This window comes from Cuculus canorus, chromosome 1 (assembly GCF_017976375.1).
Source record: "Cuculus canorus isolate bCucCan1 chromosome 1, bCucCan1.pri, whole genome shotgun sequence".
Lineage (NCBI taxonomy): Eukaryota > Metazoa > Chordata > Aves > Cuculiformes > Cuculidae > Cuculus > Cuculus canorus.
The window spans coordinates 171,700,445-171,839,460 of NC_071401.1; the positions used below are offsets into that span (position 1 = coordinate 171,700,445).

Below are 139,016 nucleotides of genomic sequence, written 5' to 3' on the forward strand. Positions count from 1 at the left end.
CACAGGCAGGGACATCCCACTAGATGAGGCTGCCCAAGGCCCCATCCAACCTGGCCTTGAACACCTCCAGGGATGGGGCAGCCACAGCTTCCCTGGGCAACCTGTGCCAGTGCCTCACCACTCTCATGGTGAAGAAATTCTTCCTTATGTCCAGTCTAAATCTGCCCCTCCAGTTTATACCCATTCCCCCTCGTCCTATCACTACAAGCCTTTGTGAACAGTCCCTCTCCAGCTTTTCTGGAGCCCCTTCAGGGACTGGAAGGCGCTATGAAGTCTCCTCGGAGCCTTCTCCAGGCTGAACAACCCCAACTCTCTCAGCCTGTCCTCGTATGGGAGGTGCTCCAGCCCTCCGATCATCCTGATGTGCCTCCTTTGGACCCGTTCCAACAGCTCCATATTCTTCTTATGCTGAGGATTCTAGAACTGGACACAGTACTCCAGGTGGGGTCTCACAGGAGAGGACAGAGTGGCAGGACCCCCTCCCTCGCCCCGCCGCTTTCTCCTGTTGTTGGGCTTCTGGCCGCAAGTGGGAGCCGGAGCCGCCCCCCCCCCTCCTTCCCCCCCCCCGCCATTCCTCCCCCCTCTCCCTAAGGAACAGCAAGGAAATTGTACGTTGAAAGGGGAGGAAAACAGGGCGAGAAGCCGCCGGGCTGTCCTCCGGGGGCCGGGCTCCTCCCGGCTCCATGCTCATATTTGGCGTTGGGCGCCCAGGAATTTCCCGTGATGCTCGCGGGGCGCCGGGCCGGTCGCTGCGGGGCCGCAGGTAGCGGGGGCTGCGCGGGGCGCGGGGCGGGGGGCGCGGGGAGACCCTCCTGCCACGGGCGGAACGGGGTTCGGCCGCCTTTCCCCCAGGGAGCCCCGTGGGTTTGATCCGCGTTGTGCTACCGACAAAGAGAGAAATAAAGAGTAACGCGTAATTTGTTTCTTCCCGTTCCCTTTCCAAGCGGCTGCAGCTGCGCTTGGTGCACCTTAACGCCCCGGGAATAGAAATGCGACTCGGTTAAGCGCCCTGTAATATCTGACACATTTAGTGTCGGTGCTGGCTTTTCTGCTTGAGCTGAAATTCCAGCCGCCGTTCCCTCTGCGTAAAGACAGAGGGATCGTAAACGGGGATATCCTAGAGTTAAAAACGCCGACCCTAGCTGTGGGTACTGGGAGAAAAGCTTATTCAAAATACTGAAAAGGACAAAGTCTTTGGAGCAAAGGCAATAATATCTTTATTTTACAATTCAGACGCTGAATGGGATGCCCTTCTAAAAAAGGCATCCCATCTTACAAAAGCAGCGGGTATATAGACTAGTTTTAGACCAAGAACCGTGTAAATCCTCAAAGAATGTTCATTCTTTTTTACTTTATGCAACCATGTCTGGAGACTCCCTCCAATTTATCTCCCGACCTAAACCAGCTATATCTTACAAGACAGATTGATATGATGAGATAATTAAATATAAAAACCAGCTGCATCAAAACTTATCAAGTAATTCTCACAGTATCCACAGATAAGGCTGGATGCCTACTGTTACCTAGCGCTAAACGTCAGCTCTGATCAGAGTTCTGACCTTAAACGCGGCTGTTGGGGAAGTCCAGAGTCATACATTATATACATCCTACTTTTAGTTCTCGCTCTTTTAATCTTCTTAATATTAAAGTGATTCTGGAACTGGGTGCTCTTGACAGATGTCAGAAGGAGATATCTGCAATAGGCAGGTAATTTGCCTTCCTGATCCAGCTTGTTTATGGCAAGCGGTCAGTAAATGGAAGAGCCAGCTCTGCTCGCACCGTGGCACGGTGCCATTTATCCGAGCCCGGCGTTTAATGCTTAGAATTTGTCCTGATTATGTTCTTGCCCTTGCTGAATTGACACAAGTGCTTGTCGTCTTATTTGCTGATGATTCCCAACTTTTTATTGCACTGCTGCATGCCTTTGCAGTTTGTCATGATTCCTTTTCTGCCAAATTTGGTTGGTAACAGTGCCCTTTAAGTCTGATTCTGGAAGGAGTTTCCATGTGGCTTGTCATCTTAATCAGACGTTTGCTCATAGTTTCTAAAAGAATCGCCTGTCTTGCTGTAGACACGGCTTATTTTAGAACAGTATTTCTTCATTGTCTTTGAAAATTTATGTAGGAAATGAAATATGGTGAATAGCTTAACCAGAGTTACTAAATAATCCTAGAATTCTGAGGTGAAACAAGATTTTTTTAAATAAAAAAGAAATATGAAGTTCCGCATTGATTTCCCAAAACCTTTGAAGTTGGTGGAGTTAAGCCATACGTAGTTCAGTCTAGAATGCGGTTGTTTGGTCCTTTCCCTGCCTGATGTTTATTGTATCTCTTTAATACAAATTTGGAAAGATCTTTTAATAGGAAAAAAGAGTTCTATTTCCCCCCCAAAAGCACGATCTTTAAAAATAGTGCCTTTGTATATGGGGTAATGTTTCTATATTCAGTAGCAAAGCCATATAAAGCAGTTGATCCTAGACAAAAATAAAATCTTTTGACTGAATGACCTTGCTTATTTTTTCAAGTGGTGGTGGTTACGCGCTCTCACAGGGCTTTGGTTAATACAGATTTTTATATTTGTACATACCATAGGAATTCCTTACAGCTGTTTGATAAGGGAAGCTTGTGCGTGAGAAGGTTATTTGGTCCTTTGCCCGGATGTTTATTAAGGTATGGAAGGATCTTGTCTGCCTACTCGTGTTTTGCCAGCTTTGTAAGATGATAGTTGTTTCTGTGTCATTGGAGGTCCAGCTTATTTATTGCATTAGAAACGCTGGACAATGTAGTTTCTCTTTTAGGCAGGTTGTTAAAGGTTCCTTTGTTATTTGTTTTAAAAGATAAGGGAATAGGAGGGAGAAGGGAGAGAGAAGAGATCGCTCTGTTAAGGATTTAATCTTCTCAGCCAGAAGGTTAAGAAGTCTGCTTGTCTGCATCTGACTGGCATTGCTGTAAGCCAAACGATGCAGTAAAGCTGTCAATTTTTGAGATACCTCTGATGAGCTGCATAATTAAAGTGAGTGTGCCCTCATTACAGGGCAATATTTCAGCTACACGTGACGCTGTATTAGTCATAGGTAGGGAATATGACCCTCTTTTCTCCTTTCTGTTCTTTTCTGTTTTCATTAAAAGCTGTGGTTTCGGCAGCACCCAGACTGTGAACTTAAGCTGTGGAGGCTTTAGCTGATGGGAAAGTGGGATAAACTGTCAGCCTAAATATAGCTTGGTCTAGCCCTTACTTGTTTAAGGGTTCCTTTAGCCAAACAACCCCAGAAAAATGGGCCTTCAAATTCCTGGTGTGTTTATGACTGCGTGTTTGGGAGTTACTGTAGAATGAAGTATGGATTTTAGCTTTCCCTGAGTAACTGTGGAGTTGATGTGCTTGTTTTGGAGCAGACGCCAAGGCTAGATGGAAATAGGGTGTTTCTTGCTTTGGAATAACTGTGTCCATAAATGGAGTTATTTAAAGGCTGCTTTCTCTGCACAACACAGAGGTTGTTAAAGTAACAATAACAACAACAACAACAACAACTTCTGCCAGCTTTGGGACATTCTTTTTGCAGAGTAAGTAGTGGCTAAAGGTTAACTTACCCTTCCCTCACTCTTGTAGGATTGTTATTATTATCTTCTCAGATACTTCATTTGTCTCAGAAGGATCTCAGTTTCTCAGTAAACTATTAATATGTACTAGCTTAAAAAAAAAGGCACAGAACTAAAGATTTAAGTCCTCCTCCGTGGAAATTTGTGAATGTGTAACCCACTAGCAGTGTTTAAAAGTAATTTCCAACCAACCACTTAAGAAAAAAAAACTGAAACATGTATTGCATCATAACTCCTACCAGAAGGTGAAGAATGTAATTCTGGGTTTTAAGGGGGATTTTTATGTCCTTAATCTCTGAAGACTGTGATCCTTATGTTTTGCCTGAAAATAGGGGACAAGAATTCTTTGGGAACATAATTTATTATGAGATAATTGGAAATAATAATTTATCTACTTAGCTCCAGCCTTCTGGTTCTCATTTAGCAACCTCAATTTCAGTAGCATTATCTGAAAACCACACAGTCCAGCAACTGGTACTGGGAATAAAGAGGCTTTTCCCAGTAAGGCCTTTAAGACCTGAGGAATTGAAACAATACTAGCCCAAACCAGGCAAGAACAATACTTGAACTTACAAGTTGGTAATGAAGTTTTGCTGTCTTCATGGACTTAAATTATAGTTTTGTATTGTTTAGTAATATGATTAACAGCATAAGTACTTCATTATTTAGCGTGAGCAGCACAAATGATCTTTCCAGTAAGCTTTGCATTTAGACATGATTCAGCTTTTGGGTGTTGCACAAAATCGAAGGATGGGACCTCTGCAGAGCTCTCCAGCTTGCTTTTTCCTCTCAGTAGCATTTGAACATCAAGATTAATGGTTTGTTTGAAATATGGGGAGCAACTTAGCAAAACGTACATAGTGTGCTAACACATTGTTTTGTTGGAAAGTGTTACCACGTCCAAGAAATCCGAAGAGTAATGTCGTGTGTGGCATTTGGAAGTATTTCCCCAGAGGTCTCTTTAATGCTATGTTCTTCCAAACAGGGACAATGCCTTTGCGTTTCACCTGATGGAAAACAAATCCTTGCTGCCAGGGAATAACAGTAGCGCTGATGGAAAGTAGCTGCCAAATGCCACCGCTTTCCCTCCAACCACACAATGAAAATGGGGGGGGGGGGAATAAAAAATATATAAACACAAAAAGCCCTAGCAGCTTCCTGGGGAAGTGATCTGTGCCAGTCGTCACCAGAAGAAAACAGCCCCAAAAGTGTTTTGTCTGGCTGAGGGATTGCCGTGTTCTTGTTCCTCTCTGTTCCCCAGTGTGTGGTTCTTGGGGAAATCAGGTGAGGCTGTGTCTCTGGCTGCGTGCACGGAGAGTGTAGGTGACTTGAACCACTTTGAGGACTTGTGTGGTGGGTTTGCTGGGATGAGAGCCACGTGGATGGGGAAAGGGCCAACTCACTGCAGCTGGCTCTTCGTGAGGACAACTCTACATGGGAATGCCTGAGCACTGTGAGGTTTTTGTTCTTTTTTGGGGGGGAGGGGGATAATGGTGTTTTTTAAATTGAGGGACTTAAGGGCACAGCATCCCACCATCCCCGCATCCTCCTCAGCCCCAAGCAAACGGGAATGCAGGGAATCAGCAGTTCCCACTACTGTGTTGAGTTGTCCTCATGGAGAGTTGACCATGTAGAGGTGTCCCACAGAAAGTTGGCTGCGGAGAATTGTCCTAGATGGCATGGTTGTCACTTTTCAGTTCACGTGGCAGATGTTTGACAGTGCAGTGAGTCTGGCCTTGGATTTCCTGCAGCCGGTTCAAGAACAGGTATTGGCTTGATGTTAAGTTACTATACTGGCTCAGTCGGCTAAGAAAAAGCCTGTACAAGCAGGCTTTGCCACCTGGGTGAGATTGTCACTATCCTGCTGCTGGGAGGAAGGTTGATGTTAAACGTAAAACCAAGGCAGATCCCTCCTTAGGTGTCCTGATGGCAAATGACAAGCAGTCACGGCTTACACCCAGTTCAAGTGGAATTTGTACTAGGAAGTGATCAGCAATGTACTCATTCAGTCTTAATAATGCTGAAATCAAGGCTTGCAGATAGTATTGGTTTGGCTTCTGCTCCTTCACACCAACAGCACTGTCGGTATCTGTAGCGTGAGTCTGTGTGAGAGAAGGCCGCAACAGGTGCACAGGTTGATGGCTTGGGGACAGGCAGAAAAGTTGCGGTGGATCAGCCAACTGTATGAACTTAATGCAAATGCAGAAACTCCACAAATGAAGCCCCATCCCTGGAAGTGTTCAAGGCCAGGTTGGATGGGGCCTTGGGCAGCCTGATCTAGTGGGACATGTCCCTGCCCATGGCAGGGGGCTTGGAACTAGATGATCTTTAAGGTCCCTTCCAACCGTAACTATTCTATGATCCTGTGATTTGGGGTTTCAGTAATTTTATGATCTCTGTTTTCTAACAGCTGCAGGGAAATGAGCACTGTTTGTCAGTAGTTACTGTCTTGCTGCGAGAACTGTACTTTTAGACTGTATACTCAGTTTTTCTTATATTTTTCAGGATTAAAATCAGTGTTTTATTAAGTCTTTTGTATAGACAGTGGAAAGATACTCTGTGGTGACAGCACACCTTTTAATATCTCTTTTCATAAGAGAAACCAAATTGTCTGTGTACATATTTGTTCTGCATGCTCTTGCTTTTACTTCAAGTACACCTAAGGGATGAGATCTGCACTGACTTGGTAGCAGATTAATGGCCCACTTGGAAAGGGACCCACAGGACACTGATGGTTTCTAGTCTTCTACTTATCTTGGCATCCCTCGTCCAAAAACTCAAGGCGGCTTTCCGATTTGCCTTGGAACTTGAGTGAGGTGCTGAACTGTACCAAACTGCTGAAGCAGTTGTTGATCCATGCTGGGAAGGATTACACCAGATACCTTGCAAGATTCTGCCTGTGAAGTCCTTTAAAATCTGAAATACAATAGCTGTCTGGGGGGCAATAAGCCTTTGTTGTTGCTCTGTTGCAAATTACAGAGTAAGACAGTTTTATCTAAAATACAACTGTCAGGTCATAACTATGACAGTCATATGTGTGTACATCTCCAGGAGCTAGAGGAGTAGAACAAAGCTCCTATGGTCCAAGAGGAAGTGGTTAGAGAGTTGCTTGGCTAATCAGGCAGTCAAGAGTTTATGGGGCCAGATGGGATCCACCCGAGAGTATTGAGGGAGCTGGCGGATGTGCTCACCAAACCCCTTTCCATCATCTTCCAGCAGTCCTGGCTGACTGGGGATGTTCCACTGGACTGGAGCCTGGCAAACGTTACATCCATTTACAAGAAAGGTCAGAGGGAGGACCCAGGAAACTACAGGCCTCTCAGTCTGACCTCAGTGCCAGGGAAAGTCATGGAACAGGTGATCTGGGGTAATATCATACAGCATATGCAAGACAAATGGGTGATCAGGCCCAGTCAACACGGGTTCATGAAAGGCAGGTCTTGTCAAACTAACCTGATCGCCTTCTATGACAAAGTGACCTGCCTACTGGATGGGGGAAAGGCTGTGGATGTAGTCTTCTTGGACTTCAGTAAAGCCTTTGACACAGTTTCTCACAGCATTCTGCTTAGGAAACTGTCAGCCTCTGGCCTGGACAGGCACACACTCTCCTGGGTGGAAAACTGGTTGGATGGCTGGGCCCAGAGAGTGGTGATAAATGGAGTTAACTCCAGCTGGAGGCCAGTTAGAAGTGGGGTTCCCCAGGGCTCGGTACTGGGTCCAGCCCTGTTCAATGTGTTTATCAATGACCTGGATGAAGGCATTGAGTGCACCTTCAGCAAGTTTGTGGATGACACTAAGCTGGGTGGAAGCGTGGATCTGATGGAGGGTAGGGAGGCTCTGCAAAGGGATCTAAACAGGCTGGACTGCTGGGCCGAGGCCAATGGCATGAGGTTTAACAAGGCCAAATGCCGGGTCCTGCACTTGGGGCACAACAACCCTATGCAGCGCTACAGACTGGGGGAAGAGTGGCTGGAAAGCTGCCCGGAGGAGAAGGACCTGGGGGTGTTGATTGACAGCCAACTGGACATGAGCCAGTAGTGTGTCCAGGTGGCCAAGAAGGCCAATGGCATCTTGGTTTGTATCAGAAACGGCATGGCCAGCAGGTCCAGGGAGGTTATTCTCCCTCTGTACTCGGCACTGGTGAGACCGCACCTTGAGTACTGTGTTCAGTTCTGGGCCTCTCACCACAAGAAGGATGTTGAGGCTCTGGAGCGTGTCCAGAGAAGAGCAACAAAGCTGGTGAAGGGGCTGGAGAACAAGTCTTACGAGGAGCGGCTGAGGGAAATGGGATTGTCTAGCCTGGAGAAGAGGAGGCTGAGGGGAGACCTTATTGCTCTCTTACAACTACCTGGAAGGAGATGGTAGAGAGGAAGGTGCTGGCCTCTTCTCGGAAGTGACAGGGGACAGGACAAGGGGGAATGGCCTCAAGCTCTGCCAGGGGAGGTTCAGACGATATCAGAAAATTTTTTTTCATAGAAAGGGTCACTGGGCACTGGCAGAGGCTGCCCAGGGAGGTGGTTGAGTCACCATCGCTGGAGGTATTTAAAATACAGGTAGATGAGGTGCTCAGTGACATAGTTTAGTGGTTGATAGGAATGGTTGGATTCAATGATCCAAGAAGTCTTTTCCAAGCTGGTGATTCTATGATTCTGTGATTCTATGATTCTGTGATTCTATACAGACAGTGTAATAGTGGAGTGGTGTAATGTTATCTAGGACAACATGCAGGTTTTCAGAGTATTATCCCATCCCCACAGTCATTCTTGTAGACTAAACAAACCAAGTTCTTAAACTTTTTTTGTGGGCATTTGGTTTTCTGAACCACTCCTTTTTTTGTTTCTCCTCTGGACTCTCTCCAGTTGCCTCTGTCCTACGCCCCAAACCAGCAGGGTGTTGCAGCTGATACCGCACTGCTACTGAGGAGTGCAGATTTCCTCCCCGGCCCCTGCTACTGTGTATTATGCTTCTCTTTTTCATAAACTCCATGTTGGCATATGCCTTTTTTTTTTCTTTCCAATTGTATCACACTGTTGGCTCAATTTATTGTCACTGTATCCTTGGCATCCTTTTCTGCAGTGCTGCTCGTGGTCTGGTATTCTTCCTTTTTGGTTTTATGCATTTGAAGATTGCTTTTAAAGTTCAAATATTGTTCTTTGTACTTGGCTATACTGAATTTCATCTTACTGATTTTTGACCATTTCTCCAATTTATTAAGACCATCTTGAGCTCTGCTCAGCTTTTTGAAGTGCTTTGCACTCCATGCACGTTAGTGTCTTTGCAGTTTTAGTAAGACAATTATTTGCTGGGTTTCGATCCAAGTGAGTAGGAGAAACGCTGAAAGTGTTATTTTTCAAGCAGCTCTGCACCCATGTTATAGTGCCTTGATCCAGAAGGAAGATGCTTTTCCAGTTTGCTCTGTCAAAAAGTTCTGTTTGAGATCCATTGGATTTACTGCTTTCCTTCTGCCTGTAGAACAGAAAGAAGGAAAGTACTTTGGTTGACAGGGTTAGATTTTGGCAAGTCCATCTTAGAATCATAGAATAGTTTGGGTTGGAAGGGACCTTAAAGATCATACAGTTCCAACCCCCTGCCATGGGCAGGGACATGTCCCACCAGATCAGGCTGCCCAAGGCCCCATCCAACCTGGCCTTGAACAACTCCAGGGATGGGGCATCCACAACTTTCCTGGGCAACCTGTGCCAGTGCCTCACCACCCTCATTGTGAAGAAATTCCTCTTCCTGGTGGCTTATTGCTTTCTTATCTTCCAGTTGCCTACTTGGGGATTGTTTAGGAGTTTGTTTCCAAAGCTTTGTCGGTGTTGGAGGTAGGCTTATAGCCATGTCGTTCACCAATCACTCTTTTCTTTGGACATTGTTGGCATACTCCTGAGGTTTTGGAGAGGCAAAAGCCCTTCAAACATCCTCAAAGGTGCTTGCTCTTTTCTGAGCAATTGCTCCAGCTTGTGTCCCAAAGAACGAGGATGAATCTCCTAACCTGTCAGAGGAGGAAGAGTGACCTGAGGCAGAGGTTGCAGGCACACAGGATAGCTCTATCACCCGGCAATGTGGTGATTCAACATTAGTGCCTAATTTCTGATAGTCAATCTCATATTTATCCAGCTAGAGCACCTGAAGTGAGTTCCTAAGAGTGAGAAGGAAGGCTTGGTTGATAAAGTTCTCTCTCTCTCTCTCAAAAAAAAAAAGCAGCTTCAGCAGCTTGATTGACAAAATAATTTGTGGCAGATCAAAGTGACCGTTGTGATCCGCTGACCATTTGTGAGGAGGAATGTCTATGCAGCAGAGATAGAACTGTCTGAAATTAGTCACTGCAGCTACTTCAGATGATTCCCTCTGTTGTTTCTTAAAAGAAACAGCCTCAAATACACTGCCGGGGAGGGTCACCTGGGCAATCAGTTTATTGCCAAACCCCTGATCAGTTCTGTGTGTTGCTTTCTTTTTACTTGGTTACAAATAGTGAAATTTACAGATGGGTTTAACTGATCATGGTTTATGGTTTACTTATTTTCTTATTTGTCTTGTCCAGCAACTACATAGACTTTCTAAACATCCAGGTAAGGTCTATCTGTGAATATGTATTTAAGTAGACATGCATATAAATGTAAGAGAATGAAGATCTTTCTATATGTATCTACCAACGCTATAGGAAGTACCATCCTGAGCAAACATATCGGAATTCTAAGCAGCAGTTATTGTTTCAGAAAACCAGAAGGTGGACTTAGAGCTGGTATGTTCTTTGTCGTTTTATTTCGATGAGGGGTGCTGAAGGCTTGCACACTCAGCGCTGAGATGCACAGAAGTGACCACCTGGGGAGAGGAATGGTCCTGCGTTGAGGCCTGAGAATGCTGTAGGGGCATGGCTGAGTCGCTGGGGAATTTCTACTTGTGTCAGTGAGAATGGTGAGAAATGTCAGGACCAAGGCAGTTAAGAGGAACTCCTGATGTTTTAAGGGCAGGATTTCCTTTTTTGGAGCATGAGCTGAAGTAGGACAGAAACAAACTGCATTTGGGGCAAGGCTTAATGAAGTTCCTGAAAGCAGGCTGGAGCAGGAGGCTGCCGCCTGCGGGTGCTGTGCTGCTGCCTCTGCTGAAGGAAGTGGAACAGATGTCACTTTTAAGAACAGATTATGCAAAGAAAACATCCAAATTTATCTTAGAATATTGATCCAGATGGGAAGCTGAAGAGAACAAACTTTGCAGCTGTCATTTCCCCCCATGACCCTCTGGACGGCAGGAGCTGAACTGAGTGGTGTGCCCATCCCGTGAGCTGGCTCCTTCTTCACCCGCCCAGCTGCGTGGGCACAGGCAGGCCTGGCATGGGTGTGCGTTTGGAGGGGGGGGCCATGCAGGATGGAGGGCTGCTGCTGGCCCTGGTGTTGATACATTATGTGAAATATTTCAAAGGGGAATATTTTGATTTAAGTTAAAGTACAGTTAAGTTTCATCTAAGCAGTTGTGGTGCTTGAAAATTAGACAGAATGTCTGTCTGGTAGCATGTTTTCTTTCTTTGATAGCATGTTTTCCTCAAAATGGTGTTTTTCAGACACTGTCCTTTCTTTGAAAATGATAACCTATTGTGTGAGGAATGATTTGTGCTAAACAGAAGTCTCTTCTTCTGCAATCACCTTTGTTTGGAATCCTTACTAATCTGAAAGGCAAGGACAAGCAGAGAGCTGGAGCCAGCTCCAAATTAGCAAGAGTTTTGACTGTTGCAAAGTTTCATAACATTAAAATTAGACCTTGGAAAGTACTAGAATATGCATAAGATTTCTGGGAAAATTTATACATAGGCATGTAAGTGGGAAATATATTCTGTAACTAGCCTTTGTCTCATTGCACATGATTGATGGAGATCACTCCCTCGCGTTGCCCAGGCCTGATAAAGGATGCTGGCTTTCCAAAACTCCAAAACGAGTCTTAGATAGTTTTATACACTGACATTTTTTGTATCAGTGTCAGTGGGCAGGCGGCATCACCTCTGACCACTTGTGGCTCTCAGACTGGGGTGTGGGAATTGACCCTGGAGATAACTCCTGTATCAGTCCCATTGTATGCTCACTCTCACAGAGCGGGAGAAAGTATTTATGTTTTTTTCCTAAAGTGAAGTACTTGCTGTGCAGACAGGTTTTACGTGATTTCTGTTGGCTACAAGTCCAGCTGGTGGGTACAGGATAAGTGCTTTTGTCTTTTGCGTGCATATTGGGTGAGCAGTGTGAAGTGAAAAAGCTGTAACAGTTAGTATTTTCAGTCAATTAGAAGAAGAGGAAGAGACAGCTTCACATCCTGGACATTTGAGAGAGAATCAAAGAAGAGTGAAATAATCAAATCAGATTTAAAAATATATATTTAACTAGAATTTATTATACTTCTTGTGTTCATAAACAGAAGAATAGCCTTATGATGCCTTGAGGTGCAGATGCTTGGGCTGCACATACAGTGTAAATACATTCAGATAATTTAAAAAAAATAAAATGCTATGTTGTGCATTTTTAAACTGTCCTGGAATGAATATAAGAATTCAGCCCACATGGATTCCAAGTAACATTTTTCACTGGAAAAAAACTTTGTCTTTTGACATTTTGTCTTGTATGAAGGAAAAAGGAGCCCTGAACAAATATTTTTATCCCTGTATTTACCTAAGTACAGGTAGATGTACATATAATCCTAGTTATTAAATAGTGGCAGAATATTTCCTGTAAGGTTATGTATTTTTGGTTAATCAACATATTTAATGATAGCCTAACCAAATGAAGATTTGTTTTAAGAAAATAGCATTACAGAAATTGAAACTAAAGTATTTGTTAAATTAATCCACCTTGGGCAGTGGTTTAAAATCAAATAATTTTTATACTTGAATCAAACTTGTTGCTGTTAGGACAGAAGCAGTCTTCTTTGCTCTCTCACTTTTCAGTCACTGATGTTCCATATTCAGTCACCCAATTGTACTATAAGTTCAAAGAAGATTTAAAGTATCAAGATAAATACTCTTTCCTTATTTGCTGTAGTGTCTTCTCACTGCTATTCATAGAAATAAAAGTACATCTCTGATTGGGAAGACTTAGGAGTGTCTGTTTTACTTGATGGAATTTTATTTTGGTATGGATTATATGTTTATTTGTTTTTTTTCCCAAATGCTAAAGGTTCTTTGGTTTTAGGATCGTTAATGTTACTATTACAGTGTTTGAGCCATTTTTTTATGGTTTTTTTTGGGCAGCATCAGAATTTCTTCATGCTATAACTTTTTAAAACTATTTTTAGATAAAAGACTGAGGTTTTCTTGTATATTCAAAAGGCTTCTCTGTGTACCATCACGACACAATCTGTGATCAAAGGTACATTTTTAATGAGTGCTTTTATTCTGTTGACATAGGCATAGACTTCTCTGCGCTGTGGGTGTTGTTTGAAGGATGTTGCTTGAAGGGTAATTCATAGGACTGCAATATCTATTTTTATGCAAGGGAGGTGGCTCCTCTCTGTGGTGGTAAACGGTATTGGTTTCTAAAGAGAGCCACGTAGAAAATTTCCATGTAAGGGAGACCGCTGGGGAGAGACTGGCAGCTGCGATGTCCTTAACTTGAAATACTTTTCTAGTAGCTGTGATTTGAAAAAAAGGAGAAAAAACCAATCTGAATTGGTCTGAAATGCAGTTGTGCAAGCTAACAGAGAGATCAGAACTAAATTTTATAAACCCCATGCTTTACTTATAAACTTTTTTGCAAAATCATAGAATCATAGAATCATAGAATAGTTAGGGCTGGAAGGGACCTTAAAGATCATCTAGTTCCAACTCCCAAAATATTAGACAATACTCAGGTGTGGTTCATGGTCTGATTAAAATTATATTTTCTCACGTAGTAAATTATAAAAATATAGGGAGATAATTCAGCTTTCAAATGGTTTGTGCTGAAGAATTGAATGATGCATGAAATGACAGAAGTTGATGTCTGGGTAGGATGGGGATCTATGTGTGCCTTTTGCACTAGAAGTTTATTTGTCTAGTAGGGTGTGTAGTATTTATTGACACATTATGTACATATACATGTAGATAGATATTAGCACCAACCACTTTTTAGATTGAAAGAATTTTAAGTACCTTGAAAGTCTGGTGGCCATACCGATTATTTGTTCGTAATCTCCTGCATACACAGTAAATAACCCCATGGCACCTGATCCTGCACTGAGGATGCTTTAGTTTGCTGCTGTGACAGGGACCGTTGTTTGGGGTTTGTAATTCCCCAATACACATTTTACTCTGGGAGATCATTAAATCAGAGGCCAAAACCACATCTGAAATCACAACTGCTTTTAGCTCTGATGTGTTCAGGGACCTTGTCTACTTCAGTGGACTAGTAAATGTCATTTCTGCATTCCCTTACAGTGCCTCAGAAAACAAGGTCATCAAATAAACTCATTTGTGATGTTTCAGAACTCAGCTTCTCTGTGCAGCAGAAGCGGCATCTTCCTTCACATCTCCTGTGCCGCAGCCCATCTGTGCTGTGCGGGACAGGCACACATGCTCAGCAAATTGCTGAAAGGCTCGTTTTTACTTGTCTCATTTTAGGAAGGAGTGAGAGGATGCTCTTTTCAAATGAATGGGGCTTTTTTTGATGTTTTAAGTTTGTTAAGTCATACCAGTTTTCAGCTGGAGGCTTTCTCTTTACTTCATTTTTATGAGATATCCTACCTTGGAGAAACGGCTCGTATCACATATCTGTTGTGTATTGTTACCCAGGCAAATAACCTTTGTAAGCCAGGGAAGAAATGCTGAGTTACGGAGTACTGTGTAACACAATTTAAGAGGACTTCTTTAATTCCAAATGATGTATTTGTTTATTCTTCAAAATTAGCCTTTGTATTCTTTGAGAAGTAAAAACTCGTGCAAAGTTGTTTCAGAAAGCAGAATAGAAATTCTTACTGAAGGGCTTCTGTTCACTGCTAAAAAAAGAAAGTTGTATTTCACCTTCTGGTAAATGTTGCACGGGATTTGCCCTGAATTAAAAATGGAGAGAATAGAAAGCTTATTAGCTCTGTTATGTTGGTAAGCTTGACAAGGCAAATGTTGGTGGAGAGGGAGAACATACCTACTCAAATCAACCTGATAGTAAAACCGGATATCATGTCTTCACTGTTATGGTACCTCTTGAATAGCTGTATCTGCTGCAGTAACAAAGAATTTTTTAAACGTTGTTTTTTTTCTTTTTTTTTTTTTTTTCAGTACTGAAAACTAATTCTTTATTGGTGAGCAATGCAAAAAGCTTTTGGGCTTGCCAGTAGGAATTGTTAAATTAAAAGGTTATTTCCAGAAGACTTGTGTCTCAACATCTGAGCACCAGAAGCAATTAAATCTTTACCACTGCACTGTAGAAGACTGCCTGGAATGGAAAAGATTAGATATTTTTCAAGATGTTAAAAGGATTGTGATTCTCAGAAAAGACCCATTTAAGAATAGTTTATGACAGTTGTAGTTACAAACTCACTGCCGTAAAAGGAGTGTGCTCTATGTTGGCAGGCTACCAAGCCAGGGAAAATGAAAGTGCAGCTCAGCTCTATTTTGGTGCTTTAGATCTGGGAGGAGCAAGAATGGATGGGGGAAATTCCCAATTGTTCTATATTTACAGTCCTTTGGGAAGCATCACCAGTCGTAACTGTTGAGAAGCAATCTGCGAATGACAGATGTGTGCACTGGTGAAGCTCAGAGATGTGCTGGTTTCTGCCCTTAGCAGGGCTTGGGGACTTCTTACGTGTCTAGTCTCTTCCTCTTTCCACTTTTCCCATCTCATCCATTGCCCACAAGGCTTGCAGTGTCTTGTCTCTACACAAATGAAAACTGCCATTTCACACCCCTCCCTAAAGACCAAGCCAGAATCCCCTGAGCAAGGACCCTCTTAAGTCTTGTGTTACTTAAAGGAGAATGAATTCATTAATTCTAATTAATTCCCTCCTCTCCTTGTACTCAGTGTAGCACGGATGTCTTCTTCATCCCCACTGTATGAGGCCGAGTCCTCTGGTTGTTTAGAGGGAACCAGTACCACTGCTCTGCTGTATGCAAATCTTAAGTGGTAAAATAAGGAGAATTCAGCTTCACGGTTCTCTCCTCTGTGGAGGCAGCTGTAGAACAGGGAGGCGATAATGCGCTTTTCCTCTTCTGGCTTTTGGAAGGGTACAACCTTCAAACCCCGCTTTGTTTTACTTATCCTCTCATGCCTCAGGTCTTTTTAATTTGGCCCCTGGACACACCTCTGGGCTTTAGTTACAGAGCACACTAGCTTCTTTGTTGCCAAACTGGTTTTTCACTAGCTGGAGGGGGGAGCAATGCAGTGGCCAATTCAGCAAACAAAAAGGTGTATCCCTGCAAGGGATTATGAATTTAAACCTTTGGCAGATGATGCAAGAGAGAATGTTAGTTCAATTCGGTAATTAAATGAAAATTAAATATAGCTCTTTGTTCTCTGCTCCGATGTAGTGTTTTTCTTTCACAAGTATACATAATTTTTCTATCCTGGATAACCATCTTAATAGAAATACAAACTCACAGACACATGGAGCTCTACCACCTCACTTAGCATATTTTTTCTTAACAATTGAAATCAGTGAAATTATCCTGAATTGTTTGCAAAGGTTTCAGAATCTGGTTTATTTTCTAAGATTGTAATGGTTAATTTATTGGAAAGATAATAATTTCAGCCTGCCCAGGAATCCAAAATCTGTTGTGGGAATCTCATTTCTTTTAGGTGCAGGAGCAAAGTCTGGGTGATAAAAGTTCAGACTAAAGGCTGCACTCCTAAAACCATTTCTGATTAACCACAGTGGGAAACTTATACACAGTCTAAGGATGGAATATGGAGGATGGGTAGTCCCTAAGGCTTTACTTATCACAGAGAGGCACCTGGGTGAGCAGGTGAGAATACACAGAATCATAGAATCACCGGGTTGGAAAGGACCCACTGGATCATCGAGTCCAACCATTCCTAACACTCCCTTAAACCATGTCCCTAAGCACTTCATCCACCTGTTCCTTAAACACCTCCAGGGAAGGCGACTCGACCACGTCCCTGGGCAGCCTGTTCCAGTGCCCGATGATCCTTTCCGTGAAAAAATTTTTCTGATATCCAGCCAGAACCTCCCCTGGCGGAGCTTCAGGCCATTCCCCCTTGTCCTGTCCTCTGTCACTTGGGAGAAGAGGCCAGCTCTCTCCTCTCCACAACCTCCTTTCAGGTAGTTGTAGAGAGTAATAAGGTCTCCCTTCAGCCTCCTCTTCTCCAAGCTAAACAACCCCAGCTCTCTCAGCTGCTCCTTGTAAGACTTGTTCTCCAGCCCCCTCACCCACTTCGTTACTCTTCTCTGGACACACTCCAGAGCCTCAACATCCTTCTTGTGGTGAGGGGCCCAGAACTGAACACAGTACTCAAGGTGCAGTGTCACCAGTGCCGAGTACAGAGGGAGAATAACCTCCCTGGACCTGCTGGCCACGCCGCTATAGGGAGAGCTTTGCTGCTGTGCTATCTGTTCCTTCCTCATCTTCTTTTCCTGCTTCCTTCTTTGTCTGATCTCAACCTTCATAGTCTTCTTCTTCCTCCCCTACTCCAGCTGTTAAAATGAGCATAGAAGGTACTGCTACTGAAGGTTCCCAGCTAGAATGTGAAAACATTCCATTGGTAACATGAGTAGACTGGCCCATACTACCTCATTTCACAGGAGAAAGATGGCTGGCCAGTGGGCACCATGAGGAAGCTGTGGGACTGAGGAGGGCCTCCTGCACCCCTTGAGCTTGTACAGCTGCAGTGTGTGCCTTCCTGAGTGTGCCTGGGCGGATGTGTGCCCACCTCCAGCTCTGCTTGCTCTGCACATGCAGGGACAACCACTATCGTTCGCATTATGAAATGTGGAATATACTCCTCAGCTAAACACTTTTCTGTTTCCTCTGCAAATGATCATTCCCGTATGTAAGGACCATTGAGACATCTGTAGCTGGATCTGGCAGTATCCTAAAGCATAAGTTAGCCAAACTGATATTTTAAAACTCCTATGGGTTATACTGTGTGTTCTGTATTGTAGAAAGGGGATGAGAAAGTCCCTCTCCCAGAAGGCATTTAAAAGACATGTAGCTGTGGCACTTAGGGACGTGGTTTAGTGGTAGACTTGGCAGTGTTAGGTTTATGGTTGGACTTGATGACCTTAAAGGTCTTTGCTCACCTAAACAGTTCTGTGATTCTGCTATGGAAAGGGCTTAAGAACAAAATCCAGTATAAAGCAATAAGTAAAATTCAAGAAAGCAAAAAGGTTTTGAACTTCACTGTTCAGGCTCCTTTCTAACAGTAGTACTAACTTAGGGTTTAAAGCTGGACGTTCTGATTTTCCACTCAGATATTATGAGGTAAGGCAGTAACTACCTCTTTTATCAGGGCACGATGTAAACCTCCTAAAGGTAGACTGGATTGCCATTCAGTCTGCACATTCCACGGCAAACTGGTATAGAGAACATGCTTTAATTGAGAGTGTTAAAAGTGAAGTGGGAATTCAGCTCTAATACTCCTGATTTCTGTGGCTGTAGCTGAGAAGCAAGTATTGTATGACAGGGGAAAATGTATATGCAGACAAGCATGCAAGTTAAATGCTTCAGCACTTTTGCAGGCCTGTAAGGCTAACATAATTATTTTCTTTTAGAATGTTTTATGACTCTTCAGGAAGCCTTTGAGAAGCTTATATTTGTCATTATGTTTATGATGTTTTGCTGCATGTTGTTAGCTGTTAATGATTAAAGTATTTTACTCAGACAGTGAGCTTTTGCAAGGTATTTTCATAGCAAATCACGAACTTGTGAAGACACCTGGTTTGCATTATCAATGGATATGCAAGCACATGAAAATCCAGAGCCTAAAATCTCTCTTTAAATGGGAGTTTCCAAAGGTTTTGTCAATTACCTTTACAATATTCTGCCAGATGCTTCAAATACAGTGCAATGCATTGAAACATGCAGTTGTCTAAAAATATAAAGCACAAATGCTTAATATTCACAAGGATGTGTGCGGATTTTGAGGGCTGAAGGCTGTGTCCTCGTTGTTCTAGCAGGCTGTTGGGAGGCCAGGACAGAAGGGATGGTTAGCCCAGGTGGTGAGGTGTGTGTGTGTGAGAAGAATACTTGGTGCACTGCAAAGGTTGCGAGTTTCAGTATCAGAGATCTTCTGGGATCAGAAGTGGGAACTGGAATCCAACTGGAATCCCTCCCTTCTCCTTTCTCTGATAAATAACTGACAGTCCTCATCCCCTTGCTAGAAAGTTTTCCTGTGCTCCAGACTTCTGCCACAGCTGGCAGCTCAGTCGTGGTTATTGGATCAGACCCCATTAAATTTCTCCTTATAAGCTGTTAAACATTGCCTTCCTCCACTCTCCACCTTAGCACTCACCATGACAAAACTAAGACATTTACTGCAAACAGTAAAGTCCCTAAAAAACATCAAGTGCAGTGCAGGGAACAGGAAAGACCAAAAGCTTGGGCATTAGCAGAGAATGTGTTAAGGGAAAATGACTAAGGAGTAAATAACTGTTTAGACACAGAAATCCATGATACACTGAAACGCTTGCTCCTGTGGTTCTCTCTAGGTTGCACTTCTTGTTCCTGCCATGCCCAGTGGTTGCTGTGTTCTGTCTGCTGAGTCTGACTGGCAGCAGCTTTAGGTGAGCAAAAGCCAAATAAAGAACAATCAATTGCTAAGGCTGGAATAAATGTATATATTAAATATCCCACTAAGCTTTACCAGTAAAACATTTGGTTATAGTTTGATTTATCTCAAAATAAGTAAATAAATAAAACTTTGCAAAACAACTCTTTGAACTTATTGCTGTACTGGAGAAGCTTAATAAAACAAATACTGATTAAAATTAAACTGTTAATGAAACACTTGAGTATAGCAGACTCATAGGCCTTTACTGTCTTCTAACTTCCGGTTGTTTGGATTTCTCCAGTGTGGCAATATTTTTGCTCTTTGCTTTTTTCCAGTGACATAGAAAGTCCTGACAAAGAGCCTGGCTTTCTGACTAGTGTGTACCTATCTCTAATTGTTTCCTGCCCTCCAAATGGGGCCAGAGACTTGGGCATGGGGGAGGGAAATTGGAAAAAAAAAGTAGAAGCCTCATACTAAAGTCTCGTTGTTGGGGCAAGAGAAAAAAAATACTAGTCCCTTATAAAAGTGTGTTATTTTTTAATTTACTTGTAAGGAGATAGAACTTCACATTTTTATTGTAAGAGCTGGGATTCTCATGTAATGTGAGGAATTCTGGACCTGAGTTGTCAGGAAAAACATTAAACATGGGAAAACTTAAACCAGTAGTGCTATCAGCTCCTGAGACTCTTGATGTTTCCCTTAAGGCTGTTAAGAGCAAGATGTGATAATATCAGAATTTAATCTCTCCAGTTGTCCCTTCCCCAAAGAAATTTCTCTAGTTGCAGACAGAGGTTGAGAAAACATAACCTGAGAATGTACAAAGTTCTTAATTTCCGAAAGACAAGTTTGACAGATGCCCTGTATTACTTTTTAACAAATCATGTTTTTTCAGGAGTCTAACTTGTGATTTCTGAACGTTTGCAACTGATAATACAGAAGCTCTTGAACGCTGGCAGTACTTCAACATATGTCAATAATGGGATATCAGTATCCTAAAAGGAAGGCTTTCCTGGAGTTACAATATGTATCATCCTAGCAAAAGGCTCCTGAAGCCCACCTAATGACATAGTTACCATTGATTTTTATGATCTATATTTATAAGATTTACAAGCTATCTCTGAGTGCGGTGTGCGTATTACGCGAGCCGGGTGGACGAAAGCTCTGCACTTGTGCTAGGTTAAAGGGTGGAGTGCAGTGAAGGGGCTCCAAGAGGTCTGGCTACACCAGGGGACATCAGTGGAGAGCCAGCACTGGGTCTTGGGTGTCTGGGGTGTCCTGGGTGTTGCAGGCAGTGCAGCAAGTAGCATGTGTTCAAAAAACCCAACAACCACCCCCCAAAAATACATAAATCACAACAACAAAAAGCAGCATCCAAAGCCAGCATTCCCTTCTGTGGACTGTGAGTTTTGCCGTGCTGTCATCGAGGCATGCACGGGGTGAAAGGCTGGTGTGACGGGAGCATAACCCTGCAGTAGTTGCTGTAGTGAGTTGGGTACCATTGTTCTCTGTCAGCCTGAGCTCTGTACCTGTAGAGTCAGGGTGTGGAGCACCTCCAAATCAGATGTTTTCATTATTATGACATGGACTTTGCTCTTCACTCGTTCTTTGCAAGCAGTTCTTACCATGATCTGTAAGCCCCCCATGGTAGGGGTCTAGTTTCATAGAATCATAGAATGCTTTGGGTTGGAAGGGACCCTAAAGATCATCCATGCCCATCAGCCATGGGCAGGGACACCTTCCAGTAGACCAGGCTGCTCAAAGCCTCATCCAGCCTGGTCTTGAATGCTTTCAGGGATGGGGGAGTCCATGACTTCTCAGGGCAACCTGTTCCACTGCCTCATCACTCTTACAGTAAAAGATTTCTTTCTAATGTCTAATCTAAATCTCCCCTCTTTCAGTTTAAAACTGTTCTTCCTTGTCTTATCCCTGTACTCCTGATACAAAGCCCCTCCCCAGCTGTCCTGTAGGCTCCCTGTAAGTACTGGAAGGACATTTGCCTACATGTAATCCCAGCGCCAGGAGGTCCCTTCCTACTTGAAACTACTGTAATGTAGAGAGTAAATAAAAATAGTGATCAAAGCATCAGCAATAACAGAATAAAATGTTAACTGCAATCAAGTGCCTTCATGAACACTCAGATGTAGTTCATTGGGCTTTCAGGACTTGTATAGCCTCTGAGTTTCACCTTGAATACTGTGTTCAGTTTTGGGCCCCTCATTACAAGAAAGACATTGAGGTCCCGGAGTGTGTCTGGAGAAGAGCAATGAAGCTGGTGAAGGGTCTAGAGAACAAGTCTTACGAGAGGTGTCTTGAGAGAACTGGGGTTGTTTAGCCTGGAGAAAAGGAGGCTGAGGGGAGACCTTATCGCTCTCTACAACAGCCTGAAAGGAGGTTGTAGCGAGGTGGGTGTTGGTCTCTTTGCCCAAATAACAGGCGATAGGATGAGAGGGAATGGCCTCGCGCTGTGCCAGGGGAGGTTCAGATTGGACATGAGGAAGAATTTCTTCACTGCAAGGGTTCTCGGGCACTGGCACAGCTGCCCCGGGAGGTGTCAAGTCCCCATCCGTGGGGGGGTTTAAAAGCCGGGTGGATGAAGCGCTTGGGGCTGTGGTTTAGTTGTGGGCAGGTGCTGTTGGGCTTTATGATTTCAAAGGTCTTTTCCAACCGAGCGATTCTACGAGTCTTTACGAATACTTGAGACAAAACACCCACATTGTGGTGAACGCTGAACTACCAGGAGTTCTCCAGAGCCCAGCTCTCTCTTATAATCCTGGAGGACTGCAGACAGCGTCTGGGCATGCCGGCCCCCGCCGCCGCGGCTCCGAAACACCCGCTCCGAGCAGCCAGGCCGGTCGGGGCTTCGGTGGAGCCGGGACGAGGCCCGGCTCTAATGGCGGCCGCCAAGGGCCGAGACCGCCAGGGGGCGCCGCCCCGCGCGGGGGCGCTGCGGCTGGCAGGGGTCGCGCGCTGCCCGGCGGCGGGGCTGCGAGCGGTGGGCGGGGCTAATCGGAACAGGCGGGGCTGCGAGCGATGGGCGGGACTACAAAGATGGGCGCGGCTGACACGAATGGGCGGGGTTGGTGGCGGTGGGCGGGGCTACAGGCCGTGGGGGCTGAATGGCGGGGATGGCGGAGCCAGAGCTCGGGCGTGTTAGTGCAGCTGGTTTCGGTCAGGTGGAACGGCCTGGCCATAGTGGCAGCTGGGTGCCTGGTCCTGCGGGGGAGATGCCCGGGACAAACCCCTGCTCTGGGTGACTGCTGGTCCCTGCATCCCGCAGCCCCTGACACTCAAAGCAGGCACCTGGGAGTGGACCGGGAGTCCTCGTGAGTGACCTGGGTCCTCATCCTGTGTCCAGCAGAGTCCACGGGAGCTTCACTATTGATTTCGGTGGGGGCTGCCTCTGCTGTGCTCCTCGATGCCTCCAGTCCCTGAAGGGGCTACAAGAAAGCTGGAGAGGGACCGTTCACAAAGGCTTGTGGTGATAGGACAAGGAACGATGGGTGTAAACTGGAGAGAGTTGGATTTAGACTAGACATAAGAAGGGCTCTCTTCAGTATGAGAGCGGTGAGGCACTGGCACAGGTTGCCCAGGGAAGCTGTGGCTGCCTCATCCCTGGATAAAATTAGGCACTAATGTTGAATCACCACATTGCCGGGTGATAGAGCTATCCTGTGTGCCTGCAACCTCTGCCTCAGGTCACTCTTCCTCCTCTGACAGGTTAGGAGATTCATCCTCGTTCTTTGGGACACAAGCTGGAGCAATTGCTCAGAAAAGAGCAAGCACCTTTGAGGATGTTTGAAGGGCTTTTGCCTCTCCAAAACCTCAGAAGTATGCCAACAATGTCCAAAGAAAAGAGTGATTGGTGAACGGCATGGCTATAAGCCTACCTCCAACACCGACAAAGCTTTGGAAACAAACTCCTAAACAATCCCCAAGTAGGCAACTGGAAGATAAGAAAGCAATAAGCCACCAGGAAGAGGAATTTCTTCACGATGAGGGTGGTGAGGCACTGGCACAGGTTGACCAGGGAAGCTGTGGCTGCCTCATCCCTGGAGGTGTTCGAAGCCAGGTTGGATGGGGCCTTGGGCAGCCTGGTTTAGTGGGATGTCCCTGCCCATGGCAGGGGTGTTGGAACTGGATGATCTTTAAGGTCCCTTCCAACCCAAACCATTCTATGATTCTGTGATTCTACAATCTCCTGAAGGGAGCTGCAGCCATGGGTGGCTGCGCTATAAAGTGTGTCCTCTTACCCACTGTGGCTAAATGAAACCATTACTATTCACAGAATGCTTTGGGCTGGAAGGGACTTTTAAGCTCATCCAGTTCCAAACCCTTTGCCATGGGCAGGGACACGTCCCATTAGTTTAGGCTGCTGGAGGCCCCATTCAGCCTGGCTTTGAACACCTCAAGGGATGGGGTAGCCACAACTTCCCTGGGCAACCTGTGCCAGTGCCTCACCACTCTCATCACGAAGAATCTACATTCATGCATTAAATTCTTCTACAATAAAATCTTGTGACTGCCATCTTCCTGTTTGCTATATTTAAACAGGCCGGAAGAGCGTTTAAGTGCGGCTCATGGACAGTTTACAATGTGAATTGTTTCCTGCCTTTAAAAGAAGAAGTTGTGGTTTTAAGATAACTGGCAAGTTTATTAGAATGAAATGTCAGGTTCCTCAAACAAGTCATCAAAAGAGCAATTTCTAGCAATGACTGGTTTCCAGCATTCACCGTTTGGAAATGTTGCAGAGTGTGATTTTGTTTTGAATAAAATAAATAGAAAAGTCTGCACGTTTGATGTGCCGTGCGTTATTGGGTGTTCAAAGCAGGATTCCTGCTGTCTGATTGAGGTTCTGAGATTTATCCTTTAGTACCTCTGGACTTGTGACCATGTAGGTTGCTGCCCCACATTGCTCCAAGATAGGTGTCTAAAGGAACTGTTGTGAATGCTCCTGTAAAAATGCCCCATCCCTGTCCCTTGGCAGCAAAGCAAGTTGCTTCACTAAGTACTGTGGAATAGATACCAAATATTAAACGGTGATGATGTCAGAAATGGGCTAAACATACTAAAAAAAAGTGCCTTTGGAATTGTACTCCCATGTGGTGGTCTCATAAAAATTGTAAGCATTGTTTTTTTCTGTGAATGTATCTTAACATTTTTGATGTTTTAATTTGTTCTCATATTTTTTATTTTCTTTCTTTTTTTTTTTTTTCTTCCCTACTCAGCTCTTGCCCCTGTTCTTTGCCTCTGGTTTTGTTGGTGAGGATATCACAGTGATGTCTGCATTCAACCTGCTGCATTTGGTGACAAAGAGCCAGCCAGTGGCCCTGCGAGCCTGTGGGCTTCCCTCAGGTTGAATGGGTGCTGCTTGTTGTGTCATGCATAATTAAAGCCCTATTAGGAATGGGTGTCTCTGCTGCAGGAAACGATGTGCTATGGGTTGCTCTGGTTTCTTTCAGTTTTCCTTTGAACCTGAGGTTTGTTTGCCTTTTGTTTTTGTTAAGTAAAAGCCACTGGATTGAGTGAGAGTTTTCATCTACAAGATTTTAGGTATTGCTTGGAAATGCTGTCTTGATTTCCTTGTCCAGCATATTCTTTATTAAATTTTACATTATTTTCCTCATTCTTAGCAAAAACTGTGTAATTAAACTGAAAAATAATTTATCAAATAGGATTTAGAATTTTTTAAAAGGTATACAGAAGAATTTAGTATATCAATTGCTAATGAATCGTAGGACTTAAAAATATTTTCTGAAACCTCTAGCAGTATGTCATAGGTGTTTTTGTGCCTCTTTTTACATTTTTATTATAAATCAAATATATTGCACTGAAAATTCTGTACAAAAAAGTGTGCAGAATTTAAAATATATTTTTTTCATTCCTTTGACAGCATGTTCTTTAGTTACGTGACACTTCTCTAAATAAATAAATGGAAACATGCAATTCAATGCCCAGATGCAGCTGCACTTTTCATGTGAGAGCTAGGTTCGGCTATTATTAGCTCTGTGAAAGGTGCTGTGAGACCCTATCTCCATGAACTGGTTATATCACAAAACCCTGGAACATAAGTATTTTGTGTTTCACTTAAAAGGCAATGGTAACTGTAATGCCTGCATAATTATGTCAGTGTACGTGGTTATGTGGGAGAAAATAAAAGCTGTGCTGAGCTCATTTTGAACACTACTAGGAATTTTCTTGACACCCAAATAAGAAAAGATGCAGTCCTGGCTGATCAGTATTTGAAGCATCAGAAGAGAACTCACTTGGGTGTTTGTAGTGCACTCACTACTGGTTCATAAGGGTGCAAAATGTTAGAACCACTTTTTCCCCAGAGCTGGTCTTAACAAGCATGTGGAGGTGATGTTGTAAAGACTTTTTTCAGTGATAAGACATCAGTTTTCAAGAGGATGGCTTTTTGTAAAGCTGATTACACTTTATTTGAACTAAACCCAACTTTTGTCCAATTTTTGCAGCATTTGTGTTCTCTTTCCACTCACATGTGGACAAAAGTCTCGTTAACCTAGATAGGAGCTGTAAACACATATTGAGGAAGAAAGAGAATAACCCACATTCTGTCCGCCTGACCTTAGTTTCCTGTTATATTTGCTGCTGAGCCAGATTTAAAATCCTAAAAATAAAGAGTAAGCACATTTTCTTAGCCTTCATTATGCATCTTTTGATGCATGCTCCTGTTGCTGGTGCCTACCTTAAAATGGGGGCACTCAGTCTTCTGGTCATTTTGTTCCAGCTCTGAAAAGCGGATCTCAAAATTGATCAGCTTGAAACACAGCCAGCGGGAGGTTCTGCTATTGTGTACCTTTTTGCAATACATCACATTAGCTGTTCGATCAAATAATTTTTCTGACATAATCCAGCAATCACATTTTGGAGTAAAAAGCTCCTAACACTACTGTTTGCTCTTGTCCCTTTGCTCCGTAACTGTGCAAACATTAGCAGAATGGGTTCCACTGATTGGTGACTTTACAGAGAGATATATAGATATTTATATAGAATAAACCCCACTTCATCTGCTAACAGTGGAATAATAGGCAATCACATATCTCACATATTTTAAGAATAATGTATATTCCCCAGATGCTTATAAATTAACTTTGCTTTGGCTTTGGTTTGGTTTTTGTATGTGGTGTATTGAGGGGAGTGCAAGTAAATGGTATAGCATGTATCAAATTAAACATAGGAACCAGATCTAGAGCCAACATCTGTTTAAATGCTACAATGCCCTGTGATTTTAACTTCTGAATATACAGAAAACACCCCAAGTTCTCATGACTTTTTTATAACATAATACTTTGAGTTAGTACTTTTTCCACTACCCAGTGCTGTTTGAGTTGCAGCCCAGCAACCGTTCCATCATGCTATGTGCCCACTGAGTATGGAATAGTGTGGAGTTCAGTCTTCTTCTGGTTGAATTGCAAATTCCATATGGAAGGAGATTTTCTAACCTTCTGGAACCCCTGCCTACTCAGCATAAAGGAGTGAAGTGCTAGCAGAGCTACAAATGCCTGGCAGAGCAGTAAATGGGGCTTTCAAACCCAGTTTTAAACTCCATGCAATTAAATATTTGCAGGACCAGGACTTGAATGAAAGTATCATTTAAATTTCCATGCTTGGAATGGTACCTCTGGCCTTATAATGCAACGTATACTTTAAGTATTATGTATATATTTTTATATATATAAAAGTTATAATTGTGGACCAGAAATAAGTTATTTCCCCCCCAAAAGTTAAAAGAATGAAACAACATTAGGAAGTATCTTAGAACAGGGATGACTTCCTGTCTTGTCTTTGAAACACTATTTTTTAAGCACGGATTCAGTTGTGCTAGTGAAGTGTTTTTACTTACTCTTTTTGTATATTACCACCTGGAGTGTGGATCTATTCTTCTAAATTGTATTTTAAACCCGTTTTTTTTGTCTGAAGTTAGGACTAACATTTCAATGTGTGCAAACCTAGTACACAGTTTGCCCACAACATTTTCTGTAGCTGGCACGGTGAAGTCAGAGTATGAGCAGTCCAGTAGATGGCACTAAGCATATGCTGTTTTGCACACCTAGCACTACATGAAAAGCTTCCCATCAAGGAGTCATTCATACATAAAGTACACTCTGAGACCTTAAGAATGGTTAAAAGTACTCTAAAAAAAGTGTAAGCATTGGGAAAAATCACATCAGTCTGTGCTTGTACGCACATTACATTCACATTGGTTCAAGGTTTCATCATTGCCAGTAATGATTACAGCTCTGTTGTGTCTGTCGTGTGATGTAAAAGTGTTGCTCCTTGAGCCCGCTTTATTAGAGATGAATGCTGTAAATTTCTTTGGAAATGTAGGTCTCACTCAGCACCTGTGAGGATTTAGTTCACAGAAATTAAATCTTAAAAAAAAAGCAACCCAAAACCACAACAAAACCGCCCAAAACTTTTAATGTAAAAACTACTTCAGTTGCCTTAGTGCATACCAGCAAGTAACTGATACAAGTAATGATTATGCAGATTCCATGTACATATGTTTTCTGTAGCAGACCACCAAGCTATAAAGGAAAAAGATAGCTTATTTTGCTTTGCTGTGTATTTTAATTATTTATGGGTTCTCGTTTCTTAAAAAAACCCTTTCATTTCTTTAACACTTTGAATGTTGTGCTGCTAACATCACATTTTTTGCATGAGATAATTTGCCTTTTCCTGTCCTGTAGATCAAAGAAAATTATGGTGCTTGTAAAATCAAGTAAAAGTAATGATGAAGAAATTACGGGGGTAGACTTAGTATATTTTTTTGTATGAAATAATAAAGTCCTAGATGCTATTAAATTGTTGTGAAGTGTTTAATTACTAAAACAACTTCTAGTAGGAAACCATACTTTTCTAGAATTAGATTAAACTACAATACATCTGTATGAAGATGGTGCTGGGCATATGGTGTAAGTCTTTATTAAGTAAATGTCTATAGTATAGTTTCTGATAACTTGTTTTATTAAACCTTTGTTGATTCCAAGTTTCAGTGTAATGTCTTTCCATAAAATGGAAATGAAAAGTTAATGAACAAAAAATTACTGAGTCTCAAAATTGGATTTTTAGTAGTAATCTGTTAACAAAAAGGATTACTTCTAGGTGCAGATCTTGCATAGAGTTATATACATGAGTTATTCATATGCATTTGTCCTTCTGAACTCTCAAACTGCTCATTAGTGAAATTATGTGTGTGCGTAGTATTTGCCAGATCTGGCTTTAACAACGAAAAGTCTAGAAAAGACCTTAGTCTCATATGTTCAAGTTACAGTAGTTGCTATCAAACTTTATGTAACTTAAGTATGCCTAAATGTTTCATATTGTATGTTTGTACCTTGTTTCCATAATGTGTCTTGTAACTTTCCCATAGCTTTCCATAATGTGTGTCACCAAAGATGTACTATTACAGATGTCTCTTCACGTGGTCTGAAAGAAAATAAAAGTAAGACTGATATGTTGTTTAGCAAAAACCACCAGTATGGCTATGGTTAAATGCTTGTCAATGTTTTCATTATAGATCTTTATTTTCTGGGGTTTATAGCTTGAACATAAAAATTTCCTTGGGGTTTAAATATGTCGGATATCTCAGCTGGTTGTACATGTTCCTCAGAACTGCTTGGGGGGGACAAAAATTATAACTCGTTTCTGTGAAGTTAAATGAAGAAAAAACCAGCAAATATCGATTTGGAACAAGAATAGATTATAAAACTTGAGATACAGTTTTACAAATTACCTAGCTTGCTGCCTCCTAGCAGTTAGGAAGAATGTGATAAATGCTTGAAATGAGACTTGAAAACAAGCACTGTGTGAGCGCAATAGTAAATAGCATGTGAAGTATTCAACTGCCGTTATTACGTAAATGTCTGCCTATATGTCTGTCATAGTAGAATGCTGTATTGTCATAGTAGAGCATAACATTGTCATTTTTTTGGAATGGCTTGAAAATGGGTTTTCAAAATTACCTTTGATTATAACTGTCTTAATCGGAGTGTGTTTAGTGTTATTCTGTATTTACAAGTGTTTCTTTTGTTAAAATAGTATTCAGCCTAGAATGTCTTATTTAATGCAGTTTAAAATGGTTTGGTTTTTTTGTAGATATTTTATGAGGAGTAAATACTGTTATTGTGCCTGATGCTTGCAAAACTTGGGATCGTAAAGAAGACCAGAAACCCTTTGTTAATATTCCCTTTTTTTTTTTTTTTTTGTACCCTGGTGTTTGTACCCTGCTTTGTCCCCCTTTTTAGCTCCTCATTCTGTTGAAGTTTTGCACTTTCCCCTATCTACTTGATAGAAGGTGCTCATCCCTCCTTCATCTGAGTGGAAGTTCCTCGGTGACTCTGTGGCACTGAGTAGCACAGGGAGGGTGAGATGTTTCTTGTGCTCCCAGCAGCATGCACAGAGCCAGTTCCTTAATGTGTTGCCTGACAGATCTCCTAAGGTCATTTGGTTTCCCTTCCTACTCCCATAAAAGACCCACCACAAGCCATTTCTGCTTTTTTTGAAGGAATGTTTTAATTCTGGGAGCTCATAAATTTCCTGCGTTCCATTCCTGTGCCCTCTGCAGCTCAGGCTTACTGTGTTTTCTGCTGAGGCTGAGTATAGAAAAGATGAATTTTCAGTGCTGAAGTTCAGTGTTTCTGTATTTTAAAGGCGCCCATGAAAAGCTGCTCTCTTAGTTATTAGACTCAGTGTGTAAGAGGAGGTTTGTGAAGTCCTTAAGAACTGCCTTCACTTTTTTCCCTTCAATTCAAAGCAACCCTTAGCTTTGTCCTTTTTCTGAGGTTCATGAAGGTTGCATAGAAGAATATGATGTAAAGGAGAGATGGCAGCACACCAAAAGGAAGGAGATCTTGGAAGGATATTGCTAAGCTGCTAAAGGGCAAGTAAGAAAAGGTGCAAGATGGAAATGTGAACCCTAAAGTCTATAAGGGTGTGTTTGGAAGTGTTGGAGATGATCTAAGAGGTCACTTAGGTGATACGCAAGCTTGAAATTTGATGGTATATGGAATGAATTTAGAGAGCATGGGTTGGAAGTGAGGCACCAGAGACATGGATTTTATAATTTAGGTGTTAGGTTAACCACGGGTTGCTGCAGCACAGATCATGATTTGGGAATAGAGAGAACTTGTGTCCAGAGATGCCTAAGAAGTAGAAAATAGAAAATGCTTGTTCTTAGTTCTAGGCTAAACCTGCCTCATCTCATGATTTCTTTCAAAAGAAGCTGTGTTGGTGTGCCCTGCTCCAGCTGGAGGAGGGGTTCTCATGGGATGGGAGCTGCTAGTAGCCCAGGTCTGCTACTGGCAGTTTTGTGCACCGCAGGTAAGAATTCCCTGCTCAACTCCCTGGCCCAGGACAAGGAGTCCCAAGGAGAGCAAAGCAGGAAAAGGCTTGGCCGAGTCCTATTAAAGCCCTTTTATAGGGCTTGACCCTGTCTTCCTGACCCGTAAAGCATGGCTGAATTTTACAGAAATGTTGAGAAGTCCAGAAGACCCTCTAGGGAAAGACATTGGCAGTTACTAACCTTTTGGCTACTTCTCTACCTTCTGTGGTGGTTGTAGCAGGGCAACCTGTCCTCATGTTTGGTTTGTCCCTCAGTGCTTGGAGATGCGGGACTGAAGGCCACAGAGCAGGCTGTGCCTGCTTGCATCATTGCTAAAGCAGGGGTTAGATCTGGGCTGTTGTGGGGAACTGAAGGAGAAGAAAGACCTCCCCTCACCCTGCTCTTTTCCTCCACCCCCATGTGACGTATAGATTGCGGCACCTTGATTCTTGAAACGCATTGCTCATTTCACAGGCCACACATCACTATTGTGGAGGAAGCAGCAGGAGGATTTAGCAACAGCCTGAATGCCACAATAAGCTACACACCGCTGCGGTAACCGCTGGCATATACTGACTTTTTAATTGTTTCCGCTGCAGGGTTAAACCTTTATTAAAGCCGTGTGAATAAACTTATTTTGATGGCTTACTGAAATATTTTAAATGCAAAAGGTAGCATAAAGCACTTTTATTAAATTCGGCTTAATTCTGCTGTTAATAAAATGCCTTTCCATATGTTGTGCACCGTTTAATCGTTCTGACTGAAACCTACTGACCAGATAAAGAGTGCTCAGTGTGTCTGCCTTCCTTGTTTTTAATTTAAACAAATGTAGTGCCTGTGATAGGTGCTAGGATTGTATCAACAAAACAAAAGTCTCTTTATCTGTTAGGGGAGAGAGGAAGAGAAATCCATCATTATAAATGTTCCCGTCTCCACTGCTGTACCAATAGATCTTGATCTTGTCTTGCCTGATTTGCATCCAAGAGTAAGGCAAATAGGTCAGCTGCCCCATGCACTCTGTCTTTGGCCATCTTAGCAGAAAGGCTAACAGAAGTGGCAGTTCATATCATAATGAGCTTTTGCTCCACTTAATTGAAGGTGCTGTTATTCACCAGCCTCTGCTGAGCAGTCTCATGCTCCCATAGCTGCAGTGCCAGTGAAGATGACAACTTGAAAAGCCCCGACCAGCGCAGGGTGAGAGTTGGAGTCCTCAGTGGTTATAATTTGGAAGGGCTGTTAGACCAAGATTGTAGCTGGTGGTGACATTTATTTCATTAATGTGAGATAAGGAAGTAAAGTAGACATCCCTGGAGGGGACAAATAGAGCTGCTTTTCTTTTCCCCTTCCCCACTACACAAAACACTTCAATCTTTTGTTAAGTGTTTTTTGCATTGGTGGGGAGAGGAGGCAGCTTTAGATTTCTTTTCAAGGGAATCTCTCTCTTGCCTTGCATGGCTACTCTGGCCACATAACCTGCCACGAAGACGCTTACAGACTTGAGAAAACAAGGCAGCTTCCATTCCCAGAGATGCTGCCCGTACTGGGACCACTGTGGTTCCAGTACCACTTCCTTTGGAAGGAAAACGAGTGCACAGAGGAGATGCATTAGTTGGGAGTATGGTGATTTTTTTTTTTTTTTGGGCGCTTCTGAAATTTGTTGTCTTACATGGGAGAGCTCTGAAGGTGCCTCAAAACCTGTACATTTACATAAAACATGAGCCATGCAACTGACCAGGTTTAAAAAATAAATGTGGCAGCTCAGTTATTTGATTGTATGGGAAGTTTGTGCATTGGCAAAGAAGGGGCTTGCCCTTCCCTTGTGGCCATGTGATCCTCCTGGGTGTTAAGTAAATAATTTTTTTAAAGACAGTTAATTTTTGGGTGGTGTTCTTTTTAAAGTACAACCTGGCGTTTGACCCAAAATTGTAATTGTTGTCCTAGTACCTGTTTTTTGGATTTTCGCTGCACAATATAGTGGAAATGGTCTTCGCCCCATTACTCCTAATGCTTGCATGAAACTGCAAATTGTATTTCAGCAGCAGGTGGGAGTTAGCTACCTACAGCAAGGAAAGGAGACATCCCTCAGAGAAGAAACACAGTTGTGTTTTTCAACCTGTAAAACATTTACAGGGTTTCTTAAATTATGAAGTTTGTATTTTACTTAAATTTGACCTCAGCATTTCAGAGTTCCTTTGCAGCATCTATCCCAGTCAGCAGCATACTTAGGTAATTTAAAATCACTTGTGATAGTATAATAAAAAACATCTGTCATGTAAAATGCAGATTCTGTAAAAGCCAATAGAATTGTTTGCATCTATTTGCATTTTCAACAGTTGTGGGTTTTTTTAACTAGGTGAGCAGTTCTTGTCTTGTTTGCAGTGAGAGGACACTGCTGTGTCATCTCCCCAAGGCTGCAGGCTAGAGGCTGCAGAGAACAGACAAAACAGAAGTGAAAGAGAGAGTTCTGTATTTGCTTTTTCCTAAGCACAGAGAAAGGCATAACTGTAAACAGGAGGCATAAAATATGTAAATGAAATTTGAAGTATTAAAAATGAGACATTCCACTTTTAATAATAGTGTTAGTGATAGCATACGTAAGGGTATTTACTTAAATAAAGGTGTGCAAATATTTTTTAGTCTTGCAGGGTTCTTCTTAACATCAGTTTGGGATAATTTACTGTCAGTGACTAAGGTATGACCAGCTTGTGAGGGGACGGGCTTTGAGAAGGAGAGTCTACAGAGCCAGATCCTTTAATCTGATTTACATTTGTAGACCCTTATGCAATTGTTGGAGCTATGCGTATTCTCAAGGGTCTGCCCACACAGGTCACATTGCAGGTCTGGGGCTGGGGTAGTATATAAATAATAAAATGTGCTGGAAGGCCCCTAAAAATCCTGTTTGGGTATATTAAAAGAAGTAGTACTGAAAACTAGAAGCCCAATTTATTATATGGCTGTACTCTGCTGGAACATTTGATCTTGCTGTATTTAATTCAGGAAGTCTTAATGGTATGTACTCAGTGAATGACTGTAATGTCCATTAATGCTAGTGGAACATAAGCATACGTATAATCAGGAAAATATATGCTGTGTCTTCCACACAGTTGAAATGTTGAGTTAATTTCAGTGATATGAAGCAACAAAACATAAGAGAAAATCATTAGAATGGTTCAAAAGACTATTTTAAGAAGGAAAGCCGTCAGGCAAAATGCCACCATATTTCAGGGCATGTCAGACACTAATTGCCACCCTCCGGCACGCTGGAGCAAGTGAAGGGCTGAGTGGCGAGGATTAATGGTCTGCTAACTTGTGCCCATCTGTCTGGACATATCTTGTTGCTAGTTTTCTTGTGATTGCTTATATAGAAGGAAATGGCACACGCCTGCGTTATGAACCACGGATTTGAAAAGGTCAATTGAAAATGGGATTTATATGTGAGGTGAGATGCTTAATGTCTTCATTGTCAGGTAAACACCCAGAAAATACTGTTTGTTTACTTAGTTTTTACAGAGGAGGACTCCAGAGCTGGACTCTGAGATGCCCATAGACTGTGGGTGAATAGTGAATGGCAGTGTGCATCACGTTGCTTTTCAGAGAAGCCATTCCTAAGCACAGGAACGCCACGAAGGCTCCGACGGGGCTTCTCTTGGAGTCTGTTTCACCCTCCTCAGCTTTTTTTTGTTTAATGGCCTTTTCTTCATGAAGCTTTCTGTCCTGCTTCCAGATCTTAATAACTTTTAGGACTGTTATAACTGTTGGCAGAAGGCTGAAGGCAGATGGCCTCAAATGATGCCAGTTTGTGGAACAGTTGTGTGCACACTGCCCTTCTAATGAGCACTGACCCCAACGAAGGCACTGAGGTGCGCTGATTAGAGAGATTTAATTTGGCTTCCAATCCTGCAGTGGAATGTAAAGGGAATTTAGTCTGCCATTGTAGGCTGGCATTCACCGCTCCTAACAGTGGGATCTGACTGGAGTCAGGAACGTAGCTGTCCTGGGCCCTTCTAAAAGTCATTGCTGAGAGCATCACCTACAGAGAACAAGTGAGATCCAGTGCAAAGTCCCAATACAGATCTAATGAATCCAGACTCTGTTATTCTCATGGTGTATTTAATTTAGTCTCGTCTTTAATGTAATCACACTGATGTCATGCTATTTGTAAAACTGATGACGTTTTTTTCCTCTTCTGTCTTGAACTGTATAATTTGCAAATGAGCTGTGAGCCTGCCTTTATGCCTGAGTTGCTGAAGGAGTTTGGTGCCTGTTTGGGAACCCCTTCCGCGGCCCATACCTGGTTTGTTCTTTGTGGAACCACACTGAGGAAGGTGGTCAGCCTCCACTTTAATGCTTTGACTTAATAACAAGTTTGGTCACAGCTGCATTCCTAGTGGCAATTTCTCCCATATTGAGCATATATTTGTGTAGCTTTGTGTTTTGGCCTCCCAAGATACAGACAGTTGGTTTGAACATAGCAGACGTCTCATGTGTGCCATAAAGGAACAGTTGAAAAAATGGAAGCAGACACTCTTGTACCGCAAGTTGAGCACTTCTGTCCCTCCTGCTTGTAAATTTTTTCCCTAACGAAAGGACTGTATTTGTAGAATCTCATCCAGTAATTTCTAGGATTCATTGCATTTTATTGAAGCTTGTAGTCTAGCTCTGTATCAGATAACATATCTTGACATCCTCTGCAGTCAGGGGGGAGTCTTTCTTTACCTCACTGGCTCTTTGGCAATATGGAAATAGCACAATCAATTTGCTGAGCGATATTTTTGTTGCTAGCAGTTAAATAATAAGTGCAATTAATTGAATAGTTCTGTTCTTGACTGCTGAGGGCTGGGCCAAGAGATTTCCTTTATGATTTGTAGTGCAACTACAGCTTTTTGCTGATGTATACTCCATTAAATTACAAACCTAGAGAGTCCTTTGTTGGGGTAGGTTGCAGTTTATCCCAGTGCGATTTGGCAGAATTCCCCTGTAGACATAAATACTTGTCTGTATTGTAAAACACGCAGTTAATTATTAACAATGGGGGGAAAAATTTTTTATAACACGCTTCCTACTTCTGATCTATGTCGTAGATCAAGTGGCATAGAGAAATTTTCTTGTGCATATAGTGAGCCCATTGACTGAAGAAGGCTAAATTTCTAAAATAGATGAAAAATTATTCAAGGAGAGTAAAGAGGGAATACTGACCATTCTTCAAAGCGTTGAGTATTTTCTCTGACTTTCTCCATAGTGGTTAGGCTTAATTTGCTCCTTTTGCAACTTCTAAAGAGCAAATAGCTTTAAAAAATAATAAATTGGAAGATATTTTTAATAGCGGTGTTGGTTTGTAAGGGTCTTTGCTGCTCTTTGTGCTACTTTTTAATACTGGAATTTTAGATGAAAGACTGTCTCTCAAACAGTTTCTTTCTGAGCTGCGTAATGCAACGTAACAATAGCTATTTATATAATACATATGCTTCCTTTCCCTGTTAGCTATACTTTGAAAGACTTACTAGTCCTAGAGCTCTGCACATTCAGAAAATAAAACCTCCAGAGTTTGACATCTTTAAATAAGCAACCAAATGTTATAAAGAACAAACCTCACTTACAGTTAGGAAACAATATTTACATTTAAGGTTGAAAAGCCAGGATGTAGGAAAATTTTGCTAATTTGGAAGGTGACCTTTAAGTGCACCAAAACCAAATAATTTGTAAGCTATGGCACAGGGCACATTCCTGCAAAATTTGTGTGAATACTGCTTTAGTGGTTCTTGAAAGACAAACAAAGAGACCTGGAATGAAATCTTTATCCCTCTCCCAAATAAGATTGAAGCTAACAAAGGCATACAGCAGCGCCCTTTCAAAGCTTGCCATTAAAACGAAGGCTCTGCAGCACAGCTAATGAGATGGCTCAGAGTGGAAAACAATCTGTTTTTAAGAATGTTTAGATCAAAAGTAATTTCTAATCTATGAAATAAAGTCGCTTTTCAATACCTTTCTTTCACTAGTAAAGCTTTTTATGTTTGCACTATTTACTTCAATCAGATGTTTTCAATTTTACTTTTTTCTTCCTGAAAATACTTCCTAGGGTTAGTCAGTAGTGACCAACAGCATTATTCTTTTTCTCTCTCTCCTATTCACCCACCCCCACACATTAAAAAAAAATGTAAAAAGAAGAGGGGGAGGAAGAAAGAAACATCTTTTCTTAAATGATTTGCAAGCATCTGTGCTTTAAGCTACTTTTTATGAACACTCCTTAGTAATGACTCAAGGTAAAAAAGCAGAAAAGCATCCAATGTTAGGAAATTGCAATCCAATACCATGTAATTTAAACCTGCCATTGCCTCTCCTGTACTAAATGACATACAGACGGGTAGCTCTGTTCCCTCTACTTTGGGAACACAATTGGTCTTTTTATGAGTCTATATATATTACTAGCAAAAAATATTTTTGTTGAGACTGTTTATTTCTGATTGTACCATATTTTAATTACTGTCATAATCAGAGTGCTTTTTCCATGCCATATTTTGTCAGCTAATTTTTGCAACCAGTTATCTAAGTTATTTGAATATTTGGTAATTTCTGTTACCAATGTTGGAGTTTACATTCTCAAAAGCAACGTTATTGTTATTTTTTCTTTCTTGATGTGATGTGAATTTCTGCATTATACAATTTTTTTTTACAGTAATGCTTATTTACTCCTTGGATTTTGTGTGTGAAGTAAGCAAAATATAAGATGAGATTTTCAAAGGAGGGTAATTTTAACAGCAACTCTGTTTTTTACAACAAGTTTACTGTTGAACCTTGTACAGCTTTGTGCATAAAGAAATTATTTGCTCCCCAGGGCTCCTATTCTAGAGCTTCAACAGTGGAAAAAATGCAATGGTTAATGTTATAAATTGAAAGGATGAGGGTGCAATTAGAAGTTAAATCCACCTTATTGGAATTCTGAAGATTTAGAATTAGTTTTCAGCTGCTTTAAAGAGTAATGAAATTGTTGGATGTTGTGGCTGAACATCATATGCCCATTACCATAAGTCTCCAATATAGATGTCTTGTAAAGAATATTTCAGCTGTAGTTGGGTATTTTTTTGCAGTATTTTTTTTATTTAATGTTTGGAAAACTGTTACTTCTTGTGAATGATTGTATGCGCAACGATTCCGTGTATAACACACTGAAGGCTTTGGCTGTAGCACATTGTCACTGCTCCAGTGGAATCACCTGGCTCTCAAGCAAAATTCGTTTTTAAACTTGGATTTGAAGAAATAATCAGCTGCAGTTCAGCTGAGCCATTCTTCGTGCATTAGGGACCGGTCTGGTCATTGACAAGTGAACGCAGAAGCTATGCTGTGGCCGTCTGCCAAAGGAATTATTCAGGATTTAAGCTAAAAAGACTCCTTCTCCCATATCCTCTCCATTTGCAGGGTCATGTAGGGATAAAAAGGACTGTAAGGTGGTCTTTTCCCAGGAGGAGCTGAGGAAGCGGCTGACACCTTTGCAGTACCATGTCACTCAGGAGAAGGGGACCGAAAGGTAAGGCAGGACGAAGAAAACACAGTCCTTTAAACACAGACATCTTTCTTTTCTCCCCCTCCTCTTACTGGTGGTTCTTAACCTTCCCCACCAAGGGGTTAGCCCCACCTCCAAGGATTTCTGCACTTGTTTACTAACCCGTACAAATTAACACCACTGCAAAGACAAGCATCTGCAATGCGGGGGCCAGGGGTTTTGTGTGACTTTTCCTTTTAATGAACACTGCATGTCTTATAAAGTCACTGGGCTCGTATTTAGAGCCTGCTTTCAGTTTACTACAAAATGTGTGGAAGTAATAGCGGTTTAGGTACACTTTTTTTGGAAGACGTCGCAGTAAGCAGAACCACGAGGGAAGTGGCCCCGTGCCAGGAGGCTGGAGTTTTGAAGGTGGCCATTGTAAGTATAGACGTTTTGGCTGCAGAAAGAAGGTAGCATAATTTAGTTCTTTTCCACCCCGCTCCAATTTCTTTTTGAAGCACATGTGGAGAAGGTATTTATTGGCTCATTTGTGGTTGGAATGTCAAAAATTTTCAATAACTGCCCTCACATGGCTTTAGTTGCTGGAAGCCAGCCCCGAGTCCTGGAGGAAACAAAAAAATACTCACTTCCAAGACTGCTTTTAGTGAATAAAGTCTCTCTCTCAGCTGATTCCAGCATGAAGGTAACTTGCCAAGGCGTAGCCATTTTTTGTTGTCTAATTTATACCACTGAGCTTGGCATAAGGCCCTGGCTTTACCTCCGCTCCACACGGACTAATGATGTAACTGCTTGTTTTCATTCATGACCCAAAAGGGCTCTCCACCACACGTGGGGGCCCGGTTAATCGGCAGCACTCTTCCTGATAGCGAGTACCGATGGCTGGATTTGCTGTGGGGGGATGGACCCCTTCTCTACCCTGGCACTCTTTGTCTTCCCGCAGCCCCGGAGGAGAAGGGAGACCTTAGGTTCTGCCAGGAGCCCTGCCTTCCCCCTGGCCCTCCTCACTCTTGTGTACAGGACCAACAACGTGATTTAATGCACACAAACAATCCGAGATTAGGTCATTCTTAAAAATCCTGTTTATAAAAAAAAAATTGGACCTCATAAAAAGGGTGAAAGGATAATAAAAACAAGCTGCCGAGCACATAGGCTTTTTGTTGGGCTCGCGCAGCTGATTTGTATTAGATGAATGACCTCCTAGCCTTTCAGATTGTTAACTTAGAAAAATATTCCCTTAAAGCTGTAATATTGCTTTTCAACTGAAAATATAAGGCGCACACAGCTTGAAATTGTGGACCAATTATTTCATTTTCAGCTACAATGCCTCTGCTGCCCGACAGCCCACCGCGGGCTGACCCAGCACCGCTGCTTCCCAGCTCCCAGGCAGCCGGCACCCACACAACTCACACCTCTGACTTTACAGCTCAGCCCACCACCAACACGGTTCCTGGAGACAGTACTGTTGTCACGTTGAGCTACGTGCCAAACAATTTGTGTTTACAAAAACTTGTACTTTGCTTGCCAAATAGGGGAAAATTCCAGGTTTTCCCTTTTTTTGTTGTTGTTGTGTCCTTTGAACTGTGGGAGAATGTGCTTCCTCTTGCATGATACATAGCACCTGAGGCGCACTAATGAGGACATTCCCTGTTTCCTGTGCCCGCTTTATTTGCTGCCTTTAATAAAAAACAACTGCCAACTTTTAAATCATGTGTTTTTTGGGTAACATTTTTTCTAAAGCCTTAGCTACTGTAATAATTTTTAAAAAACTCACTTATTCCTTTATTTATTTTTAAAATGTAGTGTTGTTGTTTTCCCAGTGCCTTTGAGGGGGAGTACACACATCATAAAGCTCAAGGAATATACAAATGTGTTGTTTGTGGGACTCCTTTATTCAAGTGAGTATGCTAAATAGAGTTTTGAGATATCTGTCTATTAGTTTATGTACTGTGTTCCGGTGTAATCTTATGTATATTCTAGTACTTATATAATTGTATAAGATAATTTAAATCATTCAAATTGATGAGGGGCACACAAGAAGCAATGTAAATAATAATACTGCTGTAGTAATAATACTGTAGTAATAATACTGCTGTAGTCTTAAAGATAACAAATTTTCGTAAATAAATAAGATAATAGTGAGATAATGTTCTGGTAAAATAAGAAATTGAATGTTAGAAGTAGTAATTATCTCTTTTTTTTCCTCTTGTTTTTATTATACAGCCATGCCAAGTAATCATAATACAGTCATTCACTGCACTGATAGATATGAGTTTTGGCAGTTAGCATTCCTCACAGGTAGCTTTAAGATCTGGATCGTGGGTGGCAATGCTGCATCCATGGTACGGCATTGTATCCGATAATAGAGAAAAAGCAGATGCTTTTTTAGAATTCAAGTCGTTAAGTAAACAAAACCCAGGAAAATTGCATTACTTATTGAATTTTCTTACACGCCAATTAGCACACATGGGGAGATGAGTTAGGAACTGAGCACGGATTAAGAAAGAAATAATAACTTTAGTGTCTTGCATGAAAAATGCTCTTTAGAAGTACTGTGGGAGTTATGGTCCTAAATTTGGCACTAGAAGCAGTGCTGATTGAATTCTCTCAATCACTGTATTGTTCTGCATGGATTCAGTTGTTATGTGGGGTTTTTTTTTCTTATTTCTGGCTGTTCGCATTCCTTCTGATGAAGAATTTCTGGTCTTTGCTTATTTTTTCCCTCAGTTCACACTGACTCAGTCACTGTCACTTGAAGAGGTACCTTTACAGCATGAAGCAGGATGCTCAGGGTAGCACTAATAATAGAGAAAATTGGGTCAGTAATAGGTTACAAAGGAAATTAAAAATTATGTAGCTGCAGAATCACCAGATGTGCAGTGATAGTTGTTCTCGAGAGACTATCTGTAAAGATGAAAGAAACACTTCATCTCTGTTGTGTTTGATTCCTCCTTCCTTATGGAGGATTACCTGCAGAAACTTCAGTAATAATGTGAATCTTTTAAGTTGGAAAACTGGTCGTTATGAACTCAGCCAAGGCAATATTCTCATGTCGTGTATTACTGTCGCGCTTGGCTTGGGACTACAAAGTGGGGATCTGAAGTCTCCATTACCTACTTTTCTACACTGCCATTTAGACATTCCCCTGCTTACTATAGCTAAATCTTTATGGGGAAAATTCTGTCTCTGTTGCAGTCAATTAAAATTTGGCTAATTAATATAATAGAGTCAAGATTTGACCTTATACCTTCAAGACTGGTTTCCTTTCTATTGACTGTTGGAGAAAGAGTATGATTTTTTGTGGAGTGAGATTTGAACAGTACTAGTTCACATATATGAATGTGAGATAGTTTCCAGTTGCTTTCGCAATCCATTTAATAGGGGAAAAAAATGCAATATGAGCCTTACCTGTGATTATGTCAAGAGCACAGTATGCTTTGGTGTAGTCTTAACTTTTTTGAGGTAATGAGTTGGATTTCTCTATGTGAAATAAGCAATATGGAAATATCTCTGTTTTCAGATACTCTTTGAGACTCCCCATGGATTTTATGGGAGGAGAGAGAGGGAAAGAGGAAAGTTGGGTTTTATTTCTAATTCCAGGCCAGTGGGCCACGGAAAAAAACATCTTGCTGGTTGTGTCCCAAGGCTGGACTGGCCTTAGCCCAGCCTCCCCAAAGGCTTTGTGTTGTTTTGTGAGCACTTGCCATTTCTTGTCTACGTCAAATTTAGCCAGCTCTGAAGTGGCTGGCGAAGGTGGGAACAAACAGTAGGTTTACTTACTCCAAAAGATCAGTATATAATGTCTCCCTCAACTATGGAAGATATTCCTGTATCTTGGTGACTGCTTCAGCCCAGACAGCTAATAAAGTAAGAAGGAAAAAGAAAAGAGAAAGCAAAATATATGCTGTTTACCAAATTTTCCTCACAGACTGTAAATCACCAAAGTATTTTCCTAGGAGAAAGGTGGTATTACAATACAAAGAACGTCCAATGCCTTGCTTAAAATGCAGGTTATTTTTATGGGGGTTTATGCAGGTTTGTTTTGGTTTTGGTTTTTTTTTTCTTTTTCAATTTCCAGATAGTCATCTGAAACTTGCATTTCCATTTGTTTCTCATTGGGTGTCCATTAATTTTTTTCTTTGTGTCATTGTAATCTTTAAATATATATATTTGGACTATGGACCTGTCAGTTTAACCAGGAAAAAGACTGGAGCTTCAGCAGTAATATTAACAAACTTCAACTTTTAACATTTCTGATTTATGTTGTTTCATTACCATGTGACACACAAGGTCAGGGAACACATGAATTTTACACTCCAGATGAAAGACTGGGTTTTGGTACGTCTTTAAAACAGAACTCGGTCTCTATCACAGGAAAGATAAAAGAAACAATTAGGAATTTAACATCTCTTCATCTACCTACTTGTACCAGTGTTATGAGAAACCTCCCAAGCTTTATGGAGAACATGCTTTAACTTTTTCCACAATCAAAGGTGCCTCACATATAACATTCATAATCATGCTGCTGAATCTAAATATTCCATCTCTGAACTTTCACACTGGACAGTCTCCTACCTCCCGGTACAGCTGCCTAAAGAAAGCAATAAATGAGACAATAAACTAATCTCAAGGACCTCCTTTTTCTGCAAGCCAGCCCTTATGTGGTTTTGCGTTACACTTACTCCAACTAGCTGCAGGCTTATGCTAAAAGAGGCAACTCTGCTCCCCTTGCTCTTCTTTAGGGTGTTGTTTCATAGCTTCCCCTTCACTGAGCCTCACCTGATGTAGCTGGAGCACATATCAATGCAGCACATTGATCTGGTGGAAAACTAATCAGCCAAAGACAAACCCCTCATGCTTATCACCTGTATCTGCTCATGTTATTTTCTTGTGAGCCACATTTATTGTGGCTGGACAGCCTCTTTGGCAAGATTGTGTGTTTCTGTAGCAGTTCATAGAGTGCTGTCTGCGCCACTCAAATCCTTGGTGTTTTCCAAAGGCCACGTATATTTGCAAGATTGCACCAACTTTAATTTTTCAAGGCATTTTCTTGTACGCTGCAAAAATACCATTCTGTCCACAGCCATGGCAAGAGTACGTTAGAATGGAGTGAAATCCATGACTCAAGCTATTGCCATAGGAAAGGAGCTATTCCATACTTAATAAACCACAGTCATGTCCTTTACTATATGCAGAGATGTGTGAGAAAGGTGTGATATAGATGGGAACTGGGAAATCTGGGTGAATTATTTCCTTTTTTAAAAACAAGTATTATTGTTGTGTTGGTTTCCAATTTTCAGAGCCAAGAAATGAATTTCCAATCACCCACTGCTGCCTTTATTGTTTTCTGGAAGGAATTCTTGGTAAAGGTGTTGTCTCTTCTGAACACATGCTAGGAGAAACAGCAACATCCTTATTCATGTCATGCTTTCATTTGATTTTCAGTGAGCTGTGTGAGGTCTTCTCAATGTCCCTCAGACATCCAGAAGCCAACAGCGAGAAAAGCAAAGTGTATCTGGGCAATACTGCAGTGCCGTTAGCGTTGTAGCACTCTTGTCTTTACAACACAAGTGGGGATTTCAGTCACCAGGCCACATCTGTACTTCCCTTGCTCCAGTGCTGAGTGCTTATTTAATGGTATTTAAGCTCTCTTAACACTCTTATATCCTTTAAGCAGGACAAATGACAATTCAGTGCTGGCTACCTGTCTAGGGGAGCCCATACAAAGCAGCTGCTATGGTGTCTCAATAAGATCTAATAGAGCCGCTTGAGGAACTTCATCTGCCCTGACTGACTCTTATTTTTCTTACAAAACTTGCAGTATTGTGTGTGAAAACCAACAGTTCTGTTTAATAAGATTTGTTTGGAGTAAGTTAGCTTTTGCCAATGTAGGAATTGGTCAGCAGGCAGTATTACCAAACAGTTCTCAGCCAAACTCACATTTTTAGTAGTTCTTGTGAAGCTCCCAAGGAACTTGAGGATCTTAAAACTTGCAAGAACTTCTGCGTTTTCTTGTCCCCTAGAAAAGGCTGGTGGAGGTAAAAATCAGTAAAGTTGTTATCACTTAGCATTGATTTACTTTTGCTTAATCAGTTTTTTGTTGAAACCAGCTTCTGTCTTTAATCTGCTGTGTCACTGCTGAATGATAAATTGTTATGCACTCCTGATCTCCTCACCAAAAATTAAGATAGGGGAGTGCTTATCTTCCTCAGACCCATCTAGAAGCTGGAGGATTAATCCACATCTGTGGATGACCCATCAATATGAATGCTGTACTTACTGCAATTCCTGCAGTAAAGTTGCTTGGTGAATGCAGCCCACAGCATCTTCAATATGTGAACATACCTGAATGCTGAATCCACATCCAATCCTGCCTGAATGCTGAAAATGTGCTAAGCTCTGTACAGCTTAGCACAGCTGTAGCCTGGGACTCTTGCTGGAGCTTGGCCTGGTGGTTACTAATTTCTGTGGCAGTTTGGAACAGGACTTTGGCCTCTTGGTCCTCAAGAACCCGTAGAATGAAAAATGATACAATTCTGCCCTTGGCTGGAGCTCCTTTCACTGGATGCTTTGCAAGCGTGGTGTAGAGGAGCTGCAGTCACTATAGCAAATGATTCTGCACTCCTAATCAGCTCATGCGTAGTTTTTAATATTTTCTAACTGGCAGCTTCTTGGCTGGTGCTGTGTTCATTTCACTACCCTCATATAACCAATGAAGTCCGGAAAGATTTTTATGTTAATGATTAGGAAAGCAAGAGCAAGTTTGGAAAACAAAAACCATTTCATCTCATTTTTTTTTCCTTGATCCACAAGCCAGCTGCTCTTGTTTTTTTCCCATAGATCATCTCTATTATACTGAGCTGGTTGCTGCCCACAAGTGTTGTGAGGCACTATCTGAATTACTGCCAGCCAAGGTCACTGGCTGCACAAGAAGCAAGTCTGACGAGACTGCCAACTACAAGCGAATACAACATCAAACCTGAGATTTACTTCTCGCTGTGTTCTCTGGGTAATACCATGTCCAGCAGCGGACAAAACACATAGAGATAAATATAGACAACTTCCACTGATTTCACTAAGAATTTTGTTGATATTTTTATTGTAAAATTTCAGTGGATTCTTTGTAAACTTTTAAGTCTGATACGTAATTTTCTCTGTTTGAAATTCACACTGGTTTATATTGACTGTTCAACAGTCACCTTGCTTGGAAGAACTAACTTTCAGCTAATCTTAACCTACCTTATCCTTTAGTATCTGTATGTATGTATGTACCTGAAGTAAAAATCAAATAGGGAGAATTACTAGGGACTATAACTACAGAAGCTGTAGATTTCTATAGTTATCTGTTTATAACTCTGGCTTTAGAATAAACTCTGGAGAAAACTCACCCAGAGACTACTCATTGATTAACATGATGTAAAATACTCTTTCTGAATTTGACTTACCATCAATATGAAGAACAGAAGTTATCACGGCATCCCTCAACAGAGAATCAGTCTTTTTCTGTAGTCTAGGAAAGAAAGATTAAAAATACATCTTTAACCAGGGTTCCTAAGGAAGTTAGACTTACAGCATTGTGCTGTCTGTGTGTTTATCCTTTCCTAATAATGAAACTGTATCATTTAATCTACTTGCCATTTACAGTCAGATTTGGCAAGGGAATAGCTGTTAAACCTCAAAGATATTAGGTTCTTAGAACTTTCATGAAGTTGAGAGAGAGATCGCATTCAAGCTCTCTCTAAGGGCAGACCTGAACAAGAGTTCAACTATATTATTAGATTATATCAGATAATATTATTGTAAATAATATATATATTATTGTATTATAACAGAGAATCCACATGAGGGTGGAAAACAGAGAGGCATTATGAATGTCCAGCTCTGGGAAGTACCTGTGAGTAGTTTTGCCACCTTAAACACCACAGGATCTGTCCCCTGACCACAACACAGCAGCAAGCCCAGCTTTGCTCCGTCTGCTGTCTGAGGAACTGCTTGGTTCTTAATGCTCAGGGGCTTCAAATTCCCCGATGGTGCAGGTCTCACAAATTCCTAGATAGTTATATCCAGTGTTAATTTTTACATTGGAGTAGTGCTTTCTGGAACCCTGTCGTGTTATTTGGAGCTTGCACTTAGGAACAAGATCAGTGACAGCTTCAAAGTAATGGTTTGCATCTTCAGAAGGGCTATATCCTTCCTTGTAAATAAAATGGAAAAAGCTGCTTCTCTGTCCATAAAGGCAAGTGACAAGACATGGATTGTGTTTGTTAGCCTAAATTCCTCTCCTCTGAAGCGAAGTGGCCTGGTTCATCCCTCTTGTGGGGAATGGTCCCTGGCCTGAGCCTCCCCTGCAGCTTGCCTGGGTCCTGTCTAGGAGCGTGCTAGTTCTCATGAACGTGATATGGGACAATGCAGTGTCCAGGGACATGTCCCAAGCTGAGCATTTCTCTTATGGTCTTAGCTTGCTAGCAATGTTGAAGCCGAGAATGCTTATACTCCACCTTACTATTTTCTGTACTATTGAGGGCAAACAGGAAAGAGAGAGGAATTATTTTATTCTGCTTAGTTGCCTGGATGAGGACATCTTTTGCACTGGATTGCATCAGGAGCCTACTAGATCCTTGTCTCCTGAGCAAACTGCCCGTGCCAATTTGGAATGAAGTTTCTTGAAAATGAAGATGAGCCAAAGATGCACCTATCATCTTTACCACTGGAACAGATCTTTATTCAATCAAAGTCATTTTCAGAGTGGAATAGTATTTTGAATGTCTGCCCCTACCAATGTTGTTTAGCATGCTTGAAGAAAAATCTTAGAAGGGAACAACCTGGTATAAACTGCTAATGCGAAGGTGTAAGAAAGCCAGGAGGAGTCAGTGACTCCATCGGTGTTAAAATGAAAGGATCAGAACTGCAGAGGTTTTGTCATGTGCTGTAGAGCTTTCAAAGGCTGTTACCAATGCTTAGGTTCAACAAAACCTAAGTCAACCTGGTAAAGACTTCATCAAGAAAGGTGAAAGAAAAAGGCAGTTGTAACTCAACAGTACAGGTTCTGCAGTAAGTCATCCTTCCCCTCTCCTTGCCAGAAGCCCACTTCACTGGCAAATAGCAGATCTTGTTAGCTTCAGCTGTAGTATGTCTGGTCATGCCGCAATATGTGGCACTGAACAACTGCATTTCAGTCATACTTTGGAAAGCAGTATTTGAAAATTCACACTAAAGGAACACATGGTGATTATCATTATCCGTATCTCTTTCTTAGTACTTGGCAGTCTGAACATCCAGTTTACTGTGCTTTTTAAAAGGAAGGGTCAAAATCTTGTGCCTCTTTGTAGTACAGATAGAGTGACCTTCATATATTTTGTTGTTTGTGTTTGACTCAATTACTTCTGTGATCTTTAAAAGCATTGCAGCACCTTGTCCTCAGCTAAACCTTCCCAGTAGTCCACTATTTCCTTGCATGTTGTGTGTTGGTGGATGAGCTACTTGGCATTTGTATTGCCATGTGTTGTGTGTATTTGAGTCATATCACAGTTGGAAATGGAAAGCACTTTATAAATATTCCCTTGCTCTGTTTATGAATGCAGATTCCTTTCTAGAGATATTTATGAATGATTCCCTGACTTTCAGCTTACTCCTGTAGGGAAAAAGTAGAGAAGGTATGCACAAAGCCATTCTCTGTTTTTTGGTTTTTTTCCTTCTCCTCTTGGTGTGATAAATGACAGAAATTTGTAAAATCAGTGCCTGGCTCTGTAAGGTGCATCTTGTTTAGCAGGACTCTGAGGTTACAATGATAACAAACAACATCCAAAGGAGGTTTTCATTCTAGTTAATGTAGTTTTAAAAGTATAGGAGAGTCAGAGTGAATATTTTTGTGTATAGCAGAACATCCTTTTGGTTTTTTGATACCTTTGTCTAGCATGCTGTTGAGAAAAAGATATAAATACTGGAAGATCTAGGGGAAAAGTGTTTGTTCCATCCAAATTGCTGGGAGCTTTGTCATCCTTCAAGTAATCAAGATGACTTTCTGTTCTTGCAGTGTGTTCTTCTCACACATCTGCTAGTTGTTACTTATTTGCAATACCAAAGACACTTGATTATTTTCCTCCCTATTTTTCTGTGCCCTTCTAAGATCTCTAACCATTTTTGTAATACTGTGTCCTAAATTTTGCGTTGTTTTCCTGGGGTGACATGGTGACCATAATGTACGTGACCCTTCTCCTCTTGACGGCTCCTAGCATTACTTCCCATGTTGTGTTTTCTTTCATAGGTATTCTGCTGTTGCCAGACAAAGTTCTATTCATTTATCGCTCTGTGTCAGTTTGCTGATTTGTTATCCAGTAATTTATGACTTTTGGAGCTTTGGTACTCATTACAGTGCCCAGTGACCCTTGTGACCCTCCTCCCCATGTATTCTCTGCTGTCTTGGCCCCTGGGCCAATCTGTTGATGGGCTGCAAGTCGCAGTGCTTATGGCGAGTCCATGCCAAGTCATGCAGGATGAGAACCAGGGTCTTTGTTTGACCAATACCAGTCATCTAGAATTTAGACAGTGCAGATGAACAGATGTCAAGGGTAAGATTTGTATGTTGTCTTTGACTGTGTAGGTAGTGATGCGCTGCTGATACAGTGATGAGCAAGACAGAACAGTCTAGACAGATATACTGCAGCTTAAGAAGAATAAATAAAATAACTGAGTAATTGGCTTTACCTGGAACTCAGTGGAATTCCCCCCAGTTACTGTCATGCACCTTTCGCAAGGTGGGAACTGTATCCTGCTGGGCCTAAATACCAATGAACTAGACTGCCAAACAGGAGCATAGGCTGGTGCCCTGGGCAGTAATTGGAGGTGGTATTCACGAAGGCATGCCAACAATATACCTTATTCAGTGCTTTTGGTGGTACTTTATAAGTTCCTGTTAGGAAGATAAGTAATGGGGTTTTTTTTCCCTTCCACCTTTTCATGACCTGAGAGTTATACTTAAGAAGTAAATGATTGTGAGCACTGGAGGAAGACAGAGAGTGGAAAAGGAGAAGGGAGTTGTTTCCTTTCTGATGGCTTTAACTGTAACTAATAGTGTGAACAAGTTCATTTTTAAGTCTTGATGGATTCAATATTTGTTTGCTGTAGCATGGACCTTTGGTATGGGATTACAATGCCAATTGTAGAAAATACAGAGAGCACATGTAAAATATGTCTGCACATACTTGCATGTACAAGTTTATAAAAGAAAAGTAGAAAATACATCTGCAGTTACTTCTTGAGCTTTGGTTGTTTATTTTTTAAAAAAGAAGGACCGTAGCTTCCCAAAATGCATCTCCTTTCTGATACAACGTAAAAGGATCCAACATTGTACTTCCTCCTTAGAATTTCTGGGGAAATGCATTTTGCTGCCAATGTAATATCCTTTAACAGGTCTCCTGCTGGTCAGACCTTGTGTCCTGCTGTGACAGCCATGACCGTGTGTACCACTGATTGTTAGTGGGCAATATAAATCTGATTGGAACATGCCTGTTAATTGGTTTGAGAGCTCGATACAGACAATGCTGTCTTATAGCAGATTGTGTAGATACGCCTAGTCATAGGGTTAATTCTGCTTGACAGCACATCAGCAGCATCTTGAGAGTAATTACCCAACTTAAGTTTTCCCACAGTTGAACTGAGATCTTCAAAGGCTTCTACATTTACAAGTATTATTAACCTATATCTGAAACATGGTGTTCCCACAAGGGCTAATTTTTTCTTCCTTTTATTAAATATACAGGTTATAGGGTTCATTTGCTAAGTGCTAAGCCCTTACAAGAAAACACTACTTGTTAGAGAGAGAAAAATCTGCAGTGCACGACCGAAGCTAATGGTGCATAATGCACACATCATTGTCTTTTTGCAAAGACTTTAAAACAAGTTAAAATTTAGGTCTGGCCCCCTTCCTCTCTCCCACCCCCCGCTTTCCACTTTTAAGAAAATCAAACCACTTATTCCTATGTGCAGAGTGAGTAAATTGAAGACACACACAAACAAAACCCTCCTAGGATGTTGTACAATTAAGCACAGATCATTGGATACAATACATATGACATTAATGAAACGGTATCTGCTTCAAAAATAGATTAGAAACATTCATGCATAAATTAAATCCTCTTAATGACTTTTCAAAAATGAAAATGAATGAAAACAATATTTATTTCATAGGAACAACTGTGTTCCAGGATTCACAGCACATAATTTAATCCTGTTTTAAATTTATGTTCTATTTTCTGCATTCATTTTGTGATTTGTCCTTTAAAATATCTTCTTTGTAACTCTACATTGTAAAATACCCAAAATGTCAGATAGTAGTTAATATTTGGGTGCCCTTAAATGCATTAAGTATTAACGTACAGACGTAGATAATCTTGTTAAAGATGATATATGCTGGGGGATCAGTCTGACAAATGGCTTTTATAGCATAAAGCAGTTCTTGTAAATTACAATCTTTTTATTTTCTTTTTCAGGTCAGAAACAAAGTTTGACTCCAATTCAGGTATGTTTAGATTTACAGTGTTTGCTGAATGTACGCTATTCAGGTTAATCTCAAAAGAGTAGTTTATCAGTTCAAGTTCAGTTTGGTTTTAAACAAACTGGGGTAGGTCAGTCTAAAAAAGGATCTTCATTTCTCACCCTCTGAAAACATCATTATTACTGTGAAACATTTGCTTTCATTCCTTTCATTAGTTCCTATCTCTACGTTTTCCCAAAAGATGATCAGGAAGATGTATCTTGCAACAGGCTTTAATTGATCCAGAAAACTGTAGTACAAATAAATGATAATACACACTAAAGCAAATGGAGTATTGAAGTGAAGTTTGAGAATGATCACTGCTTTAAAGGGGAATGTTTTTCTTCTTGGTGGACAAAGACATTTCATGGGAATTTGAAGTCAGTGCAGCCTATCTGTCAGGAAACAGATGATTTGTCATCAAATTTTCGTGACAGATGCATGTACACAATGCATGCCAGACTAGTCTGTAGAGCTCAATTTAGGAGGTTTACCAAAAGGCAGTCTCTCTCAAGTTGTCTCTTTAAAGAATTTTAATGTGTTGTAGGGATTGGGAGGGAAGTGAAGGTCAGTCTAACAGGTTAATGTGTATCTAACAAGACAAAAAATACAGGACAGCAAACGGGAACAGTTGAGGAAAAAACAGAGATCCTAATACCAGAATGTTATTTATTCATTTAACTGTTCCTGAGTGTTCCTTAATGTTAAACAATAGTAAATTAAGAATGGGCTGTTGCCCTGGAGCTAGCCAAAATGTCCATTGCCTGAAAAGGTCAATCAAAATACACTTTTTTGTTAAGATGAAAACAATTGCTTTAAACAGAAAACCTAATATTATTATGACAATTTTGTGTTTAGGCCAGTGTTATCTTCTACATAGTTTGCTTAATGCAGTGATTGTAACTGCTGCTAATGATTCAACTTTTACAATATATATTAATCAGGGTATTTCTGAAATGTCATGTTTCTTTTTATCCCAGTCACAGCATGATTTGGGTTTGAAATGTGAAGTATTACATTTTACTTTTTCTTTCCACATTAGATTTTATCTCTGGAACTGTATAGGAGTGAAATCTACAGCAGGAAGCGTTTCTATAGCCAATTCCTACATCTTGTATACTTTAGCCATCTTGCTTCTATTATGATTTTAGTCTGTGAGTTTGATGTTGCTTGCTTTAAATATTGCTTGAATGAACTTTATGCTAAGATTGCTTCTTGGATCTTGACAAAACAGTTTTACATGAGGGGATAGCTTCACACATTGTCTGCCATCACCCCCTTTCTTTTAATAAAGCTCCACACCAAAACCGCTGTGGAGCTGAACATCAAATGTCTCACTTCTCCATGGCGGAGAAAATGCTGGTTGTCTCTTGTTTCTCACACAGGGGTGTTGTAAACTCCAATTGCCCAAAATCCGGAGGACAAGAGTTGCTCTCCCTGCTCTGCTCTTCTGAAGGCACTACTTAGGCATTATTCTTACAGAGCTCTGACCTGATGAACACCTGATGCACTTTTGACTCACTAAAAGCACAGAGCACACAGAGGTTGTAAAAGGGTTTGGAAGGAAAGACTGTTTATAGGACACCAAACAAAAAATACAAAATGTAAATAAGCAGTAAAAGATCCAAGTTTTTCCTCTGCCTCCACTTTTTTTTTGCTGCACCTAAATATTCCCTGCATATGCAACAGAATTCTCTGCAACAGGTGATTAACATTATTTTGCTGAGTGTCAACATCAGCAGGGACCATGAATGTCAACAGGAATTTTTAGCCTTGTGCTGTGCTGCTTCCCACTTCCAAGTGCTTTGTGTAGCTTTGTGTACCATCAGGGATACAGTAAGGGAAGGTCCAGGGCTGAGGAATTTCTTAGGTTTATTCCTCCTTCATCTGCAGTCTCACTTTCACCTTCTGCTTGTGATCCCTTTCCCCTAAATTGTGGACAAGTCTTTGGTTGGAATAGTTTCAGGCTTTCCTGTCATAAGTCCTGTGGTCACCACCCCCTCTCAAAGGTGCTCCAGGCTCTTCACCTAGTGATCCATTGTGGATGGGCAGGGTGTGTGGCTTGGCTCCTGGCCAAGCTGGGCTCTTGGAGGTCTCATTTTATGCATTGCCCCATATGTTACATGTGGGACTGAGAATTACTGAGGTTTGATGCCTTGGTCATATCAGTGCTGCCTCTTTCAGTGTCTCATCCAAAGACAGGTGTTAAAAGATAAAAGAAAAGAACAGGTTGGGCGCACAATAAAAATATTTAGAAAAAAAGAAATCACAGAAAATCTGTAGTTTTGTGGCCAGAAACACCAAAGCTGGAAAAAAAAAATCTTTTCGAAACGTACAGCAGCCATCCCTTTACTGGGATGGTGTTCGGTTCCTTTGCCCAGAAACTCTTCTTCATAGTCACATGGTGAAAGCACTTAGGAGAAGTGGAGGTGTTGAGATCAAGTCAACATATATCACCCAAATAAAACATTGCTGTTTCATTTTGCTATCCAAAACCAGACAGTAAGCCCAAACCTCCTGGTTGCCTCTGAAGGAATAGGAGTGTCTAGGCAGGGAGTGGAAGGATGCGGTGGTAATGGCAGAAGCATCCTTGTAAAAAAAATATTTCCCTGGTGGGGGGGGGTGCGATGCCCTCTGTCACACCATGTTCTGCATAATGTGGGCCTTTGGAGTGTGTAAATGTAGCATTGGCTTTAAAAGGGCTGCTGTTATTTGAAACCAGTGACTCTGTATTTATGCAACCTTGAGTTCCTTGGAGACACCTTAAAGTATTTGCGTATCCCTCATTTCATTTTGAATTCCCCAGACTGTTATTCCTGAGTAAACCAATGATCTTGCACGCTGGAACAAACATGCTTTGTTCTCATTTATCTCATGTTACTCAAAACAGTTTGAGTGTTGATTGTGGGAATGAAGTGATTTTATTGTAGGCTGAATATTTACTTCCGGGGAGCTGTTCTACAACCTGTCGCGTGCTCTAAATTAACCCCAACGTTAATCCCAGTTAACTTGCAAGTCTAGATATGCCCTTTTTAAGCATTTGTCAATGCTTGTTGTACTTGTCTTTCCTAGAAATATTATGAAGCATTGAAGAATTAAAAGAGGTCTTTCTGAAGTAACTACAAAGTCTGGAATACAGCTTTAAAAGTGCGCAGTAGGCTCACTGTAGATGTAACCCTGGAAATGCTGCTCGACACTGAAATATTAGGCAAACATTGTCAAAAGAAGATTAATTTGAACTTAAGCATTAACTTAAAAGAGGGCTGTAAAATTCCTATAGTGATGGTTGGGATTTATCATATGAATAGCTATAACATCTGTAGGGGACACACATTCTTCATATCACGACTAACAGTTCCATCTGAGAAACTACTTTTTCTCTGCCGATTCTTTATAAGTCTATAGCTGGCAGAATTTCTGTCTCAGAGACCATGGGGTTAGCTTCATGCTGTTAGAAGATCTTATGAAATTAAACAATTTTGCTTTCCAGTCATAGTATGATTAATTTCACTGGTACTGAAAATAGATCTTTTTCTAAAAAAGTACTTGAAAGAAAAAAAGGTTGTAGGAAAAATATTTTTTTTTTTTCCTCAAAATCTGTTAGGGAACAGAGTAAACCACAAAAACCACAGCTAAAACATTTTTGTTCTAATTATTCGTATTTTGGTAGTGCCTAAATTTCTTGTTGTGCTGCGTGCTTGATTAGCAAATTATAGAATTTAAGAATGTAAGAATTATATTGGAATGATCAGTTAATGAAAGATTTTTATTTTTTTTACTTCAGAGGAAAACAAGTCTTTGTGATGCTGTTCCGTAACAGGAAGAATTTGTAGGTCTCAAAAGCTGTCGCTGAACACTGTTAATCCCACTTTAGTAATAGTAAAATAAGCATAGAAAATGCAAACAACAGTGTCAGCATGATGACTGGTCACTGGGGGATGGTAATGGTGAGTTTCCTACTGCCTGCTGGGAGGGCTGGAGTCTTCTTGGGGCATCTTCTGTAATATTTGCTGTGTCCTGCATGTCACTGTAGAGGTAAGCCATGTGATACTCAAGTGATAGTGTTGGCAGTGAAATCACGGAGGGGAAGAAATTTGAGTTTTGTTCTGTGTTAAAAAGAAAGAACAAATCCCCGGACAATATACTTGGCCTCCAGCAGAGTTTCTTTTATACATATGTCACTCAGATGGTGGAATGGAGGAAGTCGGAGAATGCAGGGTGCAATATAGTGACAGTTGTGGAAGCACCATGCTGTAGAAACGCATCTGTGTGCTGGCAGAAGAGAAAGAGGTGCCCAAGGGCACACCCTGCCTTCAGCTGTGTTCTTCATCATGCTTCCCACATGCCCGCTTCCCGCTTCTCACAAAGAGTTGCATCTCCAAAACCCGTTCTTCTGTTTTTCTGCTTCTGTACAGATCAAGTGAAGTGTAGAGATTACCTATGTGATTTTATATCACTGTTTGTGTTGATACTTTGGAAACATTCCAATTAGTATCAGGAATTAAGCTATAATAGCTGCCCATGCAGCTAGAGGCTGTCCTAAGGGGCAGCTACACATGAGCTTTTGTTGGATCCTTGCTGCCCCAGCAGTCAAATACAAAGCAAGTCAAGGAGCCCCCAACGGTTCCTGGAATTTCCTTTGCCTGCCTTGTCTAGACTCACAGTGTCAGCCAGTGACTCAGCAGCTCATTTCTCCTCTCTGCACATTGCTTTTTCGACCAGAATGAGTGTATCCCCATGTCTTCATCACTGTACAACACTACCACCCCTATATCCCCATCAAAGTTCCCTTCCTGTCCTTTCTCACCCCTTGTTTTTACTTCTATCATTCCCTTAACATAGCCCATACGATGTACTAACTTGCTAGGCTACATGATTCAGCACAAGTGCTAGAGAACAGTCACAGAAAATTATAAGGTATGGGGTGGTCAGATGTTTTCCTCTCATAAATTCCTCTTGGCTACTCTTCCAGATGCTCAGCAATAGACTTTCTGAACTCTATCAGCCCTAATTTCCCCTAGCTGATCATCAGTCTCATTGTATGAAAGTCATCAGTACAACTATTAGGAGCACAGGGAACTTTTTTTTTGCCTGAGTAAGAGAGAAATTAACAGCAAAAGGCATCTTGAAAGAGGGCATCTTTTACTGACCCTTTGCTACTAGGAAAACCCAAAAGAAACTTAACTCGTCTGAAAATTTAGGTCTCTGATGCAGCGGGGTAATTACTAATATCATCTATTGATTGATTTGATCATTTAGCTAAATACGGGTTAACAAATCAATTCCTAAATTTTATTAATGTCAGCTTCTTCACCCAGGTTGTGATAGAGCAGTTCTTGATTTCTTCTTAGCAAGGCTGAGTAGTTTCCGGAACAGGGAAGAGAAGAGATGTTTGGTGCTCCTAACAAAATCATACTGACAAGTTCATCAGTCACCCTACAGCCATAATATTTGATTAAAAAGCATGAAACGATTACTTGCAGAGTCTATAACAGGAGGAAGTGGCAAAATTAACTGAAATACTGAAGAACAGGGATGCTCTAGAGCTTTTTTGGATGAGGCAAATGACCCCTCCAGAGTCTCTTTCAACTATGAGGAGGTATTTCCTTCTCTCACACATGGAGTCTTGAAAGCGTGAGCTGGCACAGAGAGATGGGGGGAGACAGCAACTACTTAAACAGAACAGAAGCTCAGATTATCTTAGTTGTCAATTACTTGTCAGTGCTATTCTGTTCTTTGTATTAAGAACTCTACAGGGAGATCGTTGGAGATGCAATGGTTGGAGAGGGGGGTCTGTTATATTTGTTCAGCAATGAGATGAATGCTTAGAGTCAGATGCAAGCTGAACCATCTGCTGAATGTTTTCAGGGCCATACTGCAGTGTGACTTGGGGTGTGGATGGCTGGGCCATCTCACTGGTACATCGCATTGAACTATGAACAACACTGATCTGCAGTAAATGATCATCACCTTGCTTGTATATCTCTTGTAAAGGATAGCAAAAGATGGTCAAATTATTTCCATATAGGGCAATGTTTTAATTTGTGAAGGGATGATTAAAAATGTTGTAAGCATGCAGGCAAGCTTGCTCATCTAGGATTTTTAAATAAGGCAGTCAGCTGTCAGAGGACTCCAGGTGTACAACTTTGCAAATTCTAATACTGGTTTTGCAGTTGCAGATGCGTTTTCCTTCCACTTTTCTCTGCTCATCTTATTTGTACCTGAGCTAGGCTATTTCTTGCTGTCATTGCCATGATTCTTCTCAGTTGTGGAAGTTTTTAAATAGGAAGATTGCTCACTTGTGTGAATTAGATCCGTGTATCTACTAGTGGAGGCCAACAACCTTGATCGGACTCACAACATCCTTAAATCTTTCTGTGTGAATAATTTCCTAGAATCGTAGAATAGTTTGGGTTGGAAGGGACCTTAAAGATCATCTAGTTCAAACCCCTCTGCCATGGGCGGGGACACCTCCCACTAGATCAGGCTGCCCAAGGCTCCATCCAACCTGGCCTTGAACACCTCCAGTGTAAATTTGTGTAATTTCGATTTTGAGAGTCTTTCTGGATAATAAATTCCTGTTTGTGATCTCACTAATAGGGTAGCTACTTAAAGATGCTCTGCCTTTATGAGCTAGCACACAAGCTCGCTGTGCTGCTTGTGCACGAAGCACTGCCCATTGGCATGTGATAAGAACTGTGTGTTAGAGGGCCTTGCTCATGGAGCCAGGAATATAGTATCGACAAAGACAAATACAACTTTCTTTTTTTGTCTTACATATACTTTAGTAATCATTGCTGCTTCTTTCTTGCCTTGCTCTGAGGATCTTGCTGAGAAGGATTTTGCAATGCGTTTAAATTGGTCCTTTAATGGAAATATTTAGATTTATGTTCTCCATTTTATTATCGTTAATGTAAGCAAATTAATCGCATTTTTGTGGGAGCAATTTTTTACCTTTCCTTCTAAGTACTAAAGAAAATATCTTCTCTTTTTTAATTTCATTGGAAATAGCTAAAAAAAAGGCTGTATTTAAGGAACAATTTGGCAAAAGTAGTCTGAGAAGACATGAATAATATATAAATCATGATTTTATTACATGGAATTGAAAACTGTGGTACTTAGTTAAATTATAAACATTAAAGTAGATTGGCTGAGCATTTTTTATTTGTCATCATTGTAGCTGCTTCAGATCAGTCCAGTCCATTGGGGAGTCTATTGTTAGTCAGAAATGGCACTTGGAAGTTAGCAACGTTCAGCAGCATAACATCCTTACTGTTCTGGAGGGCTGGATTTCTTAAACACAAAAATGTTGTGATTCTTGCTTAGACCTATTAATCATTGTACAGGTTTTTTTCTAAGCAAGGCTACCTAATTACTTTTCAAGAGCTACTTGCATTGCAGTATTCTTCAGCGGACAAAGCTGAAGATTTTTGGTGATACTCTTGAAATATCCAACACTTACAAACTTCGTAAGGAGTTTTTCTGTTCCTTTTAAATGAAAATCGTTCAGTCAAATCAACCCTGTTACTGACTAACTGTGATAACTGACTTTGCCATAGTCCCATTTAATTAGCCAAAAATGGAGTACATGCAAAAGAAGCCACAGGAATGGACAAGCAGGGAGGTTTCTGGTCACAGCTGTGGCTCATATAGCTCAAATGCAACTTACCCACACCAAGTACAGCTCAAGTCAATTGTATTGTTTCATTTCATCCATGAAATGAGGGGAAGAAAATGCCTGACTGCTTTGTAACTTGGAAGCTGAACTGCATTTCTAAGTGGAGCGTTATGGCAGTGTGGATCGTGTACATACTTTTGCAGACGTTCTGAGGAATGGCAACATGGGATATTGTTTAGCTCACTATGTGGTGCCAGGAAACAAAAATTCTGTTGGATACAAGAATACTTCTCATCTCTACTATTTTCTGGTGCAGAAGCTGTTGTCATCCATCTGAGTATATATAGGTAGCTGGGATGTGCACTTTGTACATAATTTGGGATGGCTGCTTCAGATTTTTAATGTCGTATGGGCATCTACTAACTTAGCACCCTGTTCTAGTATGTCTGACAGCTCTTTGAACTTGGGCAAAGTACTTTTTCCTTCTGTCTTTTTCCTTCTGCCCACTGTCTATCTAGCTTGTTTCAGGGAAAGAGCTGTGTCTTACTATTGAGCATGTTGAAGACGTAGTACAGTGGAAACACTTTCTCGGTTGAGATCACCTCTTAGGTCCATCATAAATTAAGTCATGGGTAGCCTTCACAAAATGCATCCTTTTAGATTAAGCAAAAGAAGTTCTGTTAGAGTCTATGAAAAGCATGGAAAAAGGCAGCATGGTAAATGTCTTCAACTGAATTAGAATTGTTCACTCTGCCTCCACAGTCACCTGTACCACAAAATTTGCGTCAAGGGGATCTTAGTTCTGTGCAGAAGAAATGTAATTCATGAAAATGGTCTTCCCAGGTCCAGAATCTCGCACTGCATGATTTCTGCAGCAAACTGTGGCTATAGATGAAGGCCTGAATTTGTTTGTTAAAGTCAAATACGTAATAATAGTAGAGTTTAAATGACATTTAAATATGACCAGAGGGCTTAGGCTTATAGGGCAGAAGATACTCATAGAAAATAAAACTTCCCATAGCTCTTGAAGACTAATAGTGATGTGGGTCTAAGAAAGCAAGTTTAAATCTGTTCATCATAAGATCATTCACCCATGCATTCATTTCTGAAAAAAGCCCACTTATATGTGCAAATGTGAATGACACTTAACATAGTGGGGCCTGGAGGATGTTCAATGCTCTGGTCCATGCCAGTTCATGAAATCAGTCTGAATCTTGCAAGATTATGAGCTGTCTGATCCCTTCTGTAGTCCTTGGGACCTGAAGATGCTTCACACTTGTAGTGGATCCATTCTATTTTGTTTTTCATTATGGTAGAAATAATACCAATTTTGAAGGGAAAAAGAGGTGAAACCAGTGAAAGACAGTGTCCTGTGAATACTGAAGAGATCCTAGTAAGATGCATGTTAATATATACTGTATTTGGTACAATCTGATGCACTCTCAAGAGAAATTGTTTTTTCCCTTATTTTTTATCTCTTTATTTAAAGCTGTATCTCCCTCCCAATATGCCTGAATTTACTCTGAATCAGTAAATTTCTTGCTTATTCTAGAAGTTCATGTTTCACCTTCTGTTTGGCTGGAGGCCAAGCAGCTGAGGAGATTGGGTTTGGGGGCCCTTTCTTGATTTAGGTAATGACAAAGGCTGTGCTGGAAAATCAAATGCTGACTTAGTAGTTCCTAGACCTTTCTTTGGGTGGACTTGTGCATCAATTGTCCTGTGAAAAGGGTATCCCTTGTTCCTCATAGCACTTTTTATTCTGCCTCTTTGAAAACAAACATGTTCAAAGGAGGAGAGAGCAGAAGGAAGGTGGCAAGATCAGAGGCTTCTGTGAGATACTAAAATCCAGTACCTGCCTGGCTTCCTGTGGAGGAGGGAAGTTCTTCTGTTCATGTGATGCCCTACTGAATCAGAGGAAGCGGATAAACAATGTGGTTCTTCAGCTGAGAAGTGTTCCCACTTTTTCATCCACCGAGTCTGGCAGCTGCTTCATGTTGGCTTTCCGCTTTCACAGTAAAATCAAATCAAATCAAACCTAATCCAACCAACTTACTGTTTCTGGCTGGGGTAGGAAAATTGCTTAGGATGCTTTCTTTCAGTTGCCTTGGCTCTCACTTCCCACTCTGGGAGGAGTGCACAGCTTCGATAAGAACAGCAACAACTTAAGACACCAATAGCATCATTTTAGTTGGGATAATCTGCAGGTGCTTGGCACTGCTGTGACCTGAATTGAGCCTAGAGAAAATCTAGAGTTGTGTAAAACCAGTGGGACAAGCACCACTGCCAGCCCCATCAGCCTGCCTCTGGGATGGACAAGAAGGCAAGACCATGGCATCATTCAGTGGGTGCCCTGCCTCAGCCCTCATAAACTACACGTTAGATGGTGTGTTTGACTTGAATAGCTTATATTTGGGACATGCCACAGCCAAATGCCAGGCAAAGAGGAGTACTGAGGAGGTTTTTTGCCTGTGCACCGTGTTGAAGTTAACAGGATAGGATGGTTCTGGTCAACATGTCCACTTTTTTTCTCATTATTTCCTCACTATCATAAAGTGCGTTTTCCTGTTCTGATTTTAGGTAATGTCTCATTAATCGCAGTGTCTTTTAGCTGCATGCATGTTGCCCAAAATTGCACATTTTCTGTGTTGATTAGCACGGTTTATGGAGTTACAAATTTGAATAAGATGTGCAAAGTGTTTCTGTTTCTTCCCTCTGGATTTATCAAAGAGAAAAATAATCCTTAACCATCTTTTCTGTATGAGATGATGAGAATGATCTCAGACAGTATTAGTTGAAACTGGAGAAAATGTGTTATTTTAAAAAAGTCTGTTTCATGTCATTAGGCTGTACAAACTAGCCAAGTGATAATTACTAATGACAGAAGATTCAATAAAGATTACAGTATTTCATATTTTTCTTTCATTGATGTAGTGCTGTAAATTTATGACCAGTAAGAAACCATACGAAAGATCTGTCAGCTTTTACTATTTCACATTTTAGTTTCTTATCAAAACTGGTTTCAGGTTTTGTAGTAATAAAAGGAAAGGGGAAAATGCAAGCTGCTTTTAATCAAACTGGAATGTTCAGTGATCACCATCAAAATCTTTGCAGTGTTGATATGAATGTGAAGCAAAGAACATTAATTTCTCTTTTGTTGACTTAATTTAGTGGCAACCACAGCCTTTAAGATGTAATGGTAGACAAGTTTGTGTCGTTCCACTGCAACTGCCACTGTACATGTGAACACCCATCTGCTTAGGATTAACTCCCAAGTTGAAACATCAGTGGGGTCTAATGCTGCCAGTTTAAGTCAGACACAATTTGCACTGAGTTTTATGTGAGTAAGGACAGCACAATCAGGTCTTAAGCCAGATGACAGTGAATTAAGTTACAAGGGCTGAAATTATTTCTGCAAGGGAAGAACTGCATCCCAGTGTGATCTGATTAGGAGTCTTAGCAATCTTGTTTTCCATTGGCGTCTGAACTACCATTCTCTTTTGTGTGTTATACTACTGTCATGCCCCCTATTGTTCTTTACAGAATAAGCGGTCCCAGCCCTTTCATCAGCCGTGGTCCAGGTGTCCGAACATTCTTGGATGCCTTACTGCAAACACCATGCCTATCAAGAGCACAAAATCTGTACTCTCAGTGTTTGGTTGTTCTGAATAAACCCTGGGGCATCTAATTTAGCAGTAGTCTTTGCTCTTCTTTACTAACTGTGGCAACAGAGGTGCTTTGATTATTTGCATAGTATCCTTTTCAGGTGTTCCTTGTGTTTATCTTTCACACAGTCCCTGTGTGTCTGATGAGAAATGGCAGGATTTCATTTGGAGAGACATTTCATACAAGCTATTACGATATCAGAAGAGATCATCTTATCTAACTGTAGCCATCTACATGAACATAGCCCTCTAAGCTGCATCCAGACTCAGGTGGAAGAGATACATGTGCTCAGAAGGGTTCATCTCTTCTGCTGGAGAAGTCTCTCTGGGGTGCACTGAATCACCCTTCTGAGAGCCAATCAACTTCAGAGCTAGGCATGTAACTTTGATGGTTAAAGTTAGGAGAGATTATCTCCATCTGGAACGGATGTGCAGAGAGCTGTGGATGAGTGGGTGTGATCCTCAAGTCACTTTCCACAGCTGCCACTGTGAAAGCATAGTGGAAAAAAATCATAAATTTAAGAGGAGAGGTGCAGGATTACTCTGGAGTTCTTCTGTTGGGTGTCAGTAACCCATCTGTACATAGAGCCTGCGTGCAATGCATTTATAGGAAGGACTAGTTTACCTGCAATTATTTTAGTTCTGTTTCTTCTTGTATGCATTTTCATCTCCCTTTTCTTCTCTTACATTTCTTAAAAAAAAAAACCCAAATCTACTTACGTGTCTCCAGTTATTACCCCAGAGAACTGCAGCAATTGTCATCTCTTTCTCTTGAATTAGGAGTCTAAGAATTGTCAGATGTGAAAAGTTGACAAAAAGTGCTTTGTAAATAGATCATTCACCAGTGTTCATCCATTGAGAGACGGGAAGAGAAATATGTAACTGAAAGAGATATATCCTGAAGGTAACAAGACTGAGTAAAAAAGTTGTAAACGTATTAAATTTAGCTTCAGTCAGGATGCAAATATTAAGCCACTCTTTGGCATGTTTCCAAAAGCTTAGTAGGCAGAGATTTTGCTGATTTTATGTCGTTAATCTAGAGCTTTTAGGGAGTCAAAGTCTTTTTAGTTTGTGTTAACCACTCTAACCAATATAAGGACACCTGACACAATAAATGCAGATGCGAAAACTGAAAGGTATATTTTTAAAACATTAAAATTTAGAAACAGACACGTTCTGTTTCTGCCTCTTAGTTTTCAAGGAGGTGGTCATGAATTTAAAAAGTGTTTACTCGTAAGATCTATGTTGTTTTAAAGTGCTCATGTACTTATGTCCACACTATTATCTTCTCTTGAGTCAGTGATTCCCTCTCCCCCCCACCCTCCCCCCCCCCCCCCCACGGCCACACACTCTATATTTAAGAGATTTAAATGGAGTCCCAGGAATTTGGATTTGCTTAGGGGTGGGATTTGGCATGTCAGTTGTCAGCACCAATAGAATATCTGGAAATGGATTAAGACATATTTACGTTGAAGAGTGGTGGAAAAAATGTGCTTGCAAATAAATAAATCTGCTTCACAAAATTCTGTGTTGAGGGCATTAGGGCTCTGGACACAAGTTTAAAAAGAAAGAGGGGAAGACATAGCATTTCACTGAAATGTCACTCCTTCCTGCTTTCAAGGATAGTAAGAAATCCCTGATTGAAAGAGTCCTGTCAGAGCTGGACTTTAGGTCATGAGTTAGTATTACTGTGGCAAACTCAAGTTATGTTGGCCATTGCTTATCTAGCTAACTGGCTTCTCTGGAGAAGAGAATTACAGGAACTCTCTTTTTAAAATTGTTCTATTTCCTTTACTACCTGCATGTCTAAAACTCTTCTTTTGCCCCATAATGATGGCATATCTCGTGTGTAACCTGGGTTTGTGTCACTGTGGCAGTTTGTTTAAATAGGGCTGCATTTTAGTGTTGAAGAGAAGCATGGTATTGAAACCTATGCCAGCAGCTGCTTTTGCTCCTTCGGTTCCAGGCATCACAGTATAGACTATGTATGTAGTAAGTCTTACTCCTAAAACACAGACAAATATACATAGCAGAACTGAAATCTTAATTCCCTTGCTCTAGTCTCTGTAAAAGTAATTCCCTTAATGATACATAAATATAAGTTTACACGTTCCTGTTTTCTTTCTCACACAAGGAAGGTTTATGCCCAAAGGACCTACTCCTGGCCAGGATGTCTAACATACCAGTGAGACTCCTGCAGTAGGACATGACCCCTCCTGGGCTCCTTTTGTTTTGGAGGAGGCAGTGAGTACCTGACCAGCTTCTCACCTCCTGTGAAGACTATGCAGAAGTCCAAGTTTGAAACTCATGTCATCCCTCACTTAGAGTGCCTGCTATTATGGCAGGCAACTTGACTCTGTCTGGGTGGTAGTGAGAACACAGACCTTCATCTTAATGGCCTTGGCCTGATCTTATTTCATCAGATCGAGAAAGGAGTGGACCATGCAGAGACTCTGTCCATCCCTCCCCCCTCAACTGTTGTTCCCCCAGCAAAGGGCATTATTAGGAAACTTCAGAAGCTGAAACTCATGAGATTTCCACTGGCACTTTGTCTATGAGAGTGTTTTTACTTATCCGCGAATGACTGAGCTTTAATGCATTTCTCATAATTTGTATGAGAAGAAGTGGTTTATTTCTTTCATTCCTTGGCCAATAGTTCTTGTATATTTTTTGAAATTGTATTGGCCAGTGCCAGGCTTAAAACTTGCGCAGATGGAGGTGGACAATAGCATTAAAATGCCTAAGTAATCAAATGTATTACAGCCTGCAGTTCTGCCTCAGCATTTGGGCAGGAGTGTGTTACTTCATATTTGAAAAACTAAAGGTGATCTGTTAAAGCAGCTGAAAGAATAATTTGTTCTTCAAATTCATAGAGATTAATAAATGAAGGGCATTCAGTGTCGTGTTCAGTGCAATGTAAAAAATAACTTTATCTAAGTTATGCAGACACCTACCTTTAATTCAGGCTGTATTTACAAAACCTTCCTACCCATATCTCATAGAATCATAGAATCCCTAGGTTGGAAAAGGCCTTTGAGATCAAGTCCAGCTGTACCTGTCTGCTACTAAATTAGTGCATCAGTGCGTTAGTGCAACAAGAAGGATGTTGAGGCTCTGGAGCGTGTCCAGAGAAGAGCAACAAAGCTGGTGAGGGGGCTGGAGAACAAGTCTTATGAGGAGCGGCTGAGAGAGCTGGGGGTGTTTAGCCTGGAGAAGAGGAGGCTGAGGGGAGACCTTATTACTCTCTACAACTACCTGAAAGGAGGTTGTGGAGAGGAGGGAGCTGGCCTCTTCTCCCGAGTGACAGGGGACAGGACTAGAGGGAATGGCCTGAAGCTCTGTCAGGGGAGGTTCAGGTTGGATATCAGAAAAAAATTCTTCACGGTAAGAGTCATTAGGCGCTGACAGCGGCTGCCCAGGGAGGTGGTCGAGTCGCCTTCCCTGGAGGTGTTTAAGGAAAGGGTGGATGAAGTGCTGAGGGACATGGTTTAGGGAGTGTTAGGAATGGTTGGACTCGATGATCCAATGGGTCCTTTCCAACCTTGTGATTCTGTGATTCTGTGATTCTGTAATGTTTTATTTGTGCAAATCTATTTAAAAACTAATGGATGGGGAAATAGAGAAGTACAGCAGGTGACAGCAGGTATTTTAAAAACATTCAAAGCAAGAGTGAAGAATGCTACACTCTCAGGAAATGAACTGGTACTTCCTGAAGACCATGCAAAAAAATTAAATGATCTAAGAAAGATCAGTGAAAAAAAAAATAAGAAAAATCATCTCACAGGATGGGGCACAGGAAAGTAGATTGTTAAACACAGGGACAGCAGGAAGATACGCTAGTACAAAGCTGCAAATAAAAGTATTGTTTGCCTTGCTCACCCAGTTTACATATTTGGATGGATGTATAGCCTTTGCTCTACATTCTTTTTGTAGAAAGAGGTAAAATGTTCAAATAGAGGAGGCTAAAGTTAGTCCCAAAGTCTGGGGTAGCTACAGCTAGAACCATGAGGACAACAAGGGTTTTTATTTGGGGACCAAACCTGTATAGAGTAACAAGGTCGGGAAGTTGTGTGTCGGGGAAAGTTTGCTTTAAGTTGGCAAGCAGAAATGAAAGATTTTGATTTTTTCAATGTATTGAACTGGATCAGGGTGTATATTCTTTAACAGAAATTGATGTTGGGAAGGAAACATTCAAAACAAAGGTTTGAACTATATGCTTTAGAAATGAAGACTGGTAAACAGTTAGGCTATCTGAATTTTGCCTAAATCCTCCAATTTTTCCAGTCAAAAGTTTTTAGAAAGTGTGAGAAATTTTCAGGAAGTTTTCTAGACCCCTAGAAACTGCAGTTTAAGGTAATTTTATTATTCAGAAAGAAACTAAAACCAAGTTCCCAAACCTGCTGACAACTCATGACTCAGGCCCATTTAATTGGATGCTTAATTACTGGCACCCACAGGTTGGTTTCCTAGATTGCACAACAAGCGGGCTGTGACAGCCTTTCTTTTTGGTGCTGCCCTGGGACAATGCAGCTGAACCCCTCTGTGACCCCTGGGAATGCCAACAATAGAGATGATTAGTCACTGCACACACAGCTCTCCAAAGAGTGATCACTTTGTTTCAGGTCTTTCTGGAATACGATTCCGAGCTTTGCAAATATTTTAGACTTAACATTTCTTAGGATGTGGGTTAGAAAATGTGTTACTTGGAGGAACAATGTGAAACAAATATTATACCCAGTGACATTAGTGCTGGAAACTGAAGTATAGAGGCTGAACATAAAAAAGTTTTGCTACTGAGGCTGCTTTGAATACAACAGAATAGGAATTCTTCCTCCTCCCCATATCCACCTCCCCCCTCAGAAATACACCAAATCAATGGGACGGTGCCCCGTGTTTCATGTCAAAATGTACAACTGCTTTAATCTGGTTGAAGGTGACGCTCTGAAGCTGATGTCAGATACAGTCTGTACTGAAAATCTGCAGGTCATTAAGCTGCCTGGAAGGGAGGGAAGTGTGTTTTAAAGGTCCATTTTGGAATGTGGGTCGGAGGTCCTCAGGTCACCTAGTTCTCTAAAGCCAGAAGCTGCAAGCTTGTTTGGGTTTTCTATGAGATGCTTTATTTATTGACTGTGGCTTGTAGCATGGGAACCAAGTAATTTTCCAGAAACTGATTGTGCTGTTGGCTTCATTCTTCTCCTGTGGTGTTTTGGACCGTATTTTACCTTGAGTTATTAGTGTATCTGGAGTGATAGAAATACAGCATGAGCATTTAAAACCATGGATAGTGTTTCAGCTTCCTGGGGAGCTGGGAAGAAGTAGTCAGGGAGTGTATGAAGATTTTTTGGACTGGCTGCAAACCATTCAGGCCACTAGGTGCCCTTCAAATTTCAGCAGAAGCTTGAGCCTGGAACAGTCCCTTTTAGACAACTGAACACAGACCTTTTCTACTAAAGCGAAGAGTGCTCCACAGCCAGAATGTGTGTTATTTTGGTTGCAATCTGATGAACACGTGAAGGGTAGAGAGGGAAAACCCAGCAACCTCTGGTATTCCAGTTCTTCCCTGTCCCGGCAACTTTCATTGTTGCAATGCTGTCTAATCTGCCTTGCCCGCTCAGAACTTAAGCAAACAGACAAAACAAACTTGTAGGGAGTTATGCAGCATTTAAAGAAAGGTCTGAGTTTGTTGAATAGAGTTAGATTAGTACTGGGGTAGCTTGGTGTCAAAGGTTAGATTTTATTATAACCAAGATAGGTTTGGGAACTGACATACCGTAGCTTTTATTGAGTAATCTGTTTTTTTTAAGTGCTCACAGCATGCTTAGAGAATGAAAAGTACAGTATGCTTCAGTCCCTTTCCTGGAAAGTGCATCCTCTGCTACCTGCTCTCTGAGGAAAGATTTAGCCTAGGTAATAACCCAGGTAATTTATTTTAAGTTCTAAATTCACATACTTTGCCTTTTGTAATGCTGAGACAAAGGAGATCTTTGGAACAGAGGGATTACAGGCTTATTTGAATTATAAAGGCACTGACCTCAAGCAGCCTTTTAGTCAAATCCGTTGTTCATGCGGTCAGCTTAGAATCATGTTTCAGTGATATTGAGTTCAGAGGTTTAGCGTACTCTAACAGTAGAGTTTCTATCAATCAGGGATGTCACGGTAAGTCATCCTTACACTCCTTGCCCTGTATTCTCACCTTCTGCCTTGTGTTGGCTCCAGTGGCTGTTCACCTCTCAGTTAACTGAATCAGCTCAGAAAAAAAAGCTGAGTAATTTTCTGCTAGTTTAGTGAATGGAACTTTCTCTCCATAAATGGATAAGCACTGGTGCTAGTGAATGGTGAGGAAGCACAAGGTAACTGAGAGCAGAGGCAAGAGGAGGGCAGGAGGCTAATGGATCAGTTCAGCCATCTTAGGACACTTTCTGCTAAATCTGCCTTGCTAAGGCTTCTCCACTTTGCATGCAAAATATTAGAAGTTGATTAGAATAGAAGCCTCCATGCATCTCGCATGAGACCTCCTGATCAGCAGGTTACTGATTGCTCTGGGTTAAATGCGTCTTTGGTGAGACAGAGACATCCCTGCAAGAATGTTTGGTTCCAGCAAGTAGCCATTTCGTGTTTCTTTTGTTTAAAAACTGCTTTTATGCAAGATTTCCTACTGTGTCCTTGTCAAGATTTCGTATTTTGCCTTCTCTTGTGGAAGTCTCTATGAGGCTTCCCTTTTAGAATGAACTACAAACTCATCTTTCAAACCTAAACAAAGTCTCTGTACAGCCGCTTCCAAGATCTAGTCTAATCAAGGCTACAGTTCCTTGACTTCACACTCCCAAGCTTCTTCTCAGGCACCGAGTTCGCTGCCATTCTGAGGGAAAAAAAAAAAAAAATAGAAAGAAATATTTCCTGTAGCGTAAGAAAAAACTAATGAAGAAAGAAAGTGGAAAGGCTGAAAATGAGGAGTTAGACGCATAGTGTGTAAAAAGCATTAAATCAAATTAAAATCTCTACCTGCATTTACTTTTCAGCTTAGCTGTCGTTGCTTACTGTCAGTTGGTGTGGACTATGTTTCTGCTGGCTAACTTCTGTTGGTTAACAACTCCTCTTCCAGTCAAGCCTAACGTACCTGTATCTCCCCACTTGCTTCATCTCAGAGCTTTCTTGACAGAAGTTTTGGCAGTAAGGAACCCAATAAGCAATTGTGTGTATGAGGTGTGAATTGACTTTGCTTCAGTATGTCCAGAATACTTTGCAAACTCATTCGACACTATTTATGCAAAGTTTCAGCAGAGTTTATTTCTGAAGTAAATATTAAAGTGAAATGAGGTACAGAGCTGTCTTTGAATCCTGAGCACTATTATACACCTCATTTGGTCTATTTTTCCTCCTAATACAGCAGCAGCAACTGGACAAGTAAAAAGCTGATGGGATGAACAAAAGCGGTATTCCTTTCCTGAGCGTGTCAAATCTGTTCTGCCAACATGGCAGAAGTCACGCCTCCCAAGGAAAACCTGTACTACAGCAGTTTGCACAAGCTCATACATCTCTTAGTGTTTCAGACCCTCCTTTCCCTTAATATTAGAAGGACCACTTGTCCACTTATCTGTGTGCAGCTAATTTGCTCTTTTACTTAGAAGATTTCCTCAAGGAAATATGCAAAGTAGTGTAATTGTGGTTGAATTTTTTTCCCGCTTTTGAAAATTTTTTATGTTTTATATGTATTAAATATATATGTATTTGTATATATTTATATTAAATTTTATAAATTTTGAAAAGTTTTTATAAATGTTGAAAACAACTTGATCCTGTTACTTAGCAAGGACTTTTTAAATCCCTCTTAAGCAACAAGCTTTGTGCTTGTTTTGCACACCCCCCCAGGTCCCAGGACAAACCTGTGCTGCAACACTTGTCATGCGTGAACTGTCCCAAGCGTGCATCTGAGATGTCCTGTGAGAATGAATTTCATAGGGGAGGAAACTTATCCTTACTCTACACAAGCCACTGACCCTTCGTCCAGAACATTTAACAATAACTGATAGTATCAAGATTCCTTTTTTTTGGGTGTATCCTATAGTGAATCATTCAAGTGACACCTCCCATCACTACCTGCACATCTCTGGCACCAGCTCAGCGTGAGTAAACCAGCACAAGACACGCTCCACAAAATGTGAGCTCTTCCACACAAGAAAGTGCACAGCTCTCACAGATGTATCAATACTGCTGTAGACTTCCTCATGCTGATGCTCTTCTTTGACCTAACAGTGATAATGCTATAGCTTTTGAAAATCCCTTCTTTTTTTTTTTCCTGTAGAAGCAGCTTTGCAGTGCTACCCCTTCATACCCAGGTTTTCTTGACTGCAAGATTAAGATTTAGCTGCTCATACGGGATTCTAAAAGGCTTAGGGGTAACAGAGTGAATTAAACATTTCTCTTCCAGCTGCTGCTGTTCACAACACTTCTGACAGTTAAAATACAGCACACATTCTCTTGTCTTTTTAATATAAACAATTAGTATTTAAGTGGAGTCCAGAATCAACCACAAATAGAAGGATTCAGACAGGCAGTTCAGATAGGAAATTAAGCAGTGTCCTAAATGTATATAAAAAGTAGTTTGCAGCCTGTTCAGCCTATACAAGCACTCAAATATGAAGCTGGACCAGGACTAGCTATCAGTTAGGACTGAACCCTCTATCTATTAGTGTGGGTAATATATCTAATAGGAAGCATTTAGCCTCACTTCTGCTTGCCAGGGAGGAAGCTAAATTTTAGGTTTTAACTTTGTATCAATGACTCCTTGTATTCCTTTGTTAGTGGTTTGATTGCACTGAGCCCTTTAGGGTCCTACAATAATGCAAGTAATGAAGTATAAACAAACAACTTCCTAACTTTGCAAAAGCAAGCCAGGCAATTAATTTTTTGTAAGGGGGGACTTCATCTAAAATGAAATAGCCCCCTCAGACCCACATAGTAACTTCAGCAGCTGCCAACTCAGTTTGCACCTCTGAAAAAAAAAAAAGGAACAGGGCACAGGGAGTAAAAATGAAAACAGCTTCAGGTTGTTCAATTTCCTGTTTGTTTAAATTTGTCCTTCCTGACGTGCAGATTCATCATGCTCCTTTCCTGATGACTACTTCATTAGATTAGTTTAGTTAGGTATTCAGAGGGATTTTTGTCTTCTGACTCATAAAATTCTTAATTTCCCCTAAGAATTTCCTTTGTCTGACAGGAATCTTATGTCTTTGTAGTTTTAGGTGGACTCCTTGAAGAAGCTGCTTTCTAAATGACTCTGCTTTTGAGGTCTCCAAATAGTGTCTCAGGAGCCAGCTCAGAGCATGATTCCTGCTTTTCAGGAAAACTGATCCGTGCCAGCACTTCATCTCTTTAAATTTTAATCAGAAATTCTTCTTAATCTCTTTAAACTCTTCCTTCCCCAACAGTACTTCCCCTTGCTGCCCGTGCCCTTTCCACATGTTTCAGAATATTTTTGTCCAGTTCTGAAAATGCACCCTGGTGGCTCTGAGTGCAGCCTGCAAGCTTATCCCATCAGGTTTTCATCACTCCCTGACTATAAAGCAGCAAAGCTAAGGTTACGAGTATATTGGACCATTTAGCAGTCCATGAGAAATGCCTTTGTCTATCCCTTCCACGTCTTTTTTTAGTCCTTTTGGAGGAAGGTGAGCGCCAGGTTAGGCTGGAGCCCTGGTGTGTGCTACTTTGAAGGGTTCGGTGAATTGAAGGTGATGCTTTTTGACATGTGAGCTCCAGAAATGTATGGAGCGATTGTAGTGCCAGCTTGCCTGCTTACACAAGGGCTTCGCCTGCTGTCCTTTCTGTCTTGGTGTGAAACGATGGTGCTCAGCTGCCCTTTGCCATTGGAGCTCGGTGGTACCTCTGGATGTCTTTGAACTGGAGGGAACAACAGAATGGCACCCTGCTTGTTTTCTAGAAGTTGGGCTGAAAAAAGCAGAAAAGAACTGGTTACCCACCCCAGTTTTAGTGTCTTCTCTCCGGGGTCGCGGTGTTGGAATTCTGTCTGGAACTCCCAGATAGGTGCCCTGAAACACAGCTTCCCAAGACCGAGCCCGTGCGTGTCTGTGTGCGGCTGCCTTCCCCGGTCCCTTCGCTGATGAGATTGGCAGATGGAGACAAGAACAAGGCTTTGCACTGCCACCAGTCCCTGCTCCCCTATCCCGAGGCAGCAACAGGTGCTGTGAGACCCCCTTTCTCCCTTCCCTGCTCCCCTCTTGCTCTAGTGGCTTTCCTGACCCTCATCACACATAGCCCTTCCAGAAGCAGCGGAGAGGGGGAACAGTGGGGACATTACATGTCCCATTCTCTTGGAATCGTGGAATCATTAAGGTTGTAAAAGACCTCTAAGGATCATTGAGTCCAACTGTCAGCCCAACATGCCTACGAAACCATGTCCCGAAATGTTGCGTCCACACGCTTTTTGCAAACCTTCAGGGATGGAGACTTTGCCAGTTCCATGGGCAGCCTGTTCTAATGCCTGACCACTGTTTCAGTAAAGACATTTTTCCTTATATCTGATCTAAACCTCCCTTGATGCAACTTGAGGCCATTTCTCTCATGTTATCAGTTGTGATAGAATCCTAGAATCATAAAATGGTTTGAGTTGGAAGGGACTTTAAAGATCATCTAATTCCACCCACCCTGACATGGGCAGGGGTGCCTCCCACTATATCAGGCTGCTCAAAGCCCCATCCAACCTGGCCTTGAACAGTTCCAGGGATGGGGCATTCACGGCTTCCCTGGGCAACCTGTGCCAGTGTCTCATCACCCTCATTGTGAAGAAATTCCTCCTTATGTCTAGTCTAAATCTGCCTCTCTCCAATTTATAACCCTAGTCCTATCACTATATGCCTTTAAAAAAAACCCTCCCCAGCTTTCTTGTAGGCCCCCTTCAGGGACTGGAAGGTTGCTATAAGGTCTCCTGGGAGCCTTCTCTTCTCCAGGCTGAACAACCCCAACAGTCAGCCTTGTTGCTTGGAAAAAGAGACCAGCACCCACGTCGCTACAATCTCCTTTCAGGCAGTTGGAAACAGTGATAAGGGCTCCCCTCAGCCTCCTTTTCTCCAAACTGAACAACCCCAGTTCCCTCAGAAACTTCTCATAGGACTTTTGCTCCAGACCCTTCACCAGCTCCATTGCCCTCTGCTGGACACACTCCAGTACCTCAACAACCTCCATGTACTACAGGACCCCAAGCTGGTCACAGTTTTCTAGATGCAGCCTCACCAGTGCTAAGTACAGGGGGACGATCGCTTCCCTAGTGCTGCTGGCCAACCATATCTGATTCAAGCTAGGATGCTCTTGGCCTTCTTGCCACTTCTCTTCTCCTTATCAGTTTTCATTTGGGAGATGCCCAGTTTTGGTGTTCAAAGGGTTCGAGCAGCTGGCATTCCCGAAGGCCCAAGGAAACACAAACACAGAGCAGCCCACAGTGTTACAGAAGAGAGTATCCAAAAAGTGTCCATTGCTGAGGATGTGAACTGCAGCTACAGCTGGTCTAGTACTGTGGGAGGCACTGTGTGACGAGGACAGAACCCCACAAGTATAGAGTGTTCTGCTTGAGATACTGAATGCATCTGTTAGAGGACTGCATGCCCACTCCTGGCATCCAGCGTTCTCCAACACATTGGCCCATTTCCTTCGTGCTGTCTCTGTCTGTCTTCTCACATTCCTACTCTTTCTTATTTCATCAGGTTTCTTTTCCAAGCCAAATACTCTGCTTTACATATTTCTTTACCTATGATAGCGTCAGAGAAAACAAGACCCTAAAGTGAGTTAGGTGTTTATAAACGAATATTATTTGTCTGCAAAAACATCTAGTGAGTATAATTGTCTTCCGCTGTGACCATTTGTACTGTGCCTAGTTACAAATGCTCTTAGCTTAGGTGGAAAATGACTTGTGTGCCTTGAGCAGTTTGTGTACAGTACGTTTGTTTTATTTAAATTATTTATGCGAGTAAAAAATATAATAGAGGGCTAAACCAGAAGAAAAAGAAGAAATCCAAGACACGATCATGTAAGGAGTAGTGCAGGCATCTGAGCAAATAAGAGCCCTGTGCTGAGCCAATCTGCACAGCAGCCATATGAGAGCTTGCTCATGGTTTGGGTGATTCCAGAGGCAAGCTGGGCTTCCCCCAGCAGAGCATTAAAGGAGAACAGTTCCTCATGAGATTGTTTTTAAGCAGTTTGCTGTTTCTTTCCTCAGACTGTGTCACCAGCTCCATAGCATGTCTGTGAAAAGTTTTCCTTTGAAATCTTTCTTGAAAGAAAATATGGGGTTCAGCAGAAAGGGCACGCTTTGCTTTAGAAACTGTAACAGAAAGCAAAACAGAAGGTGAACATTATAATCTCAAATACGAACTTTTCCATTTCAATAGTTTCAGTTTTCAGAAGTTCTCAAAGTACAGCTCAAGTTTTCCACAGAAAACTTAAAGTAAAGAAGTGTGTGGGAGTGTGTGTGCACATGTATATTGTTTTTGTCAGGCTTTTCTGTGAAGAAAGGTCTTTATTTTCTAGTCAGTGTTATTACCTACCTCCTTTTGTTTGCATAAGAGGTTGTTAAAAAGATTTAAACCTCCCCCCTAACCCAACATTAACTCCAAACAATCTAACTCCACAAATCATTCCTTTTTTCTGCTTTTAGAATTTTCTGCGGTGCCTGTAGCTGTTGCATCCTTTTGCGCATGACAGTGCAGCATTCAACCGTGTCTTGTAGAGACAAAGTCTTAGGCACAGGGCAATGTAAAGCTACCCCAAGTACCAGGTCCAAGGTGGCAAAAGTACCTCAGAAGTCTTTACATGAAGTCACAATGAGTAGCTTCTGCACTTCCCAGGTGAAGGAGAGCTTCATGGCAAGGTTCCTTGCAGGGAAGGTTCCTTGACAAGCCTGTAGCTTATGATGAGATTTTCCTGCAGTGGGATGAAAATTCTCACCTGGAAATGTATCTGTTTTAAGGACTAGCTTAGTGCATAAACTGTAATATTAGACAAAGAAGAGAGGTTTGCTCTCCACTGCTTTGTGGTGGCATCAGAAGGAGCCGTACCTCAGCTTCCTGCAGTCTTGTCCTGTGACCAAATGGCCCTTAGAGTGGTTTGTGGCTCTGTCTTCACCCCGCTGCTCAGTGCTCTATTCTGTCAACCTTGGGCAGACGTTGCCATCTGCTAACTGACCCAGTTTGGCCCAAATCTTGACAAAAGCTTTACTTGATGAACAAGAAAATTATGCCCTCTCTTAGTTATTTGTGACCAATTTCCCTCACCAAGACATCTCATTCAATATCTAAAGTAAACAGAAGAAAGGAGGCCTTTGTCTTTTATTTTGTTTTAATCAGTGTAATAACTCTTTCCCTTGTTTCAGAACTTTACAACTGCAATGGGAGCCTGTTTGTCCAGCTGTAATGAGGAAGGTGCTTGTCTGCTGGAGTACTCAGTGCTGGAGGCATGTTGCTCAGTAGAAGGAATATAGCTGCAAAAGGAAGGCAATATATGCTCGGGGCTTTTTTGAGTAAAACTAATTCTGTCAGAATTCCACCTTCGTAGTTTCAATTTTAGTGTGTAACTGCGTTTGGACTGCTCTTTAGAAACATTGCTTCCCAGACATGCATAACAATACTACAGGCAGATATTGCAACAAACAAATTGTGGAAGTTCATTACTTGAAACACCCCTTGACAAATTTTTCAGATATGTACTTCATCTGTGACTGCTGTTCACTTCAGTGCCAGATGCTGATTATTACAAGGTTGTGTTTGCTCTTTTTTTTTCTTTACTTTCTCATTGAACACACTGCATTGGGATTCCAGTTTTGTCAAATCACTTCCACTGTAAGGCCTGCCAACTCTACTGCTATCCTGATTTACTCATCCTATATGAAAGCTTCAATTATTTTAGTGAACTGCACAGATAACTCATAGGTATACGGATTGCTGGATATTTTGCAATATATACATTTGTTTTACCAATACTGTTTTTGGAAGGAAAACAAAAACATTTATTCAAAGCTGAATGCTTTGGACTGAGGTTACTAGGTCAACAGTAAATTCTAAAAACTATTTGAGATATTTCTTCATGGCATTTTAAAATTATAGCTCAAGGTTACACTGCTTCACATGATTCTGTTTGGTTCCTTTGATGCTGAAGATCTACAGCTGACTTATGTGTAAGATATATTTTTTAAAAACATTAACCGTGATTTAAAGTAACAAGAGACACTGTTCAGATGAGGGCAGAAACCCATCCTTTGGGAGGAAGTGAGTTAGGTTCAGTAGTTTTGTTGAACCTGAACCAAGAAAGAAACCATTAGTAACTCAATCTTTCTAAGAAGACTTGAGGAAGATCCCAGCTCCTGCATACCTGTTGATTTTAGCAGCAGCCCAGACATTGAAAATATTGAGAGTGTTTCAGAGGAAGGCTCTAAAACAGCTGGCTTGTATTTAGCTGTATTTTAAAGCACAGTGAAAGGACTAAGGAAGCAGCTAGGGCAGTAGTGGTATTGTGATATAGTTATTAATTGCTGAAGAGTGCACACCCCATACTTTCATTGCTCAAGAGATGTCAAGGGTAGTCTTGTTCTGAAAAATTCAGATGTCAAAAGAAATTGTAGATGTGAAGTTTCAGATCTCCCTTAACAATCGTATTAAACAAATATAACCTGCTCCCACTAACAAAGGAATAAATCTGTACTGCATATGTGGTTTCATAGTAAGTTGTTTTGATGCTCCGTGTGCTGGAGTGGAAGAAAACAAATACTACCTTTATTTATGGCTTTCAGATTTGTATTTCCCAAGTGAGAGAAAAAAAGAAAAAAACAGATGACGATTGTCTTGTAAAGCTATTAGAAATTCTGTTGTTTCATAAAATTCCCTTCCTACGCTGTTCTGTCAGAGTGGTATTGGCCTGCCTCAGTAGCCAGACCTTGCTGTTAAAGACAGGTGCCATGTTAGAGATAAGCCCTCTTTACTTTTCCTTCCAAAATTAAGCTTCATTTTGTCTTTGTCTCCTCCACGCCAACCTAGCTGCCACTCTAGTGCTCAGCATGTTCTGCTGAAAAACAGTACCATGTTGTCCTTCTTATCTGGTTGGTGCTGGAAAGCACCAACTGTTTTCTTTCCAGTGGAATACATACCTAATGTAAAGTTATTTACTGGTCAATAAGAATGTTTCTGTGCCCGATTCTGTTTCTAGCAATGTTTGGATAATTCTGATGAATCTCCACTGAAAGTAATATTACCTAATGGTAGAATATTTGTAAGTAAGAATATTTATTGTTCATTTATCATCATGAAGATATTATAAAAATTTTCCCCAGGATGTTAGCCAAAAAAAAGCTCTATATCTGCACAGGCATTCTACATAATAGCAATATCACTTTGTAGTTCTACGTTAAACTTCTGTGTGAGAAGTTACAGCTGTGGATTCCTGCGTCTTTCAGATTCTGTTTCAATAAACCTGTGAGAAAGAAAAAAGTGGAGGCCCTTCAGCTTTACAGCAGTTTCAAAGCAGAAGCTTTATTACCTTTTTTTTAATCCTATACGCTTTATGTTTTTACACAGACATTTCTCAGTGAAGATAAATGATGAGACTCTACCTTAAAAAGCCTTTGGGTTTTCATTAATCCGCATTAGGTTAAAAGAGAATCAGAATTCTAAAAATACAGCACATCAGAGAAACAAGGTATTTTTCAGGTCAAGGTCCTCTTTTCCATCTGGTGCCATTTGGTAGTTCTAACATCTTCCATCTCCCCCTATTTCTCCATCTGTAAATAACTCACTGAAGTAAATGCTTGGAATAATTACAGCAAAGAATGATAAAACGCAGGTTGAACTTAATCTCTTTGGGATCTAAAATGAAAAACATAACTACAGACATCACAGTTATTGAAAAACTGTGGAGGTCTCCAGTTGGCAGGTGTATGAAATGGGAATAATGTCAGAGCATTCGATGCTTTGGGATTGCAGTTATGCTGTTCAAAAAAAATGTCAAAAGGCAAATTAGTTCAGAAGAGGGGGGAAAAAATAGCCTAGCAGGGCTGATTTTCAAAAGCAGCCTGCCGTTTTGCTTCTGCAAATAATTATAGACTCATATTTTAACGGTTAGATGCCTAAGTGCTTGCATCCATTTGTTAGGAAGTTGAAGATCTAACTACAACAAAATGTGTGCAAACTTGCAAAACTGGAAGGAGGTTTGAGATGCTTCTAAAACTGATCAATCAATCAACAGCTAGACTGCTTTCCAAAAGTTTATGGGAACAAAATGTTTTGGGTTTTGTTTTTTTTTCATGAGGTCAGCGTTGCCCCAGGAAAGAGTCCTGGAGTAGCCCACAAGACAAGGTACTTCATAACCCCCTGAGTTAATGTGAAAGAAACAATCTGCTCCTGTTGGGCTTTCGTGTCTCTACCACAATGCACAAAGAGGGCTGGACTGCAGGCACACTGTTTGCTGTTGCTGCCTTACTCAGGCATTACATCTACTCTGGCATCTCAGTTTAAGAAAGAGACAAACTGTTGAATTTGTCAGCTGTCTGGGACTGCTGCGTACTCGCTGTCTGTGTTGTCGTGATACCCACCTTGTGCCAGCTGCGTGTATATGTGCTTGCCTGAGGTGGCTTGTTAGTAGTAAGGACTCAGTCAGGTACCCCAAACAGGAGGTCTGAAAGTGAGAGAGATGCCTCTTTTGAATGATTTGAAACGCATCATGCAGGGCTGCAAGAGCAGCATCAAGCATAGGTTACCAAATCCAGCATTTCTCTTCCTCCCACTGTTGCTGCCCAGGACAGGACCAGGTCATCTCCGCTCTGAAAAAAGCATTCTTTGACAAAGAAAGAGGCATGCATCAGTGTCTCCTCTTTGCCAGAATAGAGACCATTGTGAAAAAAGAAAGATTTGGGTTTGGTGAGGGGGTGTGGGGTTAATTTTGGAAATGCTGTTCTGCTTTCACAAAATATTTGGGGGATGTCGCAGAATGAGGGAAAATGGGACATGACTCAGTATGTGTGACACCCAGCAGCATAAGATCGTTTCTATTACTCATGCAAGATGGAGCGGAAAAGATCTGTCTGTAATGTTCAGTTTACACATGGCTTTCACTTAAGTACTTGACAGAGGAAAGTGTCATTGCTTTATTTAGTGTATTTTAGATCCAAGAAAGGATTCTTGCTATATATCTTAAAAACTATTCATCTCTGTGGCTGGCTTATTAATGTACCAGAAACTAGCCCTTAGGATATAGCAGCCTGACTCCCATCAGAGTAAGCACAGACAACAGACTCTTATTTTAAAGCCCTTTCATATTGCCTGTGTGATGCAAAGTGACTGTGAAAATAAGAATGAGCCCATTTTAAATGTCTAGAACATGATAAAAATTGGTGACTGTTACTGTGTCATACTCTCCCTCAAACTTAACTTTACGTTTAAGGATAAATGTATTCACAAGTCATAGCTGCTGTTCACACACACATGCACACGCACAAGTGCAAATGTCGTTTGTTCACTTAGCTGGGAGGTCCTCCCCACCCCCATCTTGTCTCCTGCAATTAGCCTCTGCCCCTTTCCTCCAGCAGACGTTTATTCCTTGCTGTTATGTTTTACCATCCTTCAAAAGTCAGCGGCCCCACTCCTGCTGCCCATCAGCTGTAGTGAGCTACATCTGACAGGAAGCCCTCACCCACGGTGGGTTGAATCTTGGCAGTAGGGTTCGCAAAGGGTCTACTCCAGTGCTCTGTCTCTGCAGTGTAAGGGTTACAAGCTTCACTCTCTGAGCTCAGCAGAAGCAGAAGAGATCCAAGATGGTCTTCTTTCCCCGCATTCCTGCAGAAGCAGGTTCTTCCCAAGCAGCCACATAGCCTTCAAAGGCAGGGTGAAGCTTTAACGTGCAGCTAACAGTGGTCTGAGATGTAGAGTGCCATTTTGCAGCCTCACAGCAGGGAGGAGGCAGGAGCAGCGAAGCAGCAGCCAGTGAGACAGCAGGAGAAGGAGCCTGGGGTTTGCCAAGTAGATGCCCTTGCTGGGTCATTCAGCACATATAAAGCAGAAGGATCATGTAGAGACTCCACAGGGGTCTTGTTGGCTTTCTTTATCTGTGGGAGTTGCCTGATGTGCAGGCAAGCAGACTGCTTCTACGGTATGTTCCTGGCAGCTTTTGAAGTAGAGAAAATGGCCAGAGAAGGCTTAGCAAACTATCAAATGGGTTTTCCACTTTAGCTTAGGAGAGAGGAAATGAGACAGCAAAGAGGGATTGATTTTCCTGGTGAGTTTGGCTCATCAACTCAATGAGCAGTTCGCTTGTCTTCCTCTCAAGGTCAGCAGAGTGACAGCATGTCTCACAGTACTTGTTGGGACCTTTTCTGCTGCAGCATTTGCTCGGTTTATGTTTGGCCACTATGGAGTTACTGGTTTGTCACTGCAGTGCTATTGCCTGGCCTGCCATGCTACTCGAGAAGAGATGGTGTGACTGAGAGTTAGAAGTCCACGCTGTGGAAACACAGTCTGTTTATTAGTCCCTATATTGGGGACCATATGTGTCAGTGGTGGAGCCTTCAGAACATGTGTCACATGTAGCATAAACTGACAGCCAAAACTGCAGTCACTCCAGTTGGGTACAGAGACTACTTTAGGAGCTTGCCTGTTTATATATAGTTTCAGACTACTTCATTTTTCAGAAGTGCGTGGAGTGCATCCAAAGCAAATAATTTTTCTGTGGTGAATGGGAAGACCAAAAGGAAAAGTCTGGAGAAAGGAGGACGGATGGTCTTTCTTTAATGTCAAAGCTGACATAAACATGTCTCCTCCAAACCCTTCTCACAAGATAATTTTCTCAGCAAGACACAGATTGCTTCAATCTCTCTGTAGCAGCCTTTGAAGCTTCCCACTTACTGCTGTTATGGAGGAGGCAGGGTTGTCTTTGAGAATTTCTGCAGTTCTGAAGTGTTCCTCCTCCGAAGCCGGTCACACAGTCAGTTACTCCAAACAGCTCCCTCTTTGGAACTTCTCTCCATCACACAAGGGCAAACGAATACGCCTGTTTTGCAAAATTACTAAACTTAAAAAACTAAAAAGAGTTCGTTAAAAATATTCTGACCAGCTCTATGTAAGGCCTCGGTTTCTGTTAGGCAGAGGGCCAGCTAAGATGATGACAAATGGTGTTGGAAAGGAACCACCAATTAAGAGACATCAATTTTTCTGTCAACAGGATAACCCCTTTTGCAAAACTTGTCATATGTTTATTCCTGTTCTGTTTGTGAAGGCATTTGTATGGCAGGGATATTTTGCATGAGAGGAAGAATTTATAAATTGTTTTTTTTAGCAGTTGTCATTGCTGCACTGTTTTGAGTTCCTGTTGTGTGGGATATTTGCCCTTTTCAGAGTTCTTACTCCTTGATCTGTCTGCTGTCTGTAACTCTTCCATTTGCAATACTTCTTGGGGAAAAAATTAGTCTACTTTCTTCTGCACTGAGTTCTGGAGTGGAAACACTTGTGATGGTAATAGGCACCTGGGAGCATAGGACTTGGGGCTTGCAATGCCTTCGGGTTGCACGCTTAGGAGTGCTACTATATGTGTCTTCCCAAATGGAAGCAAAATCCATTTCAGAGCGTTTCTTTCTTAAAATTTATGCATGTTATGTTTACATCTTAATAGGTGTTCGTCTATATTTAATGGTTTAATGTAAAACTGAAGACATACAAATTTTTTTTTCCAGTTTACACAATTTCCTTACCCACATTCAGAAAATCCGATAGCTTCCACATCTCCTTTTACTGTACAGGAAATTTTACTCATTTTACTTACGGAAAGATGTACACATCCTTTTTTTCATCTGCATGTAGTGATTCACAGGTGCTCCAGTGTTTCTTAATAGCTTATTGCAAGTCACTTTATGAAATCATCAATAGTGAATGCTTAACAGAGATTAGAAGAAAGAAGGAAGTTCTCTATACATGGGCATGTGTGGGTAATGAGTATCTATTGGGACATTAAATGGACCTGCGTTGTTTTTTCACCTGTGTTGTGGAGACGGGAAGGCTTGGCATGGAATAGTTAAGAGTGGAAAGTCATGATTTTGACGATAAGTGGCCATTACTGATAGATGACATATACACCTCATCGTCGTCATGGTGTCAGGTCCTTCTGCTCTGTGTTCAGCTAGCAGCTGTGTTGAACAGATGTGTTAATGAGTGCAGTTGTTTTATCCTGGAGGCAGACCATATACAGACCATCTACCAGTGTCTAATATAGGCATAGTTATGACTCTCCCTGTCCATGGCTGATCTGAAGCACTCATTACTGTTTTGAAATTAGACAAAACGGTGGTCATCTCACTGCCTCTAATGTGCGACAGCTCAGGGCCTGAGCACATCCTTCTGGATGTGACCAGGCTTGGTGAAGGTAAAGGTTAAGGCAGGTTTGGGGGCTCTAAATTGTAACTTACCAACTCTTTTTTTTAAAGCATATTTACACTGCAAAAGCAAATACACTTGTGTTCCAAAAAGTCTCACTGTTTGTCTTCAGGGTAAAATTTCTGTCTTTTTAAACTGATGGTGAGGCTGGATCTGGCTTACCCAGGCAACTTCCTTTGAGCCTGAGTTGAAGTGCTACCATTGCTTGTGGTGCAGTGCAGGAATCTCTGTTGAGATGGAAGACGGGCAGCTAGTGGCGGCTTAGTCCTTGCCTGTAAACAACTTTGTATTTGCGGGGGTAATTTTCCAAAGTACCTAAGCAATTTAGGATCCAAAATCTCCATTTCAGTTATTTCCCTGCTCTGGATTGAGATAAACATTTTTCAGAGTGTGATTCTGTCTTGCTTTTTACGATGCCATCTGCAACCAAGATGCCCTCTTTTCTTACTTATCTTATTCCTCTTTTCCAGGTTGGCCTTCCTTCTATGATGTGATCAGTCCTGATGCAATTGCTTTCAATGATGATTTCTCCTATGGGATGCATCGGATTGAAATATCATGCAGTCAGGTTAGTTTATAGCATACACAGACCATTCTGATGGCAAAGGCTGCAAAAATCATTACAGTGTGCAGTACTTTCCCTAAGATTTGCAAACCTTTCAGTTCCATTAAATAGTAATCATTGTGAGAAAGCACAATGGGTTGTAGGTAAAACAGCTGGGTGGAATGAGCTGAAGGCACTAAAGGCTCACTGGAATGCACATTGTTTTCTTGTGTGAGATTTAACAGAGCAGATGTAAATGGTTGGACCCAGTGCTGAGTCTACGAAAATTGTCTTCCTGAAGAAGATCTCTTCAAAGGCGCTTCTGAGCCTGAGCCTGGCTGACTTGACTCCTCATGTGAGCAGTTGGGAGGGAAGTTGAAAGCAGTGGAGTGACTGTGTGCCAATTCCATCACTGTGCATTACTGTGCGGTGGTGCTAACTCATTCCCAACACTCATTCCTAGCATGATCCTAATGGCTGCCTCAAACAATCCCATCTGCCATAATAATGAAGTCAGTAGTCATTCAAAACATGCCCAAATTTTCCATTATCTGTCTTGTACTGCTTTCTCTCATCCTTTGTGTTACCCTCCTCTCTGTAAAGGAATGGCATAATCATTACCTAGCAAAGGGAGAAGCTCTGCATTGGTGTTTGGTAGACATGCACAGCAGTTTACAATCCTGTAGCTCAACATGCTCAAAATCCTCCTGAGAGAAGCAGCAGCTTCATTTGGGCGGTGAGAATTTGCTGGTTTTGTTCCAGACAGTATTGGTGGAGGTATAACTGATTTCATCCCTGACAATATACATGTTTACCTGTCAGTTAGATCTCATATATAAATGCTCAGAGTGAGTTAAGAAGCATCCTGAAAGGAGGCAAGAATGGCTTTCTGGAAGATTAACTTCAGCCTGGGTAGAGGGCCAAATTAGTGTGTCTGCTAGAATGTCATGTGTACTACATAATTCTGTAGTTTTTACATTGAAGATATGCTTTAAAAGATGTATTTAACACTTCTTGGAAACATTCATTCCTCTAAATTACCTAGTGAGGTAGTCATGGGACATTAGACTGGGAATCTCATGCTTTACCAGTGATTACTGGCATAATCAAAAGTGCAACTTACTCTCTTCAGCTCTGCTTAGGCCTGAACAGTGCTAGAATCAGAGTGCTGCCAACCTGCTGAGGCTGTGTCTGCTGACACCATTCAAGAGATGGCCAGAGATCCTGGTTTCACCTGAGAGAAGCCCAAGGCAGTCTGTGGCCAGGCCAGGGAATCTGAGAATGTCATTTACCTGTTGCCAAACGAAACAGCGTTAGTAGACCTGAGACCAGCAGTATTAGCAGCAGTCACATGCAGACACCATAAAATTAAAGCAAAACCAAAAACTGAATTTAAAGCATTAAGAAAAAAATACAACCAAGGTTGGTGTATAACCCAATGGCAACTTTTTATCAGCTGCTCCAACTTCCTGGGGCGATAACCCCACAGATGATCAAGTCATGCAGAAAAATAGCTTGAGAAGTGGTGAGCACCTTTGCAGCCACCGTTCAGCTCAGTTAATACTGCTGCATCGTGTATCCATAACAAAACCATTTCCTTCCCTACTTGGAGCCCTAGGAATGTGAATCACACATGCAGCTGGAAAAAAATGCGGTTTTACTGCAGCCTGGAAAGCAGTGGTATGGATATGGCAGGCCTTGGTAGGACTGGAGGGAAATAGCATCTCCCACACCCAAAAGCTTACTAATCTTTTGCAGATGAAAAAGTAGTTGATTTTTCTTTGAAAGTCCTTCCACCTGTCTGAGAGAATAAAAAATCTCTTTTAATGTTCTCCATCACAGAAAGCAAACACTGGGGGAAAATTGCTGTAATATTAATCAAAGACATCTATGGAATTATCCTAGAAATAAGTTTTACAGTGTTTTGTAAACACATCACCATGGATGTATTTAAAAGGTCAATAATTAGTGACAGGTAGAAGTTAATTACAAACACATTTGAGGAATACTGTAAAACTGGTTGCATCTCTCTTATTTTTTCTCTTTCCTGCTCGAGAGTCCCTTCCCCTGAGGTCTCCCTAGCTATTATTTGTACCTGTACAAATCCATAAAATTCTATAGTCACACAGCGCTATTTGCACACTGATAGCTTGGACTCAGCTACAGCAGCTGACTGCAAGCTGCTTTCCATGCCTCCCAGCACATATTAGAACCAGGAGGCTTGGGAGATCCAAGCATACTGACAGTTAGCAATGATCCCTCCTTTCCTGCTCCAAAACACATACTTCAGATGCTTTAACCGTTTCACCATCCCAGTGCTTTCTGCCCAATGCATTTATGTGCAAGGGCGCAACAGATGATTGTTTCTCTTTGGGAGGCTTTGCAGGCATGTATATATACCCTAGAAAAATGGTCGGCACCTATTATGTGTGGGGAAGACGTAAAATCAATTCGTCCTTTGTGCTCTCAGCTGAGGGCAAGGTTTCTTATGCCGTGATACAAAGGATTGAATTACATTTCTTTTCAGGGCAGATGAGTTATAGAGTCCTCCTCAGAGAGAATCACCACATAAATTTTTGGTGAGGGGTAATCTCAAAAGGTAACAAATTTTGCAGTAATACAATCCTGGTGTGATTCTGCCATCACAAGAAGGTATAATGAGACTACCTTGGACTCTTGCACAGCTTCTCAGGTTTTGTGAGGAAAACCTTTTTGATAGATTGTCTTCGTAGTCTGTATGTTTGTGAGTGTATTACTCCTGCAGACTGCTTCTCTCTACGGTTTCTCTTGTTCTGTTTCTGTCCAGTGGAGAGCGCGTGATTTATCTTTGGGTAAACGTTAATCTGGAAAAGATCTGTTTAACACTTCTAGCCAGGAGGTTTTGAAACATTCGCAGTTGAGATGAGATGTTTTAATTAAGATGCAGTACATTTAGAAAAATATTCTCTCTGGGACACTAAGTTTATTTATTTCTTTATTTTTCCTGAGGTATGGAAAAGCTTTATAATCAGGTGAAATTCTTCATTGTGAGAGACTTCACTCTGAGAAACATCTCCGGTTTTCTGCCCAAACTGCTTAAAAAAGGCCTTCAGTCTAAAGCAAAATGAAGTAAAGTAAGCTGTGGAGAATGGAGGAGAGGGTGGCAAGACAGCAATGCTTTAGGAAAAAAACATCTTGGCTTTTATCAGAAACAGTGTGGCCAGCAGGACCAGGGAAGTGATTCTGCCCCTGTACTCAGCACTGCCAAGGCCATACCTCAAATACTGTGTTCAGTTTGGGGCCCCTCACTATAAGAAAGACATGGAGGTCCTGGAGTGCGTCCAGAGAAGAGCAGCAAAGCTGGTGAAGGGGCTGGAGAACAAGTGTCATGAGGAGCGGCTGAGGGAACGGGGGTTGTTTAGTCTGGAGGAGAGGAGGCTGAGGGGAGACCTTGTTACTCTCTAGAGCTACCTAAGAGGAGGTTGCAAAGAGGTGGTTGTTGGTCTCTTCTCCCATGTGACAGGTGGTAGGACAAGGGGGAATGGCATCAAGCTGCGTCAGGGGAGGTTCAGATTGGACAGTAGGAAAAATTATTTCACACAAAGTGTTCTCAGGCACTGGCAGAGGCTGCGCGGGGAGATGGTTGAGTCACCGTACCTGGAGGTGTTTAAAAGGCGGTTAGATGAAGTGCTTAGGAATATGATTTAATAGTGGACAGGTACAGTTCTCGATGTTCTCAAAGGTCTTTTCCAGCCTAATGATTCTATGATTCTAGTTCCCTGGAAGCAGGGAGCCTGCCCTGGAATGCAGCTGTGAGGGTGGGACTGACAGGTGGGAGCACTGTGGCTTCACATTCCTGCTTGCCCTGCTTCTGGAGTCTGTGAGGATTATAGTTTAGCTGTCATTATATAGAAAGAGTTTCTGTCCCTCCTAGCTGGCGTGAGAGCCTCTCCCAGGCTTTCAGTCTGTTGAGAGAGTTTAACCCCAAGCCAAGACTTTACCTGCTTCTGCAGACACCTTTCTTACTGGTTCGGTGAGTTAAAGGCAGTAACAGCAGGAGAACATTAGCAACTCTTTAACTGCAGGGCAGAGAGATGCCTTAACTAACTCATTCACAGTTTGGAATAATCAGCATTGCCTCTATGTATTTGGGATTTTATGAATTAATTAAACGTTAAGAATAATTTGCAGTCCTTATTTTTTGCTGTCTGACTGTGAGCCCACAAGCAGCTCTGTGATCTCAGTTTCATCATTCCAGCTCTCACTGAGATCAGCCACTGACTTGAAAGGCCAAGGCTGTTTGGTAAAGCAGCATGACTTTCCTGCTCAAGAAAAGTATTTCTCCAGCGCAAGGTTTTATTTTTTCATTTCTCATGTTAGGCTATAAAAATGAACTTGTGGAATCTAAGTAACTAATTACAATAACTTATTATTATCCAGATAAGTTGTCAACCATAATGCGCAGTGATAGTAATCCTGATTTTTGAATAAGGATCAACTGGTTCAGCTTCTTCAGACTATTTTACTCTTCTGTAATGCAAGGGACTGTTAGTTTACTTACAGATTGGAGCAGTAGTGTTCACCCTGAATACCACTGCGAGTATCTGAGGCTGCTTTATACAGAATGAAAGTGTCAACAAACCATCTGTAGTTTCATCTTCCTTAGAAAAGCAAATTCAACATCGTCCCTATTTATAAAAAATTACTCCCAGCTAGAGATCATTGATTCAGAAGTATTTTACATATCTTCACTACAGGTCTTTTTCAGTCACCTGTCTCTGTCTCATACCTATATACTGCAGACAGTAGCGTGAGATGAGTAGTGGTTGAGGAGCAGAGGTGCACCCAGAAGGACCTTGATGATCAGAAAATGGCAAGGGAAAAAAACTGAGGAGGGCATACTCCAAAGAATATCTTCAGTGCTTTAGGTTCCATGCCAAGATCACCAAGGTTTTTAGTGTTTCCTTACCAAGAGACATAGCAGAGGAGAGCCAAGAGCTCAGGCTTCTTGCACAGCTGTCCTTAACAGCGGTTAGTGAAAAGTTGGCTGTGAAGCCCTCAACACCATGTTATTAACTGAGCTCTTGCCATGAGATCATTAAGCAAACAGGCAGCTTCTCAAAAATAGTGGCCCAACCAAACATAGACAGTGGCACGATGGGAAACACCCAGGAAGTTTAGGCTTGAAGTCTCAGGTACTCATGGTGTCTCAGAAGATCATCTTCCTGGATCACTCCTGCAAATAAATGTAGGTTGTAAATCCCACTTGGAAGGGCGATGTAGGCACTGATGTGCTCCCTTGGAAACGGCTGCTAGTCGTTGCTTAGCACTGTGGTGATGCCATCAAGCTGTGCAGAAACAGAGTGATACTCTATTGTGTTTTGTTTCAGTGTGGTGCTCACCTGGGGCATATTTTTGATGATGGACCTCGTCCAACTGGCAAACGGTACTGCACAAACTCTGCTTCATTATCTTTCAAGCCAGCAGACAAGAACAGTGCCGGAGAAGGCAGCAGTAATGCCAGTCCTGCCCAAACAGGCAAAGCGGAGCTGTAGGACAAAACAGAGCCTGCAAAAAACTGCGTGGATCCCACACAGCTTACAAGGAATGTTTTCTAAGTTGCCTGCTCTCTTATATCCTAAGAATGTTTAAATGTATGAAAGCATTTTGCACCATCTTTCTTCTTCTTCACCTTTTCAGAACTGAGGCCTTGTTTGCGGGTGCATTTACTATGTAATTGAATTGAAAAATGTGTTGACTGACTCCACAGGTTTTCTTTTCCTTTTTGTCTTTGCGATTGCTTTGAGGAATCCTTAAATCGAGAGGCTTTGGCACCAGTAGTTTTTAGTTTCTTCTTAGTGCTGTGTTACTCCAGGTTTGAACGCTATTCCTTTTTGTGTGGGAGATGGGACTTGTGTTTATCTCCAGTCTATAGGAAACATCTGGGCATAAGAAAATCCTCAATTCCCAGCACCTCTCTGCTCTGTTCTGACTTGCGAGGCATGCAGCCTTTGGTCATATGTATTCAGCCATCTCCCAGCATCAGCCGCACCCTGCAAAAACTTGTACTTGTGGCAGTTCCTTCCCAACTGAGAGAGATGGATGAGCCCACCCTTTGGCTAATTTACTGCCAAAATTTCAAGGGTGCGGTTGAAAGGATGTAAACAATGTCTCAGCATCTATTTTCTCCATTTGTTTGATATTTAAGTCAAGGTCTTAACTAGTAAGGCTCACTTTTGCGGACTACTAATGAGGCTTTGTCTTTTTGTGATTGTGACACCCGATTCAGTAACTGTAGCTCAAATCTGAATTAAAGTTGAAATCTGCAGGGGGTAATTATATGCACAAGTGCAGAGATAAACTTGAAGAGTGAAGTAGATGAGGGATGACACTAGGCTCTTTATCTTGTCAGTTGCTACAAGGATTCAGAAACATGATGGTTTCTGCTAAAAGAGAGTTTACGAATGAATGTGGCAGAAAGAGGGAGAGCCTCCAGAAGTGTCCAGTTTTAAAGATTTGCTGGTTTGGATGCATACTACCTACAAGGCCACAGCCTTTAATTCCTGCAATTAGGCATAGGACATGAGCGAAGAGAGTAATTTACGAAATTAATGTGAAAAAAGCCTGTCAGACCTCTAGAAATTTTCATGTAGCAAAATCTGCTATCCCATAGGATGTGTTCTTATGACTGCTTTTAGATTTTGTTGAATAAGTGTTTGTCTAAAGATGTGCATAATACTGTTCTTTAAGCTATACTATACAACAGTATTTGCTAACACCACTTTGCCTTTAAGCGTTGAGAGACTTAATGAATATAGTATTTACTTTTATTAGCAAACTTTGTGACTAATGTGTTTGGATCCGATTTTATTTTTAGTAGGAGCAAAGCAACCACTGATTTTTATGGAAGCAGGATCGAGGTTTTTATGTCAGTGATAACAAACATACTCTCTGAAGTACAAACATCCTTCGGTTAAATATAGCTACTGTAAAAGCATCTGGAATGATCAGAATTGCCTTTTTTCTTTTCCAGCAACATAAGAAAGACACGAAGAAAGCATACAATACCTTAACATGGAACAGATGCAAATAAGGATGATAAATATTTAGACCTAAAACACTTGGGGGTTACTGTAGCAAGCACCTACCTACTCAAGAATATTTGCCCAGATGTCATGCAAGGACTTGCTCATTGGCTACATGAAAGGTTGTGCAGGCTGACCTTTAGTGTTTCAAGGCAGTCCAAGTTTCTCCTGGTTCCATTGTATTTTATCAGTTTCTTCTAGAAGGACTGCTTTTATCCCTTGCTTTTATTTTAAGAGAAGTAGGCTTTTCTCTACCACATCTTCTGACATAAACATTAAAAAGGCAGCATCTATAAAAATGTGGTACATAGATGTGGTTTAATTCCAGATTGCTATTGGATTTAAGTGTTATCAAATTTCAGTATATTCCTGCTTTATGTTAGAGAAATATATTACTTAGATTTCAATACGCAGTAACGTATGCTGTCCTACAGGAGATTTATTTTTGCAGGATATGGAGTGCAATGAAATGAGTCAATATGGTGAGGTGTATGTGATCTCTGGGAGTTAGAACATTTAACATAGGAAATGCATTGTTCTCTCTTATGTGCAAACTATACCACAGCACAGTGCAAGGTAAGACAGATTTCCTTTTATTGCTCTTAGAAGATGCTAGTAAGGGCTAGTATTGAACCCTCCAAATTTTTTTTTCAGTCTGGTTATAATCATGAACAGAGGAAATTTGGGAACTGAACACAAGGTATAGAATAGTAGAATATTCCTGTATGTTTAAATTTTTCACTGTCTAGATGCTTATAAAAAATGAATGCAAACTGTGTAGAAATAGCAAACTATATTTTATAATATCTCTATTGTTACTCAGATGTTTAAATATCATAACTTAAAATATCATATAAGACACACATGTTATTTATATATACTATATATATATAAAATTGCACACTTTTTATATATATATATAAGTACACAAACATATATTATCCAAGTATAATTTTAGCCTTCGGTACCTTTTTAATAACTAAAACCTTTCCTTAAGAGAGTCCAATACTTTTAAGAAATCAAATATACATTTTGCAAATTAAATTTGTTTTCATATATTTGTTGTACACAAATATAAAATAAATTTCTTTATAAATAATTCTGTTCTGCTTCCTTTTTTATCTGATTTCATGGCAGGGTTTTGCACCCCTAGCTGCAGCATGTCTTAAGGAACTTACTGTGAATATTATATAGACAGGACTTGATCTCCAGCAGTTTTCTGGTGGGAGCACAGCACTGCAAGGTACCTGGTGTCCTTGCTTTTGGGACAATATCACAAGCACGCAGGACCAGTAGAGAGGGGAAATATTTAGAGAAAGGCTTAGCTTTTGCTTTGCAGAAGTTTTGGCTATTTCTGAAAGCCACAGTGTGGGATGTGGTGAGTCACTAGGAGCTCCTTGGTGCCGAGGCTTAGTCTGCAGACTAGGAATTTGGCTGGAAAGTTGGTTTCTGTCAAGGTTTCATCTCTTATGGATGCAGGTTTGGAATGCCCCATGGACAGCAGGTTTATGCCACTTGGTAGATCAGTTCTGCAATGGATTCTAAAGGATAGGTATGAGAGAGGGGAAGAAGTTGCAGGCTGCTTTCAAATCAGCTTCCATGTTTGTGTTTGTGGGAACCATACAATTATGTCAGAATTAATTCACTTGCTAATTGTTCTCCCACATTTCAGAGTGGATAGATGACATACTGGTTTAGTATAGTTTACAGGTTTAGTATAATCCCTGTTGGTCCGAAAATTAATCTCTTGTAGCTCACTGCTTCCCCATAACCCAGCCAAGTCCATCAGCACCCAGAGGTGCTGTGCTAAGGCGCGTCTTTGGAGACTGGCAGACATCAAGGATGGCTCTGAGCTCCCATCTGTCTCGAAGGCATGCTGTGTTTTGCAGTGTGTGAAGTTGTGCCTAAGATGCACATACACCCACCACTTCAAACCCAGGGAAATTTCTAGTAAGAGATGCTCTTGCTGCTGCTCCCGCTGTTTCCTGGTGTGTCCTGGCCACAGGATGGGAGAAGCAGTGATGGCACGATCAGTGAGATGAGGCCAGCAAACTAACCACTCTGTGATTCTTTTATTGTTGTAGACATAGGACTTCCATATATTAAAGGGACCTTAACTGTAAGTGTTTTTCACAAGGTATCAGTTCTCACGCACTAAAAAAAATACAGTGTGCATATGTGAACTGATTAAAACCGGGGCCTTACCACAGTGGCTATAGCATGTATCCTCCACATGGATGGTGACAGGCTGATATCTGGATTTACGCAGCAAAGACGACACTCCTGCTTGCTATGAAGTAATGCCTTTGCGTTTCATTTGTACTCACAGGTAAGTGGTGTCTGAAGGCTCTGTCGTCTCTCTGAACAAAGGGCAAGATAAAAACGAAGCTCACAGGCTGCCTCCCGTGGCCCAACACAGGACAGTGATAATAGTGACCCACGGTCAGTGTATTAACATGAGGCATGAGAAGATACTGCCCTCTCAACAGCTGACAAACGTGGCACTTGCTGTGGCTGTCTGTTGTATTTCCTCTTCTTCCTCAACCCCAAAGTTTAAATAAGACAACATTATAAATCAGTGTTTCTATTGGGGTGACACTGAATAACGAATTGTCACAAACATGATGCCAAGTGTGGATGTGGATGTTGGTACTCTATTAATTGTGCTTAGTCTTAATTCACTTAGCCTTGTTTTGCAATCCATTTACCCAACTGAATTTGGTAAGCCATGAGGTTCGGCCTTCTCTAACAGAATATGTGATATATATTCATTTGTATTATTGTTCATACCAAGAATCTGTGGTCAGTGTCACTGCATGGACAGCACTCCTCTGCTCCTTCACCCATGCTGTGGGAGGGGATGTGAAATATACAGTACAGGCTACTTTATTGTCCTAACTCAGTTGCAAAATTGTGCTGTCTCTCTTCCCTTCCCTGAAGGAATTTAGGGATGAAAACAAAATAGATGGTCACACTTTCAGAATTGAAATCAGTGTGCGCTATGCCGAATTGTTTACAGAACAATTGGCAGAGTTTTCAGTGGCACTAGAAGCAGAGTTGTCAGCCTCCAAATTCAGTCGAATAAGACAAAAGGTTGCTTAACTCATTGACAAACTGCACTAATAGTTCTTGGTTTATTGGCTATTAAAATGAGGCCACCTACGGGTCCCACAATAAACCTGCAAAAATGTTTAATCCTGCATATTTAAAGAGCTGCATTCCAGTCTGGCTTGCTCCTGCCTTGTTATAAAGAGAAGTCATACACCACAGGGCCTGACTAAACTTCTCAGATCAAAGCCATGACAGCAGTCAGCGACTGTATTGTTTTTGTGGTCACTTCTTTAATAAAATGAGATAATACTTCCAAATGCACCGTGGTCAGTAAAATCAGTGAAATAGCCCAACTCGGAGCAATGTAGGCACGTGACATTCTGAAATACTTATACAGGCCACTGGTGTAATATTAACTGCAGTAAGCAAAAAGGTCTTGGTTATATCCACGTGTTTTTGGGATTAGGACCCACTTAGGCAGCCCAAATTAAGAAACAGTACACTTGGAAACCTTCCCCAGAGATCTAGGACTTGTAGCCAATCTTCTCAGACCTTTCAAGAGAAGTGGTTCCAGAAAAGAAAAGAGGAAAGGCTTCCAGTGTTAAGCTCCTCTTTCATTCACCTCTTGTTAGACAGCTTGCAGACACTGAAGGCATTTCACTCTGCAGATGTCTTAGCCAGCGCACTCTCATTTGGTGCTCTTTATAGTTTCAGTACAGGGGATACCTGCAGTCTAACTTCTTTAAGCAAGGAAATTTTAGTACCCTAATGCAACAGGTCTGTTTCTATCCCCTCCACTTTCAGTTGCTGCAAGGATTTTCTTCTCTTTTGTTTTTCAATAGCTGGTGCTCCAGACACTTTTCTTTTCACCTAAAATCTGTCCAAACTGCGGCTGCACCTTGCCTTAGAGCCCTGTGCTTTTCACTTCTTGTCTGCTCAGAAGAAAAGAATATCTGTTCCCCAAAATACAAGAAATCACCTACTGGCAACATGAGAACCAACAAATTGTTTGTGTGCCCACTTGCTGGGAAAAGCAGCAGTTCTTTGGAAAAGCAAATAAAATATGTCTTTATTGTCCTATTAAAGCAGACAAGTTGATTTTGTGTGTGGGCTAGTTAATTTTCCTGTTTTTTCCAGGCCACCCTAAAGCAATTCTTCTTGCAGTCTGGGTATTGTCTCCTCCAGTTTACAACTTTATTATTGTATTTTTCATGCAAACACGAACATCTGGAGAACATCCTCAGGTATAACTGCTGGGCAGTGCAGAAAATATCTAGTGTGATCTGAAACAGGTTTTTCTTCCCATGAAAGTACACCCCTGGGACTGGGAAACTTAGAAGGTCTGGAATGGCGTAGAGATCCTTTCACCTCCAGAACACCACTTCACATTTGGCTTGGGTCTATAACAGCCGGCATCCCTGGTGATTTCTTAGCTGTTCACTGTTTTTTTGTGAAATTCATTGGTGCTGGTACCGGTTCATGGAAATCATTGTGGCAGTATCCCTGAGAGCCTTGGTGATGCTGCAGCTGGTGAGGAGATTGAATTTTTCGCTGCAGGAGGAATCAGTTTCTACCCAGACGGCAGTCAGGAGGTAGAAGGGTAGGTGGGACTGGGGAATGGGAAAGAGGAATTTGCATTTTGCCCCTTGGTGTTTACCCCTTCTCTTCACGTTAAATTACGTGGATTTCCGTCATTACACTTTGAGATCACACTGAACTCAGGACAGTTAAAATGACACAGGCTTGTGAAACTCTCTAAAAATGGATCCTAATTCTTAACTTCATTCTGGTATCTAACACCACTGACTTCAGTGAAACAATGCTCCTATAAATCTGAGAGAATGGAAAGGACTAAAGTCTACTGAGAAAGATTCCTCAATATACTTGAGATAAAATATTTTGAAGATTCATTAAAATCTTTTGTAGGAATAGGATGCCTTCGGAAAAATCCCACTCCTCCAAACTAGCACAGAGAATAGGAAGCCTAAAATGCACATTCTCAAAAGAAAGATCTGTACCAGCTGAAGCACAGCACTTCTGACCCCTCAGTGAGACAGTCTCGCAGCTGCCCCACTGCCTACATCATTACTGCTCCGTTTTCACATCTTTTTGGATGTGCCGCAGAAGATGCTTGCAATCACAGTGTTTTCATATACCTTCGCTGCTTTGGCCCTGTTGTGCAGGATTTGGAGGAAGGCGAATATTTTATCTTGTTCCTCGTTTGAACAATGTCTAGGAAAAAATATCCAAACAGGTTTTTTTTTTTCCCAAAGCTGAGAAAATTCTAAAGAATCTCTAGAATTTACGTCTCTATGTTGACAACTCCAGCTTTGTGGGATACCACCAGTCTCAGCAGTCACCAGTGAGCATGAATTCAGTATTCTCTGTTGATAAATTACAATTTTATCTTTGTTTGGCTAGGGCTTTTAGTAGCCTGCCAACTCAAAACCGTTGCCTAATATATCATTAGAGGGCAAATACTTCCCCGTGTATGTCTGTGGCGTGTAAGCAGCTCCTACCAAAGCGTGGGCATTCCAGCATCCTGCTGAGGAAGAAAAACAGTGCCCCAAATCATTTAGACTGCAGATTTTTCTTTTTGAATAAAATATTTTTTGTTTTTCGAGGTCAGACCCCTGGGGCTGTTCAGGTCACAAGTTGCCAGAGGCTGTTTACTTTGGAAAACAAGGACAGCAGCAGTGGGAGGTGCTTTAGCAACACCCAAATCCAGCATTTTAAACCAAACAACAGTCTGGCCAAAGGGCAGCTTCACTTACCCTTACTGACACCATGTCATGGAGGGAGAGTGTCCAAGAGCTGACTAACGTACAGGCAACATGAATAATATTTGATATTCTCACTTACGAACTGAAATACTTCAAGCATGTGGGAGATCCCTGAATGAGAGGAATAAATATTTTGCATTGACTTCAATCACTGTTTACAGTGGAAAGTGATTTCGTTTCTTGAAAGGCTAAGATAGTGCCCAGTAGTGGGTTGCATCGAAGAGCATATTGGTCATAGTGGAGCAGCGCTTTTCCAGGTGCCAAGTGGGATGGTAGGTTTTCTTCTTCCCTGTGGGTATTTTATTTCATCTTTCAGTTGGGTCAGCTATTCAGGCTATGGAGATTTCTCCAAGCCAGGTTTCCTTCTAGGTGGAAAACCAGAAGAAATTAATCTTTGAGAAGCTGATACAGAGTGGCAATCAAAAAAAAAAAAACAAAACCCCAAACAACTATGAAAGGTTCCTAATATTAGTACAAATGGAGGCACTTTTATATACAGTTTTAGTTTTGTTTCCTTTCTGAATTATATCACAGGGCTGAGGCAGATGGAGTGGGATGCACAACTTTGCTTCTCCTTGCTAACTGACCAAGTCCTCTCTTTCTAAGAGTATGGGACTTGTCATATCTGAGGACAGCTTGGCAGAAAAGGCATGGTCTCCTAGATCTTATTGAATCCACTCTGGAGAAACCGTGTGTCTCCAGCCATTTCCATCCCTAGCTGGGTGGCCATGCATTAGCTTAAAACACTGTTTAAAAATTTACATGACTTTCTGTATGTGGGGGTTTTTCATCCTAGGTTTTTCACCACAAACCAAAATTGCCATAAGATAACTGCTTTCCCTCTGTGAAGACTTTTGTTTCCTGCTGACATTTAATTAGTAGATACATTCTGTGGGTCAAGTTAGAGGGCAAAAACAAAAGTCAATTTCAGATGATTCAGCCCAATTTTAACCAGCAAAACGGTGTTTAGAAATGTTAAACTGCAATAACATTTCACCTCTGTGTAGACTTTCACAACAGAGTTTCACAAAAGCAGTGAGGATAAGGCACAGAGCTTCCTATTTCAAATGTCTTCAAAACATCCCTTCAAAGAATCTCTATTAGGTGTTAGGAGTATAGAGCCTGCGGCATCCAGTTACACAATTTTGACCATTTAAGAGAGGTGAATAAAATAGGGTTGGTTTCAGAAGCATACTGTGAATGGATTACTGTTTTAGCCCTGAAAATACACATTTCTTCCAGCAATATAAAAGTGAGGGAGGCGTTTATGCCACCAGTGTAGGAAAGACATATCTCGTTTCTCCAATGACTAAACTAGACTAACGAGAGCTATCAAACTTGCTAATGACTAAGGAAGGCTTTTCAGTGCCTTGCACTGGCAAAACCTCAGTGGTTTTTGTAGAGCTACTTCCAGTTGACACCAATGTAAATGAGAGGCAAATAGGATGCAGCACCAATGTAATGCTGTAGTTGAGGTACTCTTAATGGCAGTGAGTGAATATGGAGACGTAAGTCCAACAGCCCCAGCAAAGAGGCACATAAATTGCCAAAAACACATTCTGTTATCTTGAGCCTTACCTAGTAGGTATATTTTTTAATTGACTACATTTTAAACCACTGATGTTCCAGAAAAAGGACTACAAAAAAAAAAGGGTAAAATGGCAGAGAGATCTACTGTTACAGGGGATCATCCATGAGCTGTGTTGGATCAGCGGGCAGGCATGAGGACAGAGAGGGAAGCCTCTCTTACAGGCAGATCCCAAAGGTGAGTCACTGACTCCTGCTTTCCAAATGCATACGCTGTCCTGGGCGATGCGAAATCTCAGTGTGTTCGCCATTGTACAAAGAAAAATCTGAACTCTATTCCAGTCCATCAAACAGCTTGTCCTTATCAAGATCTGTGAGCCAGGCAGTCAGCTGCAGGAGGTCTTCAAAAAGTAAGCCTGGGATTGTTTATAAGATGATAGCTAGGGATGCCTTTGAATCAGCTGAGACAATCACTGCTTTTAAGAGCCAGACATTAGCTAAGAATATTTATATTTTGAGAGCAACAGCACAACTTTGGACAAAATGCTTACCTCCAGCTCACAAAGTTTTTTTCATGCCCAAAGTTGTACTACGGTTTAGAAAATTCATGGCAAAGTCTCCAGGTTTGTTTGAAGACGTGCATGAAGAATTATATGGTGAAACGTTTCATTCTGGCTGTGAAAAAAAGTTAATTCAAAACAACTAAAATGTCAGCCATAAAGATGTACAACATTTCTCAGGAAGCCTTGTCCACCCTGAACAAATGTTTTCATAAAAAACAACCTGCCTGTAATAATCACTGTTATTGAAAAGACATCCCAAGGTTGCTGTATGGAAATATGTTAAATACGTTCTGAAATTCAATCTAATATAATTTCAACATTAGAGCTCATTCATAATCCTGTATTAAGAGCCTATGCAATTTTCATGAAATATGTCTGTCTGTGTAATCATGAATGCTGAATATTGTCATGGCTTTCCAGGAATTTTCAACCTCAATGCAGAGGAAAGAAAACTCTTCCAACTGGATTTTTACACCACTGAGAAGAAATAACAATAACAGCTCTGAACTTAAAATAAACATTTCTGGAAAAATACTATCTTTTAAAAGAGACTATAGTCTGAATTTCAAGCTAGTAGTAATACGGCACAGAGGTTTGAATGTGCCTATGGTTACAGCTCCTTGCTTTCTGTGGTACTGGGGACAAACAGCCCCAGTATTAAGCAATCTGTTTACTCACATCTAGATTTAGAAAGTGATCCCTTCAGATGGAGTTGGCTTAAACCCCGTGAATATTTCTGGGTTGAACCCCTAGTTTACAACTCAGTGTAGGCGTTTCTCTGGTTATCAAGTCAAGTCTTGCCAATTCTTCCTACTTCTATACTACAGCACAGGACCACAAGTGGACACAGCATGACAGGGGTGGAAGAGAAAATCTTCAGTGTCACCACACATGTGATGTGCTTGTGAGTACACTAGCTGCTGATCGTGAGTTTGTGTTTGCAATTTTATAAAAGAGTTGAAGCCTTATAAAGTAGTCCCTGAAAAAAAAAAAAGAAGGTGAGGAATGGGAAAATTCTGCGTCTCTCTCTAATGTTCCTGTTCACTGATGACTCTTTGATATTTTTCCTTTTTATGAGCAACCTTTTTTATTAGTGGAATATTACTGGTTCCATGGCATGACTTTAAAATGATAGGAAAAATTATACAACTGGGATCTCAATTATTCAGCACAGCCATTTTAATCCTTAGTGTTATTTGATCCAGTACAAGGTCATATATGTCTTATTTCCAATTAGAATACAATTCTCACTATATTCATCATCTATCGATGTCTGCTTTTCCATTTGCCAGAGACATGAAAGTCTATGATTCAAAGGGTGCTATTCAGACTGCCCTACTTGTGGACAATTATGGAGTGTCAGCAGGGCTGCATGTAGGTTTGATGCCTGTAGCCCAGGGCAGCTGGGAGCTGCTGTGTACTTTCTTCCCTGCAGAGTTTCTCACCAGCTGACATCATATTGCAAAGAACGTTGCTGCACGCCTCCGTAGCCTTATGCCATTTGTATGAGCTATGTTGCAGAGCACTTTTGTTTGAGACTGCTCAACTGCATGTGGCAAAAAGATCACTTCTCTTAGCGTAAGGGCCTTATCCTGCAAACCCTCTCACGGTGCTCTGTGCTCTGTGACCCTATACTTTGCTCTTCTTGCTCTCCTGGGGAAGAGGCGCACGATGCACCAGGGACAGCAAAGAGAAGAGCAAAGAGTAGAGGAGAATGGGAAAGGGAATGGTGGTGAGTGAAACCAGAGTGTGGTTCTGGCCTGTCACTGGCTGCCCGTAGTTAGATGATGCTGGTCCTGCACCCCTCCTTCTGCTCCCATCCCAACTCCTGCTACACCCTTGTGCCGGTGTTTTTATACTGGCATTGAACTGGTTTATTTTTCTGAAGCCACAGAAGACTAACCTAGCAAAAATGAAGCTGGTAATTTGGACTGCTGCAATGAACTGTCTTACAGTGGGGTGAGATGAGCACTTTACCTGCTGGCCAGGTGCAGCAGGAAGGAGGAGCAGGGACTGGGAGAACTGGAAGAGGAGTTGGTGGGGATAACATGTAAGAAGTTGCAATGCTGTAGCATGTAACTTCATCGCTCTGCCAGTCTTTCCCTATCTACATAAATAGCTAATAAACCCCTTCTAATGCTTAAAAAAAATATCTTGAAAGCTTCCAGTGAATGAAAAGGTGGTGATGACTACAAAGCTGAGTGTCCCTTCCATGAGCTGCAGCAAGACACATGTACTCAAGGCATCCCAGCTGTGCATTATGAGGTTAACGTGATATGAACACTCTTCGATATTCTTCTGCCTTCAGCCATTCATACCCAGATGCTGCTGCCTCGAGGGGGTCATGTCACAAAAGGACTCCCAAAAGCCATAGTCCTGCAAAGATTTGTACTATAAACTCCCTGTGGTCCAGCCTACCCCTTACGTAGCCCAGTTACTTATGAACCTGTGTGGGTGTCAACATCCCCCATGTGAGAACCTACGTCCATCCTGTGATCACCGGAAAGACTGTCTGCCACCTACATGAAAATACCCTTCAGAAATTTGTGCCTCCAAGTTAATAGATGTTTATCCAGCTTTAGTTGGCCTAGAAGTATTTTGCCTCGCAAAACTGTGACAACCACCTTGATGCACTTAGGAGATTTCAGGCAGACTGCCCATCTCTCACATTTCAGGATCCCTTTGAAAGTAAGTTTATCCTTGTCCTTTTGGTAGCATAAGTATGGTATAGAAAAAGACAGGAAAAGTGAAGGACCAAAGCTCAGCAGCAGAGTACTCACAGCCACCTCCTGGGTTGGGAGAGAAGAGGCTCCATGTACAATGCGCCTGTGGAATTAGAGGTGAGGGCTGGCAGGCAGATGATTTCAGATGGTGGCAGGACTCCTGTAATGATTCCCTGGAACTAGAGGTTGACCCAATCTCATTTCCTTGTTTTTTCTAATGTGCTGAACTCCAAGCACAATGCACGCAAATCTGAGCTGAGAGCAAAGCTGTAGTATTGAAATGAAATGATGCCTTCTAGGTGAAGGGGTTAACTTGAGTTAAGGAACCATCCCTAAAAGTTACTCCAAAGTCCCTTAGACCTCATGCAATGGTGGAAAAGAGTGCCCTTGCGGGGGACCAGGTCTAAACTGAGAAAGCACACACGCCCACCTATCTGTGTACAGCAGGCTTTGTTCTCAAACTTCCAAACGAACAGGATACTTCCCATGTATGCAGCTGTGTAAGTGAGATTTTAACTATTTCCATCTCAAACCTTGCTTCTTTGTCCAAAGGATCCTGACACATGACCAGGCTACTGTAAGATGCTGTTGAGAAGAAGGATAGGAAACAGTGGTTCACTGTTTCTCATGGCACAAGAACTAGAAGGGACCCAGTGAAATTTCGAAGCGGGAAGTTTAGTGAAAGCAAGAGGCAGAACCTTTCTGTACAACACAGAGCTACTCTGTGGGACTTAGTGCTGCAGGATATTATGAGATGCACAAGCAGATATGATCCCAAGGAATTAGGCAAAATTATGGAAATACAGACGTGCTACTTAAAACCAGTGATATACACACAAATATGAGCTCAGGAATATCCTAATCTATTTATTATTGGAAGCTGGGAGTCCGTGGTGGAAGTAGAATCATAACTTTCTTAGAAATATTCTTTAAGAAGCCACCTTTAGCATTGATGGGAGAAAGGAGGCTAAGCGAGATGGCCCTGAGCAGCTGCTCATCAAGGGTGAACACATGCAGCTCCCCTAGGTGTCCCATGTGTGTACATAAGTGTACACATGCAAGCTCACCCCTACTTGCCCTGAAGTAACTCTGCTTCTCCTAGATCCTCAATCTCATGCATGTGTGAGAAGAGCCATGGTTGCCTTGCCCTTTGCCTTGTCCTTCACCCTAGGAGAGGAATATAAGTTGAGAAGATACTGAGCACTGTTGGCCCAGGGCAAGCACTGGAATGCTGTGTCCAAGCCTTGCTTTGAACTGTTTTTATAAATTAAAATTTTTTTTCCAGGTAGTAGATACTTGAACTAATCCTAACGTATAATGCTTTGCAATGGTGTGGAAGGGCATGAGCCCACAGCTCTGAATTTTTGTAATGATTTCCCAGGACCCTCTTTAAAAACTGTGCCCTTGCTAATCTCTATAGATAGTGAGCTCTCTCACAGATAGATCAAAAAGCAGATCTATGTATTTTCACATAAATATTTTAAAAACATTATGGCGAAAACATTCTTTTTTTTTTTTTTTTTCACTCCAGTATTAGGGAAAAGGGCCTCACTAGCTGTAAAATTACATAGCATTAGCATCCTGCATGTGGCGATTTCAAGGCAGAGAAATTCCAAACTTTGGCACTATAAAGTTTTTCTGGGTGCAGCTCCACGTTTACACAGAGAACACCTGAAGTTTAACTTATGGTTATGCTGATCAAAACCAAGAAATTTCCCTACAATGAGGTAGCCAGGCTATGTGCAGCCACTTTATGGCTACGGAAAGCAACCAGTTCATTTCAAAGGTAGATGAAAGCAACACTTTAAACTTACAAATCCTCCAAAGTCTTCGCTCCGGCAGAGCAAAGACAGTGAGCTGCTACGTGCAGGTATTTCTGCAGGATGAGTGATTGCTGCTGCTCAAGGCATCCTTTGGAAAGGCTGCCCAGGAACAAATGTCCTGGGAAGGGTTATTAACAAGCACTTTATTTGTGAAAGTGCTTGGCATTTCGCTTTTTTCAGACAGTTGGAAGACTGCTGTAAAGGTAAGAATTTCCTAGTAAGGACCAAAGAAAGGGGATTCCCTGGCTTAGGCACTCGTGGGTGATAGGATCTCACACCTCTATGTGATACAGTGCATTGAGAAGCAGAAGGCATTCAAAACACGATTCAAATTATTTCAGCTCAAAACATTAGCAAATGTGGATGCTTTTGGGTGTTGAGCTGAATCTGTAAGACTGAGGAGGAAGTGAAGAAAAGAGAAGTGAAGAAAATTAAAGCCCATGAGAACAGATAGACTCATACTTTTTATGGAGAAGGAAACCGAGGCACAAAAACAGTTTTGAGCCATCAGAGGTCAGTCAGATAGCAATGCTGAGAGCAGGAAGTCTGTAACTTGCCATCCTTACTTTAGTTCCCAGACATGCATGAACATCCAGGGGAGACCCTTCGCTACTGCCTTTGGATGCTGGCCTTGCTTGCGGTTTACTCGAGGTTGTGCGAACACACAGGTGGAGCCTGAGCTTAGAGGCAGGGCAAGGAGGGATGCTGCGGGAAGTGTGTGTGTTTCTCTGCGTGTGTTTGTGTGCCCCAAGCAGGCATCAAAGAGGTTGAAAAAGAGCAATATCTTGACTGCTCCATGTGCGCCAAGCCTTTTAACCTCCTGGTTCATGGCCTTTCCCTACCAGGCAGGCATCCCTCTGCATGTCTGCTGTACTTACGCTCAAATGTTGGCAGGGTGTGTTTGGTCCAGAGTAACTAGGCTGCAAAGAAACGCACTCTGTCGGGTCTGGAGCTATGTGCTTGCTTTCATCACATGGATATGTGTCAACGTGTCACTTTAAAGTAGTTCAAGTAAGAGAAATGGGGGAACACATGAGGACGAGGGAAGCAGGAAACATGTCATAAATCCACAGTGAGAGAGACTCTGAAGTAAGAGCATTAAAGACTCTGGAAAACATATAAAAATCTGCCATAGAAAGGGCACTGTCAATGCATCCTGTCAGTGCAGTTTGCTTTTTATTTCCTAGTGTGCAATATGATATAAAAAATGTTCACCTTTACTAGACGATCCATGAAAACCTATATTTCACATGAGATTTATTTTTCATATGAATAGACTTGATGTTTCCAGACACTGGTGGATTATCAGTCACCATCCTATAAAACGAGGCCACCAGCACCTGCAGTCTCCCAGGAACTGCCTCTTCCAAGTTCTGTTTCTCACACAAAGGCCATTTCGATTTGTTTCTACTTTTATTTAAGTAGAGCTGAACTGAGGAATGTAGAGTTAAATAAAAAATAATGGAGAAAGATCAGACTGAAATAATTTTTCCCCCAGTCCCACTCATGCAATCATCAGATATGTGAGGCTTTGCGCTTTCTCATGTTGCTATTGCAAAAAGACAGAGAAAATTTGAATGCACTCAAATATTACAGAGTTTCAAATGCTACAAAGAGTTTCCCAGTGCAGGGATCTGAAATTCCCTCAACATTGAGAATATTAAATAGTCTGAGGCTTGTGCTTTTAGATTTGAGAAATGGGGACATCCTGGCTTGCCTAAACATATTTAGTGAAGGGAAAAATTGCCAATGCAGCCACCACCAGCCTCTCTGGCAGCCAACTGTATCCTTACTCAGCCATCCCTGATGCCTTCATGGGAATTAACAGACCCCGTCTGAAAGACTCAGTGATGATAGTAAACGTAATGAAATGTAATTTCTCTATGAATATGACCTGGGACATTCCAGCCTGAGAGGGGCCCTTTCTCCTGACAGCCAGCATACCCTTTGTCATGCCTCCTCATCTTACTCCTTGAGCACACTGTCTAGGAGAGAGGAGGTGTACGAGTAAATTTGGTGGCGGTTGATTGCATGCCTTTGATCCACTGCATCTGCTGGGTATTCTTAGAGAATTAAGTGCTATGCCATGAGAATGTAGGGAAGTAAGAGCCCATCATACTTGAACTGCCCTGTGGGGACCCACCAACCAGACAAGCACATTGTTCCCTTCCTTCCACCACCCATCTCACCTTGCCCTTCTCCTCGTAGCATGGTTTGAGAGCTATTGCTGCCGAGATTGTATTTTTTATTTCTCTGGTTTCCTTATTAGTCTATGTGTAATGTATTAGTGGTGTGAAATGGAGAGGAAGGAATTAAAGGGGAAGCACAAGGAGCAAAGTAAACATCTTCAGGGAGGTAGAGACCGCACAGAGAAATGCTCACTCACCCATTTGAACAGGGAATTTAACGTCATTCTGCTTTGCATGGCAGTTCTTCACGCAGCACTGCTTTTTGTGTTTTGCTGGAAGCCAGGGAGGTTCCAGAGCTCTGTGAGTCAGGCTCTGAGGCACCTGTCCTTCATCACACCCAGACATATAGGACTTGCTTTCAGCTCTGAGGCATTTGAAAAGTGCAGAAGCATTTCTGTCCAGTGGAGCAGGCTGCTATGTACTGGGACTTTGGCTGTCTTTCCCTCAGTGATGGGATATAATCTTCTGCATGTGATGGCTCAAATCCTGCCAGGAGTCAGAGCAGATGGGACAGCTTCAGATAACAGAATTCTAGGCACTGAGGTGATGTCTATCCCATAAAATCCTGAAGTGCTATGTGGGCAGGCAGGGTGTAACAGCCCCCATTGTTATATGCCAGACAGTAGAGTCACAGTGTCTGTGTGTGCAGAAGGACCCACGAGGTCTCCAGCTACTATCACAGTGAAGCGCAGAGTCCCAGATGTTTGGGACAGCTAGCAACACCACAAGCCCCCAGCCTGACTGTGATGGGGTGAGCACCTCTGGGAACAAATGGCATGACCACTCCGCAGTCCTCATGCCTCTGCCCCAGTGACTTTCCTGGGGAGAGCTGCTCGTGCAGCAAGCCTGTGCTCCTCTGCTTCTGCTAGGAGAGCCATTGAGGTCACAGCTCAAGAGTATACGATTCCAGGCTGGAAATACTAAGAGGGTAGAGTTACCTAGTGCATGTCTTTGGTGTCCTCCCAGCGCCCTCCTACCCCATCTACCCACTACAGACAATAGGAACCTTTCAGGACTGTTGCACAAATGTGGCTATAGCTGAGAAACAGAGCTCAACAGTAAAAAACTCACAGGGGTTCTCATTGCCACCCAAAAGCAGACTGACTGCTTTCCAGGCTGGATGGGACTCCGGGTCTCCAAATGTAAAAGAGCTATGAGAAGCCCAAGGTTCAGGGCTGAAGTCTCTGGAGGCTAAAGCCAGCTCTTCTCCTCCTGGGACAGGACCTGGATCTGGTGTACAAACCACAGGGCCTGGGGCTACATAGCTGCAGTATGACAACTGATGAAGAAGAAAGAAGCAACTTGATAATATTTATTTGCCTGTTAATCAGGAAAGTGGGTATCTTCAGGGACCATCAGCAGAGTAACGGGGTAATGTGTGGTTGATTCTGTTTTTCCTTCTCCTTGGTGAAATTTCCTTGGCTTCACATATAGATCTGTGTCTGCAGTGAAATAGCGTAGCCTGCAAGGTTACAGAAGAACTGATTCCAACTGCTCTTGGCAATGGCTGAAAGCTACTTACTCCTTTTCTAAAACTAGAACTAACCTGAAGGTGCTGCACCAAACCCTCCTGTCTGCCAGCAACACCGGGCAGGAGGGCTGCGATGTGGAAAAGACCCTGTTTCTGCTGCATCCCAGCTGGAGACCGGACAAGCAGCAGAAACACTTCTAAAATTAATCTTCACCTTGAGCTGGAAACACAGGCCGTCAGTTCCCTGTTTTCCAGTCCCTTAAACCTCTAGTTTTGTAGTGGCTACAGAAGTGTATCTGCTTCAGTGTTTTCTGGACAAGCCGCGCTCCCTCTATGGAAGAGAAATGGGAGATCTGGCGTGCAGCTGACTTATTTCCAGCACCTTAAAAGCTACTTAGCCAAAATTTTGCCCTAGTTTTGTTTCTACAGCTTCACCCTTGACTACAGTGATCTGACTATCAAAGTACTAGGAGTTTCCTGCTGTGCTTGTGCTTTGGAGAAGAGTGCCTGTCAACTCAAGTGTGTAGAAGCCATGTGGGCTGCAACAGCCACGAGCAGCACCATGGGTGACTTGACCCAGGCTAAGCTCTGACAGCGGCAGCCTGGTCCTGCTGACTGTGGTCTAGGAGGGCAGGAATTATCTCCGGACCCTGAGGTGCAAGCAGGCTGTGTGGATGCAGGCGGGGAGGCGCAAGGCAGATAGCTGGGGTGGAAAGTGGAGCCTCTGGATGCACACGGCTGAACAATGAAGGTTTCTGCCTGGTGAAATGTTGCGGGAATCATGCACAGAAAAACAGGGTCATCTGGTGCAGGGATCCCAGTAAAGCCTCTGGGGACATGGTGGCAGTGGCCACCCCAGTGGACCCAGCTTACTGGGCAGCCATAGCAGGTTCCTTGTGCCGCTGCTGGCCGTGGGAGCTGGTGGACACAAGTCACATAGGGGAAAAAAAGAATATTTTGGAAACAAGTGCAGAAACGTGTGCTTCCATCACTGGCCTCTCCTCCTCATTCAGTTACCTCAGGGCACCATGCGCTTTGTTTTTGTTAAAATACGCACTAAATGGCATATGTGGACGTCCTTACACATCCATGCCTGGTTTGTGCCTCCAGTGTAAGAGGGCTGATGGGAAGAAAATGAGGGGTTAAGCTGTGTAGCTTCAAGCCCGCTGTATCCTCAGGGATTTGGGGGGAGGGATGGGCTGTTCCTATGTGGGGCTGGAGCAGCTGTGGCCAAGGGTCCCTCAGGGTTGAGGGGGGTGCTGAGTGTAGCCCCCAGCCCCTTGGCACTCAGCCCAGTCCCAAGAAATATAAACCAAAGAAGCATAAACAGATGATCACATGAAAAATATATCATGATTAGCCAGATAGATCCCAAATGTTTGTTCTGTAAACTGCAGCAGGCAGCACAAGTGTTCGCTGCAGCTGTAGTTTCTCATCTTATTTGTGTAAGTGTGCCATTAAGCTTAGACATGGGCAAAATAATCTTTCCTTGATTCTCACTTAAGAAGCTGCTTTAAAGATATATTATATCAATGTTTGATTTGACCCTTTTGCGACTGGTATTATACCGTAAACTGATTCTCACTTAATAGAAAATCTTTGTGCATTTTTTCTCCTGAGTTACTTCCTTTTCCTTCTGAAGCCAGCAAAGTGGTTTGTTTTGTGAATGAAAGCTGGATGCCTTTAGCAAGATGGCATTAACACTGACCTCTGCTCATGCATTGAATTCCTGCCCAGTGGGAGGTGAGGTTGGAGGAAAGGGTTAGTTCATTGATGGTCAGAACCTGCTGAGAGCAGGGCTGTTAACCTGCCTGGAAAGAGAACTGCTCAGGGGGCTTTTCCCTTTCTTGCATTAGCTCAATGAAGCCATCCTTCTCTCCCTTTGGTTTTAACCATCTGCTGGAAAGATGGCTCTGATTCATCTCAGCTTGCTAGAGACTTTTTTTAATATATAAAATGGTAATAAATTGGGGGGGAGGATATACTCTTTAATTTTCCTATTGCTACTGCCTGTATCAGAGAAGACTCTCTGAATTTCACAGCATGAAACATTTAGCAAGGACAATGCAAAAATATCAAACCCAAACTTCCATAGCCTTTTCCCAACAAATGCGGCATGTTTTACACTCTTTGGATCCTAGAATGCATCCTTGAAGAAGTATAATCTAGAAAAGGAAAATTTTGTGAAACTGATTGCCAACAGCATCTTCAGACAGCCAGTGCACGAGAGCTTTTCTGAGGGAGATGGGTCTATAATTTACAGCTCTATTGGATTCTGAAATGCTATTGTGTAACAATAGCAACTTTTCATTTGATAGTTTTATCTGCGGACTATGATGATAAAACCTGTGGTCTGCATTTTTAGAGCTGGAAGGGACCCAGAGTACAAGTCAAAAGCCAGAAGGTTCACACAGCACCACTAGGAAACATGCTGTAGGTTTCTTTTTTTTCCATCTTCTTAGCCCTTCAGAGCCAAGGCAGCATTTGGAAAATCGGCTGTGCCTGCACTCATTTTCACACCATCAAGAGATTCATTAAGTAATCCTCCTTCTCTTCCTCATTTTTCCCCTGCCACTTTGACTACCAAGTTGCTTCAGCTGCAAGTGGAGGAGTGATCATATTGAAACCAGAGCAATATGTCCTTAGTTGAAGCTGAATTGTAACCATAGCAATTAGAAACACAGCATCTGATTTTAGGTCTCGCATCAGTGTCATTCCAGAAGAAATCCACTGAAGTATCAAGAAGAAATCCATTAAAAGTCTGTGGAATTGCACCAGCACAAGGTAGGTGTCCTTGAGATTAGGCATTAACTTTGGTGTCTGTTTTATTTGTAAATTGAGCAGACAGAAGCCACTGGGAAATCATTACACTGGAACTCAGCAATTTTCATTTCCACTTGTTTTTTGAATAAAACCATACTTTGTTATCCTTGCCAGAGTCTACAAGGACTAGTTCGAACTACTTGCACCAGCTAAGACAACACTTCTTCTCTATAAGATGAGCACTTTGAATAAAGCTTATCAATGTAGTTGTTTCTTTTTCTTTTAATTCACCCCCTGACCTTTTAAAATTACTTTACTCAACAAAGGACAATAGGGCCAATCCAACTCCCATTAAAGTCAGCAGGAGTCTTTTCATTGACTTCAGCTGTAGCTGGGCTGGGCCCAATAAGACTAACTTTAAAAGTAAAAAATAGCAACTCAAATAGAGCTTTATCTTGCCCCCTGTGGCTTGATAACTGACCTCCCATCATGTTCACTGGGACAGGATCGACCCCATTGAAAAAAAAAAAGGCAAGTAAAACTATTACAGGACTAATCCTGTAACTTAAAGCTTATAAGGTATTTGCATTTCCTCTTTTTAATCACATAGGGATACTTGAGAAGTATTCATGACTTTATGAATAGGGAAATGCTTCCAGCTGAACAGTTTGGATTCATCTTTGGGTTGCTTTGAGCCACAGAGATTTCCTTTTTTAAAATAGGAAGATGATAGGGATAAGGGGCTCAAAGACACCCTCATGTGCCTCCTTCACTCTTGGGCTTTTCTTCTCTGTCTTCCACACAAGCATTATGCCACTCCTTTGCCCTTACCTTGCCAGACCACCCCTGCTCCCATCCTCTGCATCATTTGCTCTCTCGGAAGAAAGCGCCACTATTCTCCTCTACCTACCTGTCCTAAAGTGAGCAGACAGCACTTACAGGGGTTCAGCTGGGGCAGAGGGGTGCTGTGGTTGCCTGTCGGTCTGATGGGAGGAGGCAGACTGGATTTCGCTTATTTTTACACATTCATCCTGAGTCACTAAATATTTATCTAAATAATGCTTAATATACACCCCAAAGCAAGAAAAGTTCCGCCTACTACACAAACTCACAGTTTGTTTTATGATCTGGATTTTCTAGTAGCTTTGAGCATGACACAAAGCAGATATATTTTTCTTTATTGTTTTTTCATTATGCTCTTTTTCCCTTTCTTTCTAATTATCTTACAAGAAATCTACCTGGAAGACTGTCTCTAGCACACTGAATCGTTTCATCACCAGGGGAAGAAAGGTCATTTGGGAGCTGTTAAGATGGCCACCTCCTATGGGTGCTTGTATGTTTTATTCCAGAGAACCTAGATCAAGAATTTTCTTTAGGTTAAAAATAAATTCACCCACTGGCATCTGTGGACAACATTTTCCAATGTCAAAAAGCTACACTGCCATCAGAATAATTTGTATCAGCCACCCAGGGAAAGGTGGGCTGGATGCCGTGGCCATGCTGCTAGACAGGATGCAGCTCCACTGCAAAGCGGCAGATGCTGTTCTTTACTCACCCTGGTGTCATGAACACTTCTCCTTTTTCAGCAGAATCTAAATTTACCCAGGCCCTTAAATATAGATGTATCGTATATTAGAAAGAACACTCGAATATCCTTGGCATCTCCCTGTGTGAGGGGGAAGAGCCTCCCTGACTCCTGACACCATCAGCCGTGGTATTCTCAGTGCTCGCCCAAATGCGCTGCAGCATCACCATCAGTCACTTCAAAGAGCTCTTTCATGTACCACATATTTTTTTTATCCAGAAGGCCCAAGTAAAAGGCAGATCTGGCTGAAATGGGCTTTATTTGGCTCGCCACTTGTGTGGCCCCTTGGAATGGTCTCAGGAGAGTGAACAAACTTTCCATGTGCTTTCAGTGAGCAGGTGTAAGATATAAAGGCTTTTCTGTCACCTGTTGTTAGCAGCACAAGGTAATTAGTTGCTTTGTGTTCCTCTGAGGTGTGTAGGTCCTACTAAGTGAAGAATTTCTCCCCAGTCTGCACTACTCACAAGTCCTGTTCCCTGGGTGAGGCAGTGTGTGGATGCAGGCAGTTTCCATTCCTTTCTGACAAGGCTCCTGCTCATGTCTCAGGACAGCCTGCCGATTGTACCAGAGCAGGGCATGCCACAGTGGGATGAGAAACGTGGCAGGCTTCACAGCTGCCTACCCTGGCCACTGCAGAAATGTGGGCTGCTCCCCACAGCACCCACCTTCTGCAAACAGCTGGGACCGTCTCCAATTTCATTATATAGGGGATGATCCGGGGAGCTCTGGAGGTGCCAGCACCTCTGGAGGTGCCAGCTCTCCTGGGAGCAGTGCTTTGATGCACCCCATTTCAGGAGAGTGCATGCAGGGAAGCCTGGGGAGATGTGCATACCTGTCCTAACAGCTTGCTCTCTCCCAGCCATGTGGGTGTTCATGAAGCAAGGGATACCACTCTCCATCCCTCTCAAACCCCTGTGCAACAGCAAGAGGAGCCAGCCCAGCAGTACACCTCTCTGAGAAAACTTTGATTCTATGTATCCCAGACACAAGTGGTGAAGCAGGCTCACAGGAACCTGCTTACACCACAAAGCAGAATCCTCTCTTTGTGCTGCTAGATCCTTACTGTTGCCACATGGTCAATACTGCAGGTCTTTTCTTCCCAGTTCTTACTAATTTCAGGCAACGGGCACGTACTTCAGGACCTTAGTCACAGAAAGATCCTTCTAATCATCTATCTCACTGTCTGAAGGAGCCCGGGATCTCCGCTGAGCGTGGAGAGAGCCCGTCAGAAAAAGGCATTTGATGTGAGCGGTTAAGTATCTAAAGGCAATCAGGATAAACTCAGTCTACATCCTCAAAAATCACTAATCAAGCTTTTCTCCAACTTCTTAATCTCCTGCAAACACGAGATCTGATTAAAAATGATAGCTCACTTTTTGGGGGAATCCTCTGATGAACTGATGAAAGCTGATGACACTGCTGTGTCACCTACATTTGTTCTTCATGATTTAGGTAGATGCAAATATTCTGGCAAATTCTCTGCTCTTGGATCTCTGCAGGGAGAGGTGATCCAGACACTGTGTTCTACTGTTAACCAGAAACCAGAAGAGAAGGGAAGGCACATACAAGATTTACTGCATATACCTTTGCTGGCCAAACAAGTCAGGCAGCCAACAGCCTATTCCATGCAGCAACTATGGCTTCACCCTGCTTTTGCAGCCAAATGAGGATGGTGAGGCATAGGCAAAAGGGTATATTTTGCACTCTTGAGTCCCATTAAAAGGCTCAAAGAATAAAGGCCAGGTCTCTTCATGCTTGTAATTACCTGGGTGCAACTAGCAGGAAAGTTTGTTTTTCTCATCAAGAAAGCATTTTCCTGTAGCAAATCACTTATAAAAGTTTATTCCATTTCTCTGTTCTTTGAATATTAGGTGGCAAGTAGAAACGGATCCCCTAGAGGATATAATACTTTCTGCTGCCACGGACTATCCTGTACTTACCAAAACCACTGATTTCCTTTGAACCAAAAAATATTACTGTTTTCCTGATTGATTGAATGTGGCTACGTATTTCCAAAAACACACAAAGGTAAGACAACCACAAATGTATAATTAATGAATTGTTCTGGCTATATTTACTACAGAAGTTACCTGAGCCTTGGCTGGAAAACATATCCATTCTGGTCTGGGCCAAATGCATGCCAACATGTAGTATATTTTCATTAAGTTACACGATATGAATGTTTTTAAGAATCGCTTGTGTTCTTACAGTCTGCCTGCCAGAAGTGTTGCCCAAATCCGTTCCCTATTTAATCATGAAGGAATGCTGTTCAAAAGTTTTGGGGTCAGAAGTGCTCAATAAATCAATCCAGATACAATTCTAATGAGTGGTGAATTAAACAGCATTTGTTTTAAGATCAGAGGTCCTCTTGGGATGTTATTTTTTTATTACAAGCAGAATTGCTCACTTGCAGGTATCAAGAAAGTGGGGGTTAAGTCCTGTTAGTAACGTCCGCAAAAAATCTGCATCTTCTTAACTGAAAGCAGGTAATTATGCCCAGACAACAATGACAAATAGGTGAGACTCACATCCTCTGCTGGAATACCCAGTTTCCTTAATTAAGGAGAAAGAAAAATTTCGTAGCTTTCAGCTGGGATGAAGTTATCCTGCGTGTATATCTCCAAGTTCTTATCTGTGGAGACCATGACACAGGGATTGAGAACAAGTAATGTGGAGAATATCGCTAAGCTGGAAAGGAGATGTTTGGATTCCACACTGGCCTTTGGGAATGGCAGCTCACTGTGACTGCTCAGAGCAGCACACTGTATCCCGGTGGATGAGGCTGTCCTCTGCAGAGCTGGGTTCCTGTCTCCTGGGGAAGGAAGGCAGGAGAAACCAGGGCTTTTTGTCCTCTTGAAGGACAATGTTCAAAATTTCAAGTGAAATGTTTGAAAAGGAAAGGCTTTTACTTGCTTCTAACATCTTGTTTAGTTCTAGCCTTCTATGTTTTTGAAAACTGGTGTTTTTTTCAGAGCCTTAGAAATTAATAATTCCAACTTTCTGGTCACTCACTACCTTCCCATCAGCCATCCTTCTCTGAGCAGGCCAGCAGGCTCACTTGTGCATGGAGGTAGCAAGTGGACATAAAATGCCCCCGTGCAGCTGAAGTAGCACTGTGTGAGTGCTTCACACAGGAACAAGTGAACGACCTGAAACAAACAGCGGAGGATCAGGTCCCACACCAATAAGTAGGGAGCCACACTCCATGCTAGGAGAAATTAAGAAAATCGTGCATACTAAAGAACTTGGCCATACATAGTCCTTCCATATTATTTGGAAAAATGGAGCCAATTCCCTCCGGTGTCTGGAGAAAGGTAGTTAGATCCTTTCTGCTTGTATATTATTATGGTTTTGCTCATTACAATTTTGTGTATTTCTAGTTTAAACAGACAGGCTGACGTTCCCTTTCCAGTTATAATGCCACACTTAGAAATACCCCACAACACAGTAGTGTAACATAAAATCATGAGGGCGACACACGGAGGAGGTGACTTCCAGGTGAAGGATGTGGGTGAAATATCCTCATAAGGAACAAGGGCTTTGAAGATACAATTTCCATAGACTATTTAGCAATCCATGCTCTGGGACTGAATTATTACATTTAAAAAGGTTTTTTTAAAGAAGTGACTTAAGGTTAATGTGGGTCAAAACTTGGCATTTTCTTTCTGTGGGAAATCCTGACATTTCCAGACAGTTTTGTTCTGGTTTGGAACAAAGCCTAAACAAGTTTTACCTTTCCTGTGGAAATGAAATTCTGAAAATGTTTTGTTCTGGGAAGCTCAAAACATTGGTTTTTGCCTCTCTGAAACCAAATGCAACAGACATAAGCACCGCAGGGGGTTGTCTTCTCACATGGCTGCCAAGTCTGAAGAGCAATGGTGTCAGAGGCAAATCCACAGCATCCCCTGGACTGCTCACATGATGTGTGGTGCGTAGAAACCCCTCAGTCTCATTTTTCCTAGGCTTCCATTGCTGCCCGATGCTCAGCTGTGCAGCAGAACCTGGGAGCTGCAGCTTTTGACCCAGAGCTGTGCTGCCCATCAGGTGCTGCCAGGGGACACCAAACCTACAAGACTACCAAGAAACCTTCAGCCAGGGGATGGTAAATGTTTCCAGAGTAAAAAAGAAAGATATATTTTCATGAAACATATTGGTTATGACATATCATCATTAATCAATTACCAGTTCCTGACTAGCTAGGGACCATGTTGGTTTGGGGGGTAGTGAAGCGAGTTATGGGTCTTGGACATCCATAGTGGTTCCTATACCAGTCACCAGTGGGAGAAGGGAGATATGTCAAAGAGATCAACCTGTGCAGGAAGTAAGAATGAGCTTCAAAAGCTCTGAGGTGATCCTGTTGATAGATACAAGCCCAGGGAATGTCACTGATGGAAGTGTGGATGTGCAACTCATATGGGACAGGAGATAGGCAGAAGATCTACAATGTGGTCTGGGGCAACTACATTAGCAACCGCATTTAGGCTATTTGTGTTCATTAGGCACCTACAACTTTTCACTGTTCTAGATCTCGCCTCCTTTTGAAAATGGGATTTTGACTTGTGAGTTCATCTGGGCACTTTTAATAGTTTTACCTCAAACTAAGAACTTTTCCAGGAGTAACTTCAGTATTTGCACATTCCCTAATTTACGGTGGATATTATTTATCCCCACATATGTAAGTTCACAAGGACAGACCATTCAGAAAAAGATGTGGCTTATTATATAGCAGTAATGGATGGTTTCTTTATAGAAACCACTTGCATTTGAGAGAACAACTGTTGCGTATTAAGTACATTCCCTGTTTTGTGCATAGAGTTCATACCTGTTGTTGCAGTAAAAGTCGAAAGAGAGGGAAAGAGCAAGTAATCTCGTGAAATTACATGAGATATCCACGTAAATACCAAGGAATACACCATGATTTTTGTTATGACAATAAGCACCTATGGAAGTCATGATGATATGCTTGAGAAACTTGGCAAATGGGTTGGTGCGCCTGGGACTTTTTGTTCCTGTACTAAAGAAGAAGGATGAAACTCCACGTATTGAGGAGTTAGTTACTCATAAAGCATTAATAGCTGAAGAAGTGCCAAATCATTATTGTATTTTCTGGAAAGGGTATTACGTATTATTCAACAAGATAAGATTTTCTTTCCATGTGTCCATACCAGCTCAATATTGGAAGATGAAACACATACCTAGGGGATTACAGGCCCAGAAAACACCTTTTCCAGGAAAACAAGCTGAGTGAATCACTTCAGACAAAAATGTGTTGAAATGTTAAACAAGTGCTCTCTTGATTAATGTTCCTGTTAATTATGAAAAAAGCACTATGGAAATGGAGACAAGTTAAGACTGATATTGTTTTATAGAACTAGGTGTTTTAAGGGAAATAATGAAATTGGGCCCATAACCTCAAAGAATTCTGAAAAAGGGGTAGAAAACGTATTAGGAAAAAATTGGTCCTGTATTATTTTCCAGTAACTGAACAGTCTGAATTGTCATAGCCTTATGGCTTCTGCTACAGGCCAGCTAACAAAGACACAGCTCAGTAGATCTCTGGCAAGCAGAGGGTTTTTTTCAAACCTAGAGCCAGTCACAGTTTCTCTGGACAGGTCTTGAACATCGGAGATGGCACAGCTTGGCCATACCTTCAAGATGAGAGTCATCCCAATGTGGAGATCCCCCAGAGACCCTTCACAACGTAGCAGCCTTTGCTTTACAATGCAAGTGAGTTAGACAATCACACAGGCTCTGTGCAGTGTCCCTTACTTAGTCTTTCAATATCATTATTAAGGTCCTTCATATGATGATTCTGTTTTCTGAATTCAGTACACCCGTGAGGTAAGAAGAGTAGCAGGATTCTGTTTCCTGTCCTTCTCATACAGGCTTTCTGCATGCGTATGCCTGCGTGTTCGCGTGTGTATATTCACATTGCATATGCACAAACTGGGGGCTAGGAGCCTTGAAAGGGAAAGACCAATGTGCTGGTGGCTGTTGACAGGACAGGGAGAAGAACAGCTGAGCCAGGAGAGCTCCAGACAGACCTCTGCCAGCAGAGAAGTAGTGTGAAGAGCCAACAGTGCCAGCTGGGATTTCTTTGCAAGTTAAGACCATACCTGTGATTTCTTTTCTTTTTAAAAAGTTTTGGAATTAAAAGTTGAGAAAAAAATGAGTGCTTGTGTCCCAGAAGACCTGGGAGCCAGCAGAGATAGGAAGAAAACCAAGATTTGGGCTCAGTGAGCACGAGGAAAGGGGGAGAGTTTCTGGGAAGAAATATCTGACCATCCAGATATGTCTTTAAGAGACGCTGTCACGTTTCTACTCCTTATTTAAGAAAAGCTGGAGTACTTTGGGGCTTTTTTGGACAGTGAGAGGGTGGTGGAGAAGAAGTGGTAGAGATGAAAAAAACTAATGGCAGCAAGTATCTGGCAAGATAGTATTAGGCTGATCTAATAAAAGTAGCAGTGTAGATATCCCAGGCCTTTCTGCCAAGCAATAAGGGTGTGATTACTTTGCTTGGAATATTCTGTAATCTTCCCTGAATTCACACATATTTCAGGTGCAGGAGAGCAACTTTCTCCATAGTTTTTGCTGATTCTGGGCAGATTCACCAGATTTTCCAAGCAGATGCTTTATTGTGTTTCCCTTCTTCTTGTAAAGCTATTTTTTTAAGCCCTGGTAAACTCCAGTAAGCAGAGAGGTTAGTCCTTCCTGCTCCTTGACATAGGGCATATATTTTCCCAGGTCTCTGGATGGCAAGTTGAAGCTGATGACACTGAATTTCACCAGCTGGAAATCAAACCCAGCCCATCAGATTGTCAGTAAACAATTGTCAAAGGATTGCATGAATATTCAAGCATGTATGCACACCTTTGTCATGTAGTCATTTAATCCAGGGAAATACTCCAACACTATACACTATACACCAATACACGCTACATAAATGAGTATGTTTTGGTCTACATATACTTATAGGGTATGTACAGGCATGTATTTAGAGAGAGAGAGAGGGAGAGGGCAAGAATGAACTGATCTGGGTAAAGCCAAATAAAGCAAGATAAGAAATGCAGAAAACTTGTTACACAGGATTGTGCAGGTCACGGCACAGAAGTTATACCAGCTGTGGATGCCGGGGGCTCACAGGCAGCTTCAGGAGTGGGACTGACCTATTAGCATCCCATTAAAAGTCACCCTGCAAAAAAAAGCACAACTGTGTAATGAAATAATTGCTGCTTGCAGAAACACTCTTCTCTTGGTGTGGGCAGGGCTCCTTGGTGGCAAGGAGCCTTCCCAAGTAGCTGCATATGGTGGCCTGCCCTTTCCAGCCCTCCTTTCCCTGCTTCACCTCCCGTGGGGAACACCTCTGCTGCCACTCAGCTGCAGACAAACTCAGGCAGCACAGACCTCAGCCACTCACTTGGCCCCACATGGCTCTGATTTCCAATTCCACACAAGCAACAGCCACCAGCCCTGGAAGCCAATTAGAAAGTCTGTAAAATGCCGCTGGTTACAAGGCAGTTTTCTGCTGAGTTTGTGGCCTGGTACTGATCATTACAGGCTCTAAGCCCAGGCTTTTCTTCTTTTGCTTCAATTACAGGGTCTTCAAAGTGTCTTGTGTTTTCAGTTGCAATTGTCATCACACTTCAATGCAGTATGTGCCATGGCATGTGTGAAAGCACAGCTGGATTTCTCTACGAAACCAAAGATATTTGCTTTACAGGCCTGTACACACAGTCCACACAATCTGCCAACAGCCAAATGTGTTGGGCTACCATTTCTAGTGGAGGATCAAAGACTATATTTAAATGCTTCTAATTTGACATCCAAGTAACTACAGACAATCACAGGCGGTGGGAGTGGCAGCGAGTTGGCAAGAGGAAAAGGAGATATTAAAAGAGCGTGTTTGCTGGGTGTACATGTGCAAATTTGGCTGGCTGTGCAAGCCGGATAGGTGGGATGCAAGCTTTTTGTGCATGGGAGTGGTGCTCTCACCTCTTGGGCTAACTCCCCTCTGTGGCAGCAGCACAGCTCTCCATGCAGGAGAGCCTATGCCGACCAGCTGGGAAGCAGCAGGGCTCCTGGGAAAGGGCTATTGAGCACACCATCTTCAAAGTCCACCCATGGCACTCAGATGCATGCGGGCAGAGTGGACAACTCCCAGACCTTTTCCAGCTCTTCTTGCCTCAACATAGAAGAGAGCATTTTTGTCCGTGTGGTGGTGACCTGGCTTCCCATTCCTGCCCTGCCTGGAGTCTGAAGACTGGTTTTGGCCTAGGCAGTGAAAGAGGAGAGCATTTCTGGTTGTCTGGTGGGAATCACCTCGCCTTCTTGCCCCATGGTTTCCCTCTAGGGAACAAGAAAGTTTTGGCAGGAGCCAGGAAGACCTAAGGCAGAAGAATAAGCAGGCACTTCAGTAAGTGAGGCTGGAAGCTTTTGTCTGTTTATTTTGCAGTCTTTCCTCTTCATGGCTTTGTGACAGGAAAGGGAAAAACTGCTTCCTGGACCACAAACAGCAACAGAAAAAGACCCTGAAAATGATAACTGGTGCAGATCAAAGAAGTGTTACATGGAACAGCCTGGAAACAGCTCCATCTCCTCCCCTGCCCCAGAGGGAATGTCACATGGGGAGGTAATGATGCTGAAAGTGGCCTCATTGTTGCGTTCTTTTAATGCCATTCTTTCATTTCTATAAAATAAAGCATGTGTAATGACCGTCACCTTGACAGGAAAGTTTTATTTTTTGTAATTCAACAAATGGTGTATAAATATGAGTGCACATTATATCAAAATCTGCACAGTATGTGTTTATTGGTATTTACTGCTATAGCTTATCTAAAAGGTAAAATATCAATCAGGCTCCCCAAATCTTAGTGTATCAGAGTGGCATGTTTCAGTGGTCCTGACTCAGTGCTGGGAAAGCTGTACAGATGCCAGCCTCGGCTGCAGATGTGTCCTGTAGGAGGGGACGCTCTTTCTTGAGTTATGGAGATGTTTCGGTGCAGGTGCTGTGCTGGCATCTTCACGGCACGAAATAGCTGCAAGTTGGGAGCCACCACCAAAGGAGGAGCGGATGATATAGTGAGGGGACTTTTGAAGCAGTGGCAGAGCACGAGCTCTCTAAGTCGTGACTGAAGTTATCTTTGGTGGTTGCTACCAGCCTGTGATGGATGTGGCTGCTCCCCAGCAAGGCTACACAGAGCACCTTGGCTCTGGTGCTCTTGAAAAGATTTAATATACTATCCTTGGAAGGCTGAGCACACAGTGCCTGCCTTAACTTTGATTTTTCTTGGTTTTGCTTGGTTCATACTATGCCTGTGATCTTTGTTAAAAAGACTTCTTTTTCAGTGAATGTGTACAGTAGTGATTTAGCAGATCAGAAAAGATTTACCTTCTTCTTTCTTTAATGTATTTTAAAAACAAAATGTATCTCTTTTCTTTTCTAGGGTTAATATAAGAGACCTGATCTTGTAATAACCCTATTTCCTGGTAATGATGCAGAACAATGGAGAGTGGTATGGAATAATTTTTTCCATACAGGAGTTATAGGCTGATTTCATTGCTGGTAGAAAATACAGGACTGTAGCAATTATCATAGCTTTAACCACTTCTCCATGGTTTGTGGATTTTCCTCTGATCTAGCATACTGTACTCGAAGTTGCAGTTTGCTACAGTACCTGCCAGTTTGAATTCCAACAAATAAGTTGTGCAATATCTATGGTGTCTTGGTAAATGACTCCTTTTACAGAATGTCTGTGCTCATAAAATAGGGTATAATATCAGTCAAAAGCCCACATTCATCCTCTTTGTCCAGAGAAGAGGGTTTATTCAGAAGCTAGAAAAAGAGTGAGAAAGCGGTCAGTTACCTAAATAGTGGAGCTTTCTCTCTTTAGCATGCCACCAAGTTTATAGGATACCTTTTAATTACTGTTCATTATGACTCTCTAATAATTTAGATTAGACCATTGAAAATACATCGAATTGACACAGAAGAGCTGAAGGCTGTCTGGAGGTTTCAGTGAGAAGCTGGCCGATTTGATAGAAGCGTAATGGTGATATACCCTCTTTTCTCTGTGATAAGTACCCCCAGAGTCTTCAGCCAAGGCTGAGGCCCTGTGCTGCCCACACAGGCAGAGGTGATCCTACCCTACAGCGCTGCAATGAATGGACTGGTAGAAGAGTGGGAGAATATCTTCTAGCCAGGAGGGGATGAACCTAATTCCCCCAGAGAGCTGGCTGCTTAACTGCACTGAAGCCAATGTCAATGAAAACACAATGAAAACATCTTTAGCAATTTGGACCTAAGGATCTGGGCTCTTTTAGAAGCAGCTTCATTCATCTGCCGGGAGATGTCCAGACTGTGTAGACAGCAACTCTTTCCTGCTGCATGGAAATTTGGGCTCAAGAAAGCACATTTCATAAAAGTGGCACCGGGTACTGCCTTGCTGCACCCATGGACTCAAACGGCCTTTCACAAAGGCAACAATCCCTTGACTGAGGGATTCTGCTTTTATTCCCCACCCACTGGTAACGGGCAACTGCTCAACAATCACATCCATTTTCCTAATTTGTTTTGTTGTGACTGGTAAAGCACCAGTAAAATCAGCTGTGCTTAAATCAGATTTTATCTTATTATTAGGGAGAGACAAAGCTGCTCAAGCTTCATTAGCAAAGGTTGATTGATTAGAAGAAATTAGTTAGTTTTCTTTGTACTGCTGCGGTGTCTCCTGACATGTCAAAGAGAAGATCTGCAGGAGAAAAATGTCCTGCATTTCACTGTCAGGTTTTTCTCTTGATGGTGTTGAAGAAAGGCCAGATACCACACCATGGAGGAGGCTGGCAACAGATGTGTGTGTGCATGTGAACACGTGTATGCGAGATGTGAGTTTGCAAGATGTGTGTATAAGGTAAGGCATGTACATGTAAGTCTGTGAGAGCATGAGTGCACTGAGTTGTGGGAGCAGCTGTGGGGCAGGCAGCTGCAGCCAGGACCCAGGTGCGGGAATGGGCTCAGGGCTGCGAGGAGGCCAAGCTGCCTCTTGGTGCAGGAGAAGCACCTTCCAAGGCAGCGCTGCTTCTCACAGCCGCTCCTCCACCTTCCTTGTCTCCTCAAGGCTGATTTTCATCTTGTGTTGTGCAGCTGGACTCCCGGGAGTCAGTTTTTTAAAGATGCATGACAAAGAAGCAGCTGTAAATTAACATCTCATTAGGTTGTGATCACAGAGACTAAATAAATGACTTCTCAGTCAGTCCCCTGAAAGTAAATTAGTTAGTTAACTCAGGGTATTTTAAAACAAATGCTTATGGGTTAATTACTACATTTGGTTTGCTCCCGTCATCATCAATTGCTGGAATAGAAAAAAACCAAAACTTTAAAGATATGAGTCATGAGAAGAGCTGGGATATATCACTAACACATAGTCGACAATATTTCCTGCATCAGTTCACAAACCGCCAGGATATCCCTGGTGAACTATACACAGTCCATCGTGCTCTCGGGAGGAATATGTGTGCTGTCAGTCATTGGCAGCATAACAGGGAAACCAACAATGAAATGAAAGACTCGGCGCACTCGATGGAGGTTGTGGGATGCTAGAAAACTTCATGAACAGTTGAAATGCTGCTGCCAAGCAGACGATCCAGAAATTGAATAAGGCACTTGGATGCAGAAGTCTGGCTTATTTGTGTGAAACCCTGTGCTAGCCCTGGAAAAACACACCTAGTCCTATGGAAGGGGCAGGTTCGGTAAGAGAAGAAACGAAGGACTCTTGTCAGTATTTGAGATTTATAAACAGAGATTTGGGAGAGAAAAAATCAGCTGCCATTTAAATGCATTGAACTAGAACAGATTTCTGGAGAGAGAGAGAAGAAGAATAAGGGGAAGGCTGAATTCTTTAATAGAGCTACAATAACTTTGTAGTGAACAGCTCATCTCCAATTTTTTAAAAAACACTATTTGCAAAGGCAAGTTTACATTCCTACTGGCACACTGTGAACATAAAGCATTCCGAAGGTTACCTACCAACCTGATAAAAAGTGGAAATTATGTGCCATTGGAAATTACAGATTTTTAAATTTGTTTTTAGGTTCTTTCAACAAAACAAAAATTGCGATGAGGAAAGTTTGACTCAGTTTATGGCAAACCATTTACTAGTCCATTAACATTAGCCTCTACATAACCCTTGTGTTTTGCAAGAGGTTTTGTCACTTGATCTCCAGAATTAACCATGGTTGGAATTCATTGCCTAGTCACCTTCCAGAATGCCCTTGGATCTCGTGGCAATGAACAGCTGTGCGGCACCATGGGAAGTAGCACCTCTGAGGAGACTAACTATATGGCAGACCCTTTTTTGCGATATTCTTTCTGTCTAGAAAAACAAGATTGCATCTCCTGGGTAGCACAAAGAAATACTGGAGGAAATACTTTTTTCTCCTAGCTCATACAATAAATGAAATTACTTAATAAGTTTGAAAAATATTCATAGAACTTATTCAGGTTCCTTCAAGTTCCCTCAGTTCTGCCCATTAATAACACAGACCGCAAGTCTTTGTTTCTTATTGGGATTATATTGTGCAGTTCCTCTCCAAAATTCTTATCCTCCTCTTCAGGATGATACCTACCTATGTTTTTGCTGACAGAGGCTTAAAACATTTGATTCTGCGCCCAAATAGATGCCAAGTCTTTAAAACCCAGAAAGTGAACTTGGCCACATCAGAACCAACTGTGCCCCATGAAACCCCATAATTGTCTGACCCCGTTGCCAACAAAATCTTATTCACAGGAATGCTCATGAGAAAGTGAACAGCAAGGTTCCCTCAGCTCCACCTTTTAAATGAAGACTGACAGCAGATATGAAAATGGCTTTTGTTTTCAATTTCATTCCATATGGTTACAGAGTGGCTGCAGGATCAAGCTATTTGTATCTGAAAGGGAACATTCTTTCTGTAGATAAAAAACATCCAAGCATTTGCAAAACTTAAATTTTAAGAGAAGTGAATAACTCTGGTTTTACTACCTTTTTAGCTGCCCTGGAAATATATACCATCCTGCAATAATGAGTTCCATTTCAGGAGTCTTTTTTTGTTTTGAAAAGCAGATGCAGAAGTTTAACCTATATCCTTTCCAGATAAGAGAAGGAAGCATGCTTTTATGCACACAATTATAACATTCTAACAGTAATTTGCATATGGACACTTCACTTGCATAATTACATGCCTGTAACGTCACTGGTATATTTTGGTGTTGGACATTCAATACTTATTTACCACCCAAGTGTGTTTATCTTTGAACTGTATCATTGTTTTCAAGCTCATCCGAATTGAAATCCCACTAAATATAACTGTCAGAAAATGTATTATATTAAACAAACTGCTGCACTCTAAAGGAAAATGCAGTTGGCTCTGGAATGAGACACTCAGTTCTGATGAAATAATGAAGAAAATCTTATCTAAATTCAACTGGATTAAGATAAAGACATATCAGTAAATTGAACACAACATGCAAGACAGAATCTCTGACAGGAATGTTTATGCAGTCTTATTAAGTTTCCTATTCAATGGAAAGGAAAAGATATTCACAATTTAGCGTGAATGGGGAAGAGCCCTTTACTTCCGAGTAACCCTCTGTCCTGTCTGTCCTCCCAGCCTACAGATTCTCCCACTATTTTATCTCCTCCTCTGCTCACCTTTCCCTCTTCCCCCACTGCCTCTCCGCCTTGGGACCAGAGGGAGCTTCCGAATTCTTCTGTCTTCCCTGAAGGTTGGTCTTGAGTCTCTTTGTGATGGGGACAGGAGAGGGAGAAGTGTGGGTAGTGAAGGGTGGTGGGAAGCTGTCAACCATGGTCATGATATTGAGGACCTTGGGCATCCCAGGGTAGTCCAGGATTATGAGAAGTGGACCCAGATCTACAAGGTGCCGTGAATCTGCTCCCTGTCCTTGCGGGACACACAGAGAGGCTGTGTGGGACTGCCAAGGATGAGACATGGGGAGGGAAGGGCTGGGATATTCTTGGGTTATCGCATGCATTGGTGCATCTCTTTCTGTACAGAGAGGCGGGAAAGGAGTAAGGAATTTGTAAGATGATGACCTGCAATGTCTTGAAAGGAGGGGTGTTGGGAGGCATGCTGCTGTGGCAGGACACAGGATGAGAAACCAGACCTGGAGTTCATATTGGATGGTGACTTTTATGGCTGGAATGTTAGGTGTTAGGAGCTGGCTGCAGCACAACATCACACTGATGGAGCTAGCAGGGAGTGGTGCAGAAGGGAAATTGAGGCAGTACCAGAAGTCAGCGCCAGCTCTGGGAGAACTTTTCTGTTCTCACCCTCAGTCAGCCAGAACTGACTACATCATGTGAAAATGTGGAAGAATGGTATCTGTTCATCTATCACACAGCCAGGATACAGCCCAGTTATACTTCTGAGTGGCTGCAAGCAGCAGCACTTTGGAGGAGGCAGACATCCCTGTCTCTGCAGTTTCTGCACACCAGCCTCATTCCTCTGGCTAAGCGTGGACCTCGGAGGAGTTTCATGCAGCTTTCCCTGGAGAAGGTCCATCAGCTGGTTCCAGCGCTCCACTGGAGCAGATAATGATGTCTGGAAAGAGTGCCATTATCTCTTGTACTGTCTGGAGGCCAGGACTTCCTTCCTGTCTGGTTCTGCTCCTCCAAACCATGCTCAGCACTGTCTGCTTACAGCCACAGCCACCACTGGCAGGACAGGAACTCATCTCCGCCTTGCAAACCCCTCACTCAAAACTACCGCCATGTCTGCTTTCTTCAGTTTTTTCTCTTCTTTTAAAAAGGCAAAGCAACATAAGTTTACTCTTGTAATATGCATCAAGTGAAGACCATCTGCATTACAGTGCACTCCCTTTACATGAGAGGTGGAAATACTTTTGACATGAGGTAAAATGATACCCATGGGAGAAGGAGATCCACATCCTCCTCCCAGACCCCTGCTTTTCCCACAAAAGCACTTGCAGGCTCCAGAGCTGAGGGTTGGTCCACGTGGATGCCGCATACTTGTGCTCTGAGGGCAGCAGGTGGACATGTTTATTGGTGAGCAGGCACATACATACTTTTATGTCCAAAAATGGCTTCAATTGGTGTGGTGCACACAACCCTGAGTGAAAAGTGTTGCCTCGCCTGCCTCTGGCTCTCTCTTCTGGTGAAGGGATCATGGCTGCCTTTCTCTTATTGATGACACCGTATAAGCTTTTGAGAACAAATGCCTTGGAGGTGTCTTGCAAGGTCTGATATGACTTCTGCTCGGTGAAAGTATTTTCAGCACTCAGTTTCCCAAACGCTGGTTTCCTGGGCTTTTTGCACGCCTGAGGCAGGCTGCAAAGCTGTCTCAGCTCCAGGTAGGATGCAGGCAGCCAGAGCTTCTCTTCCCAGGGCTGCCAGAGTGCAGGTCCCTTGACCAGCTGGAGCCATCACACCTGCATTGGGAGCCTCCAGCAAAGCACTTGAGCACAAAGCCTCAGGGACTTTGTTTTGTATGACGTTAAAAAGGAGGTGTCTGGTGTCACCCATGCTCCCTATGCAAACACTGCTGAGTAAAAAAAGATGCCTTGAGAGGTGCCCAGCGATCTGCAGTCTCCTTTTTCTGCCTCTCACCCAGGATCTTGGCAAGCTCCAGGCCATAAGGAAATCCTGTCTGCAACTGAAGTCGGTCGGTTAGCCGTTGACTCCAGTGGAACCAAGATGTCACCAAAGCAGTGGAGGTGGTTTTTCATGGTTTTCTTTACTCATGGCATATGGGAGACGAGCAGCAAAGAATGTGCAGATTTGAGTCATATATGCTGCTAGAATACTCACCACCAAATACAATTGTCTGCTTAGACAGTATTGTCACCTGCACAGTTTGTTGATGCTCACAGCTGCTGTCAGCATCCCTTCCTTTTCGTTATAACTTGCTATGTTACTTTATTCACTTAACACTACTCCATACGGAAACCTCCCTAATCTGTTTCAGGTGGGCAATGGGTACCGGCACCCTCTCCCATCACTCAGTTCCCGAGGATTACAAATGAGGGCCATCTGTAGTCCCTACTATTTGTGGAGATGAAAAGGAGCTTAACTTAATGTACTTTGGCAGAGTAATAGGGAAACATCAATCACAGGGTGACATGTTAGTTCATATGCACCAATAGGCTCATGTTTGTAGCTGGACACATTAAGTGGATCTGTTTCTTTAAAGACAAGTCCATCACTTACACACAGGCATTCGGAGGTCTAGCATACAGGATACTTTTAAGAGATACTTGATAAGGAGCTTGAAAATGTGAGTAGTGACATGAAGCTAAACTCTGGCTCATTTTCTTCAGATTCCCTATTAATATAAGCCTCATAAAGTTGAAATTAGGGTCACTTGGACAGTTATTTTAGCTAAAACAGATGGAGTTGTAGTAGCTGCTCCTAAAGAAGAAACTTTTACCATAAGTTACCACACACTGTCTCTGGGACAAATCTATTTTCCTGTGCTAGATAATTTGGGATTGTGTGGTAATTACTGGACCAAGGCTGATTTTTTTAATGGCAACCATGCTAATAATTTCCATATAAAAACTACTCTGAGATATTTCATAGCAGTGAAGAATAAAAAGTATTTCCCTCACAAATGCCAGAATCAAGCAGTTTATTAATTTATTACAAAAGCATAAAAATCGACCATCATCTGAATTACTGTTTTCCCCATGTAACAAAATATTCTGCATGAAGAGGGAGTATTAGACCCCCTGAACTTCCCTTGGAAGTACAGCACAGCTGTGCGAACAATTCACAATGAATAATTTATTGGATGAAGTTCAGCACTTTTTTGACTTGTGAACTCTTCAGAAGCACTTCAGGACTTCCTTGTTATTGATTATTATGCAAAATTTTTCACAAATTTTTTCTGTAATTCCATCTTCAAATGGTTCATGAAAAAATTGTTACCATTACTTAAATTCAAAATTCATTTTGCATTAGGTCAGTACTGCAAGTTTGATGAGGTGACTTCTGTCCCTTGAATTGACAACCCATAAAATTATAGATTAATTCCCATTTTCTGGATTTGTAATTTCTAAAGAAGAAAAATGCTCGACTTATGGAGGAACCAATTAGCTGAGGAGCAAAGTTTTCACTTGTTCTCACTACTTTTAGTCTTGCTTGTCAGCCTACTGAAAAAGCAGGGCCAGGTGCCTCCTCCAGCAGATGCAAAGACGAGGCAGTGGGAAGTCCATTTCCCCAAGAGCTTATGGCTACAACCAGGACCACAGGTGAGGAGGTGAGGAGGGAACGATAGCAGGAAACATCATGTTAGGCTATTATGGTTTTGAAAGGTAGTAACATAAGAGGGCGATGAGTTATAAAGAGAGAAAAATGAAGAGAAGAAAAGGTGTATCAGAGGCAGAGGCATAGGGTAAGAGGACCAGATGTGGAGCGAAGCTAAGGTAAAGAGGTCACGATGAAAAGGGAAGGATGATTTCTCTTCCCACCTAAGCATCAGTCATTACTTGCCAAAATCAAACATGCAATGGGAACTGAAACTTTCAAAGATGTTTTCATCTGGGGATCAGGAAAGGGAAAACCCAACAGCTCCCAGCACTGCCAGGAACAATCTGGGCAGGTGCTGTGGGAAGTGCCCCTCAGCTTTGTTAATGTATCTCAGGCATGCTTCAAAAAGCCCTGGCCTTCATTACTCTTACAGTTCCTCCAGCAAAGCATGATATTTGTACTGAATAGTGCCAAATTCTACAATGAGAAGAAGATGCAGATTGGCCCAGAGAATTCAAGATCACTGTGGTTTAAAGGAAAAATGAAAGGAACTATATTTGTGGTTGAAACTCAGTCAGCTCTTGAACATCTGGGAGCAGTGCATCCAGGTTGTGAATTAACTGTGTCCTGATAAAAATATTCCCAGAATCTTTCTCCTCCAACCCCTTGATGTTCATTCTTCATCATAACTTCATTTTTCAAGGCTTAATATACTAAATATGTTCTTACAGTCCAATTTATATATGTTCTGTATTAGTCTATTGAGAATAATGCTGAGAGCTGACTGGACAAGGAAAAAATGCAAATTACTTCAGTGGACAGTACCAGTGACTTTTTCGTCAGTGCGTATGGAGGTAATGGCTAGGTATAAACTGCAGTTGATTTCTATTAGCTGGTTGAAAAGCAGTGCGAGCACTTATTAGCCTTCCAACATGCCCAAATGTCAGCTAAGAAATCACTTTTCATCGAGGCAGGCTCACAACGCTGTGACTTCTGAGCCCACCCTAGGAGGATGACAGCATGCACTTAGAGTTCATTCTCTGTGGTTTTCTTCCAGAAGTCCTTTTGCGATGGTCACATAGTACAAAGCAGGCAACAATTAACCCACATCAGTTAGAACCCAGGGAGGTGGTGCTGGTGTTCCTTGAAGCTACCAAAGGCAAATAACTGTGGGGGACATCCCCAGCTGGGTGAGTGACAGTGATAGCAGTCATCACATTGCTCTGACCAGAATGCTGAGTCAGCACAAGGGGCACAGCAGGAATCAAAAAGTCATAAGCAGGTCCCTATCCTCATATCCGCACTCATGTGGAACCTCAGTAAGGGTGGCATGGGTTGGTCTACCGAAGGCCAGCCTATCAGTCAGCATTGGAAAGCTTGTCAAAAAAAGCAGTCTGTGGAAAGGAATTGGAACAGGAGGCACATCTTTAACTGAAGGCCTGTTTTCAAGGCAAACCCAAACTGGATCAACTGACCGAATCACAGCATTTAACAGTACGTGGATCTGAATAAGAAACCTGCTAGGTAACATAGATACATTTTTCAGGTGCAGTAATGCGAGGGCAATTTATCAAAAAATGTCAAACCTGATAAAAGGAAGAAGCTGCTGTAGGTCTTGGTAACACAGGAAAATGACAAAGCTGTAGCAGTGGAACATGTCTTTTCATGGCCCATCAAAACACCAACATCCCTGGCTTTAAAAAAACCTAATATTTTATTGTTTCTGGAGGACATCTAGAATATTTCTCTGAGTTGGGCTGAGATTTAATAATGGAGTTAATGCTGTGTGTTTTGGCTGTCATGGCGCTGCAATGTCAGACATTAAGTGGGTCTACTCCTTCTGCTCCTTTGTTGGATTCCCTACGCAGCACGGAGTGTCCTTGGAGCACAGTGCAGCTGCTGCAGTGAAATGCTTCTGGTTAGATAAAGGAGATTATCTGATTGCTGCATGAAACTAGGACCATGCACAGTATACTTTCCAACTAGTTTATAAATTTTAAAAACGTGCCCCTGTTCTGTCCCATCACCAGTCTCGCAGGACTGTCTTTCATTAGCATTGCAGGAATTAATGATAAGATCGATATGATTTGGCCTTGGGAGTAATGTTATGAAGCTTACTTTCTGCTGCCTTTTCCCCCCTGCTCATCCTTGTGTGCTCATCATGCTGGATGGGCTGGGAAGGAATGATGCTGTGACCCACAGGTTGCCAGCTGCTGTTCCCACTCCCCTGCTTTCCCTTTCCTCTCACTCTGAAAGCAAGTGTTCAGTGTTGGGCTGACATGCTTTTCATTATACCAGACCCTGTATTGGCCCCAGGAACTATATTATAAGACAGGAGAGTCTGCTGCCTTTTTCAGTTCATCAATTCCAGTCAGTTCTCCAATGGGGAAACCGAGAAAATGGAATAAGATTTACAGAATCTGGGATATCTCCTGTATTTTGTTCCAGAACAGGTCTAAGCAACACAACTGAATGACCACACTTACGCTCCTAACATGTTTCAAATATTAGCCTTAGTTCCACCGAGTTTTGAAGTGAAGTGATTTACCTGCCACGTGCTACAAGCCAAGGTCAGTTACGCACAGTTCAGCCACACCTCTCCTGATATACAGAGTCTTTCAAACCAGTGGGACAAATTCAGTGCCTAATCCATCTGCATTTTTTCTAGACAATCTGTCATGACTGAGGTATGACTTTGAGAAGGAAAGAGCAGAAACAAGAAAGGAAGCATAACGGTAAAATGAGAAAGGTGGCATAAGAAGGAAAGGTGTCCTTTCAGGAAACAAGAAAATATATTTAAGGCAAAAGAAAGTTTTCACACAAGGACAAATGGACCCAAATTAGTGGGTCACGGAAAATGCAGTCTGAAATAGGAAGAATGAAAATCAGAAGACCAGAGACATTAATATCTTGAGTAGACTTCTGTAGGAAAACCAAAAGCAAATAATCTGTTTCTGTTTTGGTTTGGTTTCTTTTTCCCAAAAAAAGGCCAAATCCAGACGCGAAAGCAGCAGAGTATGCCAACTGCCCCATGTCAGGCTCCCTGGGCTGCCCTACACTGTGCCACTGCAGGTGAGGCTGGGGCAGAGGAGGTCCAGATTTGGGGATAGCTGCCTCCCCCCTCACTAATGTCTGTCTGCCTCGCGTGGCTGGTCCCAAGTGCAGCCAGAGGTTGCTGACTATGGCCAGCAAATATCAACCAAGAACAGGAGATGGGCTATGGCACTGCATGGTGAATAAATGACCTTGACACAGATGCTGTTACGCTGTGTGTGGGGAGAAGCTTGTACCACCATGAAGCCATATCATACACCACATCCCATGTCTGTGCAGAGGCACATGCAGGCTGGCGATGTTTATGCCAGCAGACAGGCTGATCTCCCACATCTCCCCTCAGTTTACTCATGCCTGAAATAAAAGCCTAGCTTGGGAATAGCCTGCAAAGCCTCAGAAGTACATAAACACACTGAAGACTTTAACACAAAGCATGTCACATCCCAACAGATGTTCCCCAGCAAGGTCCATGAGGAAGCGCTGTATACTGGTATGGGTCCCGTGATACTTGCGTGCAGGAGGAATTGAACATGAGTTTAATCCATGCAAATCTCAGACTTCAACAGAAATTATTGTTATTATTTGGTTCCCAGCTTTCAAAATATACAATACAATTACATAGACTTGTCATCTGTAATGTGATGTCTCTCCATTCCTGCCCTCAGCTTCTTAGCATGTCCCCCCTTTCTTGACAGCAAAAGTGGTGCTTAAAAATCTGAGGGAATAAGTGATTCTAGGTGGGAGGCTGCTGAAATTACTTGGAATTTATTTCTCATCGTTTTTTCTTAGAGGAAAAAAAAGAAGACAGCTTCCCCAGACACTGGGAAAAATCAGACTTGTCGGTTTGACTGCACTAAAGGGGAAAGACTCCAAAACTCCTTTAAGGATCAAATAGGGAACACTTGGAAAAGCAGAGCTTGATTAAAGACAGCTAACATCAATTCAGGGAAGGGAGATCATGCCTAACTAATTTGTTGGAATTCTTTGAGGAAATTACTGCCCTGGTAAGGAAGGGGAAAGGATATTATAGGCTCCGTTTTTCAGAAAGCATTTGACAACATTCCCCACTGTTGGTTAAAATGTCTAAGGTCTGAAGTCATGGAATAGAAGGACAATGAGCATATTGCACTGAAAACTGGCAAAAGAGGAGGAAAGAAAGGGTAACTATGAATGGGAGCCTTTCATTTTAAAGAGGGGGATGTAAGAGGGATCAGGGAAGAAACCACATTTTGAGTTTGAAAACAAGATTTCCCAAGGTTACTGAAGACACTCCTGAACCTTGGGAAATGAATTAATAACAAAAAGCTATGCAGACAGATGGACAAAGGAGTGGTTTGTGTTACCACAGTATCTTGGAGAGCAGAGAGAAAGGGGAAGACTTTCTTGACTGCTCTGCTAAGACATATCTGTCACAGTTTGAGTGATAATATGTGTTAAATTCTACAGATACAGAAAAAGAGACAGAATTTCACACTGTCGAAACTAAAGGTAGCCCGCCTTTTCCTTCTTCATGTTAATGATTACTCTCATGCACTTAAGCCTTTTTTTGAGAGTGATCTTATCACACGCAATTCACACCAATATTATTACTTAGGGCCTTCTTGTAAGGCAGTGACTTCAGGTTAGTATTATCTAATTAAACATCACAGGAAAAATATTTCTGCTTTGAGTCTTTGCTTTGGGGGAAAAAACCACAACCCTGCTGCTGCTTCACACTAAGGACTTGTCTACAGTCATGTACACTGAAGCATACGTTGAAACACATTTTAACCAGTAGACATGACAACCCTGTCCCACATGGTGTAAGCTAAGTCATAAACAGCTACTGTCATTCCTGAATTAGAGTAAGCGTCTATGCAGAACATTGAGGCACTGACCGAGGAGCAGGCGTCAGCCTGGTGTGTTCATGCAGATGCCTCTGGGCCATCAGCGTCTACCAGCTGTGGGCATCCACACTGGTTGATCTCAGGCTGCCTACACATCCTGTTTGCCTTTGTAGCCAGCAATGTCTCAGGGAGAGTCCTGCAGCCTTGACACTTTCACAAGAAATGACCAGAAACAGTCCTGCTTGGTGCACTTCAGCCCTGGCCCACAGCTAGCAGCCGTGCCCTTGGCTCTGTGCACCGTGAAACACAGGCACTAAGGCTTGTACAGCAGCCTCCTTCACTGGGAATTTACTCTAAAGTGGGCACACAGTCCCTGCTGTGGCTGTGATCATCTCTAAGGGAGAGGGAAGGCAGCAGCACAAGGACTCTTATGTCTTAATAAACTGTGCAGTTCACTAGGGGATGCCTGCTGGGTTCCTTAAAATCTCTATTCCCACCTTTCCAGGACAACTCACCTCATTTGATGCTTTGCCCAAAGTAAATGCAAGCTGATAGTTGTGTTTAGCTCTCAGGTATGGTCCCTTGAATATGTTTTCCATAGACCATTTGAAATCCATTCTTTCCCACAAGGCACCTTTGCTGCTAGGATATTGTGGGCTGGAGCACTTCACTCTCCTGCTCATACCACACTTGGAAAAGAAGCAGTAACTTAAGTGCTGTGATCACAAGACTGCTTCTGATAAGCTTTAATGCACATGTGAAAAGATACCACCTTCTGTCAGTGAGAGTGTTAAGCTACAAAGCTTTGTCATTCACAGATAATTTATTTCACTAATGGAGGCTTATGAGCCTGTATAATAATATTATATAATTTATATGATATGTATTATGTAGTCTTATAATCTAAACAAGGTAATTTAATATGTGGCCTTGGAACCAGCATGTCTTTGTCTCCTCGCTTTCCACTTTGAAGAACAAAAGACGCTAATTAATTTTTCTTTGGTTTGTGCTTTTTATGTACGTGACTGACCAGAAGAAGATAGGATGTGCAGCAAATGGCATCATACTAGAAAAATGAATAATTTCATCTGCATGTCCTACTGCTTACCTTCTTGGGTAGGTGGTCTTCTTCCTTTTGCTCGCTGCCTTTTCTTGACTGCGTCAGTCTAGGATACTCCATTCTGTCTAGGATGGAATTTGCTGCCGAAAGAAATATTTCCCTGCTTTCCCTTTCCCTTCCCTCTCTGGCTCCATCTCTCACTTGTTTGAAGCATTGAACACCCTGACTCCCAAGGCTCACTGTAGTTGCTGGTGATGACTTGTACTACGTGTGCATTTTCTGCATTTACTCATTTTCAGAAATATTCCTTCCCTTCTTCCCTCTGATTTGAAGCATCACTAACTTCCTCAAGCTTCAAGATAGCCCTACTGCCCTACAGACTGAAACATTTTTCTTCGTCACTCAGAGTAGAAATAGTAGCAGTCAGAGACGTGACCCTTTTGGACACTAAAATACACCTTTTTTTTGCAATACAATGAATCTCTCAATATTAGTTCCCTTATAAATCAAAAAAAGTATGCAATGCAGGAAATAAATTACCACATACGATTCAGTAATATCTGCAAGTAGAAATAGAAGATATATATTTTATTTTAACACAACACCTTTTGCTGTTAGGACAAAGGCTGGACTAGAAGAATTCTGAGCATTAAGCCTGTAACCTTTGGATCACCATCTTGTCTCAGTCTTTGCTCTCTGTATTAATTTTCTTCCTATGCTTTTTTGGCAGCCTTTCTGGTATTTTGCCCGCAGATGATACTGTAACTCCTAGCATTTTAGGGGGGGAGGAAAACCTTTTGAAAGACCATTCTAATCTACTTTAAGCAGATCTCCCTAAACTATTCCTTATTAATTTCTGCTTTGTCAAAAGGTCTCTTCTCCATGTCCTTGGGCTGATTATTAATAGACACGATAACAAATTTATAATCCCACTTTCATTATTTTTGCTTTTCAGGCAAGGGAAGGGGAGAGGGTTGTGTATTTTTGAACGTTAACTGTTGCCCTCCTGTTATCAGGTTAATTGGACTGTGGTAATGTCTGACTGCATATCCTGCCCAGAGGTGATTTTAAAATGGCAAATGTCTTTTTTTTTTATTTATTTAATGCTGGAATGTCAGCCTTCTCACATAAATTACGGCAGTCGTTCTTGTCTCAGTGACATAGGTATTTCTTTAACATGTATTCTTGGATAAATACCTACACAGCTATCAAGAACAAGGATTACATGATTTCACAACAACAAAGTAAATAATCTTCTACCAGCCTTATCGTTCTGGCCCCGTAAAAGCACATTGGTAGCCAGCCAGGTTTAAAGATGTCACCATCATGCTTGCTACTTCCACTTAGCTCTGCAGAGCTCTGCCTGGCATCTTTTCAAAATAAATCTTGGAAAGCACACAGAGAAATGCTTTCTTTCTGGAGCCCTCTAGATCCTCCTAACTACATAGTTGCTGCCAATTGCAGCCAAAGGGGCTCCTGCTCTTTTATTTCCAATTTCCCCCCCAAGGTACCATTTTTCCCAGCCCAGAATGGCCTGTCTCTGCCTGTCCCAGACCCAGCTGTGGGATGCAGTGTGGGAAAGAGGCAGTTTTGGGATGAGGGCTGGCACGGGGTGGCAGCAAACACAGTTCCCACGGCTCAGGGTGCTCTGCGAGGGTTTGTGTGTATGGTGTTGACAACCCACAAGACTCAAAGTCCTTGAGCTGAGCAAACTGATAAGCAGTGAACATGGCAAGACAAAATAAGAAAGAAAGAGTAGTGATTAAAGAGGTGAAAAGACTGTTTTCATAACGAGGGTGTCACAAAGAAGCATAGAGGTTTTGGTCTGGGAGAGGTCATTTCTTGGCTCTCTGGAAGTCTAATAGCAAAAGAACAGTCTCTTCTTTTGCAGCAGCAGCCTTGAAGAAGAATCGTACAATGAGGACCTAACAGGCAGCAGGTAAGATCAGGCACCTTCACAGACATTTAGGGATAGCGGTTGATTGAGCCCAGTGACACTTCAGCTCTGCTGACACATATGTAGGTCAAGATCCAGTGCTCACCACGCCTGCAGCAGATGGACAGCCAACACTTAAACACTGATTTGGGTAGGACTCCAAGCCACAAATTATGTCAAGTTGCGTTTTCTTCAGCAAAGAAGGTCCACGCTTCTTGTTTCAGGTTTGTCTATTTTCTCTGTTCTGCAGCAAGAAAGCCAACCAGGAGAAAAGGAGATCACGCGTGTAGATTTTGCTGGGAGAGGAGAAAGAGACTGTGTTACGCTGGGTCAGCCAGGACAGTTCTCAGCACTGCCAGAGCACTTCATGTTATCTCGGCTCTTGTGGACGTGACCCATTCACAATTTTGCCTGTATTCAATAAACTTCTCTTAATACTGTCCTAATACATTCAGTAAGCTTTGGACGCAACATGATTTTAGATAAAGCATTCCTGTTCATTAGGGAATCTGGGAGATCTTTGTTATGATTTCAAAGAATCAAAGCCTCACAGTGTTTCCCAATTATACCTGGAGGAATTATTCCCATTAGCTGAAGGAGCAGAAAGATGGATCTCCCTTCCTCGTGCTAGAGTCAGGATAATGGATCCAGTGACTCAGCAGCTGAGGCTGCTACAAGAGTCTCCTTGTTCTGTCCATCGGCTCTTGAGTGGCAACTGGCTGGGGTAGTAGCCACCCTCTCATGCACCCTGAGAGATGCAGAGCATACTTCAAGAGCACCAGCTGAACCCTGGAAAAGGGATCTGGAGAGAAATAGGGAAGATTAACAAAATGGTAGGAGCTGCTGTGTTTTGTGATTTGTTTTAAATAAAGAATCCATTTTAATCCTACTGGCCTCTTGCCTGCTTGCTTCATTCAAAATAAAACACACTCTCCAGAAAATGGTTTTGCATAGCACAGCCAAGTTTTTGGTAGAGCGCAGACCCCAGACATCCATAATTCATGAGCAAGGAAGGGTGTGGGTATTTTGTGGAAACCGGACCCTCCATGAACAACATCATTTTCATTTGCTGATTATCTTGCGTAAGCAGTATACTTTTAGGATACAGAGGAACAGAACTGTGCATCTAGCAAAGTCAAACTGTTGATTCTTAAGGTGGAAGGAAATTAAACTAACCTGAAGCCTTCAAATTTACAATAAAATATTAAATGGAGAAGTATGTGGTCCTTCAAATTTTACTTTACCAAGTTTTGATTTCTGTGATGTAACTTCTACCTGTTGAACAATATAAATGCTGTTCAGTTTGCAAAATACTTTAGCTCTTCTTTACTGTGGCTTAGATTTGCAGTGCTGTGGCAAGGTTCGAGGGTTTGAGGCCATCCAAAACGTTTACATTTGAGAAATGACAGCAAGTAAATTGAAATGTCTCACCAATCTGTGTTTGACAGAATGATACAGTGAAAAGGATGTGGTGAATGGCCGTTGTTTTTCTTCGTGCTCATGGGTTTTGATCACTGATGATAATCCCAAAATACATGAAAGATACATAAAATCCCTATCATATATAGAATATGATAGATACTTTAATGTACATAGCTGGTTCTCAACACTATAACAAGTTGCCAAATAGAATTATCAATTATGCTGTATTTACACCTTCAAAGCTCTAGGTGTTTGTTCCACAAAAGCACTTGAATATTAAGTTTTTGCCCTAACTACGCTAGGCATCTGAATCTCAAACTGTCATTCGCAATTCTATTTCTCAGCTGTCACCTAAACCTAAGCCTAAACATGGCAGAGTCTGTGACCACCGAAACTTTATCCTTCCTGTCCTTTCTGCCATTCTCAGCGGATGCCTCAGATATGCATGACCAAAGGAGGGGATATCTCCCTGCAACATTTCTGATGATGATCTGCAGAGAAGGCTAGTATCAAAGTGGGTTCTCCTACTCCAAACATAACCCTGGACAGTGTAGGACATGCGGTGAGGTGTACTCATGGCCACAGGGCCTCTGCTTCCTACAGCAAGGGATTTATTCTTCACTAATGGTGTTGGAGTACCTCTTTGGTGTTAGGACATAGGGAAGCAGTAAAACCTACCAGCACAATGAGAAATGAAGTGTTCAGAAAAACACATTTATAACAGGATCCTCCCAGGATCGGTATTTTTAGAGATCGATACGCAAGAAAAGAATTAAACAAGGACGAACACAGTCATGTGTGAAAGAAGGATTATTTATACAACAGGCATTAGGAGCTCTGTGGCTGGGAGTTAAGGAGATTACAACCACATGAGAAGACTAACCCTACTCCTGTAGCAGCCAACAGCCATTTATTCAAACGGAATAAGAAAATTAGCTTTAGCTCTCTCCAGGCTGAAGCCATTGTATTCATCAGCAAACTCCTGGGTGAGAGAGATAAATTGAAACAGAAAAGAGAGCAAAGGGAAAAAAAACTAAACTTACACAGACATGCACATGGAATAGGGGTAGAAGTGGTGATTTATATCATGCTCGATGCCTGTGGTGCCTTATTACATGCCGGCTAATGGGGAAATGAGGAGAGAGAGTAGTAAGGTGCCCAATTCATTGACCCAGCTGTGGGGAAAGGACTGCCCCCACCTGAGGGAACAGGAAATTCATTTTTAAGAATGCATTGGGGATCATTCAGCTGGTTTTAACCCCAGCCTCTTAGATACTTAAACTGCTCCTAGACTGGACATTAAACCTTATATGAAAAGACAAATCTCAAGTTTTGAGGTGGTAGACAAGAAGCATCTGAATTTTCACAAGACAGGGATATAGGCTGTACCTGGAAATATGTGTATGCTGGCACCAACACTAAATATGCTTGCACAAATGAGGGAATTGTATGGAGTGACCTATTTTGCATTCAGAAATGTGAAATTTCCAGCTTGCCTCAATAAGAGTATGCTCTGTAAGTGTATTGCAGAGGTCTGGGACCAAGAGCTGTTCACAGCACGGTGTACGAGGTCATGAGTAGAAAGTTGGCTCTCAACCCTTGTGGCTTGGCCTGACCTAGAGCTGACTTGGCCCTCATGAAACTCAGGATGTTGTGAGCATCCCGGCCCCCCACCAACACTTGATAATTTGTGCTCTGTGCAGGTGGGGGCGTTGAGGCAGGGGGTGGAGGCTTGGCCAGAAGTACACATAGAAGGGAGCCAGGATGCCTGGATCTGACAGCTTGCTTCAAAAATTCACTTCAGTCCCAGCTTCTCCAGCTCTCACTTTTATAGCTCAAATCCCCAAAGTCCCTGCTCCATATTTACTTCTTCCTTGGCAAAACCATGATCAAATTAATGGAAGTTTTGACTGAGTAGAAGCAAATTTATACCCTGGTCCTTGGCCACCTGAGGATATATATGTGCTGGTGTGAGGCAGGGGAGGAGTTGGGAGGGGGGAAAAGGGGACAAAAGGATCATTCAGGGTTACTCC

General features: G+C 42.0%; 1 protein-coding gene and 1 long non-coding RNA gene across 9 annotated transcripts; both read left to right on the forward strand.

Moving 5' to 3' along the window:
• Window positions 1-605: 605 nt before the first annotated feature.
• On the forward strand, window positions 606-90,968 carry MSRB3 (methionine sulfoxide reductase B3). Of its 6 annotated transcripts, XM_054084012.1 has the most exons (9): window positions 740-763; window positions 2,592-2,669; window positions 19,215-19,289; window positions 24,502-24,628; window positions 38,034-38,142; window positions 39,939-40,016; window positions 50,607-50,635; window positions 82,812-82,909; window positions 88,255-90,967. In XM_054084012.1, exons 4-9 carry the CDS (start codon window positions 24,553-24,555, stop codon window positions 88,417-88,419), a joined length of 555 nt encoding a protein of 184 aa, XP_053939987.1. In that variant the 5' UTR covers window positions 740-763; window positions 2,592-2,669; window positions 19,215-19,289; window positions 24,502-24,552; the 3' UTR covers window positions 88,420-90,967. The 6 variants fall into 6 exon arrangements, with proteins under 6 accessions (XP_053939994.1, XP_053939976.1, XP_053939965.1 ...); XM_054083990.1 differs by lacking the exon at window positions 2,592-2,669 and having other exon boundaries at window positions 643-763; XM_054083973.1 differs by lacking the exon at window positions 19,215-19,289 and having other exon boundaries at window positions 714-763.
• A 4,819-nt stretch (window positions 90,969-95,787) lies between these two features.
• LOC128849353 (uncharacterized) lies at window positions 95,788-119,121 on the forward strand. 3 transcript variants are annotated; one of them, XR_008447344.1, is made up of 5 exons: window positions 95,788-96,055; window positions 98,701-98,777; window positions 108,777-108,863; window positions 112,299-112,455; window positions 118,025-119,121. It is a non-coding gene; the product is annotated as an uncharacterized LOC128849353 (long non-coding RNA). The 3 variants fall into 3 exon arrangements; XR_008447343.1 differs by lacking the exon at window positions 108,777-108,863; XR_008447345.1 differs by lacking the exon at window positions 108,777-108,863 and having other exon boundaries at window positions 118,880-119,121.
• Window positions 119,122-139,016: the final 19,895 nt, after the last annotated feature.

Coding starts and splice junctions, on each gene's coding strand:
- MSRB3 (XM_054083973.1), top strand. Junction 40,017..50,606: donor TGTGGGACTCCTTTATTCAA/GTGAGTATGCTA, acceptor TTTCTTTTTCAG/GTCAGAAACAAAGTTTGACT. Junction 82,910..88,254: donor TTGAAATATCATGCAGTCAG/GTTAGTTTATAG, acceptor GTTTTGTTTCAG/TGTGGTGCTCACCTGGGGCA.